This window comes from Xenopus laevis, chromosome 6S (assembly GCF_017654675.1).
Source record: "Xenopus laevis strain J_2021 chromosome 6S, Xenopus_laevis_v10.1, whole genome shotgun sequence".
NCBI lineage: Eukaryota > Metazoa > Chordata > Amphibia > Anura > Pipidae > Xenopus > Xenopus laevis.
Window position 1 is genome coordinate 5,707,411 of NC_054382.1, and position 118,960 is coordinate 5,826,370.

General features: G+C 42.1%; 3 protein-coding genes and 1 pseudogene across 6 annotated transcripts; 2 read left to right on the forward strand and 2 right to left on the reverse strand.

The window, feature by feature from the left end:
- The first annotated feature begins 5,548 nt into the window (after positions 1 to 5,548).
- klhl40.S (kelch like family member 40 S homeolog) lies at positions 5,549 to 13,937 on the forward strand. Its single transcript, NM_001096996.1, is given in 6 exon segments — positions 5,549 to 6,723; positions 10,224 to 10,384; positions 10,549 to 10,656; positions 10,828 to 11,013; positions 11,853 to 11,999; positions 12,515 to 13,937. Coding segments are annotated over 6 exon segments (1,845 nt in total). The 5' UTR covers positions 5,549 to 5,592; the 3' UTR covers positions 12,627 to 13,937.
- A 5,492-nt stretch (positions 13,938 to 19,429) lies between these two features.
- Positions 19,430 to 40,362, reverse strand: zbtb47.S (zinc finger and BTB domain containing 47 S homeolog). Of its 2 annotated transcripts, none has more exons than XM_018268976.2 (6): positions 40,087 to 40,362; positions 29,409 to 30,773; positions 26,803 to 26,950; positions 26,551 to 26,666; positions 25,075 to 25,228; positions 19,430 to 20,055 (listed from the first exon to the last, which is right to left on the reverse strand). In XM_018268976.2, exons 1-6 carry the CDS (start codon positions 40,087 to 40,089, stop codon positions 19,649 to 19,651), a joined length of 2,193 nt encoding a protein of 730 aa, XP_018124465.1. In that variant the 5' UTR covers positions 40,090 to 40,362; the 3' UTR covers positions 19,430 to 19,648. The 2 variants fall into 2 exon arrangements, with proteins under 2 accessions (XP_018124465.1, XP_018124466.1); XM_018268977.2 differs by having other exon boundaries at positions 25,084 to 25,228; positions 40,087 to 40,361.
- A 6,958-nt stretch (positions 40,363 to 47,320) lies between these two features.
- Positions 47,321 to 91,213, reverse strand: nktr.S (natural killer cell triggering receptor S homeolog). Of its 3 annotated transcripts, XM_018268978.2 has the most exons (17): positions 91,056 to 91,213; positions 86,911 to 87,015; positions 79,750 to 79,824; positions 79,555 to 79,662; positions 78,076 to 78,120; positions 71,826 to 71,913; positions 64,236 to 64,265; positions 63,508 to 63,653; positions 61,746 to 61,980; positions 58,956 to 59,108; positions 58,020 to 58,110; positions 56,759 to 56,907; positions 53,110 to 55,785; positions 51,809 to 51,895; positions 49,994 to 50,050; positions 49,152 to 49,241; positions 47,321 to 47,623 (listed from the first exon to the last, which is right to left on the reverse strand). In XM_018268978.2, exons 2-17 carry the CDS (start codon positions 86,966 to 86,968, stop codon positions 47,554 to 47,556), a joined length of 4,158 nt encoding a protein of 1,385 aa, XP_018124467.1. In that variant the 5' UTR covers positions 86,969 to 87,015; positions 91,056 to 91,213; the 3' UTR covers positions 47,321 to 47,553. The 3 variants fall into 3 exon arrangements, with proteins under 3 accessions (XP_018124467.1, XP_041423269.1, XP_018124469.1); XM_041567335.1 differs by lacking the exons at positions 79,555 to 79,662; positions 79,750 to 79,824; positions 86,911 to 87,015; positions 91,056 to 91,213 and adding exons at positions 74,596 to 74,608; positions 77,738 to 77,765 and having other exon boundaries at positions 78,076 to 78,107; XM_018268980.2 differs by lacking the exons at positions 79,555 to 79,662; positions 79,750 to 79,824; positions 86,911 to 87,015; positions 91,056 to 91,213 and adding an exon at positions 77,738 to 77,765.
- An 8,861-nt stretch (positions 91,214 to 100,074) lies between these two features.
- LOC108719655 lies at positions 100,075 to 111,523 on the forward strand (annotated as a pseudogene).
- Positions 111,524 to 118,960: the final 7,437 nt, after the last annotated feature.

Genomic DNA, 118,960 nt, shown 5'->3' on the forward strand with positions numbered 1-118,960 from the left:
ACCCATTATCCACCCACTATCCACCCATTATCCACCCACTATCTACCAATTATCAACCCATTATCCACCCACTATCCGCCAATTATCCACCCACTATCCACCCACTATCCACCCATTATCCACCCACTATCTACCAATTATCAACCCATTATCCACCCACTATCCGCCAATTATCCACCCACTATCCACCCATTATCCACCCACTATCCACCCACTATCCACCCTGGTGCCCAAGCCCCACCCCAGATCCCGCCCACTCCACATGATGGTCAGGGCCCCCTTATTAGTTTAAAAAAAAAACATTATCCACCCATTATCCACCCACTATCCACCCATTATCCACCCACTATCCACCCATTATCCACCCACTATCCATCCACTAACTACCCACTATCCACCCACTATCCACCCATTATCCACCCACTATCCACCAATTATCTACCCATTATCCACCCATTATCCACCCACTATCCGCCAATTATCCACCCACTATCCACCCATTATCCACCCACTATCCACCCACTATCCGCCAATTATCCACCCACTATCCACCCATTATCCACCCACTATCCACCCACTATCCACCCTGGTGCCCAAGCCCCGCCCCAGATCCCACCCACTCCACATGATGGTCAGGGCCCCCTTATTAGTTTAAAATAAAAACATTGGCGCCAGGACCCCCCATAAAAGATTTTTTTAAAAAGCATTGGTGCCAGGGCCCCCCCTTACAAGTAAAAAACATTGGGGCCCCAAAAAAATATTTTTTTTAAAAAACATTGGCGCCAGGGCCCCACTTAAAAGTTAAAAAAAATTGGGGCCCCATAAATTATTTTTTTAAAAAACATTGGTGGCAGGGGCCTATAGAATATTAAAATAATACATTGGTGGCCAGGGGATAAAAAAAAGCAAAGCACAAATTGGTGTTCAGTAGAATTGAACTCGTGGCTTCAGGACCTCAACTTCACATCCTTTCGTGACTTCGGGTCTTTTCGCCGATTCGGGACTTCGGCTTTTTGGCACTTCCGCATTTTCGGCTGTTCGGCAGGCTTTGGCGTTAGCAAAGGGGGGCCGGGCTCTTTCAAAACTGCAGCACTGCTGGGCCCCTTTTCATCCCCGGGCCCAGGACACTTGTCCATCCTGTTCTCCCCTGATGGCGGCCCTGACACCCACTATCCTCCCATTGAGCAGGGCTGCAGGCAGGGTGAGAAGCCTTTTCTACATAAGGTCGGAGCCATCACTTTCCCTGGCTTGAGGTCTTTAATTCCAACAGGGTTAAATAAAATGAGTCGTCAGTCCCAACTGTCAGGGGCACCAGAAATAGCTCAGACCCCTCCCTACCAATTGACAGCTGAGCTCTACAGTAGCATTAGCAACAGAGCATTAAGATGGTCATACACTATAAGATCCGCTCGTTTGGTGAGATGGAGGGATGAGTTGATGTGGTTCTACCTGATCAACATCTGGACGAATTTTGGGTAGATATTGGTCAGGGAGGCCTATTGGAGGGCAGATAAGCTGCCGAATCGATCTAAAGGAACCAAATCAGCAGGTTCAATCTGCCAGTGTATGGTCCCCTTTAGAAAAATCACAGGGCTAGACCAACCTGTATCCAATCAGAACATTAGAATGATCACAGGGCGAGACCAACCTGTATCCAATCAGAACATTAGAATGATCACAGGGCTAGACCAAACTGTATCCAATCAGAGCATTAGAATAAACACACGGCTAGACCAACCTGTATCCAATCAGAGCATTAGAATAAACACACGGCTAGACCAACCTGTATCTAATCAGAACATTAGAATGATCACAGGGCTAGACCAATCTGTATCCAATCAGAACATTAGAATGATCACAGGGCTAGACCAATCTGTATCCAATCAGAACATTAGAATGATCACAGGGCTAGACCAACCTGTATCCAATCAAAGCATTAGAATAAACACAGGGCTAGACCAACCTGTATCCAATCAGAACATTAGAATGATCACAGAGCTAGACCAACCTGTATCCAATCAGAACATTAGAATGATCACAGAGCTAGACCAACCTGTATCCAATCAGAGCATTAGAATGATCACAGGGCTAGACCAACCTGTATCCAATCAGATCATTAGACTGATCAGTGGAAGGCAGTGCTCTCAGTTCTATTCCTAGATGTCCCACAATGAGGGAGAATGGAGCGACTGGAGGGGACTCTACTCTACGGAAGTTTGTTTCATATGGGCAGAATCAGGGGTGTGAAATCTAAGCTTTAAGTCCATGAGGCCATTACTAAGATACTATATATAGGAAGCAGCTGTACATTCCAACCTCCATAGACAGTTATTAATTATAGCACCTAGATCACTGCCTCGCTATCTGCTAGAACACTAAAGCTGGGCCAGATTAACATGACTCAAACAAAGAGTTCAGATATGTGAGTCAGGTAACTATGATTGTCCAGTCTGATAAATCTGCTTATTCACAGACACATGACTCTGCTTGGCTCTATATTCACTGGATAGATTGGCTGGGTATGTTCTAGACAGAACTAGACAAGAATGTTCTGGATGGGTTGGCTGAATATATTCTAGATAGATTGGCCATAATGTTCCAGATAAATTGGCTGAGTATGTTCTGATGGGTTGATTGAATATGTCCTGGATAGGTTTGATGAGTATGTCCTGAATAGATTGGCTAATTATGTTCTAGATAGATTGGCTAAGAATATTCTGGATATGATAACTGATTATGTTCTGGATAGGTAGTCTGATTATATTCTAGATAAAGAGACCAAGAATGTTCTGTATAGGATAACTGAGTATGTTCTGGAGGGGTTGGTTGAGTATGTTCTGGATAGGTTGTATGTTCTGGATAGATTGCCTGAATATATATTCTGGATAGATTGGCCAATAATGTTCTTGATAGGTTGGCTATGTATGTTCTGGATGGGTTGGCCGAATATGTTCTAGATAGATTGGCCAATAATGTTCTGTATAGGTTGGCTGAATATATTCTAGATAGATTGCCCAAGAATGTTCTGGATATGTTGGCTGAGTATGTTCCGATGGGTTGGCTGAATATGCTCTGGATAGGTTGGCTGACTATATTCTAGATAAATTGACATAGAATGTTCTGGATAGGATGACTGAGTATGTTCTGAATAAATTGGCTGAATATGTTCTAGATAGAATGGCTAAATATTCTGTATAGAATGACCATGTTTGGATAGATTGGCTGAATATTATTCTAGATAGATTGGCAAATAATGTTCTGGATAGGATGACTGAGTATGTTCTGAATAGATTGGCTGAATATATATTCTAGATAGATTGGCTAAGAATGTTCTGGATAGGATGACTGATTATGATCTGCATAGGTTGGCAGACCATGTTGTAGATATATTGATCAAGAATGGATAGGTTGCAAATTAGGATTCGGATTCGGTTCGGCCCGGAAGAAGGATTCGTCAGAATCTGAATCCTGCTGAAAAAGGCTGAATCCTGAACCAAATCCTGAATTCAGTGCAACCCTAGTGTGTTCTGGAGGGGTTGGCTGAATATGTTCTGTATCAGTGTCTAGTAGGTTCAGACATTTAGGGTGAGATTTGAATATATATAGTAAATATATATATATATATGTAAAACTACAGGAAGGTCGTCTCCTCTACACTACATTTAGGCAAATAATTCAAATTTTTAATATTATTACCTTTTTGTTCCTGTAATAATAAAACAGTAGCTTGTAATTGATGGTAACTAAGCTGAATTAATCCACATTGATGGCAAAACAATCCTATTGGCTTTATTTATTGTTTAGAATTAAGGTATGAAGATCCAAATTATGGTTAGATCCCTTATCTGGAAATGCCCAGATTCAGTTGCATTAGGCAGAGTATAAGGGGAGCCTGTGTCTTTAGCAATACATGTTACTGTACATATTTACTGTATAAAGTGGGGGATGATTCAATGTCCATCGTCAAACATTTGCTCAATAAAAGCTTGAGAACCTCTGAGATAAGAGTGAGTGACCCCAAATCAGAAAAGGAACCTGGTTGTATCACTGTATTGCCTGTACGTTGTGCAGGGCTGTGGGGAATCATTATGGGATGGACACACAGGTCTCCCCTCTACATTATACTTTTATGTGAACTTTATTAGATCTGTTCTGCTTCCTCCCTGTAATCTGCATCAGTTGTCAGGGCTTGAGAGTCCTACCTCTTTGATCAGCATCCTCCATGCTCCTTCATCCATCCTCTGTCTCACTCCTGCATCATCCCCCCTTCCCTTATATGTAATGTTAGGGGGTTTGGGAGAGCGTTAAGGTGAGGAGGCAAGAGAAGGCATAAAAGAGAGCTTGCAGTGTACAGAAGAAGGAGCATGGAGGATAATGAACATCAATGAAGGTCTCCAGAGCCTTGGATTAGACCAGTGATCCCCAACCAGTAGCTCATGAGCAATATGTTGCTCACCAACCCCTTGGATGTTGCTCTCAGTGGCCTCAAAGCAGGTGATTATTTTTGAATTCCAGGCTTGGAGGCAAGTTTTGGTTGCTTAAAACCAAGTTCACATAGGGGCTACCAAATAGCCAATCACAGTCCTAGTTTGGTACCCCAGGAACATTTTGGATGTTTGTGTTGCTTCCCAATAATTTTTACATTTGAATGTGGCTCATGAGTAAAAATGGTTTTGGGACCCCTGTATTAGAGGGGGAAAGCAGAACAGATGACAACGTGCGAATAAGAGTGTTGTGTAGATTGACCCAAAAGCTGCAGGTTAAGTGGGATCAGGCAACACTTCACTAGTGGATCATGGCCACTGCCCACAGCTCTTCAAATCCATAACATTAGTGCACCCCATTCTTCTACCACTCCTCCTCCGACCATGTTCCACCTCCCATTTATATACTTGCACCTGCCCCACCATCTCCAGTGATGTCAATGATGGTAGGTCTGATATGTAAATGATGATGGCATGGCGGCTTGGGTTGGATAAGGGAGAGTTTGGCTCAATTATTTGTTGACCCCCAAACCATACATAGAGTTTACATAAAGATGCATTAATAAATAAGGGAAATCGTTAAGTTATGGACAATGATCGGTTATAGAATTTATGTTTAACTGGTACATATGGCATTTTATTCTAGAAAATGTGATGTCAATTCAAGGTGACTGTGTGACTGTTTCAGTCCGTGAGACCATTAGCAATTTTTAGGTCATCGCTGTGGACAAAATCCTGTGAATCATTTCCATTGAAATCTGTCATGGGCTTCTCTGTAACGAGGAGACAAAAAAAGGGCCACTAGGATGATGAGTCACGCTCGGACATGAATTCCCAGTGCTTCCAGCCTGCAAAAGTCAGCTGTCCCACCTAGTATCCCAAAGTGTCATTTCAGAGAGGGATCATCTTACAGCCAGGTTTCCAGGGGCTTTGTAATGTGGCTGTTCTATATAAAGACTTGCAGTTGAAGAGCAAAGTCAGTTGGATAAGCAAGAGGCTTTGACTGTGTTAGGGTAAAAGAAAAAACCTCCTTCCTCTCTAATCCATTCACTCTTCGCAGTACACCAACACTGCTGTCCAAGCTCTGAGGGCAAAGGAGGAAGAAGACATGGCCCTACCAACTCAGCAGTCTGAAGAGCTGCGCCTCTATCAGCAAACCCTTCTCCAAGATGGACTTAAGGACATGCTGGACCACAACAATTTTATAGATTGTGTTCTAAAGATCCAGGGCAAAGAATTTCCCTGCCACCGGTTGGTGCTGGCATCCTGCAGCCCTTACTTCCGAGCCATGTTCCTTTCGGATCTGGAAGAGAGCAAGAAGAAGGAAATTGACCTTGAAGATGTTGATCCAGACGTGATGGGGAAGATCCTTCATTATATCTACACTTCTGAAATTGAGATCACAGAGAAGAACGTTCAGGACATATTTTCGGTGGCCAACATGTTCCAGATCCCCTCAATATTCACAGTGTGTGTGTCTTTCCTCCAGAAGAAGCTATGCCTTAGCAATTGTTTGGCTATATTCCGCCTTGGCTTGTTGTTGGATTGTCCCCGTCTAGCCGTCTCCGCCAGGGACTTTGTATGTGACCGATTTAATCTCATTGCTAGAGACAGTGAGTTATACGAGCTTTCCCCTGATGAGTTGATCGCTGTAATCTCAAGCGACTCACTCAACATTGAGAAGGAAGAAGATGTCTTTGAGGTGGTCATGAAATGGGCATCAAAAGAGAAGGAGAAACGTACCAAGGCGTTGCCCGTCATCTTCGAAAGCATTCGCTTCTGCCTCATACCCCAAGACTATATAAAGAACAAGGTTGAAAAGCATGAACTGGTCAAGCCCAACAAGGAACTCTTGAAAAAACTCCAAATAGTCAAAGATGCCCAAGAAGGAAAATTACCTTCACTTAAAAAGAAAACATCTGCTAAAGCAAGTGAGGGCAAAGATGGGGAACAAGTGGTAAATGGGGAGTTGGATGAAGAGGAAGAAGCCCTTCCTGGAATTCTGAATGATACACTCAGGTTTGGAATGTTTCTAAAGGATATGATATTCATGATCAGCGATACTGGAGCGGTGGCCTATGACCCAAGTGCCAATGAATGCTTCTTTGCCTCACTCTCCGCCCAGATCCCCAAAAATCACGTTAGCCTGGCGACTAAGGAAAACCAACTTTTTGTAGCCGGTGGACTTTATTATAATGAGGAAAGCAAGGAGGAGCCATTGAGCTCTTATTTCCTACAGGTATTGCCTTTATTACTTTCTGTTGATAGTGGAAGTAAATGTGGTGGGCAGCGTGTGATTTGTCTCTTGATAAAAACAGTGTATGTCCAAGGAGAAGAGGGGTCTCCATACAGTTAATAGTGGGAAATGCTTAGATGGGTTGATGTGGCTTTTTCAGGATAGAGCAGATACCTAATTTGGCCTTCTACAGAAGCCCCTAAAAAGGGACTCTAGAAAGCATGAATAATTGAGGTGGGTTCAACAGTAATGAGGCTCCTGCCAACAAAAAAGTCTGCCCTGCTAAAACCGTATCCCTACCTTCTTGTATAATGCCAACAGGCTTTCATGTTACTTTCATGTGAAGGCCCTATTCTTGTTCTCAAATTACCCGTCACTACCAGTGTCAGGACTTTTCCACAGCTGCCATCTTGGTACCATGCCTTCTTCTAATTTATACATCTAACCATGCTGCAGGTCTTCCACTCACTGCATTCACATAGAGAATACTATAGGTGCCATCACTCCCTATTATCTTCCCAGAGACTATTATCCCACTGTTACTATAGGCACCATCTCTCCCTACTATACCTGCTAAACCACAGCCACACTCCCTTCCCAGAGACTATTATCCACTGTTACTATAGGTACCATCTCTCCCTACTATACCTGCTATCCCACAGTCACACTCCCTTCCCAGAGACTATTATCCACTGTTACTATAGGCACCATCTCTCCCTACTATACCTGCTATCCCACAGTCAAACTCCCTTCCCAGAGACTATTATCCACTGTTACTATAGGCACCATCTCTCCCTACTATACCTGCTATCCCACAGTCACACTCCCTTCCCAGAGACTATTATCCACTGTTACTATAGGCACCATCTCCCCCTACTATACCTGCTATCCCACAGCCACACTCCCTTCCCAGAGACTATTATCCCACTGTTACTATTGACACCATCTCTCCCTACTATACCTGCTATCCCACAGTCACACTCCCTTCCCAGAGACTATTATCCACTGTTACTATAGACACCATCTCTCCCTACTATACCTGTTATCCCACAGTCACACTCCCTTCCCAGAGACTATTATCCACTGTTACTATAGACACCATCTCTCCCTACTATACCTGCTATTCCACAGTCACACTCCCTTCCCAGAGACTATTATCCACTGTTACTATAGGCACCATCTCTCCCTACTATACCTGCTATCCCACAGTCACACTCCCTTCCCAGTGACTTTTATCCACTGTTACTATAGGCACCATCTCTCCCTACTATACCTGCTATCTCACAGTCACACTCCCTTCCCAGAGACTATTATCCACTGTTACTATAGACGCAATCTCTCCCTACTATACCTGCTATCCCACAGCCACACTCCCTTCCCAGAGACTATTATCCACTGTTACTATAGGCACCATCTCTCCCTACTATACCTGCTATCCCACAGTCACACTCCCTTCCACGTGACTGTTATCCACTGTTACTATAGGCACCATCTCTCCCTACTATACCTGCTATCCCACAGTCACACTCCCTTCCCAGAGACTATTATCCACTGTTACTATAGGCACCATCTCTCCCTACTATATTTGCTATCCCACAGCCACACTCCCTTCCCAGAGACTATTATCCCACTGTTACTATAGGCATCATCTCTCCCTACTATCCCACAGTCACACTCCCTTCCCAGAGACTATTATCCACTGTTACTATAGACACCATCTCTCCCTACTATACCTGCTATCCCACAGTTACACTCCCTTCCCAGAGACTATTATCCACTGTTACTATAGGCACCATCTCTCCCTACTATACCTGCTATCCCACAGTCACACTCCCTTCCCAGAGACTATTATCCACTGTTACTATAGGCATCATCTCTCCCTACTATACCTGCTATCCCACAGTCACACTCCCTTCCCAGAGACTATTATCCACTGATACTATAGACACCCTCTCTCCCTACTATACCTGCTATCCCACAGTCACACTCCCTTCCCAGAGACTATTATCCACTGTTACTATAGGCACCATCTCTCCCTACTATATTTGCTATCCCACAGCCACACTCCCTTCCCAGAGACTATTATCCCACTGTTACTATAGGCATCATCTCTCCCTACTATCCCACAGTCACACTCCCTTCCCAGAGACTATTATCCACTGTTACTATAGACACCATCTCTCCCTACTATACCTGCTATCCCACAGTTACACTCCCTTCCCAGAGACTATTATCCACTGTTACTATAGGCACCATCTCTCCCTACTATACCTGCTATCCCACAGTCACACTCCCTTCCCAGAGACTATTATCCACTGTTACTATAGGCATCATCTCTCCCTACTATACCTGCTATCCCACAGTCACACTCCCTTCCCAGAGACTATTATCCACTGTTACTATAGGCATCATCTCTCCCTACTATACCTGCTATCCCACAGTCACACTCCCTTCCCAGAGACTATTATCCACTGTTACTATAGGCATCATCTCTCCCTACTATACCTGCTATCCCACAGTCACACTCCCTTCCCAGAGACTATTATCCACTGTTACTATAGACACCATCTCTCCCTACTATACCTGCTATCCCACAGTCACACTCCCTTCCCAGAGACTATTATCCACTGTTACTATAGGCACCATCTCTCCCTACAACTGTGGGACATTTTTATTCCCCTTTCTGTCTGGGGATGTTATATTTGTAATTTTACAGCAGAAAGAACAAAAGTCATATACTGTACAGTGTATTGTGTTGAACAGAGTGAAGAAGCTACTCATGTGTAGAGATTCTCAGAGAGGCACCATCTGGTGAAAAACCCTGGCACTTTGGAGTTTACTTGATTTCATATTGTGTGAGGGGCTTGAGCAGGTGGGATTTTCTGACAAATTGTTCTTCCTGGGAGACCTATCTAACAAAAAGTCTTCCATTCTGCAACACCAATATCTAAATAACTAATAGCCATATGATCACTTAGATTACAAGAAAAGTCCCCTTGCCTTCTCCTTCTAGTGGGAAAAGGGGGAGTTTGGAAACTAGCTGGGGCTAATACTGACCAATACTGGCAGATTATATTTGGGATCTTATGCTATCCAACTCCAAAAATGAGTCTTGGAGAAGGGATAAAAATACAAAGTAGCCAGTTCCTACTTATGGACCCCAAACCAACTTGCCCTCATTACTTTTCTTGTCCAGCTTGTACCTCAGAAAAGCTATTAGTTCTTAGTCTGTAGTACTTCATAGACAACAAGGAAAAAATTTATTTTGTAATAATTTTATCCTGCAACCGGCGAGATGAATTCCACCATTAAGGTTTCCTTTACAAGCCCCTAGTTATTTTGGGGAAAGGATGGCATATGTTCCTGGCCAGTCCTTGAACAATCAGTAGCCCTAGCCCCACGGTCCCTCTTGGGTTGCATGCACTAATACACTTCCATTTGAGTTGCATTGAGTATATTCACTTGAGTACTGATACTAGCATGTTGGGTTTCTTACTTTGTAGTTTGATCACTTGGACTCTGATTGGCTGGGAATGCCCCCCGTCCCCTCCGCTCGGTGCCTGTTTGGTTTGGGGGAATCAGAAAATTCCATATACCTGATTGGTGGAAAGGAACTGAAAGAAGGAGAACAGATGCTGGACTCTGTTTTGTGCTACGACCGGCCGTAAGTTTGGAATATCTTTAGTTTTCTAAAAATCAGTGAAGATGGTGATATAATGACCCACCAGGACAACAGAAGCTGGCCAGAAATTGGTGTAAATTCTCTAATAAAAAAACATATCATTTTGTGCTACAGACTTTCAGAATAATCATTGTTTGTTCCTGTAGGTCATTTAAATGGGGAGAGTCGGATCCATTACCTTATAAAGTGTATGGCCACACTGTTGTGTCTCATGATAACCTGGTGTATGTTCTTGGAGGCAAAGGAAATGAAAAGTAAGTAAAGTAAAATCCAAAATGGTTTCTGCTTTTGGATCTGGGTTTACCTAAACTCAATGAATTACAAGAATCATAGAATTCATAATGACCAACACTTGACTTGGCAGAAGGAATTGATGACCTTTGTTACCCTGATTTTATATAACGGCCTCTTGTTCTTCCCTACAGGAAATGTCTAAAAAGGGTTTGCGTCTACAACCCAAAGAAGTTTGAGTGGAAGGACTTGGCACCTATGAAAACTGGTCGGTCGCTATTTGGAGCCACCGTTCACAAAGGAAAAATCTTCATTGCCGCTGGAGTTACGGACACTGGTTTAACCAACACCATTGAAGCGTATGATATCAAGACCAATAAGTAAGTAAAATCTTTCTTAAAACTTTCTTACCCATGAACAGAAAAGAAAATATGGATGATATCGGTATATAAGACATTTGTGCACGTATATATTTCTTTTATTTATGTTACCTCAATTGCCTTCCTTAGCTGCAGTCTTCTCCATTAATGGCTTACATAAAACAAGCAATATACTTTATTGAATATGGCCCAAAGTATGGGGACACCTGCCTTTCCAACAATAAGGATACTGATATGAAGTTGATCCTCCCTTTGCTACTAAAACAGTCTCCCACTAGATGTTGGAACATTGATGGTGGGATTTGCTTTCACACATGAGCACTGAGGTTTGGCATGCTTGACAAAGGGGCGGAGCCCCGAAACGTTGCACCACCGCAGTAAAAATCTTTTGCAAGGGCTTGCCCTGCAGATACAAGCCCCGTGTGCCGGTGTTGTTCTTTTTGCACTGAGGTTTGGGACCAGGACTTGATCACCATTGTGGTTTCAATTCAACCCACAGGTGTTTAATGGGGTTGAGGTCAGGGTCAGGCAAGTTCTTTTACTCCCAGTGAAACTATTCTGTACAGGACTTGCTTGTACCTAGGAGCATCATTGTGCCCCTAGAAAGGACCCTCTCCAAACTGTTGCCACAAAGGAGGCGGTATGGCATTGTCAAGACTTAAATATTTGAATTACTGTCATCTGCATCAGAAATGATGGGTCCACATCCAATTCCAAATATTAGAAAGGGTGATAGTGGGCATCCTATTATGAGAAGAGGAAAGTCCATAATTCAGCAGTTGAATAGATTGTCCTTACAGTTTGTTTTTCTCAAAGTCTTTCAAAACCTTATTCCCCAGGTGGGAAGACTTTACTGAGTTCCCCCAAGAACGCAGCTCTCTGAGCCTGGTCAGCATGAATGGGACACTTTACGCTATCGGAGGATTTGCCACCATAGAGAATGAATCAGAGGAACTTGTTCCAACAGAACTGAATGACATCTGGAGGTAACAATGACCAGATCTTTCTTATAAAGAGAACTGTGTTTGTACTAGGGATACACCGAATCCACTATTTGGGATTTGGCCAAATCCCGAATCCTTTGTGAAAGATCCGGCTGAATACCAAACCGAATCCGAATTTGCATATGCAAATTAGTGGCGGAGAATGAAAACGTGTGAAATTTTTTTTCACTTGCTTGTTTTGTGATGAAAAGTCATGTGATTTCCCTCTCTGTCCCTAGTTTACATATGTAATTAGGATTCGGTTCGGCCAGACACAAGGATTCGGCCGAATCCTGCTGAAAAAGGCCGAATCCTGGCCAAACTCAGAACCGAATCCAGGATTCGGTGCATCCCTAGTTTGTACCATAGCAGTCTCATAAATAGGCTACCCACAATTCTCTGAGTGGGGCCCTAGCATCAGTAATGAAAAAGTGGAGCAACACAACTAGAATTCATATAGTGATTGTTGGCAACTTTGTTTAGCTGCACCCATTTGATTTCACTCTTGATGCTTTTAGGTTCAACGAAGAGGAGAAGAAGTGGGAAGGAATTCTGAGAGAGATTCGATACGCGTCCGGAGCGACCTTTATTGCCGCCCGGCTCAATATCCTGCGATTAACGAAGATGTAACAACACCGGAATAGTTTCTGGGATAATAATATAGGTTATAGAAGTCTAGGCCAAGTATATAGAGAACATTAACAAACTATGGGGCTTGCTGATGATGGATCATGTTGTTGGGACCATTGTCGGAATAGCACTAAGGACCCACCACCGAGAAGAAAAAGATCATATTTGCATGTGTTCTAGAATGATGCAACCTCAGCCTGGGAGGCAACAATTCTTTACACAGTTTGTAGCAAAGAAATTATCGATGCCCAACAACAGCCGTCTTGTTTTATGATTTTATGGTACATATACCCACAGATCTCATACCAAACCAAATTCATTTTTTCCCAGTCTTAAAACACGCCATTTTCATCTGTAGCAGCATTTTAAAATACCCATACATCCCTCAAAAAACTCTTAAAACCCCCAACAAGAGCTCAGGGCTGAATTAAACCCATTTGCTAAAAAAAAAAAAAAAAGTCCAAAATCTGGCAGTTATTTCTTGCTATGGGTTACTGGACCAGGGCTGGTTGTGCACTTGACTTTCCATATCACATATACCGTATATACTCGAGTATAAGCCGAGGTACCTAATTTTACCTCCAAAAACTGGGAAAGCTTATTGACTCGAGTATAAGCCTACGGTAAGAAATGCAGCAGCTTCTGGCAAGTTTCAATCAAAAAATTGAGGGTTTCTGCTCCCGTTGGAGGTGCCAGCTTCTCGTTTCTGGACGCCAACCACCATTCTTGGATGCCAGTGACTATTCTTGGAGACTTTTCTTGGATGCCAGCGACTATTCTTGGAGACCGGCGACCGTTTTTGCGTTGACCCGAGTATAAGCCGAGGTCGAGTTTTCCAGCATATTTTGGGGGCTGAAAAACTCGGCTTATACTCGAGTATATACGGTAATATACATATTCTGGGGACATCAGCAGGTACCTGAATTCCCACTGATACCTTTATATGTTGAAGACCATTGGATCCTCGTCGATAGCAGAACTAGAACTCCCAGAATTCACAGTCGGCACTGGTTTTTCCACCCTATTGGTCAGCTCCTGATGCTTATAAGGAGGAAAGTGGCTGCCTGTTAAACACCAACCACCCCATAGGCCTCTGATTATATAGGAAGCCGCTAGATTTTTTTTATATTTGAATTTTCAAAGTCATTGTACAAAATCAGTGCTATTTATATTGAGATTTTTACAGTACGTCTTGAGACAAGTATCTCTGTTTTGTGCGATATGTACCGACTAATATCACTGTGTCTAATACAATCTGCAGGTTTGGAGAGGGGGTTGTTGAGTTTTGCTAATAAAACATGAAAAATACTATAAAATATAGAAAAATATTGTTATTTCTTATCTGTGGGCAGGTGCTTCTGCAGGTGGGGGGTGTGCCGAAACACACTTGGACCTCAAATTAGGGCCGTCTACCTGCAATGGGGCTTCTGTTGCAAACACAGCAGGGGTTCCATGGGCCACTTCCTTAAAAATACCAATAAGCCCTTTTTTAGATGATGTTGGAAACCAAGTTCTTTTGTAGGTGGAACAAAAAAGTATATTTTTGAAAAATACACATTCTCATGAATTCTACTACAATATCAATTCTGGCCTCAGAGCTTGCAATTAACAGCATTTTGTCATCCCCATCATGTCCTTAGCAGCAATCATTACATATCATAAATATCTCCTGAATAATGTGATGCCCACTACACATATGATTAAGTATAAGGTATAAAGATAAAATCATGTACCACTGGGGCCACTGTGTGCTGCAATGTTGATTGGTGGCTTGGTGGGAGCCACATTTTGTCATATTGCTCAAGGACCACAAGCCAATGTTCAAGATTCACTCAATCTGTCAGTGTGCGAGTACATTGCTTGCAAAAACCATGCCCAGCATTTTGACACAGTGGCCCCAGCATTCCATGTCCAGCAATATATGATACTGTGGTCCCCTGAAAGAAGGGATGTGTAGTATCATGACCAAACATGTTGGTTGACCTTTTAGGTTCAAGATTATAAAAGAGGAGGGGATGCATGTGCCCAGCATTTTGACACAGTGGCTCCAGCGTTCCATTCCCTTCCATATATAATATTGTGGATCCCCTGAAAGAAGGGGTGTGTATCATGATCAAACATGTTGGTTGACCTTTTAGGCTGAAGATTATAAAAGCAGAGGGGATTCATGTGCCCAGCATTTTGACACAGTGGCCCCAGCATCCCATTCCCTTCAATACAGAATATATGATACTGTGGTCCCCTGAAATAAGGAATGTGTATTATGATGATCCAACATGTTGGTTGAACTTTTCGGCTGAAGATTATAATAGAGGTGGGGCTTCATGTGTCCAGCATTTTGACACAGTGGCCCCAGCATTCCATTCCCATGGAATACCTTACTATGTTACCTATTATTATGTTGAAGACCTTTGGTTCCTCGTTGATAGCAGAACTAGAACTCCTAGAATTCAGCACTGGTTTTTCCACCCTACTGGTCAGCTCCTGATGCTTATAAGGAGGAAAGTGGCTGCCTGTTAAACACCAACATCCCCGTAGGCCTCTGATTATATTGGAAGCCGTAAGATTTTTTTTTATATTTGAATTTTCAGTCATTGTACAAAATCAGTGCTATTTATATTGAGATATTTACATTTTGCCCAGCATTTTGACACAGTGGCCCCAGCATTCCATTCCCATCAATATATAATATATGATACTGTGGTCACCCTGAAATAAGGGATGTGTGTTATCATGATCAAACATGTTGGTTTACCGTTTAGGCAAAAGATTATAATAGAGATGGGGATGTATGTGCCCAGCATTTTGGCACAATGGCCCCAGCATTCCATGTCCAACAATATATGGTGCTGTGGTCCCCCTGAAATAAGGGATGTGTATTATCATGATCCAACATGTTGGTTGACCTTTCAGGCAGAAGATTATAAGAGGAGGGGATTCATGTGCCCAGCATATTGACACAGTGGCCCCAGCATTTCATGCTATAGTATCAGCCCTGAAAAAGAAGTCTAGACAGGAGCAAGCCTGTGTATGTCCCAAACAAAAAAAACAAAAATTAAGACATCAAAAAATGTTTAAATTTGTTTTTTCTTTATTTTGTCAAAGAATTTTTTTTTAACTATTTAAAAAGGAAAGAACTTGTTTGTCAGATTGGCAATAGGCAAGTGGTTCAGATTTTCTCTAAAATCTCCACACATACATCTCCGTCTAAATTGTGCTCCAGACATTTCCTCACTAAAATTTTTTTTTCTACAACTACATTTATTATGATCTCCTATCCCTTCTAACGACACCTTTTCCACTTAAAAGCACTAGAGACATGAAAACGGTTAACGGCCAATACTACGGTGAGACAGCGGGAAAGCTGTATAGGTAAGCATACGATATAGTGAAAAAAAAAAAACAGTCAGAGGAGGGGAATATTGACATTTTTTCTCTTTCCAACAGTCTAGTGTTTTTGACCATTTTTTTTTTCCTATCTACAAAAAGAAAGAAAAAAAAAAAATTAAAATAAAAAGAGAGACCTGAAGAAGTTGAAAGCTAAATACTGAACATTTTGTGGAACTTCTTCTGCTCCTTCTCCCAGAATGCTTTGCATTCAGTTATGCCGAGTGGTCGGCGACCAACGTCCAAAGCCTCATCGGCAGACTAGTTCTTCAAAAGGCAACGCCTCCTAAACCGTATATCCTAAACGGATATTTTTTAAAAAAAAAAAAAAAAATCAAAAAAAGCTCCTCCTGGTAGCGGCGGACTTAAAGGCAAAGTTCAGCTTTTATACATTGGAGACAAGGGGGGAACTTTGGATTGGCAAAAGTTAAAGGGGAAGATCTATTTAATGACCCAAGAACACTCAATTCCAAAAAGTTCCATGGTCCACTAGATGACAGAACTACTCCCAGCGCACAAGGTTGAAGATGGTTCCTTCCAAGTGTAGAATATAGTGGTGCCAACCAAGCAATGTATATACACATCCTTATTGCCCTTTACAATAGCTCCATCAGCTCTCAAGGGGAGAAAAAGAGGTTAACAACAAACAGATATGTGGTACCATTTCCATACATAAAACAATGTATTTAACTGGAATTAAAGTTCACATTTGGCCGTCCTGGGATACAAACCTTGCGGACAACTCATTCCCTAGTCTTTGAGAATAGGTGCCCCAAGAGGAAGCTCTAATTAAAATCAACCCACCAACACTACTGTCATTTTGCTCCTTTATAAAACGGGAAATGGCTGCCCCAACGCCAAAAAGAGCTGATATAGTGTTGTTTAGCGGGCTCATGTCCAATGCTGGACTACATTTCCCAGCACGCTCAGCATGCTTCAGCTGTTGTAGTCCAGCAACATTGATGGACGGTTTATGTCCCCTGTGAAGATTCTATGGACCATCTTTCCATAGTACAAGTTATCTTCTGCAACTGTATAGGCCGAGACCAAGAAGCCCATCTTCCACTGATATGGACGAAGAAGAGATGAATACCTTGATAACTGGGAATTGATGATGGTTTCAACTCGGGAAGGGTAACATTGTAGTTCATTATCAGAAGATTGCCCATCTCTGGGTTGAGTGAATTGTCTTCTTCAGATCATCCCTCATTCCATTGCATTCCCTTCCTCCATGCAATGAAGTAAAAGCAGTGATCCCCAACCAGTAGCTCGTGAGTAACATGTTGCTCTCCAATCCCTTGGATGTTGCTCCCAGTGGCCTCAAAGCAGGAGCTTATTTTTTAATTTGTGGCTTGGAGGCAAGTTTTGGTTGTATAAAACCCAGATGCACTGCCAAACAGAGTCTCAATGTAGGTTGACAATCCACATAGGGGCTACCAAATGTCCAATCACAGCCCTTATTTGGCACCCAAGAACATTTTTCATGCTAGTGTTGCTCCCCAACTCCTTTAACTTCTGAATGTTGCTCACGGGTTCAAAAAGGTTGGTGATCCTTGAAGTGAGGGATGATCAGAAAGAAGACAATTTATTAAACCCAGAGCTTGGTTCAATGGGAAGAAGTCATGATCTGTCCCTTTAAAGAGGAACAGCCATAGCATTAAAGTGCACCTCGTTTTTTTCTCATTTTGTATGGTTTGGTTTTGACCCTATAGGCAGGTCTTCTTTACGAACGCAGGTGCTAAACTTCACTGCTGCAGTTAGTTATCAATGGCAACCAATAAGAATCCTGATGTCACATCACATGACTTATTATAAAAGTACCTGCTATAAGAAGTCATCACAGAGTTCTATGATCAGTCCAAGGGCTTCATATCGTTATAGTCATGGAGCGCCTCCTCTGTGACTTAATATCCTTATATATGACAATAGGGGGTACGTGATCACTTATATTAAAGCTTTAGAAAACAACTTTAGGCAAAGTGCTGTAATACACAGTATCCGGGATACACATGTAAAGGGCACGACAAAATCTCACTATATACAAGTTATATATAGAGATTGATAGAGGGGGAACAAGAAACACTGAGCTGGTCAAAATACGGGGTCGCTGCACTTCAGGGGGGCTGCACTACAAGGACAACCTCGTGGACCTATAAAAGGGCAACACGATTAAACAGAGACCTCCCCAAGTCACGTTTCTGACCCTATTGCTGATAGACAATATTCAACAACCTCTTATTGCCAATGGATACTGGGAGGTTGCAGAGAATTGGGGTTTAGGAGGAGAAATGATGTTCTGGGACGCATGAAATTTAACTCCAGGGCCCCCCGAGCAAGAAACTGTGCAAAAAATAAGAGACCATTAAAATACGGTTAAATAAACGTATCCCCGTAGAAGGAACATATAAAAATGGTGAAATGAACGGACAGGGACGTATGAAGAATTCTCTTAGTTTGGAGGATAAAGGGGTTCATTAGCGCTAAGTGAAGCAAGTAGGGGGGCAGCTGCAGAGAATTCCATGTTCTGCCGATTTAAGGGGGATCCGATCAAGCAGAGGAGATCAACCACAGTTGCTAAGCAACCAAATCCTTCCCGAAACTGGCAGCCGCTTTGCACAAATTTCCATCATTTTAGAGCATTCCCCCAGTCATTAGATTCTCCAGAATGTCCCCACCCCTTTACCTCCAGCCTCTGCCAAAAACAAAAAAACGCTAGAGATTATAAAATAATAACATTATACAATTTCTCCTTTAAAAAAAAAAGTGGGTGCGCTAGGAATGTGTGCAAATAAAACGTTAGTAGGAAATGAAATCGAGAACTCTTGACGGGATCACTATTTGGCGTGTTGCTATAACACACGCAAGTGGAAGTGATCACTAGTAGCCCTTCTTCCTCATTCCCGTCTCGCCAAACGACGTCTAGGCCTATACTGAGCGGCTACAAGTGCAAGGTGCTATTAAAGGATAAGTAAACCTTTAATGTAAGTGAATGTAAAATTGATGAGGGGGCTATTCTAAGCACTTTTGCAATGTTTATTCATTATTTATTTATTTTTAATTCCAAGATATTAAAGGATACATGTACTGTTAATATGAATGAATTTTGTTACAACAGCACCACCTGCTGGTCATTTTCTGACCATTCCGACTACCAAGTAGTCAAGGAAGAAGTTGTCAGGAGAAAGAAAGAGGCTGCTTTGATGTTCTTCTGCTCAGGAAAGATGTGAGAAAGGTTTCTAATTGTTTTCCTAAGCAGAAGAACATCAGAGCAGCCTCTTTCATTCTCCTGACAACTTCCTTGACTACTTGGTGGTCAGACTGGTGGGAAACTGACCAGCAGGTGGCGCTGTTGTAACAAAATTCATTCATATTAACAGTACGTTTCCCTTAATATCTTGGGATTAAAAATAAATAATGAATGTACATTGCAAAAGTGCTTATAATAGCATCATCATCAATTTTATATTCATTTGTTTTAAAGGTTTACATATCCTTTAAAGGACAAAAGATGGTTTCTCCCTCCCTTACACCCCCATCTACACGTGGAGGCCGGATCCAAAGGAAGGGAAGTCAAGTCATAGACAACCATTTCACAGAGTTGTACCGAGGGGAACTTAAATGTCTTAGGTTGGACTTTAGTTGTTGTTGGTGTTGACCCGTCCTGCAGGAAAGAGTGGCGGAGGCGGAGGAAGGTGGTGGGAAGAAGGAGGCATGCTGTGGGCCAGCGAGTGGAGAAGCGGCAAACCCATAGAGTGCTGTTGGAGGGTAGGGGAGAGACCAGGGCTGTTCTGGCCGGGGGAATTGCCGCTCTGGGATGAGGCGGAGAGGCTGGCGGCCGTGCCCGGACTGCCAGGAGTCAGAGGATTTCCACCCTGGAAGCACTTTTCCCTGTGAGCTTTCAGCATGTTGGAGAAACGGAAGCGTTGGCCGCACACGTTGCAGGGGTAGGGCTTCTCTCCTGTGTGCGTCCGACGGTGCCGCTTCATGTTGGGTCGGCTGGTGAAACTCTTGCCGCAGATCTCGCAGATGAACGGTTTCTCTCCTGCAAGAACAGAAAAGAATAGGGATGGGGCAGAGACCAGTCACTGGCGAGACGTGCACATCCCTGCTCAGATAGATCAGCCCCCAGCCCAGTCAGTCTGTGGGTTCCTGGGAAATCTAAGGGGTATCATGACATCTTCCTTAAAGGATACGTAAACCTTAAAAATAAGGGAATGAAAAATTGATGAGGGGGCTATTCTAAGCACTTTTGCAATGTTTATTCATTATTTATTTATTTTTAATTCCAAGATATTAAGGGATACATGTGCTGTTAATATGAATGAATTTTGTTACAACAGCGCCACCTGCTGGTCAGTTTCCCACCAGTCTGACCACCAAGTAGTCAAGGAAGTTGTCAGGAGAAAGAAAGAGGCTGCTCTGATGTTCTTCTGCTTAGGAAAACAATTAGAAACCTTTCTCACATCTTTCCTAAGCAGAAGAACATCAGAGCAGCCTCTTTCTTTCTCCTGACAACTTCTTCCTTGACTACTTGCTGTTCAGACTGGTGGGATACTGACCAGCAAGTGGCGCTGTTGTAGAAAAATTCATTCATATTAACAGTACATGTATCCTTTAATATCTTGGATTAAAAATAAATAAATAAATAATGAATGTACTTTGCAAAAGTGCTTAGAATAGCCCCCCTCATCACTTTTACATTCACTTATTTTAAAGGTTTACTTATCCTTTAAGGAAGCCATGAGAGCTGGGGCTGAGGCATAAACAAATCTATACAGCTGTGTTCAGAATAATAGCAGTGTGTTTAAAAAAATGAATAAAACTCAAAACCCTTATAAAAACTTTTATTTCCATACCCAGAATGCTCAGGACCTGGGGTTTTTTAGATAGTGGATCTTTCCATAATTTGGATCTTGAAAATCATGTAAACATTAAATAAACCCAATAGGCTTGTTTTGCCTCCAATAAGGATTAATTATATCTTAGTTGGGATCAAGTACAAGCGACTGTTTTATATTAGAGAAAAAACGAAATGATCTTTAAAAATTTGAATTATTTGGAAAAAATGGAGTGTATGGGGGATGGTGTTTCCATAACTCAGAGCTTTCGGGCTAGCGGGTTTCCAGATAACGGATAACGGATCCCATAGCTGTAGACGCAGTGTTTCTGTGCTGCACATCTGTGTTACATGGACTCCACCAACTTCCAACAACCTGTTCCACAATTCTCCTGCATTTCTTGCTTTTGCCTCACAGACACCATTTTTGAGGTCACCCCACAAGTTTTCTATTGGATAAAAGTCCCGGGGATTGAACCCCTAAATAAGGTCAATCTTGTTGGTGTGGAACCAAGATGTTGCCCAGTTACTGGTGAGTTTGGGGTCGTTGCCTTGTTGAAACCCCCATTTCCTCTTGGGCATAAGGCAACATGAGCTCTTGAAGTATTTAATGTATTGAAACTGATCCATGATCCCTGGTATGAGATAAATAGGCCCAACACCACAGTCTGAGAAACATCCCCAAATCATGATGCTTGTGCCCCCCCCCCGCTTCACTCTGTTTTGGGGCTTCAATTCAGTATTTGGGGCTCGTCTGATAAACTGTCTGTGGCCCCTAGACCCAAAAAGAACAATCTTACTTTCATCAGTCCACAAAATGTTGCTCCATTTCTCTTTAGGCCAGTCAATGTGTTCTCTGGCAAATTGTAAGCTCTTCAGCACGTCTTTTTTCCAACGATGGGACTTTGCGGGGGCTTCACAGTCACTTGTAATTGTAACAGTATCACAGGGAACTTTACTCCTTCTTTCCTCTTCCCAGAGCTGATCATTGGCTGAGTCTTTGCCATTTTGGATATTCTTCTGTCCATTCATATGGTCCTTTTGCCTTTTCTTCCACGTCTTTCAGGTTTTAGTGCCATTTTAAAGCATTTGAGATCAGTTTAGCCTCTCATTTTCTGCATTTCTTTATATGTTTTCCCCTCTCCAACCAACTTTTTAATCAAAGTCGGCTGTTTCAGAGAGAAATGCGCTATAACCAGCAGCACAACGTTTGCTCCTTCCTTCTTTAAATAAGGGCCCGAATTGGCTCCTGTTTATTCCCAGAATTAATGAGCGCACTAATTAAACCCCACACTGCTATTATTTGGAACAAGCTATTATTATGTGGAACGCTGGTATTATTTAATGACACAGAATCAGTAAACATGACATGACAGTTGGGTCTGTTGGGTTTCTATTACTCTATTACACCCACTAGTAAATTATGTGCCACGTAGAAATAGAATTTGATCAGGTTAGTGATGTCACATTATTATTATTATTCTGAACACAGCTGTAAATGTATATGTATATATAATGTATATGTATAAAAATGTTTAAGAGAAAGAAAGGAAGAGTTTACTATAGGAACCCCGCCTCTATTACTATGGCTGCTCGTGGGTTGAGCACACAGATGAGAGATCACTATGGTTTATGTATATATCAGTACTAAGTGCACAAGCGAGCCCCCCCTTATTACTGTTGCACCGACACCCTCATTCGGGAAAGGGAGAACTTTAGGATACCAGGCCAGGAAAATGATTGGTGGAAAGGCAATGGCGTCCCACAAGATGTTAGACTTTAAGTAGAACTAGTTCATAAGGGCCTCTATGTTACAAGGGATTTTAAGGGTTAATACAGGTACGGGACCCGTTATCGAGAAAGTTCCGAATTACTGAATGCCTGTCTCCCATAGACGCCATTTTATCCATATAATCCAAATTTTTAAAAATAATTTCTGTGTAATATTAAAAGAGTAACTTGTACTTTATCCCAACTAAGATATAAGTAATCCTTATTGGAGGCAAAACCAGCCTATTGGGTTTATTTAATGTTTATATGATTTTCTAGTAGACTTAAAATTACAGTCCGTTATCTCTAAAACCGCAGCTCTGGAGCATTCTGGATAACAGATTCCATACCTGTACACTAGGAACCCTTGGTAATTATTATAAGCAGATCTTTGTTGTACTTTTTGATCCTGGGCTGCTCTCTTTCCCAAGAACAAGGGCTTGGGTTGGATGTGGTTATCGCTACATTTAGGAGGAAGCAAAGTAAACCCACTGTAGACAGGGTCGGACTGGGGGGCCCGGGGCCCACTGGGACTGCTGTCCAGGGCCGCCCCCCTACTGTGACGCTTGGGAGAGGGGGTCTGGCCCAGCGGTGGCCCATGAGGGTCAAGGTCCACCAAGTTTTTTCCCGGTGTCCTGTCGGGCCAGTCCGACCCTGACTCTAGAGGTCAAAGCTGACCAAAGGAAAGAGAGCAGCCCAATAAGGGGGAAGTACAGAGAATCAGAGGTAAATGGATGGTTAAACATGACTTTCCAGGTGAGACTGGCCTGTTAATAGCGATAAATAAACCATTCGAAATAAGTGAATGGAAAATTGATGAAGGGGCCATTCTAAGCGCTTCTGGGGGGAAAGTAATAAGAGTCACAAAGAGCAAAAAAATTTGATTAAGGAAGAGTATTACATTGCGAAATGAGACGTTTTATTCTCGTTTGTACTGTTATTACATTGTGAATTTTAATTGCGCATTGCCCACTTTTAAGAAGTGCCCGAAGGTGTCGTAATTTTTTGGAGCAAACGCAACGACTTTTTCAGTAGGACTTTTCATTCCATTCACTGTGCGCTTGTGCAAACTATAAAATCCGCAAACCTTTTTCCACTGTCGAAAGTGGTCGCTAAACAGTTTCCGGGTTCACAAAAGCGATATTAAATTCGCGCAAAGGCAAATTTGTTCGCACAGAGGCATGACTTTTCGCATTGCGAATATTTTTTTTCAGTTTATTACATTCCCTCATTGAAATCTTAATTACAAGATATTAAAGGATACATGTATTGCAGTGATGTGCGGGCCAGCCTGATACCCGTGGGACCGGCGGGTTTATACGCGGGACCTTGCACGCATCTTCGCGGGTGGTAGACAGGTGAGGGTTAAGCTCTTCTCCTGCTCTCCCCGCCAGCCACCGTCAAATGCCGACTTCCGACTTCTGGGTTCGTCTTTTATAAACGCTGCGCCTGCTCGCCCCGCCTCTTTTGTGACATCATCGGCGGGGCGGATCTATAGGAGCAACCTGGAAGTGTGGATGTGGGCCGGCACAGGCTAAGGGAGGGCGAGTTAGGGTCAGGGAAATCCCGACCTGCACATAACTATTGTACTGTTATATGAATGAATTTTGTTACAACAGCGCCACCTGCTGGTCATTTTCTGACCAGTCTGACCAGCAAGTAGTCAAGGAAGTTGTCAGGAGAAAGAAAGAGGCTGCTCTGATGTTCTTCTGCTTAGGAAAGATTTGAGAAAGGTTTCTAAATTGTTTTCCTAAGCAGAAGAACATCAGCCTCGTTCTTTCTCCTGACAACTTCCTTGACTACTTGGTGGTCAGACTGGTCAGAAAATGACCAGCAGCTGGCGCTGTTGTAATAAAACTCATTCAAATTAACAGTACATGTAGTCCGTAAAGAACTAATACGCCTTTATTAAGAAATAACTTACTGAAACTCCGCTTGCGATAATCTTCAGCGATTGGGCGGTCCATCGTGCGGCGCTCAATTTCTCCTCCCTGCCTTCCTTATATGAGATAGTCAGGGAGAAGTAATCGAGTGCTGCACGATGGATCGAGTTCGCCTTTTCTGAAGAGGAGCGCAAACGGGAGTTTCGGTAAGTTATTTCTTAATAAAGGCTTTGTGATTTTAAAGTTTAATTTGTCTTGGTGTTTTTATTTTTTCAATGCATACTAACGAATTTTTTAAAAAAAAATGTTTTGATGTTACTGGTCCTTTAATATCCTGAAATTAAAAATAAATAATGAATGTACATTGCAATAGTGCTTAGAATAACCCCCTCATTAATTTTACACTCACTTATTTCGAAGGTTTACTTATCCTGTAAGGGAGTGGAGAAATGATACGTGGACACGAAATGCGCCAGCTACAGGCAATGTGGGGGAAGTGATAGGGTGAGAAAAGCCGCTTTGGGGGTGGAGCTGGTTTGGGGTATAAACAATATTAAATGATTGTCCTTACTTTCCTTACCGGTATGGGTCTTCATGTGTTCGTCAAAATACTGCTTCATGTTGAAGTCCTTGCCGCACCACTGACACATGAACTGCTTGTGGCCGATGTGGATGCTCATGTGGGAGCGCAGCTGATACTTGTACTGGAATCGCTCGTGGCAGTTCTGCGGGGAGGGACAAGGACAAGGCTTTGGCTCACACTGGAGAACTTTTGGGCAGGGAGAAGAAGAAATGGCTGTATTCTCCGCCATGCCAACTGGCAACCATAAGCATGACTCTTCACACTGCTGTATGGTAATGAAAGATTAAAGGATAAGTAAACCTTTAATAAAAGTGAATGTAAAATTGATGAGGGGGTTATTCTAAGCGCTTTTGCAATGTACATTCATTATTTATTTATTTTTAATTCCAAGATATTAAAGGATACATGTACTGATAAAATTAATGAATTTTGTTACAACAGCGCCACCTGCTGGTCATTTTCCCACCAGTCTGACCACCAAGTAGTCAAGGAAGTTGTCAGGAGAAAGAAAGAGGCTGATGTTCTTCTGCTTAGGAAAACAATTAGAAACCTCTCTCAAATCTTTCCTAAGCAGAAGAACAACAGAGCAGCCTCTTTCTTTCTCCTGACAACTTCTTCCTTGACTACTTGGTGGTCAGACTGGTGGGAAACTGACCAGCAGGTGGCGCTGTTGTAACAAAATTCATTCATATTAACAGTACATGTATCCTTTAATATCTTGGATTTAAAAATAAATAAATAAATAATGAATGTAAATTACAAAAGTCCTCATTAATTTTACATTCACTTATTTTAAAGGTTTACTTATCCTTTAAAGCAGTGATCCCCAACCAGTAGCTTGTGAGTAACATGTTGCCCTCTAACCCCTTGGATGTTGCTCCCAGTGGCCTCACACCAAGTGCTTATTTTTGAATTACTAATTTGGAGGCAAGTTTTTGTTGCATAAAAGTAGGGATGCACCGAATCCAAGATTCGGTTCCGGATTCGGCCTTTTTCAGTAGGATTCGGATTCAGCAGAATCCTTCTGCCCGGCTGAACCGAATCCGAATTTTAATTTTCATATGCAAATTAGGGGTGGGGAGGGAAACTGCGTAACTTTTTGTCACAAAACAAGAAAGTAAAAAATCTTTGCCCCTTCCCACCCCTATTTTGCATATGAAAATTAGGATTCAGGTTTGTTTCGGAATTCAGCCGAATCTTTCGCGAAGGTGAATTCGGTGCATCCCTACATAAAAAACACATGTACCGTCAAACAGAGCCTCATGGAGGCTGACAGTCAACATAGGGGCTACCAAATGGCCAATCACAGCCCTTATTTGGCATCCCAAGAACATTTTTCAAACTAGTGTTGCTCCCCAACTCCTTTTACTAATGTTGCTCACTGGTTCAAAAGGTTGGGGATCCCAGCTTTAAAGGGTAACTTCTGGGTGAGTAGCTGAAAAAGCAAAGGCCTAAGGATCTCACCTCACATTTGAAGGGTTTCTCCCCGGAGTGCTGGAGGGAGTGGACCTTGAGGGACATGCTGCGCTTGAACGACTTGCCGCAGGTCTCGCAGGTGAAAGGCATATCCTTAGTGTGCGCTGCCGGGGCACAAGAGAAACACAATTACCCTCTTACTTTCAGAATCTAAATGCTGAAAGCAGTATCGATCTTCTCTGTTTATATTCTCTGAACTGCTGTTCTGACTCCTGAAACAATTTAGCACAAGCCACTCACCGACGAGATGTTTTCGGACGTGGGCCATGGTGTAGAATTTCTTCTCGCAGATGTCACAGGAGAACTTCTTCTCCGCATAGCCGTGCACTATCTTGTTGTGCTCGTGCAGAGACCACAGCTTCTTAAAGGTCTTCCCGCACGTTAAGCACTGAAAGGAAAGCAGAGACGGGATTGGTCAGTACCTGAACCAGCGCCACATTTCGGATTTCAAGTTTATTGCTGAACTTTCCTCCTCCACCACTAGGTGGCATTAATGTTAAATATAGATGTGTGACAGGGACAGGTGACAGTTGCAGCAGAATTACAGTGGGTTGTCGTATGGTATAAATGCACCAGCATAGTCCGGTTCTGCTTAATGGGCAGGGAGTCTGGTGTGTTCAGCTCAATGTCACTGCTACGACCCAGCGAATGACCTTGGCAAAGTGGATAACGAACAGCAAAACAAACCCCTGGGTAGGAATGATCCCTATGTACTGTTGGTATGTAATAACCCCAGATACGCCAACTAGAGCTAAAAGGTTACTATAGTCCTCTCCTGATCTGGTTCTTCCCTGGGGTCATGTCTGAATATGTCACACTTCCCTGTTCCTGCTGAATTGTGCTTAGTACAGGGAATACCTATGATGCTATAGTTTTATGGGATCTCTCTGTACAGACTATGAGCAAACTTAGGGGCTGTTCCTGCTGAATTGTGCTTAGTACAGGGGAATACCTATGCTGTCATAGTTTTATGGGATCTCTCTGTACAGACTATGAGCAAACTTAGGGACTGTTCCTGCTGAATTGTGCTTAGTACAGGGAATACCTATGCTGCCATAGTTTTATGGGATCTCTCTGTACAGACTATGAGCAAATATAGGGGACTGTTCCTGCTGAATTGTGCTTAGTACAGGGAATACCTATGATGCCATAGTTTTATGGGATCTCTCTGTACGGACTATGAGCAAACTTAGGGGCTGTTCCTGCTGAATTGTGCTTAGTACAGGGAATACCTATGCTGCCATAGTTTTATGGGATCTCTCTGTACAGACTATGAGCAAACTTAGGGGCTGTTCCTGCTGAATTGTGCTTAGTACAGAGGAATACCTATGATGCCATAGTTTTATGGGATCTCTCTGTACGGACTATGAGCAAACTTAGGGGCTGTTCCTGCTGAATTGTGCTTAGTACAGGGAATACCTATGCTGCCATAGTTTTATGGGATCTCTCTGTACAAACTATGAACAAACTTAGGGGCTGTTCCTGCTGAATTGTGCTTAGTACAGGGAATACCTATGCTGCCATAGTTTTATGGGATCTCTCTGTACAGACTATGAGCAAACTTAGGGGCTGTTTCTGCTGAATTGTGCTTAGTACAGGGAATACCTATGCTGTCATAGTTTTATGGGATCTCTCTGTACAGACTATGAGCAAACTTAGGGGACTGTTCCTGCTGAATTGTGCTTAGTACAGAGGAATACCTATGCTGCCATAGTTTTATGGGATCTCTCTGTACAGACTATGAGCAAACTTAGGGGACTGTTCCTGCTGAATTGTGCTTAGTACAGAGGAATACCTATGCTGCCATAGTTTTATGGGATCTCTCTGTACAGGCTATGAGCAAACTTAGGGGGCTGTTCCTGCTGAATTGTGCAAGTCCATTAACAATTAATACTCATTTTGGGGGCAGAGGGTCTGAACCAAATGGGCTTCTTTATAGTCAGGGGTAACATCAGGCTCTGGGGACAGAAGGATCTGGACTGTGGGATCTGATGTATTGTGACCCACCTACCCAGCCCTTCTCCTGCCTTGAATGTTGCTTAAAGTACCAATAAAGTGCAAGCAGACAGCAATTAGAGGAGGGACAGTTTGGGCCCATTCGCTGCCGATGGATACAAATACCTTGCTGAGCCCTCACACGCTGAATTCCCTGCCCCAGTTACACAAGTATTTATTGCTCAGTCCTTGCTACAATGACAGTGTCAGTCGGGAGCTCCAGACAAATGATCTGCGTGGAGTTCAGTGACAGCCCCTCTATAATCCCTGAGCAACACGGGAAACTGAGCAGAAAAGGTCAGCGGCACGGAGACTCCTAATGAGACAGGACCCGACAAGCCGGCCATTCACAGGGGCTGCTGCTGTCACCTGATCTGTCATTTGTTGCCATGGATACAAGGCACGGAGGTCAAACCCGCTCCCAGGAATCTATTGTTACCAGTCGGCTGTCACAATAATGGAAGCACATTTCTGATTGGTTGCTATGGTGCCGGGCGAAATCACAGCTCCTGTTTCCACTAAGCCCAAAAATATTTTACAGTATCACTCATGTATTATAAGGGATAATGTACCCCCTACTGTAAATGATAAGGATATTAGAAGTCACTGAGGGGTTGTTCTGTGACCATATAAAGGCACAAGGCTGCAGTCTGAGTTATACAGGGAACTCTGAGTATCACTCATGTATTATAAGGGATAATGTACCCCCTACTGTAAATGATAAGGATATTAGAAGTCACTGAGGGGTTGTTCTGTGACCATATAAAGGCACAAGGCTGAAGGCTGAGTTATACAGGGGTATACATCACTCATGTATTATAAGGGGTAGTGATGGGTCCCAAGGGTCTTACCTGAATGTTCTTTTCACAGTCCGTCTGGTGATGCAGCATCAATTCACTCTCCAGCAGGAATCGTTTGCCACATTTATCACAGATCCTCATGCGACTGTGGGTGACGTTCATGTGCTTTTCCAGGTACCACCTATTGTTGAACACCCTAGGGCACTTCTTACATGGGAAGCTTTGCTTCTCTTCAAATTTGCCTTTTTGGCCCACCCCATCCTGTCCTCCTTTCTTTTTCCTCCTTCCACTACCTCCTGCTCCTCTCTGATTTCGAGTTCCTTTATTCATCTTGGTGGACTTGTCGTCACTCGGAGACGGACTTTCCTCCTCTGCAGAGTTTTCATCCTTGGTCATCTCCTCAGTTTCATCGTTGTCCTTGTCCTCCTCCCGTGATTCCTCGTTGTCCTCATCACTTTGCATGCCTTCATCTTCTTCATCCTCCAACATGTCTAAAAAATCATCCTCTTCTTCGAGTCCACCTTCCTCCTCCTCGTTTTCATCATCTCCATCTTCTTCCGAGCCTCGGTCATCCCCATCTGATCGATCTAGGATGGTTACTGGATCTGAGGATCCTTTTCCTTCTGTCCCCTTGGAGACATTTAGTGTCTGGTTATTTAAATTGACCTCTACAATTATCTGCTCTCTGTTGAAGGACTCTTGGCTTTCAACGTCCTCTTCAGAGTCTCCTCCTTCAATTTTACAAACCCTCTGTCCACTCCTTTCCTCGTCTTTGAAATACTGCTTTGGTGACGACGTGTTGGGAAGATGTCCTTTGGTCACACTGTCCTCTACTCTGACTGAGTAAGGGTCATTACCTTCCCGTGAATAAATTTTAGTCTGAGGTGCATCCACCTCTTGCTTGATCTCCCGATAAAACTGTGGTGGCATTACAGCAGAAGTATCATTCCTCGTGCCCTCTGCATCTAGAATATCGTTGGCCAAGGACAGGTTCAAAGACCTGTTGTGGATCAGCTCCTGACAAGATGTGACAATTTCATTCATCTGCAAAACTGCCGCCGCATTGAGGACATCCTGCACATTGCAGCCGTTGACCAACAGCTTGGAGGTGTAGATGAAGTTGAGGATCTGCTGGAAGCCTCGAGACGTCAAGGCTTCCAAGGACAGTTCCACTCTTTGGAGCTGCTTGTTCTGGGTGAAGAGGGAGTGGAAGAACTGACTGTAGGCAGCAAGGACCCCTTTGTGAGCAGGGAACGTGCTCTTTTGCTGAACCAGTACAATGTCCACATCGCAGAGGTCAGGCTGAAACAGGCGCTGCTCGTTGAGTCTGTCCATGAGACAAGTGAAGTGGAGAGCCACATCTTCCACTAGAGAATACTCCGTGGAAGGGTAGTCTGTTGTCTTCTCAACTATCAACTGTGGAAGAGACAATAGGTCATTAAAACATGGAATTAATACTTATTTGGAGCCTATCAAAATGACTTACAGATTAATTCCTTGACAATAGTGTAATGATACGATGGTAAACATGTACCCCCCAGTGTAAATAGTAAGAATTTTTTTTGCCCCACAAGCCCTTGCTTTGCCCATTGCGGGCCGGAGAACGAGGCAGATAAAGAAGGTGCTCCCAGTCTCTCAGGCAGGGGAACTGGCGGCTGTGGATTTTGATTTATTTTTTCTAGGGAGGCACAGAAAGGGAAAAATCTCACATGCCTGCTGATCCGCCCCAAATCCCAGTCCATCTCTGGCTGAACCACAGTAAATAGCACCACCACGGCTTGGGTAGTTCACCTTTGAGTCAACTGTTAATATGATGCAGAGAGTGATATTCTGAGACCATTTCTAGTTGGTTTTCATTTTTAATTATTTGCGGTTTTTAGGTTACAGTGGAACCTTACAACCCCAGATTTTAGGTTTCCCCTCATTTTACATTGTTTTTTTAGTGGTCCCACCTATATATTTTACACAATACATTGCCCTGATTTTACACCATTTTTTTCTGGACCCCATAAAACATAAAATGGGGGTTCTACCATATTTAGCAGCTCTCAGTGTGCAATTTCAGCAGTCTGGTTGCTAGAGTCCAAATTCCCCTAGCAACCATGCATTGATTTGAATAAGACTGGAATATGAATAGAAAGAGGAGTAATAAAAAGTAGCAATAAGAATACATATGTAGCCTTAGAGAGAATTTGTTTTTAGATGGGGTCATTCGAAAGCTAAAAAAATATATAATAAATAAAAAAGAAGACCAGTTGAAAATTTGCTTAGAATCAGCCATTCTATAACATACTAAAATATAAATTAAAGGTGAACCACTCGTTTAAAGCTACGCTGCCAGTGTCGTTGATTATACCAAGACAGAAAAGGTCAAAACGGGTCAAGTTAAAAGGCAAATACATTTATTTTAATTAGTCCAATTGCAGTCCTAGCTAGCAGTCCTATTCCAGTTGACCACGTGGCCACAATTCCCAGTTCCATTGTCCTCCTGCTGGAAGTACAAATTGGCCATCTCCAGTCTGATGCAAGGGAATCAAGGATCTTCCAGTTGGGTTGGCAAACTACTTGTGATCCATACGAGAACACGTGGCACCAGAATTTCATGGTCATCCAAGGTGATCACCTATAACAAGTTCTAAGGAGGGACACACATGCATCAGCACCCTTCTGTGCCACCCATAGAGAGAATTGGGGGTAGTCGGGCAATACTACTTCTGTTGACCCTGACAGCCCTAGGAAAATCAAACTGGATCAGTACAAAGTGACCCACCAAGGAGGGAGAGAAATGGGGGGCCCTAGAGGTCCTGGATACAGGGTTTATACTGCAGGTACAACAATCAAACTGGATCAGTACAAACTGACCCACCAAGGAGGGAGAGAAATTGGGGGCCCTAGAGGTCCTGGATACAGGGTTTATTCTGCAGGTACAACAATCAAACTGGATCAGTACAAAGTGACCCACCAAGGAGGAAGAGAAATGGGGATTGTCGGGCAATTACACCCCAGTTGACCCCTAGAGTATATTCTGCAGGCAGAACAATCAAATTGGATGAATAGATAATGTCCAATCAGGCGACAATCAGGTCCAGTATAGATTAGAGTGTCACACAGAGACTGGGAGCAGCTCTAATGACAGGAGTACAGAGACGGGGACAGCAGGTCAGAAGACAAACAATCATCAGCTGCCGGGATCAGCACAATGATTCACGGCTCAGCCAAACACTTCCATTATTTTATCTGTCCGTCAAGTTGCAGTGGGATCATTAGCAATCAGAGTCTCTGCCTCCCGGTGGAACACAAAGGCGCTATAGGTTATATGGCATCAGCCAAAATTCCACCAGACTAACTGCACGGGGCAACGGTCACTACGGGATATTGCGCTGGTACCAATTCCACGTGATTGGCCCCTGCATTATCTATTGGCTCCAAACAGTTGAGCTTTTTACAATGTGAAGCTCCTCAGGGGCGGGTACTAACTACTACATGATACCTGCCCCTGCTCATACGTACAAATGCCAAATATGGATAATATGGATAAGGGCACAGGGGATTTTTAAGCTTAGGCTTCCAACTTTGTTATTCAGTGTTTGCCAGGGCCCCACTTATTGTACTGTGTGTGTTTTTACTTGCATAGGAGTCCACTTCCTGTATGTAAGCTGACATTACTTCCCCTTTAATTTGCATGCATTATTAATTATATTATAAAGAGCCAGAGCAAAGCGTGCAATAATCAGCTCTGAATCCGCCTGTGACTTCTGATTTTATATATATATATATATATATATATATATATATATATATATATATATATATATATATATATATTATAATTAGGGATGGGCGAATTTTTTCGCCTTGTTTCGCCAAAAAAATGACGCCCATAGACTTGTATGTATGTACAAAATTTTTTTGACACCCATCGATTTTAATGGGCGTCAGCGACTTTCGCCGGCGGCAAATTTTTGGCGAAACGAAACGGATCAAATTCGCCCATCCCTAATTATAATAATACCTAATCTATAGCAACTTCATATGCCCAATGTTAGAGTCCTGAGCAGAACCAATTTCTAAGACCCGGACCTGCAACCCACATATTTTCCCACTTTGATCCGCAACCCGACTCGGATCCGCGTCTGCCTTATCTGCAACCCGACCCGCAACCGCCGACCACCATCAAGCAGGCAGTGATGTTGCTGCAAACTGGTGATGTCATCAAAAGTGGGAGGGGACAGAAACAAGTTTGATAAAACGTTAAAAAGTAAAATATAGACAATAGTACATAAGATAAGAAATTTAGATGAGACCCGCAGAAAATCCTCCCTTCATTCCGCAGGGTGCCAGCTTTTTTTTTTTGTGGGTAACTCGCGAGTACCCGACCCAATGCAGGACTAAATAAATCCCCTTAAGTTGCCCTTTAACCAAGGCTGTAAACTTTTATACATAAATATAGGACCTGTTATCCAGAATGCTCAGGACATGGGGTTTTCCAGATAACGGATCTTTCTGTAATTTGGATCTTCAAACCTACTAGAAAATCATATAAACATTACATAAACCCAATAGGCTGGTTTTGCCTCCAATAAGGATTAATTATATCTTAGTTGGGATCAAGTACAAGTTACTGTTTTATTATTACACAGAAAAAGGAAGTCATTTTTAAAAATTTGGATTTTTTTTACTGTAATGGAGTCAATTGGAGACAGCCCTTCCGTAATTCGGAACTTTTTGTATAACGGACACGCACTGCAAGTCATGTGATAGGCCAGAGGAAATCGGCTGTGCTGCTCTGCAGGGAGATAAACAGCGGAATTCCACAGAAAGAGTCAGTTTGGGTCACTGAGATTTCTGCACATTTGGGAACACACATGGTGGGAGGAAGAGGGACGGCTGTAAAGCGATTGCTGCTGAAAGCAGCCACCGCCTGGCTGGTTCGTATTTTCTGCACTGCTGGTTCTGACTCCCCGTACAATGTAGCAGGAAGCCGAAAGGACTTCAAGAGTCAGAAACAGAGAACAGAAAGAGACATTTGCAATGAGATGCATAACTATAAATGCAATGAGAAGAAGGAATGAATTTATATTAGGGATGCTACGAATCCACTATTTTGGATTCGGCCGAACCCCCGCATTCTTCACAAAAGATTTGGTCGAATAACATACTTCCCAACTGTCCTATTTTTAGAGGGACAGTCCCTCTTTTGACAGCTCAACCCACTGTCCCTCATTTGTACAGGAAACTCCTGTTTTTTTCTCTGCACTGAACAGCCAGAAAAAGAAACAAAGTTTCTAACTTAATTGGCTTTTGGCAGAGAGCCCAGAACAGCCACAGCTGCAGATAAGATAATTTTGTAACAATTTTTTAAGATAAGCAAATAAGTAATTGTAACAATATAAGATAACAGGTCTCTTGGGAGAAGTTAGACTCACAACTTAAAGGGCAATTTACCTTCATTAGTAAAACTGTAATAACTTTAAAAAAAACACAGCAATATGTTCAAACTTTCATAACCTGGCAAATTCTGTAAAATAAACATGGTAATTAGGGGGTGTGGCTGTAGAAATGGGCGTGGTTTAAAATTCCTCTCTACACGTGGCAACTTTTTTTGTCCCTCCTTTTATTTCTAAAATGTTGGGAGGTGTGCGAATACCGAACCAGATCCTAATTTGCATATGCAAATTAGGGGTGGGAAGGGGGTAACATTTTTTTTTGCTTCCTTGTTTTGTGACAAAAAGTCACGCGATTTCCCTCCCCTAATTTGCATATGCAAATTCAGATACAGTTGGGCCGGGCAGAAGGATTTGGCCGGTGCATCCCTAATTTATATTGAGTTATTCTATTTATTAAATAATGGGATTATATTAATTTTATTTTTTTAATTATGCAAAACTGTGTAGGGGTGAAGTTGTCCTAGTGTCCTAGTGACCTTCGCAGCATGGGAACACTTTGGGAATGGCTTCAACTTCTGGAAAGGTCCGGCCATTCAGTGTTATCGGGGTGTGGATAATACCCGGAGCATCTGCCTCCACTCACCCCAAAATAAGCGACATATATTTGTATAATGACATTACCAGGTTTAAACAAGAAGGTGGCACAATGCCCAGCACTAATTACCCCCTGCCCCAATTACTGCCCAACATTGGTCACTGGTCCAGCTTTAGATTAGATTGCAAGCTCTGCCAGGGCCAGGAAAATCCGCATACACAAGTACAATTAAAGGCACAAAACACTGTCAGCCTCCCTGTGTCCCCTAAAGGAGGATAAAGAATCCTTCCAGTGCCCTTTATTGTATGGCGGCTCAAACACGCTACAGACGTACTGAACCTGGGAAGGTGGGGGACAAAAAGGCAAACGTTCCCCCAATTCTCAGGAGCGGAAAGATAAACAACCTTGAATTCATCATCACAGGACCCCAGGGAGCCCGAACATCACACTGAATGTTCCCATCTGCTGCTTATACATAAATAAGTGTAAATATACAATGAAATACCTGCAATGCAGTTTGTCTGTGTCCCTCCATGTCTCATACAATATACAGCAAATATATAAGCCCAGCGCTAGAAAGGTTTAAAGCTGTTATACAGATAGCTAGAATCTCAGCTGCCATAAAGCAGGACAGGACTGCTGCTTACAATGGGGATCAAATAGGATCTGTGCAGCCACTGGGACAGAATGCTCTATTATACAGATAGCTAGAATCTCAGCTGCCATAAAGCAGGACAGGACTGCTGCTTACAATGGGGATCAGATAGGATCTGTGCAGCCACTGGGACAGAATGTTCTGTTATACAGATAGCTAGAATCTCAGCTGCCATAAAGCAGGGCAGGACTGCTGCTTACAATGGGGATCAAATAGGATCTGTGCAGCCACTGGGACAGAATGCTCTATTATACAGATAGCTAGAATCTCAGCTGCCATAAAGCAGGACAGGACTGCTGCTTACAATGGGGATCAGATAGGATCTGTGCAGCCACTGGGACAGAATGTTCTGTTATACAGAGAGCTAGAATCTCAGCTGCCATAAAGCAGGACATGACTGCTGGTTACAATGGGGATCAGACAGGATCTGTGCAGCCACTGGGACAGAATGTTCGGTTATATGCTAGAATCTCAGCGACCAATCAGAGCAGGAGCAGAGAAGTCTAAATAGAAAGATGATCAATAGCGTGACAGTAACGTAACAGCCTCACAGAGCAATCATTTATTGGCTGCTGAGGTCAGCGACCCCCCATTTGGTAAGCAGGAGCAAGGACCCAGCATCCACAATACTTTATTTTAAGGGCCACTTTACCTTTAAATAAACAATTAGTGCCCATTGAAAGCAACTATTCAGTTGGTCTTTACTTTATATTTTCTGGTTTGCGGATTTCTAGGCTTATAATTCTCTACCTTTTCGGCCTGCAAATGAAAATCCTGATCCCTGCATTTCATCTGGCATTTTGACTGGGAGTTAAAATCCCAACACTAGCAGCTGCTACAACAAAAAAAAATTGAAATCTAAAAATAAAGACCAAATGCAGATTGTCTTAAATTCCACTTGTCTACAGCATACTAATAATGCATTTTAGGGTTAGCTTTCCCTTTAGTATACTTTCATGTGGAAACGTTTGACACGTCAATATTAAATGAAATGGGTATGAATAACAATAAACCGCCAGTTTAGCATTAATTGCATGCAGGTGCATTATAGGGGTGGTTCCCCTTTGCTAATTTTATGCATCTTTTCAATTGGCCTTCATTTTTCCTTTTTTTTTTTTTATATAGTTTAATGATTTGCCTTCTTCTGAGTCTTTCCAGGTTTCCAACGGGGAGGGGTCACTGACCCCATCTAAAAACAAATGCTCTGTAAGGCTACACATCTATTGTTATTATTGCTTTTTATTACTCATCTTTCCATTTATTCCCTCCCCTATTCATATTCCAGTCTCTTATTCAAATCAATGCATGGTTGCTAGGGTAGTTTTGACCCTAGCAACCATATTGCTGAAATTTATACAACGGAGAGAGCTGCTGAATAAAAAGCTAAATTACTAAAAAAAAAACTCAAATAATAAAAACCAATTAAAAAAATTATCCGAATATCACCATACATGTTAAGTTACTTTAAAGGTGAACTTCCCCTTCAAACTGTTTCACTTAAAGGGGAGGTTCAGCTTTGAGTTAACTTTTAGCATGTTATAGTATGGTCAATTTTAAGAAACTTTTCAATTGATCTTCATTATTTATTTTTATTAGGTTTTAAATTATTTGCCTTCTTCTTCTGACTCTTTCCAGCTTTTAAATGGGGGTCACTGACCCCATCTAAAAACAAATGCTCTGTAAGGCTACAAATGTATTGCGATTGCTATTTTGGACAATCTCCTATTCATATTCCAGTCACTTATTGAAATCAGTACATGGTTGCTAGGGTCATTTGGACCCTAGCAACTAGACTGCTGAAATAGCAAACCCAGAGAGTTGCTGAATAAAAAGCTGAATAACTCAAAAAACTTCTATAATAAAAAATAAAAACCAACAGCAAATTGTCTCAGAATATCCCTCTCTACATCATACAGACAGTTCATTTAAAGGTGAACAAACACCTTTAAAGGGGTTGTTCACCTTCAATTTAATTTTTAGTATGACGTAGAGAGGGACATTCTGAGACCATTTGCAACTGGTTTTCATTCTTTATTATTTGTGGTTTTTGAATTATTTAGCTTTCTATTCAGCAGTTCTCCAGGTTGTAATTTCAGCCGTCTGGTTGCTAGGGTCCAAATTCCCCTAGCAACCATGCACTGATTTGAATAAGAGACTGGAATATGAATAGGAGAGGCCTGAATAGAAACATGAGCAATAAAAAGTAGCAATAACAATAAAGTTATAGCTTTACAGAACATTTGTTTTTAGATGGGGTCAGTGACCCCCATTTGAAATCTAAGAAGAATCCAAAGAAAAAGGCAAATAACTAAAAAAGTATAAAAAATAAACACTGAAGACCAATTCAAAAGTTGATAAGAACTGTCTATTCTATAACATACTAAAAGTTAATTTAAAGGTGAAACAACCCTTTAATGACATTTTCCAGCCTCACCTGCTATGTAGTTAATAGGCCCAGAACTGAAACACTGACTCCCGGTTACGTACCCACATTACCCCTGACTACAGGCTCCCCCATTAAAGGGATACAGTCATGGGAAAAAACATTTTTTTCAAAATGAATCAGTTAATAGTGCTGCTCCCGCAGAATTCTGCACTGAAATCCATTTCTCAAAAGAGCAAACAGGTTTTTTTATATTTAATTTTGAAATCTGACATGGGGCTAGACATATTGTCAGTTTCCCAGCTGCCCCCAGTCATGTGACTTGTGCTCTGATAAACTTCAGTCACTTTTTACTGCTGTACTGCAAGTTGGAGTGATATCACGCCCCCCCCCCCCCAGAAGCCAAACAAAAGAACAATGGGAAGGTAACCAGATAACAGCTCCCTAACACAAGATAACAGCTGCCTGGTAGATCTAAGAACAACACTCAATAGTAAAATCCAGGTCCCACTGAGACACATTCAGTTACATTGAGAAGGAAAAACAGCAGCCTGCCAGAAAGCCGTTCCATCCTAAAGTGCTGGCCCAAGCCACATGACCAGGGGCAGCTGGGAAATTGACAATATGTCTAGCCCCATGTCAGCTTTCAAAATTGAATATAAAACAATCTGTTTGCTCTTTGGAGAAATGGATTTCAGTGCAGAATTCTGCTGGAGCAGCACTATTAACTTAAAAAAACACGTTTTCCCATGACTATCCCTTTAAGTACATACAATAGCCGTGACTACAGGCAGCAGTGGTATAAAACATAGAAACACAAAGAAAGCAGTTCCCAGTCTCCTCTCTATGATGCAAGTGCTGTCCCTTTAATTGCTGCACCTCAGGAAGACAGAAAGAGCCGGAGGGCCATTATTATTGGCTCCTCACAAGCAGTGACATTAGCCCCGGGACTCATGATGTTGCTAGTGATACAGACACATGTCACATACACAAGGAGCCTGGATTTCCCAGAATGAGTGACGTCACAATGCAAATCGTGACGGGGAACTTGTAGAACAGCAGCAGCTCCGTGCCCGGGTACCAGGATGATTTATAGGGAAATGTGCAGCACCAGTGACACAAGCCTCATGTACATACAGAACAAGGGGCCCTCCAGCCTCTCACACAAACATGCCCAGAGCTGCTGCACAGCAATATGACGCCACAATTACACAGTGCAAAGGAAAGGGCAGGAGAGGTTACTCTGCTTGGAGACATAATCCTACACTGGCATCATCTCTACAGACACACGGGAAGGAGTATTAATGCACAATAACAACCTACTGTGAGTCACACACCCCCTTGTCTCTGACAACAACTATAGGTTGTACCAAGTGTCTGTGTCTCACGGTACCACTGCCTGACAGACATCATACTCCCCTGCTATTGGCACAGACATGGAACTGCCCAGGCCCAGGTATATGACACACAGATCACGTGGGCCCAGGTATATTGACAGACAAGAGCCAGTATCAGTATGGGGGAGACAGAGGACACAGTTCAGTCAGAATGTGACACAGGGAATAAGGGAAGGCCCAGGCCGCCACTGAAGTACAAGTCCCAGCATTCCCTGTCAGACTGTTGTGCTTCAGCCCATTGTCCCTGAGTGGCTGCACTGGGAGGCCCGATCATGCCAACAAGCAGGGGGTGAGAGGGATGGGGGGCTGTACCATTTTGCTGCAGTGCTGGGGGGAGGCGAGAAGTCCTGATGCTCAGGTGCCGCCACCGGACCTTTATTCTCCATGAACACGGAGCGACTGTGCTACTCCCCCTCCGCTGCCTCTTATTGTCCTACATGTTCCGCTCCTCCGCCGCATCCTCCTCCTACTGCTGCTGCTGCCAGCGCCATGTTCCATTCCCGGCCCGGGGGGGAAAGAGACGGAGAGGGAGGAGTCTTCTCAGGCTCTGTGGGTGTGCTCGCTAGCGGCCGCCTCTCATTGGCTGCGACGAATCACGTGGGGGCTGGCGCCTGGGATATCTCTTTCCACCACTCCCCCCTTAAAGGGACAAAGTGAAGGGGCGGGGCAAGGCGTTTGGGGTTGTGCGGCGGCGGAGCCAGGAATGTTGGAGGAGAGGGGGGAGGAGAGGGTGAGAGAGAGACAGAGACATTGTATGGGCACTGGCCCTAGGGTGACACCGCTAGTCTGGGACACAGGGAAATCTCCAGTGACATATGTGCGACTCTGTGTTCAACGGGGAGCTCACTGGTGTCTGTCTGTGTAATAGTGACATCACTGGTGTAATAGTGACATCACTAGTGTGTAAAAGTGGATCCAACAAAGTTACAGTGCAGGAGGGACGTCCTTTGTCCTTAACACCCGCCATCACGTGTGACATCCTTGTCATCCCCCCTTCTCCTTCCAAGTGTAATTTTCCCCCTCCTTCCCAAGTGTCATTTCCCCCTTCCTTTCCAAGTGTCATTTCATCCCCCCTCCTTTCCTAGTATCATTTCCTCCTTCCCAAGTGTCAGTTCCCTCCCCTCCTTCACTAATGTCATTTCATCCCCCCTCCTTCCCTAGTGTCATTTCATTCCCCCTCCTTCCCTAGTGTCATTTCATTCCCCCTCCTTCCCAAGTGTCATTTCCCCCCTCCTTCCCTAGTGTCATTTCATCCCCCCTCCTTCCCTAATGTCATTTTATCCCTCCTCCTTCCCTAATGTCATTTCATCCCCCCTCCTTCCCTAGTGTCATTTCCCCCTCCTTCCCTAATGTCATTTTATCCCTCCTCCTTCCCTAATGTCATTTCATCCCCCCTCCTTCCTGTGTCATTTCCCCCTCCTTCCCTAATGTCATTTCATCCCCCCTCCTTCCCTAGTGTAATTTCCCGCCTCCTTCCCTAGTGTCATTTTATTCTCCCTCCTTCCCATGTGTCATTTCATCCCCCCTCCTTCTCTAGTGTCATTTCATCCCCCCTCCTTCCCAAGTGTCAGTTATCTCCCCTCCTTCCCTAATGTCATTTTATCCCCCTCCTTCCTAATGTCATTTCATCCCCCCTCCTTCCCTAGTGTCATTTCCCCCCTCCTTCCCTAATGTCATTTTATCCCCCTCCTTCCTAATGACATTTCATCCCCCCTCCTTCCCTAATGTCATTTCCCCCCTCCTTCCCTAGTGTCATTTTATTCTTCCTCCTCCCTAGTGTCATTTCATCCCCCCTCCTTCCCTAGTGTCATTTCCCCCCTCCTTCCTAATGTCATTTCATCCCCCCTCCTTCCCTAGTGTCATTTCCCCCCTGCTTCCTAATGTCATTTCATCCCCCCTCCTTCCCTAGCGTCATTTCCCCCCTCCTTCCTAATGTCATTTCATCCCCCCTCCTTCCCTAGTGTCATTTCCCCCCTCCTTCCCTAATGTCATTTCATCCCCCCTCCGTCCCTAGTGTCATTTCCCCCCTCCTTCCCTAAAGACATTTCATCCCCCCTCCTTCCCTAGCGTCATTTCCCCCCTCCTTCCTAATGTCATTTCATCCCCCCTCCTTCCCTAGTGTCATTTCCCCCCTCCTTCCCTAATGTCATTTTATCCCCCTCCTTCCTAATGTCATTTCATCCCCCCTCCTTCCCTAGTGTCATTTCCCCCCTCCTTCCCTAGTGTCATTTTATTCTTCCTCCTCCCTAGTGTCATTTCATCCCCCCTCCTTCCCTAGTGTCATTTCCCCCTCCTTCCTAATGTCATTTCATCCCCCCTCCTTCCCTAGCGTCATTTCCCCCCTCCTTCCTAATGTCATTTCATCCCCCTCCTTCCCTAGTGTCATTTCCCCCCTCCTTCCCTAGTGTCATTTCCCCCCTCCTTCCCTAATGTCATTTCATCCCCCCTCCGTCCCTAGTGTCATTTCCCCCCTCCTTCCTAATGTCATTTCATCCCCCCTCCTTCCCTAGTGTCATTTCCCCCCTCCTTCCTAATGTCATTTCATCCCCCCTCCTTCCCTAGCGTCATTTCCCCCCTCCTTCCTAATGTCATTTCATCCCCCCTCCGTCCCTAGTGTCATTTCCCCCCTCCTTCCCTAAAGTCATTTCATCCCTCCTCCTTCCTTAGTATCATTTCCCCCCTCCTTCCCTAATGTAATTTCATCCCCCCTCCTTCCCTAGTGTCATTTCCCCCCTTCTTCCCTAATGTCATTTTATCCCTCCTCCTTCCCTAATGTCATTTTATTACCCCTAGTGTCATTTTCCACTTACTTCCCAAGTGTAATTTCCCCCTCCCTCATGTCACATCCTTGATGCCATACCCACACTAGAGTCATTCCCCTTCTCTACCATCATACTCCCTTTACCCTGTACAGAGTGATACCATAAAACTATGGCAACATAGGTATTCCCCTGTACTAAGCACAATTCAGCAGGAACAGCCCCCTAAGTTTGCTCATAGTCTGTACAGAGAGATCCCATAAAACTATGGCAGCATAGGTATTCCCTGTACTAAGCACAATTCAGCAGGAACAGTCCCTAAGTTTGCTCATAGTCTGTACAGAGAGATCCCATAAAACTATGGCAGCATAGGTATTCCCCTGTACTAAGCACAATTCAGCAGGAACAGCCCCCTAAGTTTGCTCATAGTCTGTACAGAGAGATCCCATAAAACTATGGCAGCATAGGTATTCCCTGTACTAAGCACAATTCAGCAGGAACAGTCCCTAAGTTTGCTCATAGTCTGTCCAGAGAGATCCCATAAAACTATGGCAGCATAGGTATTCCCTGTACTAAGCACAATTCAGCAGGAACAGTCCCCTAAGTTTGCTCATAGTCTGTACAGAGAGATCCCATAAAACTATGGCAGCATAGGTATTCCCTGTACTAAGCACAATTCAGCAGGAACAGTCCCCTAAGTTTGCTCATAGTCTGTCCAGAGAGATCCCATAAAACTATGGCAGCATAGGTATTCCCTGTACTAAGCACAATTCAGCAGGAACAGTCCCCTAAGTTTGCTCATAGTCTGTACAGAGAGATCCCATAAAACTATGGCAGCATAGGTATTCCCTGTACTAAGCACAATTCAGCAGGAACAGTCCCCTAAGTTTGCTCATAGTCTGTACAGAGAGATCCCATAAAACTATGGCAGCATAGGTATTCCCTGTACTAAGCACAATTCAGCAGGAACAGTCCCCTAAGTTTGCTCATAGTCTGTCCAGAGAGATCCCATAAAACTATGGCAGCATAGGTATTCCCTGTACTAAGCACAATTCAGCAGGAACAGTCCCCTAAGTTTGCTCATAGTCTGTACAGAGAGATCCCATAAAACTATGGCAGCATAGGTATTCCCTGTACTAAGCACAATTCAGCAGGAACAGTCCCCTAAGTTTGCTCATAGTCTGTACAGAGAGATCCCATAAAACTATGGCAGCATAGGTATTCCCTGTACTAAGCACAATTCAGCAGGAACAGTCCCCTAAGTTTGCTCATAGTCTGTCCAGAGAGATCCCATAAAACTATGGCAGCATAGGTATTCCCTGTACTAAGCACAATTCAGCAGGAACAGTCCCCTAAGTTTGCTCATAGTCTGTACAGAGAGATCCCATAAAACTATGGCAGCATAGGTATTCCCTGTACTAAGCACAATTCAGCAGGAACAGTCCCCTAAGTTTGCTCATAGTCTGTACAGAGAGATCCCATAAAACTATGGCAGCATAGGTATTCCCTGTACTAAGCACAATTCAGCAGGAACAGTCCCCTAAGTTTGCTCATAGTCTGTCCAGAGAGATCCCATAAAACTATGGCAGCATAGGTATTCCCTGTACTAAGCACAATTCAGCAGGAACAGTCCCCTAAGTTTGCTCATAGTCTGTACAGAGAGATCCCATAAAACTATGGCAGCATAGGTATTCCCTGTACTAAGCACAATTCAGCAGGAACAGTCCCCTAAGTTTGCTCATAGTCTGTACAGAGAGATCCCATAAAACTATGGCAGCATAGGTATTCCCTGTACTAAGCACAATTCAGCAGGAACAGTCCCCTAAGTTTGCTCATAGTCTGTCCAGAGAGATCCCATAAAACTATGGCAGCATAGGTATTCCCTGTACTAAGCACAATTCAGCAGGAACAGTCCCCTAAGTTTGCTCATAGTCTGTACAGAGAGATCCCATAAAACTATGGCAGCATAGGTATTCCCTGTACTAAGCACAATTCAGCAGGAACAGTCCCCTAAGTTTGCTCATAGTCTGTACAGAGAGATCCCATAAAACTATGGCAGCATAGGTATTCCCTGTACTAAGCACAATTCAGCAGGAACAGTCCCCTAAGTTTGCTCATAGTCTGTCCAGAGAGATCCCATAAAACTATGGCAGCATAGGTATTCCCTGTACTAAGCACAATTCAGCAGGAACAGTCCCCTAAGTTTGCTCATAGTCTGTACAGAGAGATCCCATAAAACTATGGCAGTAGATGATCCAGTGTAAAAAGTCTTATTAGAGTATGCGGCGAGGTGACAGACGATGTAACAAGGAGTTTCAGGGAAAAACAAAAAGAAGGGGGTTAATAAGTGATAGTATTGCTGCAGGCTGAGTCCCATTAGATTTCATTCTAGGACCTCTAACTACCCCTTGTTATTGTGTTCCTGGTTGGCATGGTGACAGCAGTCAATCGGAGAATTCCGCTAGCTGTCAGTTATCTGTTACTCCGCGGCGTGCTAGAATGAGTTAATAATTGCACTGGGGATGAGAGCTCGCCAGCACACCATAGAGAATGGGTTAATGATTACGTCTGCCTCTTGTGGCTTGTTTGTCCGGGAAGTTAAGTGGAAATGCTGTAGGTAAATAAACCTTACTTTTTAATTAGACTCCAGATTTATTGTATGGGCTGTACCATATGAGACCAGGGTAGAGCTTATTGTGGGCTCCGGTCGTACCCACACTCTAACAGGGTTTCTGAATCCCTCCAATGAATAAGAATGGGGCAGTAATGTTATTTAAAGGGATTCTGTCATGGATTTTATGATGTTGTTTTTATTTCTCAATTACACTGCAAATAATTCACTCTAGAACTCCTGAACCAACAAGTGTATTTAGTTGTAATATTGGTGTGTAGGTGCATCTCAGGTCATTTTGCCTGGTCATGTGATTTCAGAAAGAGCCAGCACTTTAGGATGGAACTGCTTTCTGACAGGCTGTTGTTTCTCCTACTCAATGTAACTGAATGTGTCTCAGTGGGACCTGGATTTTACTATTGAGTGTTGTTCATAGATCTACCAGGCAGCTGTTATCTTGTGTTACAGAGCTGCTATCTGGTTACCTTCCCATTGTTCTGTTAGGCTGCTGGGGGGGGGGAACATGTTTTTTTCAAAACCCATCAGTTAATAGTGGTACTCCAGCAGAATTTGGCACTGAAATCCATTTCTCAAAAGACCAAACAGATTTTTTTATATTCAATTTTGAAATCTGACATGGGGCTAGACATTTTGTTAATTTCCCAGCTGTCCCTGGTCATGTTACTTGTGCCTGCACTTTAGGAGAGAAATGCTTTCTGGCAGGCTGCTGTTTTTCCTTCTCAATGTAACTAAATGTGTCTCAGTGGGACATGGGTTTTTACTATTGAGTGTTGTTCTTAGATCTACCAGGCAGCTGTTATCTTGTGTTAGGGAGCTGCTATCTGGTTACCTTCCCATTGTTCTGTTGTTAGGCTGCTGGGGGGGAAAGGGAGGGGGTGATATCACTCCAACTTGCAGTACAGCAGTAAAGAGTGATTGAAGTTTATCAGAGCACAAGTCACGTGACTTGGGGCAGCTGGGAAATTGACAATATGTCTAGCCCCATGTCAGATTTCAAAATTGAATATAAAAAAAATCTGTTTGCTCTTTTAAGAAATGGATTTCAGTGCAGAATTCTGCTGGAGCAGCAATATTAACTGATTCATTTTGAAAAAAATTTTTTTTCCATGACAGTATCCCTTTAATGTTTTAACGCTTGTGTGGCCTTCATACTGAAGGGTTGCGCGGGGGGGCCAGAAAATTTTGCTGTGCGCGGCTCCGTGATTTCTGATGGCAGCCATAGGTCAGTCCATAGCGTTACATGAGGCACAATGGCCAGGATTCCCCACTTCCATCTTTATTCAATGTGACCCATAATTTCATCTCTAGGTTAAGGGAGGGGATAACTGGGCAGCATTTCTCTACATTCGCCCAAAAATAAACTCGAGCCAAGAGTGTAAGTATTTAATGTACTGTTCTACTTACAAAGTTTTTTTCTATAGAGTAAAAGGAATAGAAATCAGGCCGCTGTTATACAAAAGCATCGTTGTGTATTTTTTTTGTACAATTTTCAACAAATTGTTTTGCAAAACAAAAACAGGGGTCACACACCGACAACCCATACAGTGGGATAAGGCTCAGTAATCAACAAAATCCATGAAAAAAAAAAACCACACATGTATATACATGATTGTTTAGGCAGCAATACTCCTTAAAGGATAATTAAACTTTTAAAATAAGTGAATGTAAAATTGACGAGGGGGCTATTCTACGCACTTTTGTAATATACATTCATTATTTATTTTGTTTTAATTCCAAGATATGAAAGGATACATGTACTGTTAATATGAATGAATTTTGTTACAACAGCACCACCTGCTGGTCATTTTCCCACCAGTCTGACCACCAAGTAGTCAAGGAAGAAGTTGTCAGGAGAAAGAAAGAGGCTGCTCTGATGTTCTTCTGCTTAGGAAAGATGTGAGAAAGCTCTCTAATTGTTTTCCTAAGCAGAAGAACGTCAGAGCAGCCTCTTTCTTTCTCCTGACAACTTCCTTGACTACTTGCTGGTCAGACTGGTGGGAAAATGACCAGCAGGTGGCGCTGTTGTAACACAATTCATTCATATTAACAGAACATGTATCCTTTAATATCTTGGAAATAAAAATAAATAAAGAATGTACATTGCAAAAGTGCTTAGAATAGCCCCCTCATCAATTTTATATTCATTTATTATAAGGTTTCCTTGTCCGTTCCAAACCTCAATCTTTCCCGATTTATTGAACTGACCTATCATACAGCAGAACTGCCCGCAGATCATAGGGTCTCCCAAGCACTCGGCCCCTCAGAGCAGAGCTCAGTAATGAGAAGAAGGATTCATAGGAGATGGCGCCACTGAGAATATAAAGGAATATAAGCAGACAGCCGGGGGTTCTGCAAGGGAAGTATGAAATTGAACAAGGAAAACGTATTTTAGCTTCTTTTGCTGCGGCGACTGTAACTTCTGTCGCTGTCACTGTACGAGTGGTACGATCTCCGACTCCTGCGGGAAAAAGAAAGGCACTTCAGGTGCTTTGCAGACAACAAAGGAATGGAGCCATTAGCTGGATAAGCAGAACCAAATAGTCTCTTAGAAGCACATTTATCAAAGGTCGAACTTTGAATTCATGCGAGTTTTAAAAACTCCCCCTTAAAGGACCAGTAACATCAAAACATTTTTTAAAAAGAATTTGTTAGAATACATTGAAAAGAAAAAACACCAAGACAAATTAAACTTTAAAATCTCAAAAGCCTTTATTAAGAAATAACATACCGAAACTCAGCTTCAGCTCCTCTTCAGAAAAGGCAATCCGTTGATCCATTGTGCGGCGCTCGATTTCTTCTCCCTGGCTATCTCGTATGAGGAAGGCAGGGAGGAGAAATCGAGCGCCGCACGATGGATCGCAATCGCCTTTTCTGAAGAGGAGCACAAGCGGAGTTTCGGCAAGTTATTACTTAATAAAGACTTTGCAATTTTTACGTTTCATTTGACTTGGTGTTTTTTTCTTTCAATGTATACTAACCAATTTTTTTTTGATGTTACTGGCCCTTCAACTCACAAAATTCGATTCGATATTTATTAAAAAAAAAAATCTTATTTTTTATACAAGGATGAATGGAATCGACCCCGAAAACTCATATTCGATTCGAATTTAAAAACCTCTGTTGCTGTTTAAGTCAATGGGGAGAGGTCCAGGGATCAATTTTGAGTTGTGTGCAGTAGTGATGTGCGGGCCGATCCGATATCCGCGGGATCCGCAGTGCTCCTCGCGGGTGGTGGGCGGGTGCGGGTTGAGCTCTCCTGCTCTCCCCGCCGCCACCTTCAAATGCCGGTATCCGACTTCCGGTTTTATAGTCTCGCGTCTGCTCGCCCCCATCCCTCATTGTGACGTCATCGGCGGGTCTATAAAAGGACCCCCGGAAGCAGGTGCAGCCGGCGCGGGTTGGAGCGGGGGGGTTAGGTGCGGGTCAGGGAAACCCTGACCCGCACATCACTAGTGTGCAGCCCTCCTGACATTCGAGTTTTTTTCCCAGAAAAAAACTCGAATGTCAGGAGGGCTGCACACAACTCAAAATTGATCCCTGGACCTCTTCCCACTGCCTTAAACAGCAATTCGGCAGGTTTTAGGTGGCGAATATTTGAATTGGATTTCTTAAAGGGCCAGAGTATGATAGATCTTGAAAAGTTGATCCAGGAACTAGTCCGATTGCCATTTTGGAGTCAGGAAGGAATTTTTTTTCCCCTCTGAGGCAAATTGGAGAGGCTTCAAATGTTTTTTTTTGCCTTTCTCTGTATCAAATTGCAGTTAGGCAGGTTAAAAAAAGTTAAAAGGTGGACCTTGATGGACGGGTGTCTTTTTTCAACCTAACTTACTATGTTACTATGAATTTTTGATTTTTTTAAAAATTGAATTGAATTTGAATAACTCCCTAGTCAAATTTTGACAGTTTTGAAAGAAAGACTCAAATTCGAATTTTCAATTCAACCCTTGATAAATCTGCCCCCTTAGTGTCACATGTACCATACGTACCTGGAGCGCCGGTCGTAACTTCGGGATCTGTGATAGTTGCTTCTGCTCCGGCTTCTGCTGTCATAACTGTCATACGTGTGGGACCGACTTCTGCAAAAAGCCAAAGGGAGAAAAAAAAAAGAAAAAAGCAAGAGTCAGCCGGAAAAAAAAGAAAAAACTCCATAGAGTTAATGATATTGCATGCGTAAAAGAAAACTAGAAACTGAACTGGATCATTTATAAACACAGGGTGACATTGCACCTGTGCAGTAACAAATGGCAACCAATCAGAAATCTGCTTTCCTTGTTGCTGATTGTAGAGTCCTGAGCGGGTCCATTTTTTGGAACCCGTACCCACAACCTGGAATCCGCAACCCAGACCCGCAACCTACATTCTTACCCGCTACCCGACCGACAAGTACCTTGTCCGCGACCCGCTGACCATCAAGAATCAGGAAGTGCTGTCATTGTAAACAGGAAGTGACATCATCGGAAGTAGGCGTGGTCAGAAAAAGGGAGTAAAAATCACTACCGAAGACCCGCGGCCCTGCAGAACTGCCAACCCACGTCTATACCCGCACCTGGAAATTCTAACCGCAACCCGCAGGTTTTTGCAGGTAAACCGTGGGTACTCAACCTGCTGCAGGACTCTAGCTGATTGGTTGCCTAGATGACTTTGCCAAGCGTTTATAAATGAGCCCTACATCGAGATTAGTCAGTAAGAGAAAGCAAAACCCGCAGAGTTATGGAGCAGTCCCCACATAAACTGTAATGAATAGTAGCCACTTCCTGATCATTCTCTATGAATACTACAAGAAACATTTATCAACAATCTATGACCCAATATAGATACAAGCGCATACCTTGACCTTCTGCGGTGATCATAGGAGCTTCTGGATGGGCTTCTGCTGTAGGATCGGCTGTGTTAAAAGATAAATTTAAACATCACTGGCCAAATTATGTTTCCCATCTCCTCCGTTAGGTCTCCTTGTTTCTCCCAATAAGTAGAGTAAAGTGCTTCACTTTAAAGGGGTTTACCTTTGAGAAAACTTTTAGTATGACGTAGAGTGATATTTTGATACAATTTGTAAATGCATATGCAAATTAGGGTTTGGATTCAGTTCGGTATTAGGCCGAATCTTTCACAAAGGATTCGGGGGTACGGCCAAATCCAAAATAGTGGATTATGTGCATCCCTAGTATAAAAACTGTGTAAATAGACAGAACACTACTTCCTGCTTTTCAGCTCTCTAACTCTGAGTTAGTCAGTGACTATAAGGGGGGCAACATGGGATATAACTATTCAGTGAGTTTGTAATTGATACTCAGCATTCAGCATCAGTGTAAACCAAGAGAGCTGCAAAGCAGGAAGTGTTGTGGCTATAATGTTACACATCCAGTCACTCCAGCCTTTATACATTATATTTTTGACTAACTAACTATATTAGAAACATTTTTTATTTTGCACAGCCTATTTACCCAGTTTTTATTTTTGGCATATACAGAGGATAAGAATTCTCAAGTCAATGGATCTGGGAGGCAGGTTTGATTTGGCAAGGCAGTGGCTCCAGAATAAGCCTGTAGGCCATTAAAGGAGAACTAAACCACCCCACCTAAACTTTATGGCATTGCCCCTCTCTCTGCGATGTCCGCAGTGGAGCTCCCGGTCGCATTCTTCCAGCTCTTCGTATTGTCTTTGGGACTCAACGTTGATTTGTGCATGCGCAGCTGAAGCCGGTTCCTGACTTAGTCCAACTGTGCATGTTCGCTCCCTCAGGCTTCGTATCTCCGCGAAGAGACCAGAAGACAATACGAAGAGTCGGAAGATAGTGACTGAAAGCTCCGCTGCACTTCTCTGCATTTAAAGGTGAGCTATCGCAAAAATTGAAATTTAATATAAGCTTCAGCATGAAATAAGAAGCTTTCTACATACAATCAATTAAAAATCCTGTACCATTTCAGAAATAATCAAGTTAATCTCGACTATTCCTCTCTCAGCATCTGTTTCACTTCATTCTCTCTTCATGCAGCAGTTGGGTGTTACATAATCATTGACAGTTAGATCCAATATATCTTATAGGGGGGCTCCTTTTGACTAGAAGATGTATTAGAGGTCACTCTATTAAACTCACCAGACATCATGTCTCTCTACATGCAGGATTTGTGCAAAAGGCAGTTATTTTGTTATATTTTGTTTGTACTGGAATCAGTTATTTGAGTGAGCTCTAATACATCTGCTAGGAAAGGAGCCCTCCTATAAGATAAATTGGATCTAACTGCTGCAAGAAGAGAGAATGAAGAGAAACAGAAGCTGAGAGAGGAATAGTGAATATAAACTTGATTATTTCAGAATATTTAATTGTTTGTATTTAAAAAGTTTCTTATTTCAGTATGATGCTTATTTTAAATTTTCATTTTCGCGATAGTTCCCCTTTTTAAACTAATGCACATCACAGGGAGAGAGAGGTGGGCAATGCCAGAAAGTTTAGGGGGGTTGGGTTGGTATGGGGGGAGGTTAGTTCTCCTTTAAGGGTGAAATTTTGGTAGAATGCCTGTTTGTACTCCTCCCATCCAAGCCTAAAGGTTAGATTTGAGGCTAATGCTTATTTAATTATCTAGATAAAACCATGAAAAATAGAACATACATTAAAGGCAACTAATTCACGACTGCCACTTACGTGTAGCTTCTGTGAGATCTGCTGCGGCTCCGTGTCCTGTACCGTCTATGTGTCCCCCTGCTTCGACTTCTTGTGTAACTCCTAGACCTGTAATGACGTCAGAAATATAAATATAAGCCTCTGTTTTTCTATGGTACGGAATGTACCAGGGCCTTTTGTGTTGGCAACAACCTAGTTTCGTTAAAGGAATTATTCAGTGTAAAAATAAAAACTAGGTAAATAGATAGTCTGGGCTAAATAATATAGCAAGTTAGCCAAAAATGGAGAACCAAACCCTAAAAATGTATAGGGCTAAAAATGCCATATTTTATATAGTGAACTTATTGCACGAGGCTAAAGTTTGAGCTTGTCAATAGCAGCAATGATCCAGGACTTCAAACTTGTCACAGGGGGTCACCATCTTGGAAAGTGTCTGTGACACTCACATGCTCAGTGGGCTCTGATTGGCTGTTGAGAAGCTAAGCTTAGGGCTCGTCACTAATTATCCAGCAGAAAATGAGCTACTGGGGCATCTTTGGAGACACAGATCTTTACTGCTAAAGGGCTGTGGTTGCCTTGGGCTGGTACAGAAGCACAAAACATCATGTACAACATTTCTAGCTACTTCTTTATTTTAACTTTCCTTGTCCTTTAAAGGCTGGAGTGACTGGATGTCTAACAGAACCGAACACTACTTCCTGCTTTGCAGCTCTCCTAATTTCCACTGATTGGTTGCCAGGCAGTAACCAATCAGTGACTCGAAGGGGGCTCATAACTATGGCTTTTTGGGAATCTGCACTGAGGAGTAAGTAAAGAGGTAGGGGCATTTACCGGGGGTAAAACCTAGGCTTGGGGGGGGGGGTCTATGTAGGGTAGGGGTTTTATAATTAAGGGTTTGGTTCTCCTGTAAGGAGTACATGCCGATTAATTTGCAATGCAACAAATCCTTTGTTTTGAGATCTGGCAGAATTCCGAAATCTTTCAAGCAGCATTTGACAGAATCCTGAACCAAATATAAATCCTAATTTGCATATACACATTAGGATTGAGGGGGAATGCGCTGCACACGCAGTTTTAAGGGTTCGGTTGCCCCCCAATCACAAACCAGCCAGCACTCAGTTTAAAAAAAATGTTCATTTATTTCAACAGGCTGCTGGACAACTAGGCCTGGCGAGTTTTTGGCATAACGCCCTTATTCATAGGATGCAGGGATGCTAGGCGGAAGTTGCATTTCTCTATGAGCTTTGGATTCTATTCGGCTGGGCTTCTGCTTCAATGCATCTTCTATTTTTTTTTCCAATGTAAATGTATATTGTTCTTACCTAGACGAAGAACTGTACGACTGAGAACGGCTCAGTGACCTGCTGTACGACCGAGATCTCGATCTGTGACTCGACTCCGACTTGGATTTACTTGGAGATCTCGTCTGGCTGGCCGATCGGCTTTTCTCGTCTTCGCTTGAACTCTGATCTTCACTCGAGCTATCTTGATTTCTGGGGCGCTGGTTAAGTCGGGCAGTTTTTCTCACTTCGTCAAAAAGTGACCCAGGCCTGACTTTATTTTTACTTTTGATCTCTATGCGCAGGCCCTGAGACTTCTTCTCCTGCTCTCTTGGAGCCACCAGTTGTATGCTGGGAGTTTTTATCATCTGCAGGATACTCTGTCCTTGAACAGGTTTCCATTTATTGTCAAGTGCTGCTGCAGTAGCTTCCGAGTCTTCAGTGTTGCCTTTTTCCAGATGGGCTGTATCGCCTGGTTCCAGGGCAGGACCTGCAGTCTTCTCTTCCTTGACTTGCAACTTCTTTCCTGTGATGGAAGCAACCAATACTGAGAGTGGTGAATTCTGGCTGTTAACACTTGAAATGATGCTCTGTCCTTTGGCAGGAGAATTTGATTCTTCCTTAACGTGACTTATTAATGAGAGGCTGTCATTACCAGTTTTGTGGCTTGTGGGAGACTGCACCAAACCTACGGTTAAACTTTGAAGTTTTTTTGCATTTGTTTCAGTCTTCCCTCCATTCTCTTGACTTCCTACTAGATTCAGGCTTTTAATCTGTTCTTTGGAAATTTCCTCCTTTACCCGTGAATTTTTGCTGTTTGCACTGTTTTCAGAGGACTGACTAATGTCTTCCAAAGACTTGTCTTCAACATGATTGTGTTTTTCCACGACACTACTATTTTTACCGTCAGGTTTTTCTATCACCGTTTCCTCCTCTTCCTCTTCTCCAAACTCTAAAGGAGGCTGCCAGCAGAACACTGGCTTCTTCTTCTTCTGAGCTTTGTGTTTCTTTTCCTTTTTCTTCTTGGACTTCTCCTTATTCTTTTTCATGTGGCTTTTCTTGGAGCTTTTTTTGCTGGAACGCCGTTTCCGTTTCTTTGATTTGCTTTTACTACGGTCAGGGCTCGGACTCGCCGACGACTGAGATTTTGAGATCTTTTCCTGAATATTTGGAGATGGGCTGTTTTTCAAACCAGAAGGAGAAGCAGACTTTGACACAACCTCTGTGTCTGATTCAGAACTGGCCTCCCCTTCCTCCTTCTCAGAAGACACAAGCCCATCAGCACTCTCGTTTCTTTCACCGTTGGAAAGTTGACCGACATCGCTGGATTTTTCTTTCAATTCGTCACTTTTTTCCGGTAATACTGCCTGTATGGAATCACTGCTGTTTTCAGCCTTTTCTTTATCTACACTTGCATCTTTGTTATCATTTTGTTCCGGAGTACTCTTTATACCAATATGATTTTTAAGGTCTTCTAAAGCCTTGGTGGTTTCCAGTACAATGTTCTGATAGTCTTCTTTCTCTGTGTCAGAGGAAGTTGCAGAATCAGAATAAGAATTCATTGCTTTGGACCTTCTTGTTGGACTTTTTGAGTGACTCTTTTTACCTCTGGAGTGATTTAGTTTCCTTAATCCAGATCTCCTAGAACGATGCCTGTCTTTGGAATCATAAGATGAGGACCGGTCATATGATGAGTCACTGTGAGAATGGGCTTCGGAACTTGAGTTACTGCGGCTTCTTGATCTGGAATAAGATTTGCTGTTAGACCGACTCCGAGAAGAACGCATCCTGGATTTTCGCCGATAGCTTGAACTGCTCGAGTAATCACTACGGTCAGAGTTAGCCCGATGCTTTCTCCGTGTGCTGCTGCTAGTGTCCCGTACAGTATGTCTACTTTGCAAGGGCAACACATTGGATGCTTTGGGATTAATTTCTTGCACTCGTTCATAAGATGGTTTCCATGGTTTCTGTCCGGGTTTCCACCTGGAAGGTGGTGGACTGTCACTTAATGGAATCTCAGGTATGTTATCCGTAGTTACAGCTGGCAACACAGTCTTCTCAGTTTGGTGTACGGTTGGTTTCCCTTGCTCTACCACGGGAATTACTTTACTTTCTACTAAAGGGGGTTCTCTGTTTTTGTGGGTTGGAGACACGGTTTTCAATTGCTTGGAACTGGACCGCGTTACTGAATTTGATAGGGACCCAGATTTGTTCCTGTGTCTTGACCTAGCTTTGACTGGAGACCTTCCTCTGGAGTCACTTCTAGAGCGGGAAGAGGATTTCGAACCTGTTCTATATCTCACACTTTCTCTTGAATAAGATCTGGATCTGGAATCAGAGAAAGCACCTCTACTGGAACGAACGGAGGAACAATTGTCTTTGTCGGATCTAGACCAGTGTTTTTTAGAGGAGTCTTGAGATGACCCAGACAAAGATCTTTTTATCCTCTCCTTTGAAGATTTTGATTTCCTGTTTGAAGAAAGGCAGGCTTCCTCTTTGGGCACAAGGGACTGATCTTTTTTTGATGGCTTATGCTTTTTTGAATGCTTTAGCTTTTTGGATTTCTTTTTATGTTTCATTTTCTTCTCCTTCTTACGATTTTTAGAGCGAGAACTTCTTTCTCTACTTCCATCAGAACGATAGCCATCATGTGACCAGGAACTAGACCTTTGTGACACGCTTCCTTCATCACATCGACTGGAAAGGGGGTCATTGAGCCTGAAAGCAAGAAGATGTGAATAAGTTAATTTCTTTTCATCAGAGTGCTCTAATGGCACCAATATACTACCCCTTTGTATGGACAGAGGAACAAATAGTTGGATCATGCAAATGGAAAGTAGCATCAATCTGGTCATATTGAAGGAGCACATAAGAAGTACAGTCCTTTGAATGTCACGGTTGGTCAATGTCTTTCCTTAAAGGGATACTTATATCCCTTTAACACATCAGTTAATAGTGCTTTTCCAGCAGAATTCTGCACTGGAATCCATTTCTCAAAAGAGCACACATATTTTTTTATATTTAATTTTGAAATCTGACATGGGGCTAGACCTATTGTCAGTTTCCCAGCTGCCCCCAGTCATGTGACTTGTACTATGATAAACTTCAGTCACTCTTTACTGCTGTACTGGAAGTTGAAGTGATATCATGCCCCCCCCAGCAACAACAGAACAATGGGAAGGTAACCAGATAGCAGATCCCTAACACAAGATAACAGCTGCCTGGTAGATCTAAGAACAGCACTCAATAGTAAAATCCAGGTCCCACTGAGACACATTCAGTTACATTGAGTAGGAGAAACAACAGCCTGCCAGAAAGCAGTTCCATCCTAAAGTGCTGGCTCTTTCTGAAAGCACATGACCAGGCAAAATGACCTGAGATGCACCTACACACCAATATTACAACTTAATACACTTACTGGTTCAAGAATGAAATTTTATATTCTAGAGTGAATTATTTGCAGTGTAAAAAAAAAAAAAGACATCATAAAAATCATGACAGAATCCCTTTAAGAAAAGCAACATTTTCTGTTGAAGCAATCACACCCAGCTACTTATTGTGTCTATACCTACAAATCCTCCTGTTCCATTAAAGGGCAAGTATATTTTCACATAAAATCTCTGAACAGCTCAGCACACTGTACCAGAAAGATGACGCTACACATATCCGCCACTACACAAGTTTCTCTTACTTGTCTCCTTTACTCCACTTTTCTCCTGAAGTCGGTTTGTAGGCTCTTAACCTCTGCATTTCCTCCTTCCAGTGAGGAGGTGTTTCACTGCTCTCTCCTTCTGCTTCGGATTCGGAACGAGACTTGGATCGAGGGGGTGTATGGTAACGCTAAAAAAAAAAAATGGAAAAATTTCATGACACTAGAAATTTTACTTTGCTGGTCTTATGATTGGCAGCTGTGGAATTTAAGGGCAGGTATAATAATTTCATGGTATTTTATCTGTGGCAAACCTGTATTGCTATATTTACAACGAGGAGTAGGAAAATGTTTTTCGTCAATTGAGCAATGGGTGCGAGTGGGACAGGGCCCGCAACCCCTCAGGACCCCCTGGCAGCACCACTGAAATCCCCCCGGCAGCGCCACGAGCCACTAGAATTCGGCCCGTACGGAGGGGGGCCCGGCTGCGCGTCACGCACCAGGGCCCGCCCCCCTCTAGTTACAGTACTGCTTATGGGAAGGTTGAAAGAGAGTGGTAGGAAAACGGAAACCTACAAAATGGGTCTCAGACCCGCCTAATGGTTAAGCCACAGTACTCCCTTACAGCGACCATTCATGGGTAACCACCCCTTCACCCGCATTCAATCCCTCCCGGTTGTGCAACCAGAATCGGCTGAGTTCAGAACCATGTGTTGTATATATCAGAACCATGTGTGATATATATTTTGCCATGGTTCTGCCTGTAAATGGTCAATTGCAATGAGTCTGCCCCTTATACAGTCCTGCACCAATCACTTATTGCTTTAGTTTGTGTATGTGACTGTCAAAAAGGCACATGCCCCCCCCCATAGTGTAACATTAACGCTGCAATGCTTAACCCTTGTTATTAACAGTAAATATTGTATCTCAAAGTAAAACTGACTCCTCCTGTGCTTATATCCTTTCAGTACTTGAAGAAAAATTTACTTTAACACATTTCCCTGATTTTACATGTTCTCCTGGTCCCCTGAAAAACTTAAAATGGGGGGTTCTACTGTATATGTAAAATATTATATTATAATCATATTACAGAAAGCAGTAGGAGAGAGTGCCCTAGCTGTCCAGGGCTATGACAAGGCATGCCTAACGTGACAGGCTGGAAAAAAAAAAAGAAAATGATACTTTCCATAGCTGTGCAAAGTGATAAGGTAAAAACTATGGCAGCCTAGGTATTCCCTTGTACATAGCGAGAAGAAAAAGTCGCCAAATTCTAGACCAGCTTAAAATTAAATTCATAACATACTATTGTACCGCGGCCCCGAATTCTCCTGCCAGATTTGGAGAGTGGTGCATTTTGCTGATCATTTCTCTCAGGTTCCGCAGCAGCAGGTTTCCTGAAACAAAGTAAAGAAATCAGTCAAAGGGGACTCCGATCAACAACTGACCTGAAGAGATATTGATGATGATTCAACCCAAAGCAGGACATTCTCCATTCTATGCAGGGAGAAAGCAATAAAATATCCAAAGATTAAACTGGGTTTTTAAGCTATGGCCGTCACCATCAGTGCTGCCGACCATTGTACAAAGTTACAAACAGCTACACGATTAAAGGATAAGTAAACCTTTAAAATAAGTGAATGTAAAATTGATGAGGGTGCTAAGCACTTGCAATGTCCATTCATAATTTATTTATTTATAATTCCAAGATATTAAAGTTTACATGTAACGTTAATATGAATAAATTTTGTTACAACAGCTCCACCTGCTGGTCATTTTCTGCCCATTCTGACCAGCAAGTAGTCAAGGAAGAAGTTGTCAGGAGAAAGAAACAGGCTGCTGTGACATTCTTTTGCTTAGGAAAGACTTGAGAAAGATTTCTAATGTTTTTCCTAAGCAGAAGAACATCAGAGCAGCCTCTTTCTTTCTCCTGACAACTTCTTCCTTGACTACTTGCTGGTCAGACTGGTGGGAAAATGACCAGCAGGTGTCACTGTTGTAACAAAATAAATTCATATAAACAGTACATGTAACCTTTAATATCTTGGAATTAAGAAATAATGAATGGACATTGTAAAAGTGCTTATAATAGCTCCCTCATCAATTTTACATTCACTTGTTTTAAAGGTTTACTTATCCTTTAAAATATGTAAGCTTGTGAATGTTTGGTTTTAGCTAAATTGCAAATATCACCCTGATGCAGGGAGTTATACAAGCAGTTCAAAGCAACTATGAGGCTTACTGTTCAGGCTCTGGCTTCGCTGCGGGTACATCTCTGCGGAGGAGAAACCTATTCTCAGGTACAGGTGGGATTTCCTCAGGGCGGACAACAGGTTTCTCCCTCTTCGCAGTCAGATCTTTATCTTCTGTCAGATGATGGTTTACTGACTGAGGACTAAAACATAAAGAACACTGTTAGAGTCAATACAAGTTGAAAGGTGTGTTGTCCTGTGTTGACTATACATTCCGGCACATTATACATTTCCAGTGGCCGTCAATAGTCAAACAAATACTTGCAGGAGGCACTTATAGTGTAAGTCTATGGAAACCCATCGGGAGAGAACTACATCAACAAGCCTATGCATTTTCTATTTTGCCATGTATATATGCGGATGGTTTTGGCCAGATATCAGTTGCCCAGGCTGTAAGGAAGGACTCATAAATAAGCCAATAAGTAGGCTGGATTTATCGGAGTGTGTAATGTCTATGATTAAGTGCCAAATGGCACGAAACGCGTAAGGCTATGTATTAATCTACTTTGAAGCCTAAACTAAAGTTCTCAAGCCTATTTTCGGGATCTGTGAGTGCCTGCCATTTTCTTCTTTGGTTGATACATCCACCTCAAGCTGTAGGTTTGGGGCATGAGTACCCAGACCCCACATACTACTAGCGAGATCATAAACCTATTGGTTTTACATTGGGATTTTTTATTTAAATGTAATGCCACCTAAACCCTCAGTCCCATAAACACAACTGCAAAATACGACTTTTTTTCTTAAAGGGGTGGTTCACCTTTAAGTTAACTTTCAATATGTTATAGAATGGCCATTTAAAAGCAATTTTTTGATTGGTCTTAAAGGGATACTGTCATGGGAAAAAAAAATTCAAAATGAATCAGTCAATAGTGCTGCTCCAGCAGAATTCTGCACTGAAATCCATTTCTCAAAAGAGCAAACAGATTTTTTTTATATAACATTTTGAAATCTGACTTGGGGCTAGACATATTGTCAATTTCCCAGCTGCCCAAGTCATGTGACTTGTGCTCTAATAAACTTCAATCACACTTTACTGCTGTACTGCAAGTTGGAGTGATATCACCCCCTCCCTTTCCCCCCCAGCAGCCAAACAAAAGAACAACGGGAAGGTAATCAGATAACAGCTCCCTAACACAAGATAACAACTGCCTGGTAGATCTAAGAACAACACTCAATAGTAAAAACCCATGTCCAACTGACACTTTTAGTTACATTGAGAAGGAAAAACAGCAGCCTGCCAGAAAGCAGTTCCATCCTAAAGTGCAGGCACAAGTCACATGACCAGGGGCAGCTGGGAAATTGACAATATGTCTAGCCCCATGTCAGATTTCAAAACTGAATATAAAAAAATCTGTTTGCTCTTTTGAGAAATGGATTTCAGTGCAGAATTCTGCTGGAGTAGCACTATTAACTGATGTGTTTTGAAAAAAACATGTTTTCCGATGACAGGATCCCTTTCATTTTTTATTATAGTTTTTGAATTATTAACCACCTGATTCTTTTCAGCTTTCGAATGGGAGTCACTGACCCCCATCTAAAAACAAATGCTCTGTAAGGCTACACATTTATTATTATTTTTTATTGCTGATCTTTCTATTCAAATGAATGCATGGTTGCCAGATTGCTGAAAATGCAAACTGGAGAGCTACTGAATAAAAATCCGAATAACTCAAAAATCACAAATGAAAAACAACAGCAAATTGTAGAATATCACTCTCTACATCATACCAAAAGTTAACTCAAAGGCGAACAACCCCTTTAAAGGCAGCGCTGTGAGCTCTGTGTGCCAAATTTCTAAGAATCTAGTAAAAAGTCCACGTGCCTTTGCGCTTAAAGGAACAGAACACCAAAAATGAAAAGGTGTTTTGAAGTAATGAAAATATCATGTAGTGTTGCCCTGCACTGGTAAAACTGATCTGAAACACTACTATATCATATAAACAAGCTGCTGTGTAGCAATGGCGGAAATTGAAAAAAGGCTATAAGGCATAGGTTAAATAGTGGATAGCAGATAACATTATGTTCTACAGAGCTTATCTGCTATCTGCTGTGTAACCAGAGCCTTTAAATGGCTGCCCCCATTACTACACAGCAGCTTATTTATATAAACAATAGTAGTGTTTCTCATGCAAACAGCTGTTTAAAAGCTGTTACTTTAAAACACTATAATTGTTTGATGTTACTGTTCCTTTAAATATATCCTGGCTTCAAGGAACATTATATGCAGCAAGAGGAGAGAACTGAAAAGTTGTGTCTTTTCAAATCTGTTAATGTGGCCTCGATAGAACGGCTTGCTTATTATTGAACAGCCCGAGTAAATTAGTGTCTCTTCAAAAGTGACTTACTGCGAGATTGAACAACTCTTTCTTGCTTGCACAAAAACATTTATTCAATAGGAGGCATGAGATTTTATATATATGTTTACTTTAGTCCATTGGCCATGCTCCAGAGCTAGGAAAAATGCCAACATTTATATCCTTAGCTGAAGCTCATTTGTTTTTCATATTTAAAAGCACACTGGGGTGCAGTGGTTAGCTATGCTTGAGTTCCAGATCCCATTCCAGAATTCCTCTATCTGTATGTGTTTTCCTACAACACTCCATAAATACAGCCAGGATTATTGGGTCCTAAATACTGACCTGGGATATGGTCCTTAGCTTGTAAGCTCCACTGGTACAGGGACGGATGTATAATCTCTGTACAGCACGGTGGAACATGTAAGAACTAGAGAAATAATAACAGGTATAGAAAGGTATATGTAGCACAAACACACACACCTGTGCTCCTCTCTTGAGAGGCTTTTATCCCTGGCCTCCTCTTTCCTGCTGGACTCTTTCCGTCTCCGTTTTGAGTGCTTAACTTTGGTTTTCCGTTTCCTTTTCTTCCTTCGGTGCCTCTCTATTTCAGCTCCACTCTCCGAAGATGAAGACTCTGAAGGTGACGAGGAAGGAGTAGAGGATTTGAAACTGGAATCAGACTCCTCTGTTTGAGATGCAGTTTGCTTAATTTTTTCTGAGGAAATAACAAGAAAGCAGATTCGCCAGGTTAAAAAACACCTGAGCTTAGGCGGGTACCATACCTCCCAACATTTTGGAAATAGAAAGAGGGACACACAGATTAACCACGCCCATTTTTGTGGCCAAACTCCCTAATTACCATGTCCATTTTACAAAATTAGGCAGGTTATGAATGTTTGAACACATTTCTGTGGTTTTTATGTGTTATTACAGTTTTGCTAATAAAGGTGAATTGCCCTTTAAAGGAGTGGTTTACCCTTACATTAACTTTTTGTGTTATAGAATGGCCTTCATTTTTTCCTTTTTATAGTTTTCAAATGATTTGCCCTTTTCTTCTGAATCTTCCCAGCTTTCAAATGGGGGGGGGGGTGTTGACTGACCCCATTTAAAAACAAATGGTCTGTAAGGCTACAAATGTATTGTTATTGCTACTTTTTATTACTTCGCTTTCTATTCCGACCCTCTCCTATTCATATTCCAGTCTCTTATTAAAATCAATGCATGGTTGCTAGGGTGATTTGGAACTTAGGTATATTAGGTTATAGAATGGCCAATTTTAAGGAACTTTTCAATTGGTTTTCATTGTTTATTTTTTCTAGTTTTTTTAGTTATTTGCTTTTTTCTTCTGACTCTTTGCAGCTCTCAAATGGGCTTTGCTGACTTCCTTCTAAAAAACAAATGCTCTGTAAGGCTACAAATGTATTGTTATTGCTACTTTTTATTACTGATCCTTCTATTCAGGCCTTTCCTATTCATATTCCAGTCTCTTATTCAAATCAATGCATGGTTGCTAGGGTAATGTGGACCCTAGTTACCAGATTGCTTCAGATGCAAATTGAAGAGCCGCTGAATAAAAAACTAAATAACAAAAAATAAAAACCAATTGCAAATGGTCTCAGAATATCACTCTACATCATACTAAAAGTTAACTCAAAGGTGAACAATCTCTTTAAGCTGCTAGTCTCAGTTCTCCCAAGAGACCTGCTTATCTTAACTTGTTACAAAAGTATCTAAGTGTCTTTTCTGGGCTTTCTGCCAAAATCCAATTAAGTTAGAAACTTTGTATCTTTTTCTGGCTGCTCAGTGCAGGAGATCAAAGAGAAAGTCGGGACACTTGTTCAGTAACAAACCCGGGGCTGCGGATGAGCTGTCAAAATCGGGACTGTCCTGCGAAAAACTGGACAATTAGGAGGTATGGAGTACCCATCTCAGATTCACTCATGCCAGTGTATTAGACATGCACCAATCACAAAGGAAAGGCTTTGACAAGGGGGCTGCCTGGGACAGCACCACATATAAATAATGGAATTCTAGCAAAAATCTATTTGTTTGGTGAGCTCCCCAAAAAAAGCATATTTTTAGGTGTATGGACTGGTTACTACACACTGGTGTATCTAGGCCACTTATAAGCATAATAAACAATTTAAAGAAAAGCTACAGGCAATGCAAAGACTTTGCCTAGATGAATGATTAACCATGTAGATTGGAAGGCAATGCCTCCCCCTCTCCCACAGCAACTCACCTTCCCTTGATGACTTGCTTAAAAGCAGCCCACAGTCAATGACTCGAACATCTGCGTAGGGTCGGCTGGCTGCATCAGTCTTCAAGCTTTCAATCTGCTCAATCACTTCAAACCCTGAAATCACCAGTCCGAACACGACATGGACACTGTAAAAATATTAAACACTTAAAGGAGAAGGAAAGCAGAAGCAGTTTATTGCCAATAGATTAGCCACACTAGTGCAAGCTATACAACTATATTTATTCTGCAGAATGCTTTACCATACCTGAGTAAACAGCTCTAGAAGCTCTCTGTTTGTTTAGGATAGCAGCTGCCATATTAGCTTGGTGTGACATCACTTCCTGCCTGAGTCTCTCCCTGCTCACTCATAGCTCTGGGCTCAGATTACAGCAGGGAGGGAGAGAGGAGCAAACTGAGCATGCTCAAGCCCTAGCCCTGGAGGTTTAAGCTGAAAACAGGAAGTCTGATACAGAAGCCCATGAGTACACAATAGAAGGAAAGAAATGTGCTGTTTCTTTTGACAGAGCAGCATTACTTTGAGGGTTTACTGGTGTATTTATAAAGACCTTTCTGATAAAGCTTACTTAATTTTAGCCTTTCCTTCTTCTTTAAGAAATGGGGTTTCCCGTAGTTTTAAGGATTTGTCTTTAATGACCAAAATGTTTAGCTACAATAATCCGATGTCTGACAGTTTGGAACGCATGCATAAATACACTGAAAGCACTTACCCATCCAGATGTGGAGCTGCTTTTGTGGTTCTGATCCATGTGACAAGTGGGGGAAAGAAAAGCAAATATAAAATAAGGTATAAATATAGCGACAATAAAATAACAGGATTTTTGATACTCACCGTTAAATCTGTTTCTCTGTAGTCATAAGGGGGACACAGGGACCGATGGGGTTAAGCTCCACCCTCCAGGAGGCAGGACACTTGGTAACAATTAATTAAGGGGCGTGCCGTGCTTGGCTTAACCCCGCACACAGTGCTCAACACTCAGTTTGTTCCAAAAAACATATTAACCAGTATAACTGAACTATAACGTATGACAGAATGAAAGCCAGGGATTATCCTGGACACGACCATCAGGTCAACGGCTCGTCTTAGGGCGGGAAGCCCTGTGTCCCCCTTATGACTACAGAGAAACAGATTTAACGGTGAGTATCAAAAAATCCTGTTTTCTCTGTCGTCTTAGGGGGACACAGGGACCGATGGGGACTTAACAAAGCAGTCCCAAAAACAGCAGGGTGGGACGAGCCAATTTAACTGATTTAGTGGAAGATAGACTGCAAAACCTTGCGACCAAGGGAGGCCTCAGCCGACGAAGTTTTGTCAAGTCTGTAGAATTTAGTAAATGTATGAACAGAGGACCAGGTAGCTGCTTTGCAGATCTGATCCAATGAGGCAGCATTGCGCCATGCCGAGGAGGCTCCCATTGCCCTCGTGGAATGAGCCTTGACACCTTGAGGTGGTGCCCTACCTTTTGACAGGTAGGCTTGACAGATGGTCTGTTTGATCCATCTGGCGATGGTAGTCTTTGATGCTGGTAAACCTTTACGAGGTCCGGAAGGAATAACAAAAAGAGCTTGAGATCTCCGAAAGGGCTTCGACCGTTGAAGGTACCACCGAAGTGCTCTGACTACGTCTAGATTGTGAAGACGTCGTTCTTTGTCATTATTTGGATCTGGACATAGAGACGGAACTATGATTTCCTGATTGATGTGGAAGGAAGACACAACTTTGGGTAGAAACGAAGGAACCGTCCGTAAAACTGCCTTGTCTTTGTGGAACACCAGAAAGGACGGATCACAGGATAGTGCACTCAGTTCAGACACCCGTCTGGTTGACGAAATTGCCACTAGAAACACAGTCTTGTAAATGAGCCATGTGTCGGAAATAGAACTCATGGGTTCGAATGGAGGGTCAAGTAGAGCCTCGAGCACGAGATTAAGGTCCCAACCCGCGACGGGCGGTTGAAATGGAGGACGGACGTGAGCCACTCCTTGCAGAAAAGTCCGTATGGAGTCCTCTGTTGCAAGACGATGTTGAAAAGGGACAGACAATGCAGATACTTGTACTTTTAATGAGCTGAGTTTTAGACCTAACTGCAGACCACGCTGTAAAAAGGACAACACTCTAGGTATGCTGAGTTCTAGAGGGGGCAGGTTGAGTTCTTCACACCAACTGTAGTAGGAACGCCACACTCTGTGATAAGACTTGGAAGACGTGGGTTTACGTGCTTTTAGCATAGTAGAAATAACTTCGTCTGCTATCCCTTTTCTTCGCCAGATGGATGCTTCAATAGCCATCCCGTCAAAGCGAACAGTCCGGGATTGGGATGTGTCAGTGGACCCTGACTGAGCAGATCTGGTCTGTGTTGTAGTCGGATCGGTTGTTCTATGGACATCTCTTGCAGATCGGAGAACCATGTTCTTCGAGGCCAATAGGGAGCTACCACAATCACCGTGATGGTTGATCTCCTGATCTTCTTGAGGACTCGAGGCAACATCGGAAGAGGAGGAAAGACGTATGCCAGGTCGAACGACCAAGACTGAGTCATGGCGTCCACTCCCTCCGCCATTGCGTCTCGGGAACGAGCAAAGAACCTTCGAACCTTTCGATTGGCTCTGGACGCCATGAGGTCGATCTGTGGAGAGCCCCAGAGGTTTACTAGCTCCATGAATGCCTCCGGATGAAGTTCCCATTCGCCCGGATGTACTTGGTTTCGGCTGAGAAAGTCTGCTTTTATGTTGGCCACCCCTGGGATGTGAATGGCCGACAATTGTACTTGGTTGGATTCTGCCCAACCCAGTATCGCCTGTGCTTCCTTTAGTGCAGCTTTGCTGCGTGTTCCTCCCTGCCGATTTATGTACGCCACTGTTGTGACGTTGTCGCTTTGGATGCGAACTGGGTTTTGGTGCAGGCGTTGTGACCAATGGAATAGGGCTAGTCTTACTGCTCGCAATTCGAGTACGTTGATGTGAAGTTTGGACTCCTCGGGAGACCATTGACCTTGTGCAGATAGGTTGTTCCACGTGGCCCCCCAGCCTGTGAGGCTCGCATCCGTGGAAATTACACTCCATTCTGGGCTCGCCCAGGATTGGCCCACAGCCAGGTTGTCCATCTTCAACCACCACAGAAGAGTTTCCCTTGTCGTATGGGAGAGGTTGATCACTCGCGACAGAGGACCTCCTTTCCAGGATGACAAAATGTTTGCTTGTAAATCTCGTAGGTGGATTTGAGCAAAGGGAACTGCTTCGATGGTTGACACCATGAGTCCCAGTACTTTCATTGCCATGTGGACGGTTGGTCTCTGGTGAGACAGGAGGGACTGTACTTGATCTCTGATCTTGTGCTGCTTGTCTTGTGGAAGACAAACCATCTGTGTCATTGTGTTGAATTCCAGGCCTAAGAATATCATCTGGTGGCTGGGCTGTAGGTTGGACTTTGACCAGTTGATGGTCCAGCCGAAGCTCTGCAATAGTCGAATCGTCTTGCAGAGGTCCTCCTTTGCCTTTTCTTCTGATCTGGCCTTCAGGAGAAGATCGTCCAAGTATGGAGTCACTGAAATGCCTTGGAGTCGTAATGTTGCTGCCGTTACCGCCATAAGCTTGGTGAACACCCGTGGTGCTGACGAGAGTCCGAACGGAAGTGCCACAAATTGGAAGTGTTGATTCGCGAATGCGAATCGGAGGTATTTCTGATGGCGGATCCAAATTGGTACATGAAGATATGCGTCCTTGATGTCTATGGACATCATGAGCTGTTCGTGCTCCATGCCTCGTATCACTGATCGGAGTGTTTCCATCTTGAAACGAATGGATCTGATAAACTTGTTGAGCAGTTTGAGATCTAAAATTGGTCGGAAGGATCCGTCCTTCTTTGGCACTATGAACAGATTGGAGTAGAACCCTGAGAATCTCTCCGGCTGTGGTACTGGTACAATTACTCCAGTGTGTTCCAGTTTGGAAATGCATTGTAAGAATGCTCGTGCTTTTGTGGGGTGTGATGGAACCCTGGACATAAGGAATTTTCGAGGGGGTGGGTTGGTGAAGTCGAGATGATAACCTTCCGTGACTATCTCGTTGACCCAAGCATCTGAAGAGTGATGGATCCATACCTCCCGGAATCGAAGTAACTTGCCCCCTATTTGTTCTAGCGATTCCGGAGGGGGTGCCCCGTCAGGCTGAGGTAGACTTATCTCCTGCGGGTTTTGTGAAGGTCTTGTTGGGCTTCCATGGGGTGCGAGTTTTATCGTTGGTCTTGTTACGAAAGTGTGACCGTCGTGGTGGACTGTATTTGCGTGTGTAACGTCCGCTTTGGCTACGAAAAAACTTTCCGCGTCTAGCAGTCCCCATAGACCTACTCTTTGCCTGAGGAAGGAAGGTGCTCTTTCCCCCTGTTGCTTGCGAAATGATTTTCTCAAGTTCTTCGCCAAATAACCGTTGACCTTTAAAAGGCAGTGAGGTTAAGGATTTCTTGGAACTCAAGTCAGCTGACCAGTTTTTAAGCCATAAGGTCCTCCGTGCCGCTATGGATAGAGCTGATGTGCGGGCTGTAATCTGTGAAATATCTAGGGTGGTATCACAGAGGTAGGCGGACGCCTCTGCAATTGTTTGTGCAGAGGACAATAGGTCAGTTCTGGGCACACCCTCTTGAATGTCTGTGACTAAAGATTCTGCCCATGCTTGAATAGCTCTGGATACCCAGGCTGAAGCGAGACAGGGTCTCAGGGTTGATCCGGAAGACGTGTAAATAGCTCTTAGGAAACCCTCCAACCGTCTATCCGACGGATCTTTAAAGGCCGCTGCGTCAGTTACTGGCAATGTGGTAGATTTCGATAATCTGGACACGGGAGCATCCACCATTGGAGGATTGGTCCACTTATCCACCAGTTCCTTGGGAAAAGGGTAGGACTTAGAAAATTTCCTTGTAGCTTGGAATTTTCGTTCTGGAGTGTTCCATTCATCTTGTATCATGTCCGTCAGCTGGTCATGCGATGGAAAAACTGTAGTGGACTTGTGTTGTCTCTTGAACAACCTAGATGTTTCAGCTTGTTTTTGCGCTTGAGAAATATTAAGTACTTCGAGCACCTTTTTAATTATGCCCTCCACATCGTGTTGAAAATCGCGATCTCTCTCACCAGCATGATCTTCCTCTTCTTCCCCAGAAGACTCGTCTGAAAGCGGTAGTTCGCCTTCTGATTGAGAGGAGTTTTGTTCTGCCGACAACTCGTCGGAAGATACATGTGCTAAGGAGTCGGCCTTAGAGTCATGAGAACGTTTGCGTTTTCCACTTGGTCTGTGACTAAACTTAGCCAAGGCTTTTCCCAGGGTATTAGCAATGGCCGGTAATCCTTGTAAGGATGCTAAGGACTGAGACAGTTGAATAGCCCAGGAAGGAGCTGGTATATCTTGCACTCGGCTGGGCCCCGGCTGTAGAGAAGGACTTTCTGACTCAGAATTTTCTGTCTGTGTCTCTGTTGGAACAGGGTTGTTGGAAGAAGCATTTTGAGCCCCCTGCCCCATTGAACAAGATCTGCACAGTGGCTCGTTCTGACCCCCAGGAATTTTAGATTGACACTTTGTACAGGCAAAGTAAGTCACCATTGCTGTTGTGGGTACTCTCCCCCCCGCCCTAGTGAATAATCCCACTGGCCTACCTTCTGCCATTGGATATCACCTGAGTGGGAAGCAGTGTGCGAGAGCTGAGTCAAGGTCCAGCTGTTGCAACTGTAAATATGGAGTGTGGAAAGTTCCAGACTACTCCCTTATGCCACCACTGAGCTCTAAACACGGAGGATGTCTTGTAAGCTGTTTGAGTCTCACTCCTGTGTGTTCCGCGCAGCCTGTCAGTCCTCCCGGTTGAGTGAGCGGGGACAAAATGGCCGCTGGAACGCATATGCGTTCCAGCGCGAGCGCGATCCAAAATGGCGACGCGCGCCAAAAGGAACAGGGCTCTGCAGGCGCCGGACTCCCCGCCCCTCCTCCATGTTAGCTGGGCCCCGTGTGGATCAGATACTCTCCCCCTGCAAAGGCTCCCTCTCCCTGCCGTCTGACTCGGTCCTACACCATGCGCAGAATGCGCAGTACAAGGAAGGGAGCCAGCGTGTCAGTGCCTGCTCTCCCCGGCAGCAGGGAGAGAATGACGCAATGTCTGTTTTCCCACTCCGGTTCCCTCACAGAAGGTACCGGGGGGAGACACAAGCACAGGAGAGGAGGAAGGGAGGGAGGTATTGATGGGGGGGGGGGGGAGGCGAGGGGGGGGGTTAACAGCTGGTGCCACCGTAGCAGGAAGGTTACAGGCAGGTGCCAGCTTACTTACCTAATGGTAGGTTCACAACGGCCAGACCCTCTGCCAACCGAACGGAAGCCAGGCACTGTCTGGGTGGTCGGTATAGCCCTCAGGCTAGGTAATGACCCCGGTGAACATGAAATGGTGGGGGCTAACCAAAAGGATACAGGCAGCCCTGTTCCTGGTATCACCCCGGGTGCCAGCTTCAGCTAGCCGAAGAATCTTTCCTCACAGGGAAAATCCAACCTCCTGGTAGCAGGACACTTGAAAAACTGAGTGTTGAGCACTGTGTGCGGGGTTAAGCCAAGCACGGCACGCCCCTTAATTAATTGTTACCAAGTGTCCTGCCTCCTGGAGGGTGGAGCTTAACCCCATCGGTCCCTGTGTCCCCCTAAGACGACAGAGAAAATCAGAAGCATCAATTATTGGCATATATCTTAGAATAATATGCACCAAGTATACGACAATATGTTATTTATTGGCCTACATTTTAAGTGAACCACTTTAAAAATGGGGCTCACAATGAAATATGGCCCCAGAAAAAAGTGCAATCAATACAGCGCTTTTCTAGCATGAAATAGAATTCTACTTCTAGGGACTGTCATCAATTACACCCAGAAAACAGACTTTTGGTGTGAGGAAACGTTGTTTTGCCGTGAATATGCTCCACCACCCAATCTAAGGAGTTTATGAAAACTTTAGGAGTGGCCTCATCCCAATCCTCTACAATTAAGACCTATTATTGACCCCTAACTTCTACAACAGAGTTGAAAGAGTGGCCCAGTTCAATACAATCTTATGCTCAAACTGTCGGCTGCTACTTAAACCTTCCTTTTAAAGGGGTAAACTGGTTTAAAAATCAGTATTGGCTAAACACAAGCTGCCACACATTTTTGCATTTCCAATGCAAATCCACTGCAGTAACTGTAGATCACAGCTGCATTCTATCATAAGCAAACCCATAAATTAAGAGGGAGTCGCCAGTCTCTCCTCTCATGCAAACCAAATAGCTTTACATATTAATTGGAATAAATAAGGCTATAATTAGGGTGTAGGTTACTATAAATAGGGTAGGGGACAAAGGCACACTACAGGTGGGAGGAACTAGGCTTGGTTTGTCAGTGGTAGAAACCTGAAGTGAAGTGAAATGTCTACTTGTGTCCATAAGGTATGCCGTTTTATTCAGAAATAAAAAAAAAGTTCACATCCAATATAGCAGCACCTCTATCTGCATACACAATAAGTAACAATCACCCTGCTATAGTTCCAGGGGTACCCAGGGCATAAATAAACACACCCCAAATCTCCCCCTAACTGGCCTTCAGGCTGGGTCCTCTTCGCTCGTAACAAGGTTACAGATATAGAGAAACATTGGGGTAACAGTCACCCTGCTATAGTTCCAGGGTTACCCAGGGCACAAATAAACACTCACCCCAAATCTCCCCCTAACTGACCTTCAGGCTGGGCCCCCTTAGCTCATAACAAGGTTACAGATATATAGAAACATTGGGGTAACAGTCACCCTGCTATAGTTCCAGGGGTACCCAGGGTACAAATAAGCACTCACCCCAAATCTCCCCCTAACTGACCTTCAGACTGGGCCCCCTTAGCTCATAACAAGGTTACAGATATATAGAAACATTGGGGTGTCACCCTGCTATAGTTCCAGGGATACCCAGGGCGCAAATAAGCACTCACCCCAAATCTCCCCCTAACTGACCTTCAGACTGGGCCCCCTTGGCTCATAACAAGGTTACAGATATATAGAAACATTGGGGTGTCACCCTACTATAGTTCTTGGGGTACCCAGGGCACATAAATACTCACCCCAAATCTCCCCCTAACTGACCTTCAGACTGGTCACCTTAGCTCATAAGAAGGTTACAATAAATATATATATATATATATATATATATATATATATATATATATATATATATATATATATATATATATATATTATAATGATAACAGTCACCCTGCTATAGATGAAGGGGTACACAAGGCATATTCATAAACAACTTACATAAAGAACTGGGATCCATTTGTGTTTTCCCCCCGGTTAGCCATAGATAACAGGAATGCTCGGTCGTGTTTCAGAATGAAGTTTTCGTCTGTTATAGAGAAGAAAATAAAAAAAGAAGAAATACGATAGAGAATTAATTTATTGATTTTACATTAATATTTGTAAAAAAAAGAAAAAGGAAAGAAAAAGACAATAAAAATAAATCAGTTGTTATTTGTGAAAATCCAGGATAAGTCACGCAGAGGTGCCAAACATCTAACAGAATGAAGACGCTACACTGGAGTGTGAAGGTATATGGGACCCATGTTCCTAAAGAGTGCAGTATAGCCCCCACTTTTTACACATTCCAGCATACATAGGAGGCAATGAGATAATAGGCGCCCATTTGGAGGAGTAAAGCACGGTAGCCAATCACACATATGCTCTGAACATAGCGGCCAATCAGTGAGTAGGATTTACTGGGCTGGGTTGCCAAGCTTCATTTAGGTTGCTGTACAAGAGTGGAGTTCTCCAAATTCGATTCGAGTTTTTTAAAGAATTAGATCTTCGATATCATATTCTGGCCCTTTTAGAATTAAAATTCGACTATACGCCACCAAAAACCTGCTGACTTGCTGTTAAGTCAATGGGAGAGGTCCAGGGTTCAATTTGGACATGTTAGTAGCCTTCCTGACATAGAGAAAAAACTCAAATCGAGTTGGATCGAATGGAATTGAGTTTGATTCAAGTTTTTGGGTCGTTTAAATTAGTCCGAGTTGAAATAATTCAATTGTATTAAAGGGGTTGTTCCCCGTCAAACAACTAGTTGTTTTCAGATAGTTCACCAGAAATAACCTTTTCTAATTACAAGGGATGCACCGAATCCACTATTTTGGATTCAGCCGAATCCCGAACCGGACGTTTTCGGTGTGATCCGATACGCTGCGAAAAAACGCCTGTGACAGAAATAAGGTAAGAGATAGAATTGTCGGATGAAGTCGCAGCGTTGATCTGACTGCCGGATGCAGACCCAGCGTCTGCACCTGACAGTCGTGTCGGATCAACGCTGTGACTTCATCCGACAATTCTCTTACCTTATTTCTGTCGCAGCGCGTCGAATCGCGCCGACAACGTCCGTGTAGTCCTACCCTTAAAAGGGAACTCTGACTTCCAACGCAAAGTTTGATAAAGAGGCCCACATAACACAATAATCCCTAATATACCCATCACAGTTACCCGTTTCTTCAAAAAGTCTGAATAAATGTCATTTTCTATGCTGAAATCCAGCTGTGTAACAGTTCTTCTCTTTCTGCATCATTTGAAATCCTGGCAGGGAAGGAGGGACTAAACACTGATGTTACAAATTGTAACAACTTCTCCACAGCTTACAGACAGCATGCAGGAACTACATAACCCACAATGCATTGCACTGGGATGTGCCTTTCCTTATTGAAATCATGTATGTAGGATATTGTGGGGTTTGGAGGATGCAGGCTGAGGACAGATGGCTGTTGATACAAAGTAACAGTAGTCAGCCAGCTCAGCAGAGTAGTCAGACAGATCAGCAGGAGAGCAGGGGGCATGGGCTTAGGGAACTGTCAGAATCCATTACAAATCATGAAAAGTCTGCACATTTTTTAATTGATGTATATTGCAAAGTTGCTTGAAATTATGTTTACTTTTCAAAAAGCTTAAGTTATGTTTTTATGGAGTTCCCCTTTAAACCACAGAGATAGGGTCAGTAAACCTTAAACTTAGATTTTAGAAAAAAAAAATGTAAAAAAATGAATAATGGAAAGTAACCGAAAGAAGTCTTTTTTTTCTGAGGAACAATCTAAAAACGATTGAACTGAAAAAGTGTTTGGAAGGTGAACAATCCCTTTTAAGGATAAGTAAACCTTTAAAATAAGAAGGTAAAATTGATGAGGGAGCTATTCTAAGCACTTTTGCAATGTACATTCATTTTTATTTATTTTTAATTCCAAGATATTAAGGGATACATGTGCTGTTAATATGAAGGAATTGTTACAACAGCGCCACCTGCTGGTCATTTTCCCACCAGTCTGACCAGCAAGTAGTCAAGGAAGAAGTTGTCAGGAGAAAGAAAGAGGCTGCTCTGATGTTTCAAATCTTTCCTAAGCAAAAGAACATCAGAGCAGCCTCTTTCTTTCTCCTGACAACTTCTGAAACTGACCAGCAGGTGGCGCTGTTGTAACAAAATTCATTCATATTAACAGTACATGTATCCCTTAATATCTTGGAATTAAAAATAAACAATAATGAATGTACATTGCAAAAGTGCTTAGAATATCCCCATCATTAATTTTACATTCACTTATTTTTAAGGTTTACTTTTCCTTAATAAATTTCGACTAGTCGAATTTCGAATTCATGGGAGTTTAAAAAAAAAAAACACACATGAATTTGAAATCCGACCCTTGATAAATGTGCCTCTATGAGTGAATCCATCTGCTGTAAAATGTAATTCCAGGTTCAGTAGAGAACAGTATACAGGCAGCAAGCAATATTCTTGATGATCAAGTGAGCAACATTCGGTTTGTACATACTGCCTGAAATGTATCTGCAGAAAGGTTACCTGATTGGCCAATAAAGTCTGTTGGAGGCCATAATAAGTCAATGTATTCATAGCTAAACCATAAATGTACCAGTCGCTGGGTCAGACACACGTCGAGTGAATAGCCTTGGTTTGAAAATAAATGATAGGCTACTCTATGCGCATATGTTAAAGCTACAATGGAAAGAGGTCTATAAAGCACCAATGGGAACTTACCTATTAGAGTACACTGTTAAGAAAAAAACAAAACAGAAAAGAAAACCTTAAGTGGCAAAAAAACCCTTTAACCATTTGGACACACAGTTTTTCCCTTAGCACAACAAATATATAAATAAAAAAAAAAGCATGCATGCCCAATTGGCATTCTATAGCCCTTTATGCAAGCGTAAATGTGCAGAGGGCCAAAAATATTTATACCTACAAACTGAATAGGGGCAATTCTTTACCATCGGTTTCCTTTTTTGCGCAGGAGCAGGTCCCAGGCCGCATCGCTAGTTCCGCGCTCTCTGCACTAGAAGAGCTGACTTGCTGGTTTAATGACCCGAAAATTCGGTTGTTAAGGTTACAGGAACAGTATCACCAAAAAATGCAAGTGTTTTAAAGTAATTAAAATGGTAATGTACTGTTGCCCTGCACAGGCAAAAACTTGTGTGTTTGATTCAGAAACTCTACTATAGTTTATATAAACAGGTTTCTGTGTAGCCATGGGGGCAGCCATTCAAGCACAGGATACACAGTAGATAACAGATAAGTACTACTATAGTTTATATAAACAGGTTGCTGTGTAGCCATGGGGGCAGACATTCAAGCACAGGATACACAGTAGATAACAGATAAGTACTACTATAGTTTATATAAACAAGCTGCTGTGTAGCCATGGGGGCAGCCATTCAAGCACTGGATACACAGTAGATACCAGATAAGTACTACTATAGTTTATATAAACAAACTGCTGTGTAGCCATGGGGGCAGCCATTCAAGCACAGGATACACAGTAGATAACAGATAAGTACTACTATAGTTTATATAAACAAGCTGTTGTGTAGCCATGGGGGCAGCCATTCAAGCACAGGATACACAGTAGATAACAGATAAGTACTACTATAGTTTATATAAACAAGCTGCTGTGTAGCCATGGGGGCACAGTAGATAAATAAGCACTACTATAGTTTATATAAACAAGCTGCTGTGTTTATATAAACTATAGTAGTCTTTCTGAAGCAAACACGCCAGTTTTACCAGTGCAGGGCAACACTACATTATCTGTTCATTCTATTAAAACACATTCATTTTTTGATGTTACTGTTCCTTTAACAAGAGAGGCTTTTTACCGCACCAGGTAATAAGGGGGCTGCTGCCACCTGAAGAGAGTTTCTCAACTCGCCTCATGGAAGCAGCACCCCTGAATACCAGAAAAATTGTAGAAAGAATGGGCTGAATCCATAAGCCCGAATATAAACAAACAGGGCAAAAAAAAAAAAAGAAAACGTTTGTTTTGATTTGTGGGTTCGAAACAACGTTTGCTTTAGAATGTATGGCAAACTGTCTTTTAATGCCTGCATGCCCAAAAAGTATTGGCTGTATGCATGTCCATAGACGTACAGATATTATCGCACTGAATAAATTTTCGTACCATATTCACTGCATGTATGGCAGGAGACAAGCCGACTGATATTGGCAGAAAACTTGTATATCGGAAAATTTTGATCGTGCGGCTTTGAAGGCTCCCGAACATCGGCCATTGTTAGAGCTGAATCATCAGATACAGGTAGAATTCTATTGTTTCTATATGTATATCTGACGATTAAGATCTACATGTGTATTGAAAGGAACAATCACTTCCTGGAAAGATCTTAATCATAATGTCTATGGCCACCTTAAAGGGATACTTTCATGGGGAAACATGTTTTTTTGTTCCAAAACACATCAGTTAATAGTGCTGCACCAGCAGAATTCTGCACTGAAATCCATTTCTCAAAAAAGAGTAATCAGATTTTTTATATTCAATTTTGAAATCTGACATGGGGCTAGACATATTGTCAGTTTCTCAGCTGCCCCAGTCATGTGACTTGTGCCTGCACTTTAGGATAGAGCTACTTTCTGGCAGGCTGTTATTTCTATACTTAATGTAACTGAAGGTGTCTCAGTGGGACCTGGATTTTACTATTGAGTGCAGTTCTTACATCTACCAGGCAGCGGTTATCTTGTGTTATGGAGCGGTTATCTGGTTACCTTCTTTGTTCTGTTGTTAGGCTTCTGGGGGGGGGGAGAGGTAGTGATAGTACTCCAACTTGCAGTACAGCAGTAAAGAGTGACTGAAGTTTATGAGAGCACAAGTCACATGACTGGGGGCAGCTGGGACATTGACAATATGTCTAGCCCCATGTCAGATTTCAAAATTGAATATAAAAAAATATTTTTGTTCTTTTGAAAAATGGATTTCAGTGCAGAATTCTGCTGGAGCAGCACTATTAACTGATGCTTTTTGGAAAAAAAAAACGTTTTCCCATGACAGTATCCCTTTAATGTAACTGAGTCAGTCTCAGTGGGACCTGGATTTTACTATTGAGTGCTGTTATTAGATCTACCAGGCAGCTGTTATCTTGTGTTAGGGAGCTGCTATCTGGTTACCTTTCCATTGTTCTGTTGTTAGGTTGCTGGGGGGGGGGAAGGGAGGGGGTGATATTGCTCCAACTTGCAGTAAAGAGTGACTAAAGTTTATCAGAGCACAAGTCACATGACTGGAAGCAGCTGGGAAACTGACAATAGGTCTAGCCCCATGTCAGATTTCAAAATCTAATATAAAAAAATATTTTTGCTCTTTTAAAAAATGGATTCAATGCAGAAGTCTGCTGGAGCAGCACTATTAACTGATGTGTTTTGGGAAAAAAAAACATGTTTTCCCATGACAGTATCCCTTTAAATGTGCACAGGGTAAGAGCATTTTATTATGATCAAGAAACAAAAATCGATATTATAATCTTTTGCCTAGGAGTGACTTTGCTTTGTATATTTTATAGGACGTTTCCTTTGAATTGTGTGCCCACAAAGCATTTTGACGCCGACAGCATACACACCCAGCTGTGCTGAGGGCCACAGCATTTTCATTGTTTGAACCTGAGCATTTCTTCGAAGAAAGTACCTTCATTTCTAGCTCAAGAGAAAGTACAAACCTCCGTAGAATAAAAACAAGCCTGACATAAAATAGAGTACAAAAATATAGATCATACGAAGAACTTTTGTATCTTCCTAGGCTGTACAGAAAATCTCACAACAGCCTGACTGACAGAATCCATTTACTGGGGAGGGGGGAGAGGAAGAGTGAATTCATTGTGTTACTGAGCTTTATGTCTCTTACCTTTTCATTTTGCAAAAGACCACATTCTCTATAAATAAAAGAATATGTTGACAGTTTTAGGCAGGAAGATAGGAGTTTTCATGAAAAAAGCTGCCTAACCTCCATGCTGAGAAAGACACTTGTTTAACCAAATACAGTCAGATCTCACTTTCTAAAACGTTAAAGCAGCTAGAAAAAAAAAACACAAAGGAGGAATTCATGCATATAAACAGTTCATGCAACATGAGATTCATGCAAGAAATCGGTCTATGTCTGAATATGTTTGTATGTACAACGGCTAGAATAATTCACGTTTTATGGGGGAAGAATGGAAAAAAAAAACGAAGATGGAACCTTACCTCTGAAGTAGCTGCCATATATGGACTCCCCACCTTTCCCATTTCCTGAAATATAAAAACCATTGCCAGATATCACCCACTGTTAGACAAGCATTCCTTAAAGGGTTTGTTCCCCTTTAAATTAACTTTAAAGGGATACTGTCATGGGAAAACATGTTTTTCATCAGTTAATAGTGCTACTCCAGCAGAATTCTGTACTAAAATCCATTTCTCAAAAGAGCAAACAGATTTTTTTATATTCAATTTTGAAATCTGACATGGGGCTAGACATTTTGTCAATTTCCCAGCTGCCCCCAGTCATGTGACTTGTGCCTGCACTTTAAGAGAGAAATGCTTTCTGGCAGGCTGCTGTTTTTCCTTCTCAATGTAACTGAATGTGTCTCAGTGGGACCTGGATTTTACTATTGAGTGTTGTTCTTAGATTTACCAGGCAGCTGTTATCTTGTGTTAGGGAGCTGCTATCTGGTTACCTTCCCATTGTTCTGTTGTTTGGCTGCTGGGGGGGGGAAAGGGGGGGTGATATCACTCCAACTTGCAGTACAGCAGTAAAGAGTGATTGAAGTTTACCAGAGCACAAGTCACATGACTTGGGGCAGCTGGGAAATTGACAATATGTCTAGCCCCATGTCAGATTTCAAAATTGAATATAAAAAAATCAGTTTGCTCTTTTGAGAAATGGATTTCAGTGCAGAATTCTGCTGTAGCAGCACTGTTAAAGTAGCAATAAAAATATGTAGCCTTAAGGTGGCCATAGACGTAGAGACCTGCTCGTTTGGCGCCAAACGAGCGGATCTCTCCCAGATATGCCCATTGACGTGGGCGATACCGGGCTAACCTGATCGTGGGCCCTAGGGCCCAACGATCGGATCAGAATGGATTCGCTATGGGCCACAGACACACAGATATGGCTGCGATTCAATGGAATTTTATAAACTGCCCGATCGAGATCTGACCGACTTTTGGTCAGGGAAGCCCGTCGGATGGCCCTACACAGGGGCCAAAATGCTGCCGACTCGGTCTGTTGGCAGCTTTTATCAGCCCATGTATGGGGGCCTTTAGAGAGCATTTGTTTTCAGATGGGGTCAGTGACCCCCATTTGAAAACTCCAAAGAGTCAGAAGAAGGCGGCACATTAACTGACTGGGGGCAGCTGGGAAACGGTCAATATATCTTGCCCCATGTCAGACTTCAAAATTGAATATAAAAAAAATCTGTTTGCTCTTTTGAAAAATGGATTTCAGTGCAGAATTCTGCTGAAGCAGCACTATTAACTGATGCGTTTTGAAGAAAACATGTTTTCCCATGACAGTATCCCTTTAATAAAAAATTATGAAAAACAAACAATGAGAACCAATTGAAAAATTGCTTAGAATTGGACATTCTAGAACATATTAAAAGTTAATTATATTAAATATATTATCTAGGGTACAGCAGAATGGGGTGCCTTACAAATGAGGCAATATCAGGCAAGGCACGTTACCTTCGCTGAAGTCCCCTCCCTGAATCATAAAGTTTTTAACCACTCGATGGAAGGTGGAACCCTTGTAGCATAATTTTTTTCCAGTGACTTTTCCAATTCCCTTTTCACCTAGAAAGGAAATAAATAAGAAGTCAGACCTACTAGAATAGCCCCTTGCCGTGCATTATGCCATGTACTTGAAATGCTTGAACCTACCTGTACACAAACACAGGAAATTCATGCATGTCTTAGGACACACATCTGAGAACAGCTGAAAGACAATGCGGCCAACTGAAAAAAAAAAGAAAAAGATAAATCAAACCCAAAACATCCTACGATAATAATAACAGCACAGATCAGCCTATATGTAAGTTCTATGGGGAGCATGAAACATAAGTCTATGGTTAAACTAAAATGTAATATAAGCTTCATCATACTGAGATAAAAACCTTTCTAAATACAATCAATTAAAAATGATGTACCGTTTATAAAATAAGTAAGTTTATGTTCTCTATCCCTCTCTCAGCACAGTTAGATCCAATATATCTTATAGGGGGGGCGGGGTTTCCTTTCCTAGCAGATGTATTCGAGCTCACTCAAATAACTGATTCCAGTACAAACAAAACAAAAACACTGCCTTTTGCACAAATCCTGCATGTAGAGAGACATGATGTCTGGTGATTTTAATAGAGTGAGATCTAATACATCTTCTAGGCAAAAGGAGCCCCCTATAAGATATATTGGATCTAACTGTCAATGAATATCTGACACCCAACTCCTGCATGAAGACAGAATGAAGAGAAACAGATGCTGAGAGAGGAATAGTTAAGATAAATGTGATTATTTCAGAAAAACTGTACATAATTTTTCATTGAATGTATTTAGAAAGTTTCTTATTTCAGTATGCTGAAAATTATATTACATTTCCGCGATAGTTCCCCTTTAAGCTTTAATACACAGACCTGGTGTGGGGTGAATTCCTAGGAGTTCCTGGCTTCATTTGTAGCCAGTTGGTCTGCACCCTATACTGCAGACTCAAGGCAGTGACCCCCAGCATACTGATGAGTTTATTTAAAGGGGAACTATCGCTAAAATTTAAATTTAATAGCATTATCATCCTGAAATAAGAAACTTTCTAAATATTCAGTACCGTTTCTGAAATAGTCAAGTTTATCTTCACTATTCCTCTCTCAGCATCTGTTTCTCTTCATTCTGTCTTCATGCAGCAGTTGGGTGTCAGATATTCACTGACAGTTAGATCCAATATTTCTTATAGGGGGCTCCTTTTGCCTAGAAGATGTATTAGAGCTTACTCTATTAAACTCACCAGACATCATGTCTCTCTACATGCAGGATTTGTGCTAAAGGTAGTTATTTTGTTAGAATTAGTTTGTACTGGAATCCGTTATTTGAGTGAGCTCTAATACATCTGTTAGGAAAGGGAGCCCCCCCCCTTTCACATATATTGGATCATTCATCCGACACCCAAATGCAGAATGAAGACAGAATGAAGAGAAACAGATGTTGAGAAAGGAATAGTGAAGATAAACTTGATGATTTCATAAACAGTACAGATTTTTTAATTGATTGTATTTAGAAAGTTTTTACTTCAGTATGAGGAAGCTTATATTAAATTTTCATTGTCGTGATAGTTCCCCTTTAATATTACATTTGTCTGAAAGGACATGGTGTGAATAGCAACTTCAAAAAAACTGCTCTGAGGGCCAGAGACTCAGTTAGGGAACCTCTGACAGTTGCAAATATGGAAGGAATACTTTCGTGAGAATGAAACTTTAACATAAGCTTCAGCATACTGAAATAAGAAACTTTCTCAACCGTGGAAAAAGCTATATTGGATCTAACTGTCATTGAATATCTGACACCCAACTGCTGCAAGAAGCCAGAATGAACACAAACAGATGCTGAGAGAAAGATAGTGAAGATAAACTTGATTATTTCAGAAAGGGTTCAGAATTTTTCTTTGAGAAAGTTTCTTATTTCACTATGATGAAGGTCATATTAAATTTTTATTTTAGTGATAGTTCCCCTTTAAGAGCTTGTTACAGAAACAGAATTTGAATGAGGGAATTACAGAGACGTGCGGTGTTTTGTAGCTTCCTGGATAAACGGGTTTATAGAAATTAAATTCAATACCTGAAATGTCTTTGTTAAAGCTATAAAGGAATAATGAATTAAGGTCAGGGTGCATTACTGAATCAGGTGTCATCTAGAAATATCTATTTCCTCATAGAAACACAGTTACAATGCAGAGAATTGTGATTACACCCAACTACCGGCTCCCACGATCAGTGAAAGAGCAATTAGGTCTTTACAAGGAAAACCTAGGCCACTTTTTATAGATAAAAAATTAAAGGGGTTGTTCACCTTAAAGGATAAGTAAACCTTTAAAATAAGCGAATGTAAAATTGATGAGGGGGCTATTCTAAGCACTTTTGCAATGTAAATTCATTATTTATTTATTTTTAATTCCAAGATATTAAAGGATACATGTACTGTTAATATGAATGAATTTTGTTACAACAGCGCCACCTGCTGGTCAGTTTCCCACCAGTCTGACCAGCAAGTAGTCAAGGAAGAAGTTGTCAGGAGAAAGAAAGAGGCTGCTCTGATTTTCTTCTGCTTAGGAAAGATTTGAGAAAGGTTTCTTATTTTTTCCTAAGCAGAGCAGCCTCTTTCTTTCTCCTGACAACTTCCTTGACTACTTGGTGGTCAGACTGGTGGGAAACTGACCAGCAGGTGGAGCTGTTAAATTCATATTAACAGTACATGTATCCTTTAATAACTTGGAATTAAAAATAAATAATGAATGTACATTGCAAAAGTGCATAGAATAGCACCATGGCAATTTTCCATTCACTTATTTGAAAGGTTCACTTACCCTTTAAAAGTAACTTTTAGTATGATGTAGAGAGTGATATTCTGAGACTATATGCAATTGGTTCATTCATTTTTTTATTATTTGTGGTTTTTGATTTATTTAGCTTTTTATTCAGAGGCTCTCCAGTTTGCAATTTCAGCCATCTGGTTACTAGGGTCCAAATTCCCCTAGCAACCATGCATTGATTTGAATAAGAGACTGCAATCTGAAAAGGAGAGGCCTGAATAGAAAGATTAGTAGCAATAAATATGCAGCCTTACAGATCATTTGCTTTTTAGATGGGGTCAGTGACCCCCATTTGAAAGCTGAAAAGATTCAGACAGATTAAAAAAAACTATAAAAAAAATAAATAATGAAGACCAATTAGAATTAGCCATTCTAGAACATAATAAAAGTTAATCCAAAGGGATCCTGTCATCGGAAAACGTTTTTTTCAAAACGCATCAGTTAATAGTGCTACTCCGGCAGAATTCTGCACTGAAATCCATTTCTCAAAAGAGCAAACAGATTTTTTTATATTCAATTTTGAAATCTGACATGGGGCTAGACATTTTGTCAATTTCCCAGCTGCCCCTGGTCATGTGACTTGTGCCTGCACTTTAGGAGAGAAATGCTTTCTGGCAGGCTGCTGTTTTTCCTTCTCAATGTAACTGAATGTGTCTCAGTGGGACCTGGATTTTTACTATTGAGTGTTGTTCTTAGATCTACCAGGCAGCTGTTATCTTGTGTTAGGGAGCTGCTATCTGGTTCCCTTCCCATTGTTCGTTGTTTGGCTGCTGGGGGGGAGGGAGGGGGGTGATATCACTCCAACTTGCAGTACAGCAGTAAAGAGTGATTGAAGTTTATCAGAGCACAAGTCACATGATTTGGGGCAGCTGGGAAATTGACAATATGTCTAGCCCCATGTCAGATTTCAAAATTGAATATAAAAAATCAGTTTGCTCTTTTGAGAAATGGATTTCAGTGCAGAATTCTGCTGGAGCAGCACTATTAACTGATGCGTTATGAAAAAAATGTTTTTCCCATGACAGTATCCCCTTAAACCACCCCTTAAATTTAAAGCCAAGTATACGTGGTGTGTATCTGGAGTAATGAAGGGGCCTGTGTGCTGCACTCGGCTGCCAGATACAAATATTTCCAGCAGGGAAGCATTTTTGCAGCTCTGTGTTTACAGCACTGGACAGAAAAAACGTCTTCTTGTTCTCATGAGACAGGCCAACAATTGCTCTTTCATTCACAGCCTTACAGGGAGCAGAATGTAGAGTAACATCTGACCACATGCGCAAACGTTTATTTCTAGGGTAAGAAAATCATGAACAGGAAAAGTCTAGAGCGGAAATGCTGAGCTGGCAGCGAACATTTCAATATACTGCCCATTGTCATATATCAAGAGCAAATTAGCGAATACGTTACACTGAATTAAATGTATCTACATGCCTGATAGTACCTTAGTGAACCCCGACAAACTTTTTGCCAATTTGCATAAAAATGAGTGGAGATACATCTAAAGGAAAAACAGCTTTTTTGAGTGACTGTCAAAGAAAGGAACATTCAGCTGTTGCCAAATTAGATATACCTCAAATACCCTTTGGCTCTAATTGGGGGCTGGGAATTTAACAACTGAAATGCCAAAGATTGGGTGATGTGGATACTGTATACATTTGCTGTCAACACTTTCCCTTCTGTGTTTATTCTACAGCCAGGACTATGAACCCTTCCCAGAGACTATTATCCACTGTTACTATAGGCACCATCTCTCCCTACTATACCTGCTATCCCACAGTCACACTCCCTTCCCAGAGACTATTATCCACTGTTACTATAGGCACCATCTCTCCCTACTATACCTGCTATCCCACAGTCACACTCCCTTCCCAGAGACTATTATCCACTGTTACTATAGACACCATCTCTCCCTACTATACCTGCTATCCCACAGTCACACTCCCTTCCCAGAGACTATTATCCACTGTTACTATAGACACCATCTCTCCCTACTATACCTGCTATCCCACAGTCACACTCCCTTCCCAGAGACTATTATCCACTGTTACTATAGGCACCATCTCTCCCTACTATACCTGCTATCCCACAGTCACACTCCCTTCCCAGAGACTATTATCCACTGTTACTATAGACACCATCTCTCCCTACTATACCTGCTATCCCACAGTCACACTCCCTTCCCAGAGACTATTATCCACTGTTACTATAGGCACCATCTCTCCCTACTATACCTGCTATCCCACAGTCACACTCCCTTCCCAGAGACTATTATCCACTGTTACTATAGGCACCATCTCTCCCTACTATACCTGCTATCCCACAGTCACACTCCCTTCCCAGAGACTATTATCCACTGTTACTATAGACACCATCTCTCCCTACTATACCTGCTATCCCACAGTCACACTCCCTTCCCAGAGACTATTATCCCACTGTTACTATAGGCACCATCTCTCCCTACTATACCTGCTATCCCACAGTCACACTCCCTTCCCAGAGACTATTATCCACTGTTACTATAGGCACCATCTCTCCCTACTATACCTGTTATCCCACAGTTACACTCCCTTCCCAGAGACTATTATCCACTGTTACTATAGACACCATCTCTCCCTACTATACCTGCTATCCCACAGTCACACTCCCTTCCCAGAGACTATTATCCCACTGTTACTATAGGTACCATCTCTCCCTACTATACCTGCTATCCCACAGTCACACTCCCTTCAAAGAGACTATTATCCACTGTTACTACAGACATCATCTCTCCCTACTATACCTGCTATCCCACAGTTACACTCCCTTCCCAGAGACTATTATCCACTGTTACTATAGACATCATCTCTCCCTACTATACCTGTTATCCCACAGTTACACTCCCTTCCCAGAGACTATTATCCACTGTTACTATAGACACCATCTCTCCCTACTATACCTGTTATCCCACAGTTACACTCCCTTCCCAGAGACTATTATCCACTGTTACTATAGACACATCTCTCCCTACTATACCTGTTATCCCACAGTCACACTCCCTTCCCAGAGACTATTATCCCACTGTTACTATAGACACATCTCTCCCTACTATACCTGCTATCCCACAGTCACACTCCCTTCCCAGAGACTATTATCCACTGTTACTATAGGCACCATCTCTCCCTACTATACCTGCTATCCCACAGTCACACTCCCTTCCCAGAGACTATTATCCACTGTTACTATAGGCACCATCTCTCTCTACTATACCTGCTATCCCACAGTCACACTCCCTTCCCAAAGACTATTATCCACTGTTACTATAGGCACCATCTCTCTCTACTATACCTGCTATCCCACAGTCACACTCCCTTCCCAGAGACTATTATCCACTGTTACTATAGACACCATCTCTCCCTACTATACCTGCTATCCCACAGTCACACTCCCTTCCCAGAGACTATTATCCACTGTTACTATAGACACCATCTCTCCCTACTATACCTGTTATCCCACAGTCACACTCCCTTCCCAGAGACTATTATCCACTGTTACTATAGACACCATCTCTCCCTACTATACCTGCTATCTCACAGTCACACTCCCTTCCCACAGCTACCACAGGAAAAGGAAACTCTAGACAGTCTAAGTCTATACTCCGACCCATCTGGGAAACATATGCTTGGGAAGTCCCTAAAATGAATCAGCAGAGCAGCAGTTATATGAGGAGAAATGCACCTGTCACTGTATCTCTACTGATATGTTAATCCCCTCAGCATCAGCTCTGGCTAGGAGACCTATATAATATAATAATAATATAAGAACCTAATTCAAACCCACAATACATTTTTTTTTTTAAATCTGCCCAAAAGATCACATAAAGCCACAATGATTAGAAACACAAAGTATAAAAACAGCAATATCAATAAATGATACGTGTTTTTTGTATATGAATATTTCCCCTGTATGTTTAAAGGGATACTTATGCCTCATTAAAATTCTGCCATTTTGGCTTGTCTCTCATGCAGCACCCCCCTTACTAATTCAAATTAAACAGCTGCCAGGGACAACCTGTGCTCCTAAATACAGGTGTAGGGTCACCCTGGGGTAAAACCTTAAAAAGTGGGAGGAGAGGGAGCCCCACAGTCGTTAAGTCAAATTAGCATCTAGTATGATGTAGACTTGGGGTGTTTTATCTGCCATGGTCCAGTGGACTACAGTGCTGCTAAAAATACTTGTTAACCCTTTAAATGCTATTCAACACAAATCACCCTGGAGTAGTGATACTATTGCTCTCTATGCATCAGTCGAGGCAACATTGTATCTGGCTGGACTTGCAATTACATGTAAATATTAAGCAAAATAAATACCAGTGAATGTTTGTAATTAATGTACATTGGAAAATTTATTTTATTATGAGAACATTTCACATCACTTTTAGGTCTCGATCCAAATGTTAATTACTGAATAACAGAAATAGTGAAAGAAACACTTACTTGGCTCCCGATTAATCTCCACGTCAAAGTAACACTGCGGTCGAGCTTTCTCCCCCATGACGGATTAGGAAAGAACCTTCAAAGCATAGGGGAAATAAAAGCGATCTGCAATAGATATAGGAAAATAAAAAAAAATCCTCTTAAATAAGTAAATGGCCAGAACTGTGATTTGTATCGTAGTGCTTAGTCTGGGTGCTGGGAGAGAGATCCTGATCTTATATGTATATATATATATATCACCATAAACTACGCCCACAGCCGTCCCTGGTATGTGTAGCACCTGCTCCTCGAAGAGGAAATGCAGACTTTGGGATATTTATTTAACAAGGTCATGTTATTAAATTAAAAATAAAGATAAACAGAAGGTACTGCACTCTGGCACTGCCGGGACATTCTCTATTGTCTCACGGAAATCCTATCACCTTCATATTGAGTTCAGCTTGTTCCACAACACTGACTGTACAGGAGAGCTCACACTCTCAGACACCTGAAACCATGACATTTGCAGGTATATGATATGATAAATATTATATGATCCCCTTATATATTTACACAATCTCTCTAATACTTCATTTTCCTAATAGGACACGAGGTCACCCATTCCGATTAGAAGAGGTTCCAGCTAAATATTGGGAAGGGGTTTGTTACAGTGAGAGCTGTGAAGATGTGGAATTGTCTCCCTGAATCAGTGGTACAGGCTGATACATTAGATAGGTATAAGGAAGGGTCGGATGCTTTATTCACCAGTAGCTCCTCCCAGCAGACAGGAGGGAGCCAATGAGATTAGAGGAGGGAAAGGGGTGTTAGAGGGAGAGCTGGGAAGTGAATCAGTGGTACAGGCTGATACATTAGATAGGTATAAGAAGGGGTTGGATGGTGTTTAGCAAGTGAGGGAATACAGGGATGTGGGAGATAGCTCATAGTACAAGTTGATCCAGGGACAAATTGGAGAGGCTTTAGATGGGGTTTTTCTGCCTTCCTCTGGATCAACTGGCAGTTAGGCAGGTTTTATTATATATATATATATATATATATATATATATATATATATATATATATATATATATATATATATATATATATATATATATATATATATATATATATATATATATATAAAACAAAAAAGTGAGGTGCACACCAGGAACGTTTCTTAAATGGTTAAAAAAGTTAAATTTTATTTAATGCATTTTAAAAAAAGGTCCTTTTTTTAAAATGCATTAAATAAAATTTAACTTTTTTAACCATTTAAGAAACGTTCCTGGTGTGCACCTCACTTTTTTGTTTTTTGTATACTGCTAATGAGAGTAGCACCTGGGTCATTATTTCCGTCATGGTGTGCTGAACGTTCATGGAATATATATATATATATATATATATATATATATATATATATATATATATATATATATATATATATATTATATATATATATATATATATATATATTTCTTATTGGGTGCACGTGGGCAAGGCTTAATTTACATACTAAACAAGTTAGCCCCAGCACTCTCAATATAAAACCCCCTGAAAAATTATTCTTGCACAACTGAACTGGAACTTTCTTTAAAAAAAGACACTTTAAGTTACAAAGTTTGTACAAAGTATGTTTAAGCTGACGCGCCCCGTCAAGGCAGTGTCCATGCGTCAGTCCTATCCTAAGTGAAAAAAGAAAGGAGACAGACCATACCTGCTGTTCTCTTTATTAGAGATGCACCAAATCCACTTTTTTGGATTCGGCCGAACCCTTCACGAAAGATTCGGCCGAATACCGAACCCTAATTTGGATATGCAAATTAGGGGTGGGAAGGGGAAAATATTTTTTACTCCCCACCCCTAATTTGCATAAGCAAGTTAGGATTCGGCCGAATCAGAATCCTACTGATAAAATCTGAATCCTGGCCGAATCCCGAACCGAATCCTCTACTCTTTATTTAGCATGATCTCTTCCAAAGAGACCATTAGGCGGGGGTTGGGAGAGCGAGCCTTTAAGGAGCCCCCCCCAAATGTAACACTTTCTTTTTTTCACTTAGGATTAGTTGATTAGGTTGAACTTGATAGATGCAACTTAATTTACTATGTTACTATGTTACAAACAATTCCTGACTCACTAAACGTAATGTTTATTGTGTTCTAGGTTATCACTTAATCTGAGTTATAAAAAAAAAGTATATCAAAAGTCAACTGGGCATTCAGCTGCCTTTGTAAATGCCCTTGACTTTGTGTATATAGATAACATGGTTAGAGAACCCCTCAGTGACTTCTAATATCCTTATTGTTTACAATAGGGGGTACATTATCCCTTATAATACATGAGTGATACTCAGAGTTCCCTATATAACTCAGCCTGCAGCCTTGTGCCTTTATATGGTCACAGAACAACCCCTCAGTGACTTCTAATATCCTTATCATTTACAGTAGGGGGTACATTATCCCTTATAATACATGAGTGATACTCAGAGTTCCCTGTATAACTCAGCCTGCAGCCTTGTGTCTTTATATGGTCACAGAACAACCCCTCAGTGACTTCTAATATCCTTATTATTTACAGTAGGGGGTACATTATCCCTTATAATACATGAGTGATACTCAGTTCCCTGTATAACTCAGTCTGCAGCCTTGTGCCTTTATATGGTCACAGAACAACCCCTCAGTGACTTCTAATATCCTTATCATTTACAGTAGGGGGTACATTATCCCTTATAATACATGAGTGATACTCAGTTCCCTGTATAACTCAGTCTGCAGCCTTGTGCCTTTATATGGTCACAGAACAACCCCTCAGTGACTTCTAATATCCTTATCATTTACAGTAGGGGGTACATTATCCCTTATAATACATGAGTGATACTCAGAGTTCACTGTATAACTCAGCCTGCAGCCTTGTGCCTTTATATGGTCACAGAACAACCCCTCAGTGACTTCTAATATCCTTATCATTTACAGTAGGGGGTACATTATCCCTTATAATACATGAGAGATACTCAGAGTTCCCTGTATAACTCAGCCTGAAACATGTTGTTAAAGGCCGGTGCAGAAAGCTAAACCTACTCAGGGAGGGAAAAGCTCACCCATTTGAGGAAGTAAAATTTCTGTTTCACTTTACAGCCAGCTCCATAGAGAACAATGTGCAAACTAACACAAAACATGCAGCATTGCCTCTGGATTTTGATTACATTTTCCTGCAACACTGTCTCAAGTCCCTATTATTTTAGCTTAGCTTCCCCTTCACAGCAGTGATGGCCAGACTCTGGCTGTCAAACTACAATTCCCAGGAACCCCTGCATAATACTAGTCTTGCCTAACTAAAAGAGTGATGCATGCTGGGCTCCTCATAGAATGCCCGTGTGCAGCTGCACCCCCTGGGATATAAACTAGTGCAACATTGCTGCCATTGAGCCTCCAACAGCAACTAAGGGCAAAGGGAGCATGCTGGGAGTTGTAGTTGTGCAGCGCTATAGCAGAGTACATAGCAGCCTATACACAGAACCACCGCACCTTCAGCTCTTTTAAAGGGGTGGTTCATCTTTACGTTAACTTTTAGTAGGTTAAAAAAAGCTGGTTTTAAGCAACCTTTCAATGGGTCTTCATTATTTACCCTTTTTTAATTACTTGCCTTATTCTTCTGCCTCCTTCCAGCATTTAAATGGGGTCAGTGACCCCTCTAAAAAAAAACAAATGCTCTGTAAGGCTACAAATGTATTGCTGTTGCTACTTTTTATCACTCTCTCCCTCTCTCCCAGTGTCTGATTCAAATCACTGCATGGTTGCTAAGGTAATTTGGACCCTAGCAACCAGGTGGCTGCAATTGCCAACCGGAGAGCTGCTGAATAAAAATCTAAATAAGTCAAAAACTAGAAATAATAAAAAATGCAAAGCAATTGCAGATTGTCTCAGAATATCCCTCTGTACATCAAACTAAGAGTTAAGTTGAAGATGAACAACCCCAGTATTAGAGGTGGGAATGTGAGGCCGCAGCAGCAACTGGAGGGTTAAACCAATAAAACACGAAGCAGCTCCACTCCGAACCCTAAACTGTTCCGCAGACACCACACCCCTTCCCCGATACAAAGCGGCGCATTTTATCACTAGAAGCAGCCCCGTTGTTCGCTTTCCCGAGCCCCGAACAACACTTAATAATTTACCGTGTTCCCGTGCACTGCGACAGGCGTCTGGCAAGCTCCACCTCTTTTCCCCTCACCACAGCAGGAATGGGCGGTAGAATTCGGCGCCGCGTTGCATTCCGGGATCTTTACGTCAAGGCTCTGTGGCAAGCGTCCGGCCGCCTGGGCGATGAACTAACTCTTCAACGCCCCGCCCACTCCAGTAGTGACGTGTCCCTTACGCCTCTTGTCCATGTATCTTACAAAACTGTGGTACTTTGGCATTTGTTTGTTTTTTATTTCTTATATGTACCTTACCCAGAATTCCTGATTTAGGGGTAAAGGAAGTTAGTACATTTTTAATTTGGTTTCCCCCCGCTGCTTTCTCCTACAGTGTAAATTACCCAGCCAACGTTGTCGGCCATTTTACTTGTGGGCACAGGCTATGTTCCAGGAATATCTTTATGTGTGACAAGTTTAGATGTGGAAGGTGAAGAATAGCTAATACATTGTTGGAACAAAAGATAACTACACCTTGACTCCCTCTCCTATTCTTCTGGCAGCTGGCCTTTTATAGGGGTTGTTCACCTTTAAAGGATAAGTACATCTTTAAAGGACATGTAAACCCACCCCATAAAACTATAATGACTGAAGAGCCTCTTTGAAATCTATAATTACTTGCCACTCTGGTAAGGTTAATAGTAAGGTTGCAGCATCCCCTTAATTACATAGATATAAATGTGCTGATGATGTATCAGAGGGAAAATGCCCCCCTGGTGAAAGCTGCTATTTGTTTTAGGGAAATTAAATAATGCGTGCAAATGGAGGGGGTGTGTACAGTACAAATAATGCCATTTGGGTAGGGAAAATGTGCTCAACTTATATACATGGAAGGAAAATGAAGGCTTTCCATGTCCTTTAAAATAAGTGAATGTAAAATTGTTGAGACAAGGTATCAAAGAGCCACAAAGTATGAGAGAGAGGGCTGCATGTGGCCTGTAAAGCACCAGCTTGGCCTCAAAGGATCACTGTTAGAGAAATTTTTGCGTAACGCATTGAAGTCAATGGGTATTTTTACGTGCAACAGATTTTTACACGCGCAACAATTCTTCTCGCTCCAAATGCATTAGGCTGGTGCCAGGCTTGACGATTCGGGGGAGATTAGTCGCCCAGCGACAAATCTCCTCTTCTTTGGGCAACTAATCTCCCCAAAATGCCTCTGCACCAGCAAGAATGCATACGATGGCATACGTAGCGCTTCATTTTCCGAGGGCACCAAAGTTTCCACGTTAAGCAACTGCGTGCAACTTCGGAAAACAAATTACTATGTATGCCTTCCTGGTGGCGATTCAAATTCTTACAGACGGGAAGGCACTTCGTTATGATTATTCGCCCGAAGAAGAGGAAATTTGTTGCTGGGCGACTAATTTCACCTCAATCTTCATGTCTGCCACCAACCTTAAAGTCAATGGGCTTTTTTTCATATTGCGACTTTTTTGTTCTAATACTTTAAAGTCAATGGGCGTTTTTTTCTTATGGGCGTTCTTTTACAACAAATTTTCTGTGACACTATCGTGAAACAATTTGCACATATCTAAATTCGGAATTTTGCTGAGATTCCATGGCTGGTAAATAAATTTGCTCATCACTAGTCACTGTTAATATTATGCCATGCAGTTATACTGAGCCTCTGAGTATCAGATCAGTTGGCTTTGCTATGCCTTTGGGTTGATACTTAAGGTTGGTCGTTGCGTGCTCCAAATTTAGAGTCCCAGCTTACCCCACCTCTTACACATACCGTACATGGCTGAGCCCTCAGGCTTTACTGGAAGCCACTAGGTGAGTATCAATGTTTGCTTGTGGGTGGAGGTGCTTGGAAAGGGTTTCAATGATAAAACTGAAGAAACAGATAGAACTGGGGGTTGGCAATTTGTTAGGCACCTCCTCAATGAACCAAATTACTAACCTTCTGCACTGGCATGTTGCACCTCACACAAAGAAACGATTGGCACATAAAGGACCAACTATAGAGGTACTCACCGAGTAGAAACGGGGGTCCAGGTGTTCCAACCCCAGACTCTTAGCTTTTGGGAGTGAACTTTGAGGTACTCAAAGGATCCACAAGGGTCACAAAAGTACAATAAAAAAAAAGTGTTTTAGTCAAAGCTGCTTTATAAATTCAACATCTCCAAATGCCCAATTTGTTTTATATCCTACAGGCACTTAGTCATGGGCTCATAGGCGTGTAGGACACAAAACACTTAAGGCATTTGGAGATGTTGAATTTATAAAGCAGATTTGAATAAAACCTTTTTATTTTTTAATTATTTGTGACCCTTCTGAATAAGCCCTTGTTGTTGCTGTTCATGGATAGTGCACCATTAAGCATAAAAACCTGGGGTACTTTATCATAGATAATTTTTTTCCAGGTATGCATTGCTCTAAATAAACATGGCAGGCAGCACTCTGCAATTAAAGTCCCTCAAGCCAATGCATTTTTTAAGAAAGAGATGCATAGCTGGGGGTAGAAGGTTAGTAAATTTAGCTCTGCGTCATGCCCAACAAATTGCAGCCCCACCGGTGGTTTAAATAATCATCCTCCTATAATAATATGTAAATATGATAGGGACCTAAGACTGTAAGCTCCGTTAGGGCATGGTCTGATGGAAATGACGTATAATCTCTCTAATACACTAGCAGGATATTATCATTATTCTTTATTTAAAAATAAAGGATAATTGTGATGTCCAGCTATTCTTTAGGCCTGCTGCACCTCTCTCAGTTAAACCAGCTGTAACATTACCCACAAGTGCAGTCCCCTTGGCAACAGTCACAGTTTATTGAAAGGAGAACAAACCCCTAAAATTTAATGTGGCAAAAAATGCCATATTTTATATAGTGAACTTATTGCACGAGGCTAAAGTTTCAGCTTGTCAATAGCAGCAATGATCCAGGACTTCAAACTTGTCACAGGGGGTCACCATCTTGGAAAGTGTCTGTGACACTCACATGCTCAGTGGGCTCTGATTGGCTGTTGAGAAGCTAAGCTTAGGGCTCGTCACTAATTATCCAGCAGAAAATGAGCTTCCCTGGCTGTAATATAAGCTGATGCTACAGGTTTGCTGATTATTCAATTCTGATGCTAATTGCACTGGTTTCTGTGCTGCCATGTAGTAATTATGTGTATTAATTACTAATCAGCCTTATATTGTGACATTTCTATTCTATGTGTACTGTATATTGTGAGTGGCTCCCTAAACTCAGTAAGTGACAGCAGCACAGAGCATGTGAATCAGTGAATCAGCAGAAAAGAAGATGGGGAGCTACTGGGGCATCTTTGGAGACACAGATCTTTACTGCTAAAGGGCTGTGGTTGCCTTGGGATAGTACAGAAACTCGGAACATAATGTACAACATTTCTAGCTACTCCTTAGTTAGGCTTTAGTTCTCCTTTAAGCATCCATTCCTTCACACTGTCATTATGATAAACAAAAAGTCCTTAAAACAACTTAATTTAAAAAAACCCTGATATTTAAATGCAAACAGCAGCCACCAGACACGGATGTGGGTAAGTCTGTGTGTATTGTTTAGCTGCCTGTATCCTGGATCCAGTCATCATTAATGGCTGCATACATTTGCACAGTTTGTTTGTGCATCAAGGTAAGCTTGGAGCCATGTTAAGGGCAGAGACACACGGTCAGATTCGGGGAGATTAGCCTGGCAACAATTTTCCCCTTCTTTGGGGCGACTAATTTCCCTGAACTGCCTTTCCCTGACTTCCCGCCGGCTAGAATGTAAATCATTGGCGGGATGGCACTCAGAGCGATTCATTTTCTGAAGTCGCCCGAAGTGAAACTAATTAAAATTAAGTTGTTTTTAAGACTTTTTGTTTGGGGATGAATGCTTAAAGGAGAACTTAAGCCTAACTAATCTGACCGTGTGTCTCTGTTCTAAAGGGGGTGTTTACCTTTGAGATAAATTTTAGTATGGTGTAGAGAGGGATATTCTGAGACAATTTGCAGTTGGTTTTAATTTTTTAAAATTTAAGGTTTTTGAGTTATTTAGCTTTTTATTCAGCAGCTCTCCAGTTTGCATTGTAAACAATCTGGTAGCTAGGGTCCAATTTACCCTAGCAGCAATGCATACCTCCCAACATTTTGGAAGTAAAAAGAGGGACAACATTTTTTTTTCCGCATGTAGCGCAGCAATTTTTTTGACCACACCCTTTCTGTGGCCACACCCCCTAATTACCATGTTTGTTTTAAAAAATTTGGCAGGTTATGAAAGTTTGAAAATATTTCTCCTTATCTAAACTGTGTTTTTGTGTCTCAAAATTGTTACAAAGTAACTTATTTGCACCTGTTAGTTGTTCTGGGATCTCTGCTAAAAGCCAATTAAGTGAGAAACTTTGTTTCTTTTTCTGGCTGTTCAGTGCAGAGAAAAGAGGGACTTTCCAGTACAAATGAGGGACTGCGGGTTGAGCTGTCAAAAGAGGGACTGTCCCTCCGAAAAAGGGACAGTTGGGAGGTATGGCAATGCATTGATTTGAATAAGAGACTGGAATATGAATAGGAGAGAACCTTACTAGAAAGAAAAGTAGCAATAACAATACATTTGTAGCCTTACATAGCATTTGCTTTTTTGAAGGGGTCAGCGACGCCCATATGAAAGCTGCAAAGAGTCAGAAGAAAAAGGCAAGTAATTATAAAACCATAAAAAAAAAAATAATGAAAACCAATTGAAAAGTTGCTTAGAATTTGCAATACTATTAAATACTAAAAGTTACCTTAAAGGTGAACCACCCCTTGTCAGCCATACAGATCATTAATAAGTCTTGCTCAGTCCTGCAGGGGAATGAGAGCTTCACCTCCCAAGTTTTATTGAATTTAAAGAGTAGGCAGTCCTCTGTTTCTGTAGTAAGTACAGCTGTTTCACAGTGCAGCCCCAAACCAAAGTCATAAACTGACTTTACCATAAAATTAGGAATAGTATTATGTGTATACTTGGGCCTTTTTTTATTAAAATCCAAATTTTTCTGACTATTTAAATAAAAAAAATCAGACCAAACTAGAATCCATGATTGGACCTTACTTGTTAGTAAAAAAGCTTGATTTAATCAGATCTGGGACTAACACGAAAAGCCCAAATTTTTCGGATTTATGCCTGAAAAGTCCGAAATAGTTGGATAATCGGGCTAATTTCAATGCAGACCTCAGAAACTTCCAAATGGGTTAGTGACCTTTCCCATTGACTTATATACAGGTATGGGACCTGTTATCCAGAATGCTCAGGACCTGGGGTTTTCCGATAATGGATCTTTCCATAATTTGGATCTTCATACCTTTAGTCTACTAGAAAATCATGTAAATATTAAATAAACTGAATAGACTGGTTTTGCTTCCAATAATGATTAATTATATTTTAGTTGGGATCAAGTACAAGCTACTGTTTTATTATTACACAGAAATAGGAAATCATTTTTAAAAATGTGGATTATTTGGATAAAATGGAGTCTATGGGAGACGGCCTTTCTGTAATTCAGAGCTTTCTGGATAATGGCTTTCCGGATCACGAATCCCATACCTTTTATTGTTAAATATTTTCAGCATACTCTCTAACTGCATCTCTCTAGCTGCAATTCCCAGCTGAAAAAAGGGAGGGGCCCATCGGTGTAAAAAATTTATGTTATACTGGAAATTCCCCGTACTTTGCAGTACTAAAAATTTAAATAAATACTTATAAAAGAACTACCTTGTACTGATAGACAACCACTTGGTTGCCCTTTTATAATTGGCATTGCAGCTTTAAGGCCACATCCTGATAGCTGAGCATGCACTAACAAAGGGAGAGGATGAGGAGGAGGAGGCCTGCCTTATTATTGTGCTACTGGGGACACCTCAATCTGCTGCTGCTTTTACACCTGCATTAGCTGCTGTTTTGTGCTGACAGGTAGGGGCCCCCGAGGGCCAAATGCTAGGGTGATGACATACCTCCCAACTGTCCCTTTTTCGGAGGGACAGTCCCTCTTTTGACAGCTCAACCCGCAGTCCCTCATTTGTACTGGAAAGTCCCTCTTTTCTCTGCACTGAACAGCCAGAAAAAGAAACAAAGTTTCTCACTTAATTGGCTTTTAGCAGAGAGCCCAGAACAGATAACAGGTGCAAATAAGATACTTTGTAACAATTTTGAGACCCAAAAACACAGTTTAGATAAGGAGAAATATTTTCAAACTTTCATAACCTGCCAAATTTTGTAAAACAAACATGGTAATTATGGGGTGTGGTCACAGAAAGGGGTGTGGTCAAAAAAATTGCTGCGCTACGTGCGGAAAATTTTTTTTTTGTCCCTCTTTTTACTTCCAAAATGTTGGGAGGTATGTGATGACATCACAGACGGAACCATTTCTGAGATCAGGTTTTTAGCAGCAATGGTCTGTGCTACAATTACAGCAACACTGGGGGCACGATCCTGTCTGAGCTGCTGCTGCTTATATTGTGCTCGGACTCATTCAGTGCAACTGTCACTTCCACCCACAGCTACTGAAAGTGGTGACTTTGTAACAAACCTAATTATGAGCATAGGACAGGCTGCTTGTGTGTCTTTATTCACAGCCGCCTAAAGCTCAGCAGCTCTGTTTGCTCGATGTAAATAAACCGACCCGAGTGTCCACCTTACCACATTCGTATATTTGCATTATTTGCACTCAAGCCAAAATTGATTTGTTTTGTATATGAAATGAGTGTGTTTTCCTGGGGAGGTGAATGGGGGAGTGTGCATGGGATGTGTGTGTAAATTTGCACTCAGGGCACAGTCTTCATTTTTATTTAATTAAATTGAATATTCTAGCTAATAGGCCTTAGAATTTTTAGCTCCAGACCTGTAAGTGCCAAGCAGTATAGCCGAATAGTTTACTTGGTATATGCGTGGCAAGTGATATCAGCGTCTGACTCAGTGTAAACAAAAAGAAAACAACTCCGTACAGGCTGGCTACACTAAACCACAAGCCACGCTGGCTGAGTTAATGTCTTAGGCCGGCTTCCTAAAGATACTTTGCACTCATCTGTAGATCTACGCTACGAGCTTCCTGTCCTCCCAATGGCTGAGACAGACAATGGTCTTCCAGCTGTTGGTGACCTTTGATTCCCATCATCCTCTGTGGGCTGCTGGGTGACTTTAGAGTAGGAAGCAGCAGTGCAATAGACCTTGCAAATCCTTCACTGACTGTCATTGTTGTCTATTATCAACATGGCTGAAGAAGGATTTAGCCATGCCTTGGATTATATTAGATTTGTTTTATACAGAAAACTCATATGTCAATAAGTCAATGGCATGTGGGGTAATGTACCCACTTCTTTACATTTTGATTACATTTTAGTAGATCAGTAGTGTAGTATAGTTCAGTACAGTATGATTAAGTACAATAAAATATAGTTCAGTACTGTATGGTACAGTATGATAATACTTTATAATACAGTGTGGTAAGCATAATGCAATACATAGTACAATATAAGTACAGTATGGTACAGTACAATATAATAAAGTATAGACCAGTATAAGAACATTATGGTACAGTACAATATAACACATTATAGACCAGTATAAGTACAGTATGGTACAGTATAGTATAACACATTATAGAACGGTATAAGTACAGTATGGTACAGTAAAGTATAATAAAATATAGACCAGTATAAGTACAGTATGGTACAGTACAATATAATACATTATAGACCAGTATAAGTACAGTATGGTACAGTATAATATAATTACGTATAGACCAGTATAAGTACAGTATGGTACAGTACAATACAATACATTATGGAACAGTATAAGTACAGTATGGTACAGTATAATATAATAACGTATAGACCAGTATAAGTACAGTACAATATAATACATTATGGAACAGTATAAGTACAGTATGGTACAGTACAATATAATACAGTATAGACCAGTATAAGTACAGTATGGTACAGTATAATATAATACAGTATAGAACAGTATAAGTACAGTATGGTACAGTATAATATAATAACGTATAGACCAGTATAAGTACAGTACAATATAATACATTATGGAACAGTATAAGTACAGTATGGTACAGTACAATATAATACAGTATAGACCAGTATAAGTACAGTATGGTACAGTATAATATAATACAGTATAGACCAGGATAAGTACAGTATGCTACAGTATAATATAATACAGTATAGAACAGTATAAGTACAGTATGGTACAGTATAATATAATACAGTATAGAACAGTATAAGTACAGTATGGTACAGTATAATATAATACAGTATAGACCAGTATAAGTACAGTATGGTACAGTATAATATAATACAGTATAGAACAGTATAAGTACAGTATGCTACAGTATAATATAATACAGTATAGTACAGTATGGTACAGTATAATACAGTATAGTAAAGTATGGTACAGTACAAAAAATGCCATTTTTACGCCCTTTTTTGTCACAGCGATATGTGCCGAATTATTCTGCAGTTTTTTACACCACATAATAAATCTGCCCCTATAAGCACAGTATGGTACAGTATAATAAAGTACATTATAATTCAGTACAGTATGAGAACAGTATGGTACAGTATGATATAATACATTATAGTTCAGTACAGTATAAGTACAGTACAATATATAGTATAGTACAGTATGACAGAATACATTATAATAAAGTCCAGTATAGTGCTACATGGCCTATATAGTATAGTTATACAGATTACAGACCTCCTGCAAAAGTGTAAATTTGCTGGTGCAGGTTGATATACAGCGCTGCGAAATATGCTGGCGCTATATAAATAAATGTTAATAAGAATATAAATAATAACACAAGCAACCAATAAACATAAGCCATCAGCTGGTATCTGCATAAGGATACTGGGAACTGTGGCTGAACACAAGCTGGAGGCTTAGCTGATGCTAGTCAAGTCCCATCTGCAGAGAATAAACTAACAAATAACAGAGGGTTTTGTGTCCGTTTTTTCTCTCTACCAGAGCTGTGGATGCAGGGAATTCCCAGTTCAGCATGGACAGGCCCAGGGTTTATAGTCTGCTGTGCTGCCATACAGGAGCTTTCCATGTGTATTAATATTTAATTTGTCTTTGGCAGGAGCAGATTCCCTGTTAAAGTAAAGAGGCTTATGAGCTTGTGCAGAGGAACAAGGGTCATTAAAGTCTTCCAATTACTCTACTGGTGTTTGTTCCTTGGAATTACTAGATCTGATAAGTGGGTGAGTGAAATCCTCTAGATATGTAGTAGGTCTTTAATAATACTACTAAACTGCAAGAGTATATTCTAAAAGGAATGTAACATAGTAAGTTGGGTCGAAAAAAACACATATCCATCAAGTTCAACCTTTTAACTCTATTTTAACCTGCCTAACTGCCAGCTGATCCAGAGGAAGGCAAAAAAAAAAAAACCCTGTTTGCAGCCTCTCCAATTTGCCTCAGAGGGGGAAAAAATTCCTTCCTGACTCCGAAATGCAATGGGACCAGTCCCTGGATCAACTTGTACTATGAGCTATCTCCCATATCCCTGTATTCCCTCACTTGCTAAACACCATCCAACCCCTTCTTAAAGCTACGACCGATTTAGGTAGAGAATTCCACATCTTCACAGCTCTCACTGTAAAAAGCCCCTTCCGGATATTTGTGACCAGGTCCAGACTAGGATTCACAATAGGCCCTGGCATTTTAAGTACATAGAGGCCCAAACAGCTCCCACCCACAGTGACTCTTTATAGCATTTTACAGCCGCTCCTCAGGCATTTGCCAGACTCCACAGACTGCCAGTCCAGGCCTGCATGTGACAATATAAACAGATACTTTATTTATTTTCTGTAAAATAGCAATTAAAGTTTTTAAGTACGCTATATGGCCAAAAGTATGTGGACACCTACCTGTCCAACATCTCATTCCAAATTCAAAGGCATAAATATGTAATTATATTTATATGTAGATAATATGTAGATCAGTTGGGTTGGGGTCTGGGCTCTGTGAAGGTCAGTCAAGTTCTTTCCCATCTCAGCAAACCCAGTTTGTGTACACCTTGCTTTGTGCGTTTTTGTATTGTAGTTAAAAGAGCCTTCTCTACAAAATAGGAACAATGTAATTTTCAGTATTGTCATTGTATGATGTAGTTGGAAAAGATGGGTGTAGCTTTAATGATCAACTTCTGCAACACAAAATGGTGTACACATACTTATGGCCTTATAGTGTTTGAGGTTTAACATTTAGTTGGGGCTCTATTCTTTTTTGATACATTGTATAGACAATTGCGTACATGGAACAGTGCATAACAGCTGGAGGTTCCTGAACCCAATTGAAGGCTATTTTATTGACTCTTTTGGGTTCAATATCAAAAACAGCCACAAAACAGCCTTCAATTGCTCCTGGTTTTTGTAGCACTGCAAAAAAGCACTTACTCTAAATCTCTCCCTAATTCACCTTCAGGCTGGGCTCCCATAGCTCTTAACAAGGTTACAGATATATAGAAACATTGGAGTAACAGTCACCCTGTTATAGTTCCAGGGGTACCCAGGGTACAAATAAGCACTCACCCCAAATCTCCCCCTAACTGACCTTCAGACTGGGCCCCCTTAGCTCATAACAAGGTTACAGATATATAGAAACATTGGGGTAACAGTCACCCTGCTATAGTTCCAGGGGTACCCAGGGCACAAATAATCACTCACCCCAAATCTCCCCCTAACTGACCTTCAGACTGGGCCCCCTTAGCTCATAACAAGGTTACAGATATATAGAAACATTGGGGTAACAGTCACCCTGCTATAGTTCCAGGGTTACCCAGGGTACAAATAAACACTCACCCCAATCTCCCCCTAACTGACCTTCAGACTGGGCCCCCTTAGCTCATAACAAGGTTACAGATATATAGAAACATTGGGGTAACAGTCACCCTGCTATAGTTCCAGGGGTACCCAGGGCACAAATACGCACTCACCCCAAATCTCCCCCTAACTGACCTTCAGACTGGGCCCCCTTAGCTCATAACAAGGTTACAGATATATAGAAACATTGGGGTAACAGTCACCCTGCTATAGTTCCAGGGGTACCCAGGGTACAAATAAACACTCACCCCAATCTCCCCCTAACTGACCTTCAGACTGGGCCCCCTTAGCTCATAACAAGGTTACAGATATATAGAAACATTGGGGTAACAGTCACCCTGCTATAATTCCAGGGGTACCCAGGGTACAAATAAACACTCACCCCAATCTCCCCCTAACTGACCTTCAGACTGGGCCCCCTTAGCTCATAACAAGGTTACAGATATATAGAAATATTGGGGTAACAGTCACCCTGCTATAGTTCCAGGGGTACCCAGGGCACAAATAAGTTCTCACCCAATTCTCCCCCTAACTGGCCTTCAGGCTGGGCCCCCTTAGCTCATAACAAGGTTACAGATATATAGAAACATTGGGGTAACAGTCACCCTGCTATAGTTCCAGGGGTACCCAGGGTACAAATAAACACTCACCCCAATCTCCCCCTAACTGACCTTCAGACTGGGCCCCCTTAGCTCATAACAAGGTTACAGATATATAGAAACATTGGGGTAACAGTCACCCTGCTATAATTCCAGGGGTACCCAGGGTACAAATAAACACTCACCCCAATCTCCCCCTAACTGACCTTCAGACTGGGCCCCCTTAGCTCATAACAAGGTTACAGATATATAGAAATATTGGGGTAACAGTCACCCTGCTATAGTTCCAGGGGTACCCAGGGCACAAATAAGTTCTCACCCAATTCTCCCCCTAACTGGCCTTCAGGCTGGGTCCCCTTAGCTCATAACAAGGTTACAGATATATAGAAACATTGGGGTAACAGTCACCCTGCTATAGTTCCAGGGGTACCCAGGGCACAAATACGCACTCACCCGAAATCTCCCCCTAACTGGCTTTCATGCTGGCCCCCCTTAGCTCATAACAAGATTACAGATATATAGAAACATTGGGGTAACAGTCACCCTGCTATAGTTCCAGGGGTACCCAGTGCACAAATAAGCACTCACCCCAAATCTCCCCCTAACTGGCCTTCAGGCTGCGCTCCCATAGCTCAGTGATCCCCAACCAGTGACTCATAAGCTCCTGGTGGCCTCAAAGCAGGTGCTTATTTTGAATTCCAGGCTTGAAGTCAAGCTTTGGTTGCATAAAAACCAGGTGTACTGCCAGAGCCAATCACAGCCCTCATATGGCACCTCAGGAACTTTTTTCATGCTTTATTCATCCTCAACTTTTTTTTTTTTTTACAATGTGGTTAACAGGTAAAAAAGATCGGGGACCCCTGCCTTAGCTCATAACAAGGTTACAGATGTATGGAAACATTGGGGCCTAATTGGGGCCTAAGTGGCCGAAGTTTTGTCTTCTCATCCACTGCTGCAGGCTCCCCTACATACCAGCTCCACAATTTTGGAACCTGCTACTTTTGTTGTGCATATATGATTCAATACATTTAAATGATAACCTGTTAACTCATGACTTTATTTTTGTGTACCCAGCATATATTATTTTTACTTTCTTGCATAATGGATAATATAAATGAAATGGTCACCAGAACATATTTTTCTTCTATATAGGTTCTCATAAGGAGAAGTGAAGATTTCAAAATCAGATATAGATGTGCAAAATGGTTAAACTCTGGGAGTGCGGAGATCCTTGTGCTGATGGACTGTGCCAAATGGCAAGATGATCAGGGGATGACTCGGATCCTGATGAACAGGAAGCACATTGTGCTCCAGGTAAATAAACGTATTATTTATTTAGAGCTCAGTGCCAGAGAACTTTAGCTGGTTCTTCCTTTACTGCAGGGTAAATGTAAAAGAGTTATAGTTTTAGTTTTAAGCACCTTCAAGTTGACTTTAACACCTGCCGACCATATGGATGGTGTTCCTCCAGAATGTCTTGTGTTGGGGTCTTCCATCATGTTTATGACTATTACTATTAATTTACAGTTTCCCAAATAGGTCTCCACATAATATATCCAATTTTAAGCCAAAGGCAGATAGAGCGTTTGCTCTACTGCTCTGACCATGTGTATTTCTTTCAGGCTGAGAGAAGAGGATCCACTCCGTGCCCCATCTCCACTGATTTGAATAAGATGGGTTTATGGCAGTCACACACAGCGATCAATGGAGATTGGGGCATGGAATGGATCTGCTTCTCTTAGCCCTTGGCCCTAATACAGTATCAATTTAGTCACCTGTGCTTCATGAGGAAGGTCAGGTTTGTTATCCTTGTCTATCCTAGTGGCCTCAAAAGTCTTCACCAACACATGATTCAATGGCATCAATAATTTTCCTCTCCTGTTTCTTCTGTCTAGTTGGGTACCTGCAAATTAAGGCAGGACACTCATAATTCCATTGCTAGTAGGGAACCCATAGTTTAATAAAAGTACCCTTAGGTCTAGACAGTGTTCTGGATCAGGGCCCTTTTGCCATGTAGCAAGTTGAGAACCATAACTCCGCGGGGCCAGCTGTGACTGTGACTTTAAGAGCTGAACTACTTGTCCATTTGCAGGAGATTTATCTGCTGTAGTGTATGAATGAACCATACAAACGAATGAATGTGTAACATTGTCATGTGCTTATGGTGCAGATGCTGACTTCATGACCACTCTGAGGGAGGATGCCAATGATCTTCTATGCCTGTATAGTCCGGCTCCAGGACGGCCTCCCTCTCTCAGCCTCCACTGATTTCCACCTGAATAAGCAGCTGCTGGAGTGCAAGAGGAAGCTAAAGGCCCTCACACTAACCATTTCCCAGCAACCTCCAAGAGGCACAGCCAAAGTGTTTGACTTCAATATACAGTAAGCAATGCAATGGCAAAGATTTATTTTTGACATTATGGGGGGTTATTTATCAAAATCTGAATTTTTCGGATTATTTTATTTAAAAAAGTCCGACCAAGCTAGGATCCACAATTTGACTTCATTTATTATTAATAAAAAGCTTGATTTAATCGGTTCAGGGAAAAACTCGATAAAATCAAGGGAAAACCAAATCGTATGATTTTTTTTCCTGGATATTTGGGATAATTCCAGCACAGATCACATAAATTTCTAAATAGGATAAGGACCTCTCCCATTCAGGGCAGACTGGGCCGTTGGGACACAGGGAAAAAACCTGGTGTGCCCCGGTTATTTTGGGTTATTTCTGGGTTAAGGGAGCGCTCAGGGCCGGATTTACATAGTGGGCACCCCTAGGCCCACTGCCGTTCGCCGCCCCTGTCCCCACCCCTTTATTCGTGCAAATTTTCATCATCTGCACTGGAGAAATGGGGAAATTTAAAAAATGATTGTATCTACTGCTCATCCCCAGTGTTTTTGAACAAATGTGGGTGTGGTTGGGCAGCATGCCGCCCCCCTAAAATCCTGCCGCCCTAGGCCCGGGCCTAGGGGGCCTTTCCACAAATCCGGGCCTGGGAGCGCTGGATTAGGATAGCTGGCCCAGACCCGTGCCCTGCACTCCTTCTCCTAACCCAGACGCCGGCAGTGCTTTCCTAATCCAGCGCTCCCCTTACCCAGCACTCTTCTAACCCAGACACTGGCAACGCTCTACTAACCCAGCGCTCTTCTAACCCAGACACCGGCAGCGCTCTTCTAACCCAGACACTGGCAGCACTCTCTTAACCCAGCGCTCTCCTATCCCAGACACTGGCAGCACTCTCCTAACCCAGCGCTCTCCTAACCCAGACACCGGCAGCACTCTCCTAACCCAGAGCTCTCCTAATCCAGACACGGGCAGCCCTCTCCTAACCCAGCGCTCTTCTAACCCAGACACCGGCAGCACTCTCCTAACCCAGCGCTCTTCTAACCCAGACACCAGCAGCGCTCTACTAACCCAGACACTGGCAGCACTCTCTTAACCCAGCACTCTCCTATCCCAGACACTGGCAGCACTCTCCTAACCCAGCACTCTCCTAACCCAGCGCTCTCCTAACCCAGACACGGGCAGTGCTCTCCTAACCCAGACACTGGCAGCACTCTCCTAACCCAGCGCTCTCCTAACACGGACAGCGCTCTCCTAACCCAGACACCAGCAGCACTCTCCTAACCCAGCGCTCTCCTAATCCAGACACCGGCAGCACTCTCCTAACCCAGCGCTCTCCTAACCCAGACACCGGCAGCATTCTCCTAACCCAGAGCTCTCCTAACCCAGACATGGGCAGCGCTCTCCTAACCCAGACACTGGCAGCATTCTCCTAACCCAGAGCTCTACTAATTCAGACACCATCAGTGCTCTCCTCACCCAGACACTAGCAGCACTCTCCTAACCCAGACACCGGCAGCACTCTCCTAACCCAGCACTCCTAAAACCAGACACTCGACTTCACAGAGGACTTTCTTAGGATGAGATGTAAATGTGACCGACAAAAGTTTGTTGCGTTTCCCTCTGCCTCCCCCAACCTCCAGGACCTTCCTGAATGACCCAACAGAATAGTATAAGCAATATGCCCGGGCATCTGTTTCATTAGGATGATTTTGTACATCATCTCTTACTCTATGCAAGTTATTGGGATTTTTTACTTTTAAGAAAAGTTTCAGTTAGTTGGGTCCAAGCTTTACGTTTTATGCTTTGTGAGGTTAAGCTGAAAAAGAGCATTTTGCCTTTAACCATGTCTTCCACCATCCATAAATCACTGGTGAGAGCTTCATTGTTTGAGGGAATTGAAGCTATAAAGGAGAGAGCACTTTGCCCTGTTTGTTCTGCCCGAGAGAATATTCAGTGTTGAGTGGGTCAAGGTAATGTATTGTATAAATTGTAGAATAAATCAGTATATAATCCTCTGGCAATCATGTCTCCTGTAGTTTTTGCTCTACAGCTGACATTTCCTTACTTGACTATTTGCTCCGGCACCTTCCCTTCAGCCATGGTCTTTTGCTTCTTGAATGAGCTGCTGTGGGAATTCTCTGCCTCCTATAACAGAACGGCCATTGCCTTGGCCACTAGGCCATATGCTTTCCTTGAGTTTGGTGACTTTACTGGCTAAACCCCCACTCTAGTACACCAGTCTATCTACTGAAAGAATAATCACTTCTCACCAAGCAATTGTTTTCATATAAATGTGTTTATTACACCATTCTTGTTATATAATCTATATATACAGAGGAGGACACTCTCTAGTCCCTTACACCCCAGGCATGTAGTGTTGTGCAGTTTACATCATGGCTTTTATACTCCGATATTCAGACAAATATACAGGACTTGTGCTTTATGCCTATTCCTTTATTTAAAAAATCAAATATATTTTTGTTTTTTACCCTTTACTACCTCTACTGGCCAACCACTGTAATCATAAGGGTTAGTTTAAATACTAATAATACTCTTTGTATAAATGAGAACTTTCCGTCCTCTAGCTGCAGCCAGTGTCTCAGATTTACAGATTAGGAGTTATCCAAGGGATTTAAATGTTAAAGTACCAAAGACGTGTCAAATGGAAGTGATTTTTATTGTTGAAGAAACAATAACAAAAATTCTGAGTTTATAATGGAATTAAGCCCCTATTTGCAGAGCACACATTGAACAGAAGTTGATGTTGGTCCTTTTAAAGGAGAACTAACCTCTAAAATTTAATGTGACTAAAAATGCTATATTTGATATAGTGAACTTATTGCACGAGGCTATAGTTTCAGCTTCTCAGTAGGAACAATGATCCAGGACTTCAAACTTGTCACAGGGGGTCACCATCTTGGAAAGTGTCTGTGACACTCACATGCTCAGTGGGCTCTGATTGGCTGTTGAGAAGCTAAGCTTAGGGCTCGTCACTAATTATCCAGCAGAAAATGAGCTTCCCTGGCTGTAATATAAGCTGATGCTACAGGTTTGCTGATTATTCAATTCTGATGCTAATTGCACTGGTTTCTGTGCTGCCATGTAGTAATTATGTGTATTAATTACTAATCAGCCTTATATTGTGACATTTCTATTCTATGTGTACTGTATATTGTGAGTGGCTCCCTAAGCTCAGTAAGTGACAGCAGCACAGAGCATGTGCAGTGAATCAGCAGAAAAGAAGATGGGGAGCTACTGGGGCATCTTTGGAGACACAGATCTTTACTGCTAAAGGGCTGTGGTTGCCTTGGGCTGGTACAGAAGCACAAAACATCATGTACAACATTTCTAGCTACTTCTTTAGTTAGGGTTTAGTTCTCCTTTAAAAAAAACATAAATTTTTAACAGAATTTCACTTTCCATTTTAATACTAGACCATATGTAAGGATTTGGTATAAACAGGTAGCTCACACAGGCTTAAATACACATTCTCAGACAGGCTAATGAGCTTTGGCACCCAAGGTAAAGGTGTCTATCAGCACCACCCTCTTCAGTCCCACAGCACCAAAGCCGGTCTATTCAACTACAATGTTCCCCCTCTATCTGGTTTCCCTGGCTCTAATTTATAAATCTTGGCACCTAATGCCAGAGCATTATGGGTAAAGATAGCGCCTGCATATATAGACTGGCATGAATACAAAGACCATATGTTCTCAGTCTAAAACTGATCTCGCCGTTGCCATGTCCCACGCAGATACTGCGATCCAGAGGATGAAGCACAACTACAACTTCCCCATTGACCCCCCTGTCCAAATTGTTCCATCGCCTCCTCCGGTCTTGGTTAAATTGGACGATGTAGAACAGGCAAATGGGATGCTGAATGGATAGGCAACTTCACAGCCAGGTAGAATATGATATTAAACAACCAGTTCCATGTTTAATGTAAAATATCAAACCACTTTTTTTTTATGATTATTCTGTATATTCTACAGAGTGACACTAATGCATTCATATGTTTTTAAAGGACAAGGAAACCTTTAAAATAAGTGAATGTAAAATTGATGAGGGGGCTATTCTAAGCACTTTTACAATCTACATTGATTATTTATTTATCTTTAATTCCAAGATATTAAGGGATACATGTACTGTTAATATGAATGAATTTTGTTACAACAGCGCCACCTGCTGGTCAGTTTCCCACCAGTCTGACCACCAAGTAGTCAAGGAAGTTGTCAGGAGAAAGAAAGAGGCTGCTCTGATGTTCTTCTGCTTAGGAAAGATGTGAGAAAGGTTTATAATATTATTCCTAATCAGAAGAACATCAGAGCAGCCTCTTTCTTTCTCCTGACAACTTCCTTGACTACTTGGTGGTCAGACTGGTGGGAAACTGACCAGCAGGTGGCGCTGTTGTAACAAAATTCATTCATATTAAAGGGGAACTATAACAAAAATTAAAATGTAATATAAACTTCATCATCATGAAAAAAGAAAGAACTTTATCTTCACTATTCCTCTCTCAGCATCTGTTTCTCTTCATTCTCTCTTCATGCAGCAGTTGGGTGTCAGATATTCACTGACCGTTACATCCAATATATCTTATAGGGGGGCTCCTTTCCTAGCAGATGTATTAGATCTCACTCAAATAACTGATTCCAGTACAAACAAAATCTAACAAAATACCTGCCTTTTGCACAAATCCTGCATGTAGAGAGACATGATGTCTGGTTATTTAATAGAGGGAGCTCTTATACATCTTCTAGGCAAAAGGATATTGGATCTAACTGTCAATGATTATCTGACACCCAACTGCTGCATGAAGACAGAATGAGGAGAAACAGATGCTGAGAGAGGAATAGTGAAGATAAACTTGATTATTTCAGAAACACTACAGAATATTTAATTGATTGTATTTAGACAGTTTATTATTTCAGTATGATGAAGCTTATATTACATTTTCATTTTCGATAATATCTTGGAATTAAAAAAAAAAAATGAATGTATATTGCAAAAGTGCTTAAAATTTCACCCTCCTCAATTTTACATTCATTTTTGCTAAAGGTTTACTTATCCTTCAACACAGATTATAAATATTATTTATCGGTCATTCTACTTTCTGCCACTAGGTGGCACATGTAGCATAGACCAACAGCGGAGAAAAAAAGTCTGCTGAAATCCATGGATAACGGCATTGCTGCAAAAGCTTCAGATCTAAAATTAACCAGCTTCCTGGTTGTTCTTCCTGCACTCTCCATGACAAAATGATTTAGATAATTACATGAAGAGAGCAGAATGATAAGGACACCATTTTCACAAGACTTTCTTTTAATTGCACAAAGCCCCTTATTGCAGAATGACTCCTGTAACGGCCCTGGGAATCTTGTCGCTTACACTCAACATCATGTGCAGCGCTCTCAGCCTCATCCGGGGGGGTCTGTGACCATATAAAGGCACAAGGCTGCAGGCTGAGTTATACAGGGAACTCTGAGTATCACTCATGTATTATAAGGGATAATGTACCCCCTACTGTAAATCATAAGGATATTAGAAGTCACTGAGGGGTTGTTCTGTGACCATATAAAGGCACAAGGCTGCAGGTTGAGTTATACAGGGAACTCTGAGTATCACTCATGTATTATAAGGGATAATGTACCCCCTACTGTAAATGATAAGGATATTAGAAATCACTGAGGGGTTGTTCTGTGACCATATAAAGGCACAAGGCTGCAGGCTGAGTTATACAGGGAACTCTGAGTATCACTCATGTATTATAAGGGATAATGTACCCCCTACTGTAAATCATAAGGATATTAGAAGTCACTGAGGGGTTGTTCTGTGGCCATATAAAGACACAAGGCTACAGGCTGAGTTATACAGGGAACTCTGAGTATCACTCATGTATTATAAGGGATAATGTACCCCCTACTGTAAATGATAAGGATATTAGAAGTCACTGAGGGGTTGTTCTGTGACCATATAAAGGCACAAGGCTGCAGTCCTTACAAAGAAAAAGTATCACTGGGTATCTGAGTTATACAGGTAATTAAAATCGAAAGTGATTTCTTATATCCTTATATTTTAAAGTAGGGGGGGTTATACACTGAAATCAGGCATACGTTTTAACAGATTATGTGACCAAAATGACATGCACAAATAATACCTGTTGACATTGCTGTGTTATTATATAGTGAATAAAGTACCCTCTCTTGTAAAATATAATTAATTATTAAGTTACAGAGGAGTTTCATGACCATATAAAAGTAGGAGGCCAAAGGCCGAGTGTTTTTATACAGGTCAAGAAACTCCGAGGTAACTTCTAATATCCTCATATTTTGCAACTGGGGGTACTTTATTTATTATAATACACAAGTTTCAGTGAGTCATGTGACAGAAATGACATCACTACTCACCGTTTATAACTGATGACATCAGAACTCACCGTTTATAAGGATATAATTTACAAGATATTCATGGCTTTTGTGTATTATAAGCAAATAATTTATTTTCCATTTTATTTTGCTAGGATTGTTATGAAAATGTAGGGCGAGTAATGGCATTTCTGACAGCATTTTCTGCCACCATATTGCAGGTACTGTGAGTCGTTATATTGTCTCTATATCAGTGCGTAACCTGCTCTCATATTTCCATATTGTCGTTCTGCTTTTATCACAGACGCCAACAGAGATTACCTTGAAACACATCAGGTTGGGCACAGTTCCCATGGTATTAGTTACACTGAGTCACACAGTTATAAGTAGCGATAAGTGAATTTATTCGACAAGGTGCAAATTTGCGGAAAATTTCCATGAAAATTCGCTGGCAAAAAATCACCGTCGTCTTTTTAATGGGCGTCCGACGATTACCGGACGACCATTAACTTTAATGGGTGCCGGCATCAACTTTGACGCCGGTGGCGGCAAAATCGGTGTATCGCAAATTATTTGCCCGTTTCGCGAATTTTGGTGGGTAATTTGTGAAATTCAAAAAACGGGGCAATTTCGCCAATCGCTGGGTATAAGTAGTAGGGGTGCACCGGTTCCATTATTTGGTTCTGGATTCACCTTTTTCAGTAGGACGGGGTCGGACCCAGACCCTCTTCTTTCTGGTCACGATGCAGCGACGGAAAAGCGCACGAGAGCTCGGGTTGGCACCTTGTTTGTGGTGGAACTCCGGGCAGTGGGGCGGGGCCCTGACGTTTTGGGGACAGGGCTGTGACATGATGGGGTGTGTCACATGTTAGGGGCGGAGCTATGACATTGACCGATGGCCACATCAAATCCTGCCTGGTTTTCCTAATTTTCCTATTCAGCCGTATCTTTTGAGAAGGATCCGGCCGAATCCTAAAATAGTGGATTCTGCCCTAATACGTAGGTTGAGCTTCCCTCTGACCTACCTACCCCCAGAGAAAAGAAAGAGGCTGCTCTGATGTTCTTCTGCTTAGGAAAGCTCTGAGAAAGGTTTCTAATTGTTTTCCTAAGCAGAAGAACATCAGAGCAGCCTCTTTCTTTCATCCCGCCGGCGAGATTTAGTCGTCCCGGCGATAAATCACCTCTTCTTCGGGCGACTAAATCTCTCTGAATCTGAACGTGTGTCTCTGCCCAAGGTGTAGTACTAGGTACTCAAAATCAGGGCAAACCAGCCCCTGATACAGGGGCGTAACTACAGAGGAAGCCCAGGGGGTGTAGTTAATTAGTTAATTAGTGGTTAATTAGTAATTTCAATATATATTTGAAAAACAGGACAACCTCTGGATATATTGGGACCCTAAAGTTAGTTTGCTGTGCGTCCCAGTAATCTAGTTATGTCACTGCCGTGATGTAATGGAGATCTGGGTTCCCTTAGCGGGTTGTACCAACACATGCAGCCCCCTGGGCTCTTTTATCAACAGGGGGAATATTAGGGGGTTCAGAAAACATCATCTGTACCTCAATAAAGGAGAGAATTCTATACACGGGATGTACCTGTAACTGCCACTAGATGGCGCCAAGTCCCAGCCAGACTTCTCTGCTCAGCTCATCCAATAGCTTTGACTTCTATTAACTACAAACGCTGCTATTTGTTTATTTTTACGTTATAATCCTTTATTTCTATAGTGTTGACATGTTTAAATAACCTCTAAAGCTTGAGGAAGCAGTTTGGCTATTGTAACTTTAATGCAATGGCTCATGTATTGCACTTTCAGTTCTACCCAGGTGCTGTACCGTGAAGCTTGCAATTTAATAGTACCGAGGCACAGGGAGGTTCAGAGATTAAAGAAAAACAAAATCTGTTGTCTTTGATGTTAAACGATCACTTTCAATACACTCAATACAGTTGTCTGGTGCAACCAATGGACTCATGCTGCCTGTCCCCCTCAACAGTCTCCTTCAACAAGCCTTGCCTATTGCAACCAAATGTCTCATGCTGCTTGTCCCCTCAACAGTCTCCTTCAACAAGCCTTGCCTGGTGCAACCAAATGACTCAGGCTGCCTGTCCCCCTCAACAGTCTCCTTCAACAAGCCTTGTCTGGTCCAACCAAATGACTCATGCTGCCTGCTTCCCTCAACAGTCTCCTTCAACAAGCCTTGCCTATTGCAAACAAATAGCTCATGCTGCCTGTCCCCCTCAACAGTCTCCTTCAACAAGCCTTGCCTGTCAATTGACTTGTCATTATGGAGACTCTTCAGGGAGCTCTGCTTGATCAAAGCTGCACTGCTCATGGCAGACGTGCATAAAGTATTACTGACTGAGGATGACTGAGGTATAAATGTAGCAGGAGCCCCTCGTTTAACGTGGTTTGGGCAATGATTTGTAACCCACAGAGCTGCGCGTTTATCTTCCACCGGAGCATTTTTATTCCTATCCTTTGGAACTCTGTTGTGCACTTTAAGGCGGGTCAATAAATTGCAAGAAATGAACAGATGTAATGAGTGGGAGCTTGTGACGCCCTTGGTGGGCCGACAGATGACTGAATTTTGGAGTTTAGGTCACGGCAAATGAAAATTCTCAGCTGGGGCTCAGCAACTGACAGAAATAAAGCCATGCAGAAAAGTGCAGCGGGGACTTCATTTGTATATGCAAATTTCAGTATTGTGGAAGAATTGGCATGTGAATAGAGCCACAAATAAAATAGCTGCTGCTCATTTTTATGGATTGCTCAGGCAGTGCTCTCCCACTATAGAAGGCAAAATAGAACAAGATCGACACCTGGTGGCCAGGAGGAATTACTACATTACAGGGCAAATATTGCACAGCACTGCCACATAGTGGTCATTCTCTAGATCAGTGACCCCCAACCAGTGACTCATAAACAACATGTTGCTCTCCAATCCCTTGGATGTTGTTCCCAGTGGCCTCAAAGCAGGGGCTCATTTTTGAATTCCAGGCTTGGAGGCAAGCTGTAGCATAACTAGAGTGTGCCGGGCCCCCCTGCAAAAAACATTCAGAGGGACCTGGTGTACTCCTATCCCCATCCTCCCGCCCACTTCCCGATGCCCTACCCATGCCCCACTCGGACCCACCCTTGTCCTGCCCTGACTCCGCCCACACCCCACCCAACTCCACCCACATCCCGCCCCTAACGTGCGCCCCCCAAACAAACCATCCTGTAGGCTTTCAGTCCACATAGGGGTTACCAAATAGCCAATCACAGATCATATTGGGCACCTCCAGGAACATCTTGGATGCTTATGTTGCTCTCCAACTTTTTACATTTGAATGTGGCTCACGGGTAAAAAAAAGTTTGGGATCCCTGCTCTAGATCAAGAGAAAGCCAGAAATCTGGAATCTGTACCACTGGCCTCACTAACGCTGCACAAAACTGGCAGTTTGGAAGGCCAAGCATAGGTTTGGGGTGCCAGGAGTTTTCTGGTTGGTTTGCTCTTGAAGGCCCTACCCCCTCCAGATAACCTTTTCAGTATGGTGGGTCTCTGCCAAAGTCAGGAGCCATTGTTCCCTTCTAGTTGTGGGACCCAAGGCATAACTTGACTTCAAGCCACACGCTGATTGGCTAATGTGGTTCCCTGAAAAGCATTCTGCTGGATACATGGAAACCAATGTACTACAGCTCATTGCTTATAATCCATACCTATCATTTAAAATGTCAACAGGTCGAGGCACCTACCCATTCGTGAATTAGCCAAATCACTACTTTTAATGATAAAAAATGATATCATGTTAACATTGTATAGTGTTTCTGCTCTACAGACTGGCGGCATTGTGCCCTTTGCTCCTTAGAGGGAGAGAGAAAGACGACAGCAGGATACCTGGGGTTAATCAATAATCAGATAACGGCAAATAACAGCTGTCAGTATGAGCTATTAATTGTCTGAACCTATTTATTTATTCTCATTGAATCCACACGGTATGGGAAAGAGATTTACTGGTACTCTGAGTAGTGACTCTGCTGCTAGTTCATTGGGCAATAGCCATGGGTTAAGACTGGCCCACCAGCCTCTAGTGGAAGAATTTACTGACCACCACCAAGGCCTGATCTCAACCCAATAGAACCCCACCCTGTGATGAATTGGAACCCTAACAGTAAACAAGCCTGATCCCCAGTATGAGTGCCCAACTTTACTAATGCTCTTGTGGCTGAATAGAAGCAACACCCAACATTTACTGGGAACCTTCTCAAAAGAGATGGGGCTTTTATATCAGCAAAGAGAGGGGTGACTTTATATTTATATTGGTTTGGAAATGAGATGTTGGGAAGGTACGTGTCCCCCACATACTTGTGGTCATGTAGTGTAACTTCATCCCAGGAGTACTGCAAGTCACAGGGGCATTATCAATTCTGGTCACAAGTCACAGGGTGATCAAACTGGGAATCTGTTGATGGGCAGATGATTGCTGGAGGCAGAAAAGACAAAGGAGAGCAAGGCTTCAAGGAGGTGCCACCCAAGTACTGAAAAGGTTCTCAGCCTCCATCTTGGAGACAGGCCATGTAGGGATGGAGAAAAAAAATAATCCCATGATAAAAGTCGGGAAAAAAAAGAAGGCCAGTATTATTATTTTGCAGACAATGTACACAACGTACTAGTCAACAAGAAGTTTTTATATAGACATTAAAATTAAACTTGATGGACATGTGTCTTTTCAATGTAAGTCATTATTTAGGCACCGGTACAGATCCAACATTGAGGCCAACATCAAGAGGTTGCCCATGACCAAGATGAGATAAAACCCTGAGAGCCCTCAGGGGAGTCAGTGACCTTTGGGGAGATGTTGGAAGGTTTACTATAAGGGTTATAAAGGGAAAGGTTTAGTATTTACACCAGCGAGTGAAGGCATGAGTAAGAGCTCTTGGGAAGGGGCATTGGCTTTATCATTGGTCATCTGGATTTATTAATAGGGGCTGTGTTAGCCAGTGAGCTTGTACTATTCTAGTTAGCCACTATGGGTCCCCAAATGTTTCATGTTCATTTATTCTTTGCAATATTAAAGGTTGTTCCCCTTTAAATTAATTGTTAGTATGATGAAGAGAGTGATATTCTGAGACCATTTGCTATTTGTTTTCATTTTTTATTATTTGTGAGTTTTGCTTCGATTTCGGTTTTTATTCAGTTTGCAGTTGAAGCTGTTAGTTGCTAAGGCCCACATTGGCCTAGCAACCATGCATTGCTTTGAACAAGATACTAGAAAAGGAATGGGAGAGGGACTGAATAGAAAGATAAGTAATAAAAACAATAAATGTACAGCCTTAAAGAGCATTTTTTAGATGGGATCAATGACCCCTCCCCCATTTGAAAGTTGGAAAGAGACAGAAAAAGAAGGCAAATAATTCAAAAATTATAAAAAATGAAGACCAGGTGAAAATTGCTTTGAATTAGACATTTTATAACATACTAAAAGTTAACTTAAAGGTGAACCACCCCGTTAATACACACAGGATGACTCAAGGGGGCAAATTCACTAAGATTCGTAGTTGCGCCAGGCGTAACTTCGCTGCACTTCGCCACACTTCGCCAGGCGTAGTTTCACCATCGCTTCGCAAATTCACTAAAATCCAAAGTTGCGCTCAGGGGTAGCGTAAGGTTGCAAAGTTGCGCTAGGGTTGATTCGCGAAGCGAAGTTACGCTAGCGATGGTTAATTTGCATACAGCGCCAAATTCAAATTTCAATGGAGGAATACTTATCAGCACTACAAATGCCTAGAAAACCTTCAAAACATCAAATAAAAATTTTATTTTGCCCTACACATGTGCCCACTGTCTAGGTAATTTGCCATGAGTCAGGAAATGTAGGGGGGAAGGAGGGGAGCCCCAAAAAAATATTCGATCTTTTTCAGCCTATCACCCATAATGTAGAAAACACGCCAGCGTTTTTTGGGACTTAGAAAAATTTTTGACTTTTTTTGAAGCAATCCCTATCTACTCTATTGCGCTTCGCCTGGTCTGAGGTGGCGAAGGAAGTCTAGCGTAAAAGGTAGCGTTCAGTACAATGCGCGCGTTAGTGAATTTGCGTAGTTACGTCCATAGCGATAATTCGCCAGGCGTAAGGGTGCGAAGTAACACTAGCGAATCTACGCCAGCGTTCGTTAGTGAATTTGCGCAGTAACGAAAATGCCAAACGCTAGCGAAGTAACGCTAGCGTTCGGCGCTTAGTGAATTTGCCCCAAGGTGTATTCCTTGGAGTTCACTAGGGGGAGCCAGTGCACATAAAAGGATGAGGTTTCCTAGTCCCTCCCACTACTAATGCAGGAGGATCCCTGTGAACCTGCAGGTCAGCGACTTGTGATTAATGGGGTTTATTCCTGGATTTGAGGGTAGTACCAGGAAAGGGTTACATTAAAGGGAAACTGTACCCTGTTAAGTTTATTCTCCTTCACAGATAATGATGACAAAGGGCCCCTTGTGTCCCCCATAAATCTGTTCCTTTAATGTTGCTTCCAGGATCAATGTGACTCCACTTACAAACCATGAAACTCTTATAGAATGACACCAGTTTCCTGCACTAGAAATGAGTGAGGTTAATGGGATTATAGCGCAGGTTATTATTCCGTGACTGGCGCTGGGGCACAGACAAGCGCATTAAAGGAAACAATGGGGCACATGCGGATTTGCATTATTTAGGCAAATGACAATGGGGCTGGATTCTCTTCTGGAGGGGAATTGAATAATAATGGTGGAGGTGGAAAATAATAAAGTGTTAGAGATTAGCGTATAAAGCTTAATGTAAAATAAATATATTTCTGGTGTCACACAAGGAAATAAGGGAGGGCTTCATGCTCGGAATATTCATTTCTCTGCCAGAGACACAGACGCCAAATAGAGGGGCCCTAAAGGGAAATTATTTTATATTTATATATATATTCATGAGATGCCTGAACTCTGCACATCCTCATTCCATACCACCCCCCCACCCGCTAAAGTTCAGTGAAATATCCTTATTACATCACATTAGAAACAGCAACCCCAGGGGTCAGTTAATATGTACAATGAGCAGATAAATCCCATGTTAAGGCTCAGGCAATCAGATGTAAATGTCTGTACAGAAGGGAGAGAGATAGATAGATAGATTGATAGATAGATAGATAGATAGATAGATGATAGATAGATAGATGATAGATAGATAGATGATAGATAGATAGATGATAGATAGATAGATGATAGATAGATAGATAGATAGATAGATAGATTGATTGATAGATAGATAGATGATAGATAGATAGATAGATAGATAGATAGAGGGATAGATAGATAGATGATAAATAGATAGATAGATAGATAGATAGAGGGATAGATAGATAGATAGATGATAGATAGATAGATAGATAGATAGATGATAGATAGATAGATGATAGATAGATAGATGATAGATAGATAGATAGATAGATAGATAGATAGATAGATAGATAGATGATAGATAGATAGATGATAGATAGATAGATAGATAGATAGATAGATGATAGATAGATAGATGATAGATAGATAGATGATAGATAGATAGATAGATAGATAGAGGGATAGATAGATAGATGATAAATAGATAGATAGATAGATAGATAGATAGAGGGATAGATAGATAGATAGATAGATAGATAGATAGATAGATAGATAGATAGATGATAGATAGATAGATGATAGATAGATAGATAGATAGATAGATAGATGATACATAGATAGATGATAGATAGATAGATGATAGATAGAT

Bases quoted from the DNA above. Each gene is read 5' to 3' on its own strand.
- zbtb47.S (XM_018268976.2), bottom strand. The intron at 26,951-29,408 runs GTAAGACCCTTG...CTTTCCTTTCAG, and splicing joins ACTGTGAAAAGAACATTCAG to TGCTTAACGTGCGGGAAGAC. The intron at 25,229-26,550 runs GTGAGATCCTTA...CCCTCCCCGCAG, and splicing joins AGAAACCCTTCAAATGTGAG to AACTGCCACGAGCGATTCCA.
- nktr.S (XM_018268978.2), bottom strand. From the start codon at position 86,968: ATGGGGGAGAAAGCTCGACCGCAGTGTTACTTTGACGTGGAGATTAAT. The intron at 79,825-86,910 runs GTAAGTGTTTCT...TTTTTTTTTCAG, and splicing joins GGAGATTAATCGGGAGCCAA to TTGGCCGCATTGTCTTTCAG. The intron at 61,981-63,507 runs GTGAGTTGCTGT...TTATTTCCTCAG, and splicing joins AAGCAAGTCATCAAGGGAAG to AAAAAATTAAGCAAACTGCA.